This window comes from Centropristis striata, chromosome 15 (genome assembly GCF_030273125.1).
Source record: "Centropristis striata isolate RG_2023a ecotype Rhode Island chromosome 15, C.striata_1.0, whole genome shotgun sequence".
Classification (NCBI taxonomy): Eukaryota; Metazoa; Chordata; class Actinopteri; order Perciformes; family Serranidae; genus Centropristis; species Centropristis striata.
Window position 1 is genome coordinate 880,711 of NC_081531.1, and position 142,754 is coordinate 1,023,464.

The 142,754-nt window shown below is 40.2% G+C and overlaps 9 protein-coding genes and 3 non-coding genes across 12 annotated transcripts in view; 5 read left to right on the top strand and 7 right to left on the bottom strand.

The window, feature by feature from the left end:
• Positions 1–33,081: 33,081 nt before the first annotated feature.
• LOC131986772 (histone H2B-like) lies at positions 33,082–33,865 on the bottom strand. Its single transcript, XM_059351876.1, has one exon. The coding sequence runs from the start codon at positions 33,517–33,519 to the stop codon at positions 33,148–33,150; it is 372 nt and encodes a 123-aa protein (XP_059207859.1). The 5' UTR covers positions 33,520–33,865; the 3' UTR covers positions 33,082–33,147.
• A 902-nt stretch (positions 33,866–34,767) lies between these two features.
• Positions 34,768–35,630, top strand: LOC131986777 (histone H2B-like). Its single transcript, XM_059351883.1, has one exon. It carries the CDS (start codon positions 34,768–34,770, stop codon positions 35,137–35,139), a length of 372 nt encoding a protein of 123 aa, XP_059207866.1. The 3' UTR covers positions 35,140–35,630.
• A 3,587-nt stretch (positions 35,631–39,217) lies between these two features.
• LOC131986764 (histone H2B-like) lies at positions 39,218–39,660 on the top strand. Its single transcript, XM_059351869.1, has one exon. The coding sequence runs from the start codon at positions 39,218–39,220 to the stop codon at positions 39,587–39,589; it is 372 nt and encodes a 123-aa protein (XP_059207852.1). The 3' UTR covers positions 39,590–39,660.
• An 8,282-nt stretch (positions 39,661–47,942) lies between these two features.
• LOC131987105 (histone H2B-like) lies at positions 47,943–48,377 on the bottom strand. The gene has a single exon (XM_059352263.1). It carries the CDS (start codon positions 48,375–48,377, stop codon positions 48,006–48,008), a length of 372 nt encoding a protein of 123 aa, XP_059208246.1. The 3' UTR covers positions 47,943–48,005.
• A 2,227-nt stretch (positions 48,378–50,604) lies between these two features.
• LOC131987104 (trafficking protein particle complex subunit 14-like) lies at positions 50,605–69,434 on the top strand. Its single transcript, XM_059352262.1, has 13 exons — positions 50,605–50,924; positions 54,162–54,502; positions 60,483–60,578; positions 62,542–62,671; positions 62,903–62,989; positions 63,090–63,210; positions 64,066–64,213; positions 64,975–65,057; positions 65,183–65,334; positions 65,630–65,766; positions 66,456–66,534; positions 67,632–67,746; positions 68,491–69,434. The coding sequence occupies exons 1-13, from the start codon at positions 50,738–50,740 to the stop codon at positions 68,645–68,647; spliced, it is 1,833 nt and encodes a 610-aa protein (XP_059208245.1). The 5' UTR covers positions 50,605–50,737; the 3' UTR covers positions 68,648–69,434.
• A 1,052-nt stretch (positions 69,435–70,486) lies between these two features.
• zgc:152891 (uncharacterized protein LOC767741 homolog) lies at positions 70,487–80,425 on the bottom strand. Its single transcript, XM_059351930.1, has 14 exons — positions 80,267–80,425; positions 78,087–78,306; positions 77,914–77,995; positions 77,035–77,124; positions 76,814–76,929; positions 75,899–76,071; positions 75,671–75,814; positions 74,242–74,445; positions 74,034–74,120; positions 73,104–73,273; positions 72,573–72,688; positions 72,357–72,457; positions 71,954–72,124; positions 70,487–71,040 (listed from the first exon to the last, which is right to left on the bottom strand). The coding sequence occupies exons 1-14, from the start codon at positions 80,423–80,425 to the stop codon at positions 70,861–70,863; spliced, it is 2,013 nt and encodes a 670-aa protein (XP_059207913.1). The 3' UTR covers positions 70,487–70,860.
• Positions 80,426–83,286: 2,861 nt separating this feature from the next.
• On the top strand, positions 83,287–83,359 carry trnav-uac (transfer RNA valine (anticodon UAC)). The gene has a single exon. It is a non-coding gene; the product is annotated as a tRNA-Val (tRNA).
• Positions 83,360–84,324: 965 nt separating this feature from the next.
• Positions 84,325–84,396, bottom strand: trnaa-cgc (transfer RNA alanine (anticodon CGC)). The gene has a single exon. It is a non-coding gene; the product is annotated as a tRNA-Ala (tRNA).
• A 1,008-nt stretch (positions 84,397–85,404) lies between these two features.
• LOC131986694 (NACHT, LRR and PYD domains-containing protein 12-like) lies at positions 85,405–94,009 on the bottom strand. The gene is made up of 10 exons (XM_059351775.1): positions 93,861–94,009; positions 93,383–93,485; positions 88,793–90,582; positions 88,538–88,711; positions 88,096–88,269; positions 87,705–87,878; positions 87,284–87,457; positions 86,440–86,613; positions 86,298–86,344; positions 85,405–86,142 (listed from the first exon to the last, which is right to left on the bottom strand). Exons 1-10 carry the CDS (start codon positions 93,926–93,928, stop codon positions 85,562–85,564), a joined length of 3,459 nt encoding a protein of 1,152 aa, XP_059207758.1. The 5' UTR covers positions 93,929–94,009; the 3' UTR covers positions 85,405–85,561.
• Positions 94,010–96,588: 2,579 nt separating this feature from the next.
• On the top strand, positions 96,589–96,670 carry trnas-uga (transfer RNA serine (anticodon UGA)). The gene has a single exon. It is a non-coding gene; the product is annotated as a tRNA-Ser (tRNA).
• Positions 96,671–98,192: 1,522 nt separating this feature from the next.
• Positions 98,193–104,143, bottom strand: LOC131986779 (endosialin-like). Its single transcript, XM_059351885.1, has 2 exons — positions 103,239–104,143; positions 98,193–100,318 (listed from the first exon to the last, which is right to left on the bottom strand). The coding sequence occupies exons 1-2, from the start codon at positions 103,669–103,671 to the stop codon at positions 98,499–98,501; spliced, it is 2,253 nt and encodes a 750-aa protein (XP_059207868.1). The 5' UTR covers positions 103,672–104,143; the 3' UTR covers positions 98,193–98,498.
• A 15,224-nt stretch (positions 104,144–119,367) lies between these two features.
• Positions 119,368–142,754, bottom strand: part of ehbp1l1b (EH domain binding protein 1-like 1b) — a 44,952-nt gene continuing 21,565 nt past the window's right edge. Inside the window, exons 11-22 of the mRNA XM_059351377.1 lie at positions 136,865–137,039; positions 136,596–136,744; positions 136,444–136,492; positions 135,627–135,951; positions 124,145–124,215; positions 124,002–124,038; positions 123,846–123,898; positions 123,424–123,544; positions 122,160–122,259; positions 121,164–121,237; positions 120,933–121,047; positions 119,368–120,062 (exon numbers count right to left, since the gene is read on the bottom strand). Coding sequence (XP_059207360.1) covers positions 119,975–120,062; positions 120,933–121,047; positions 121,164–121,237; positions 122,160–122,259; positions 123,424–123,544; positions 123,846–123,898; positions 124,002–124,038; positions 124,145–124,215; positions 135,627–135,951; positions 136,444–136,492; positions 136,596–136,744; positions 136,865–137,039 — 1,357 coding nt within the window. The 3' untranslated portion in view covers positions 119,368–119,974. The remainder of the gene's footprint in view (positions 120,063–120,932; positions 121,048–121,163; positions 121,238–122,159; positions 122,260–123,423; positions 123,545–123,845; positions 123,899–124,001; positions 124,039–124,144; positions 124,216–135,626; positions 135,952–136,443; positions 136,493–136,595; positions 136,745–136,864; positions 137,040–142,754) is intronic.

Below are 142,754 nucleotides of genomic sequence, written 5' to 3' on the forward strand. Positions count from 1 at the left end.
TTGGAGTTCATCTATTTATTGAAAATACACATATTTTATTGACAGTAATAACTTTATTTATATGTGATATGTAGACAAGCCAGTTGAAAGTGCATCATAGGAGCTTTCACAGTGTGCCATTTATTGTTTCTAGACCATTTTTAAAATTTTCTTTCTACAAAAAAAACTATTACTATTTTTTAATTTACATGCAAATAGACTGTTTTGTTCTTTTATTATTATTGTTTTTTACTGCTGTTTTTGTGTGTTAAGGTTTTTTAAAAAATGGTACGTTTCCATAGACACCTGTGTCTTTTGTTTGTATTTTGGGTTCCTGGCAGCTTTATACTGACAGAAATTAATGCAGAGGAAGTTGACAAATTCCAACCAAAATCTCCTGGACTTCAGAGGTTTAATGAAATAATGACACATTTATGTATTTAATTCCAATTGTACTTCATTAATGAAACATTAGTATTTATTTCAAAATGTATTCATATATTTCATTCCAAGTTGCATGCATTAAAAACAAATTGACTGGAATGGGTGTGTCAGCTGATCGGCTCCAGCTGTGAAACCCCTTTTTCCAACCTGGAGCCGATTCTATGGGTTCTTTGGGTTCTTTGGTTTCTTTGGGTTCTTTAGGTTCTTTGGTTTCTTTGGGTTCTTTGGTTTCTTTGGTTTCTTTGGGTTCTTTGGTTTCTTTGGGCACCAGCTCTGGTCCAAAAGGAGTACAGGTAGATAACAGCAGCCGGTCAGATCCACCAAGAGCTGACATGTCGAAATACTTTTTTTTATATAGTTTTTTTATAGTTGAATGAATGAAAAATATATTTATATGTAATTTCTAAAAAAATATATTTTAAAAATATGATTCACAATATTAGAGAGAATTATTCATTTTATGGGTTAGGGTTAGGGTACATGTAAATAACTATTTTAAATTATTTAAATCAATACATACAATTACAAATACAATTATCATCTTATTTACCATAATTATTAGCTGAATAAGTGAGGGTTTGCCAAGCTGTTGTGGGGCCGTCTCTTACTCACAGTTCTAATTAAAACTCATCAGAACATCATTATTTTTGCGACGACTTGTTTGTGGAAACAACTAGGAGAATGGATGATCATTTTCTACTTAATTACATTTCTAATGACTAACACTGGAGCACACGGGCTGGATTAGTCAGTGAGGAGGGTTCAAATGAACCACCAAACCCCACACAAAGAAAACTGCAACATTTAAAAAATAATTCTGAACTTCAGGTGGAAAATCTCCCTTTATCATTGTGAACTGGAGGATTTACAATTAGAAGCTTAAAGGGAACCTTTTATGCCTAATTTCAGTTTTTTTCTAGTATTTTGGGTTTATTTTTTCCTCATTGCTGCTGCAGATCTGTTCACCCTCTGGCTCTCTTTAAAGCCCATCATGGTTTGTGTTTCCAGCTCTGTCCCTTTTCATCATTGTGGCCGGGGAAACATAAATAAATAAATAAGCTGTCAACAGGTTCCTCTCATTGGTGTTAACTGTATCAATAGTTGTTTTCAGGCTCGATTCATTGAATTTGACAATTTTTAGACCAGAAAAGGTGAATTTCTTTTAAACAGCACCATGTTTAGGAAATACATTAGACAGTAATTTGATATGGAAATTCACAGATAACATGAAGGACAATCTAACATTTATTCTGGGAGGTTCAGGTGTTTTGGTGGACAATTCATCACAATTATGTCTCGAGGTGACGAGGTCAGATTATGAATCGAGGCACTAGAATTGTGATCGTTGTTTGTACTGGGCATTAGGTTTAAGTTTGTATGTATTTTTGTTTGTGTAAATTAAATGAATGCAGTCAGCCAGAGTTTTTTTGTTTATTGTGTTTGAACAGAAAGATAGTGTGGGGGAAAACGGAGGTAGGAAGACTAGTTTAGTTTGTTTGTTTCATTAGTTAGCGCCACCTGCAGCCCTTTGTTCACTGCCTCACTCTGTATTAAGTTATCAGCCTGAAGAAGGTTCTCCTTTTGTTACTTCTTGTAAACATTTGCTATAAATCAATAAATGTCTTTATTTGCCTGAGTACACCAGCGTTGTGTTACATTTCTTCATCCCTAGACTCAAACTCAGGTTGTAACACCATAAAAACGGTTGTGAATCTTCCTTAGCCTACAAAATAAAGTTTGAGAAATGTCTGCATGGAGCACAGCAGCTTACAGATGTGCAGCTGACAGTTCCTCATGGCTCCCTGAGCCTCCATCTGATCCTCCCCTCACGTCCTCAGTGTCCTGGACACATCCTGTGTTCTCTTATTTTTTTAATTAATGATCAATCGCTGCATGCATCCATGTGCAAAGAGTCGGTTCAAGGAGTCGGTTCAAAGAGTCGGTTCAAAGAGTCGGTTCAAGGAGTCGGTTCAAGGAGTCGGTTCAAAGAGTCGGTTCAAAGAGCCGGCTCTTTTCAGTGAACAATGGGAGCCGGCTCACGTCCGTCAGCGAGCCGCTCTTCTTTTTTTACTTTTCTCGTTAGGAAAGTACCTGTGGGTGCTGCACACCAAGGTTATTATAGTTAACGAAAAACTAACGAAATAACGAAAACTAGAATTGAAAAAACATTTTTGTCAATTGAAATAAAAATAAAAATTAGAGTTTTAAAAAAAAACGATAACTAACTGAAACTGTATTGTGTGGTTACAAAACTAACTAAAACTAACTAAAATTATAATGAAAATGTCCTTAGTTTTCGTTTTTGTCAACTTTTTTCATTCATAATTCAGTGTTTCTATTTGAACATGCAACACATGGTAAATATGTTTACTGAGATGTCTACACTCAAACCAAAATTCAAAACACCTGGAACTGTAAGAGTTAATAACCTTATTGGGGCTGAGATGATAAACCAAAGGAAATAAAGGCAAACTTTATTATGACCTCTTTGAATCTGGCACCCAACACATAGCCCATTACAAAAAAACTAAAACTAACACTAAAACTAATAAAAACTAAACTAAAACTAAGCATTTTCAAAAAATAAAAACTAAACTAAAACTAGAAAACTCACTCTAAAAACTAACTAAAACTAACTGAATTTGTAGACAAAAATTCACAACAAAATTAAAACTAAAACTAATGAAAAATCCAAAACTATTATAACCTTGCTGCAGACGCTGACTACGGGTGTCACGTGCATGCTGCGAACCAATCATGTGAGGATTGATAAGGATCATACCACCAAGCAGGGAGGGGCGGGGGAGGGGGCAGCGCTGAGACGTGAGAGGAGGAGGGAGAGACATGCAGAGAGGAGAGAGAGGAGTGAAGACGAGAGAGGAGTGAAGACGAGAGAGGAGTGTGGTGCAAAGATGAGTGAAAGTGGAAAAAGAAGTAGCATTTAGATGCATTTTGACACTTGTGACAACATCCAAGCTCAGTGTAGGATTAGTAAAGCGTCTCTCCTGTATTTAATTTATATTTTTTCTAGCTCCTTGGTCTTGAGAACATTAATTTCCAAGGTGCTGGCTGAACACCATTTTTGAAAGCTCGGTACATGATTGAAATACAGGTTCTCTCTTTCGATAACAGCGTCCTGCAGTAGAGCAACCAACGCCACGTCATCTGCATATTTAAAAAAAAGAAAACATGCTTGATCAATACTGAAATCATTAGTGTAAACAGAAAAGAGGGAGGGTGAAAAAAATAACTGCACTATAATGTACATTAACTGTACAGTATTATTAGTTTCAGTACTTCAGTCAGCTGTGTAATCATTCCACAGTGCAAAATACATATTTTATCTGTGTAATGGTGCAGTTTCAACTGAAAAGTTGACTTTGAATGTCCATATTAATAATGTGTTGAAAAAGCTGAGACCAAAAGTGTTTTTTGGTTATCTGTCTAAAAATGTTATCCATTTGAGGCCAGAGTGGAACAACTTCACCTTCAGCCACGGAGAGGGGAAAAAGTGTGAAGAGGTCAAAACTCCAGCAACACTTTGTAGTGATCAGAACAACATTTGTTGTATATAAAAAACATTATTTTAGACCAACGTGTTCCCACTTGTTGCCTTCTTCAGGGTCATCATGAAACAGATTACAGACAACATTTAAACAGGGTTGGTATGAACCAGAGAGAAAGTAGATAAAGAAATAAAACAATCATCAAAATGTATTTTTGTCATTAATTAATATGATGGTTTGTTGGAGCTCTCCTGATATGATCACAGGAAATGATCAGCTGACACTGACAGCTTTAATCTGATAGGAGCGTCCCAGCCTGCCCTGGTTGTCACGCTAACACAAACCACAGTCCTGTTATCAGTCATCTGTCTTCAGCTTCTTTTCACATCAGTGTTTGGGCAGGAACTCAATACCAATCAATACTCAATAACTCCCCTCTGTGTCACTTCTACACAGACTCTAGCTCAGTGTGACGTCACCAGAACAAGATACAGATACGGACGGAAGACTCGGTCCGTATAACTGAGCCCTGAAGACACCTGGTGGACAGATAGGACACAGCAGCAGAAGGACCTGGAGAGGTGGAGCTGATAGGAGGGTAAGGGTTAGGCAGGATGTGACGGAGTGCAGCTCCTCTTCCCTCTGTACACAGATATACAGTGAGGACAGCAGTGGGACAGTCAGAGAAGAGAGACGTCTACCTGAACATGGATCACCTGGTGGTGCTGCTGCTGCTGCTGTGGAGCTCAGGTAGGACCACTCTTTAACATGATGTGTTATTATTCTAATTATCTGTAGTGAATCTTTACATCAGAGAACAAACTGCTCACACACACCAACATTAAGCTTTGATTCTCTTCTTCTGGTTATTTCATTATTATTAATATTAATCATATTTATATTTAGTAATCGTCTCAGATGGACTAATCAGTTAAAAGCTTCACTTAAACAGACTAAAATCTTTAATGCACCTGAAAACAAAACATTCACAGCTTCAGATCAATTTCAAAATAAAAGACATTAAGTATGATATGAATACAGGAAGCAGCAGAGCTGAAAACATCCTGATGCCTTATGAAGAACTACTGAAAGATAAAACCATGTGAGAGTCAGTGACAGTGATAGACTGATGGCTCCATGAAAAGTTCACTTTTAATGTCCATATAGATAATGTGTTGAAAAGGATGAGAACAAAATAGTTTTTTGTTTGAGGCCAGAGTGGAACAACTTCACCTTTAGCCACGGAGAGGGGAAAAGTGTGAAGAGGTCAAAACTCCAGCAACACTTTGTAGTGATCAGAACATTTGTTGTATATAAAAACATTATTTTAGACCAACGTGTTTCGACTTGTTGCCTCCGTCAGGGTCATCATAAAACAGATTACAGACAACATTTAAACAGGGTTGGTATGAAGTTAATTGCTTGATAAACAATTATAAAAATAAATTTTTGAGTGAGTAATTAATATGATGGCTAGTTGGAGCTCTGCTGATGTGAAAGCAGGAAATTATTAACAGATACTGACAGCTTTAATCTGATAGGAGCGTCTCAGCCCGCCCTGGTTGTCACACTAACACAAACCACAGTCCTGTTATCTGTCATCTGCCAGCAGCTTCTGATCACGTGATCAGTTTCACAGAAATGCACTTCAGAGAAGTCTAAACGTCATCTTCACTGGACTAAAACTTGATCTAAAGGTGGACTTTGTCCTTTTCCCTGATGATGAAATGGAAACTCCCACTCGTCAGATCCAATCTATTATTATTTTAATTTAACATCCAGTCAGCGTGAATATGTTCAGTGATGATCTCTGTGCAGTGGTTTAGTTAGTTGATTAGTAGATTCAGACTGGTGACAGGAAATTATGCAGCGTGTCGTATCAGTGTAACTAATAGAAGCTGATAAAGTATCTATCTATCTATCTATCTGACGTCAGCCTCACTTTTTCCTGTTCACTCTCCTGCAGCCGAACAGAGCTGCATTAAGTTAAAGCTAACGCTAACACACACGTTTCCTGCTGCTGCTTCACATTAAAACACCTCAGCTGGACAAACACAGGAGGCTTTTATTGTGGAGCAGCCAAAGGAAATACAATGTCTTCATTACTGAGGTCAACAAAACAAAACAGCAGCCATTTCATTCATGTTCCTGCCGGTTTGATATATTGTTTGAAGTAACAGTTTGAGACTTTTTCAAACAGAGAATATGTTTTTAATCAGAACACATATATATATATATATATATATATATATATATATATATATATATATGTGTGTGTGTGTGTTTGTGACCTCTGCGTTGTGTCTTTTGTTGAATGAAAACTCTTTACGCCGCTCAGCTCTTGGAAACAGCAGGATTTATTAACATCTGCATTTATGACAAAAGGAGAGACCATAGGTAACGTCATCTGCCATGGACAACTGGCACACAAATCCATCTTTGTGATAATCCTCCGTCTTACTTCTTCTTTTACACAAAAACACAGTTATAATTGTATATAATAAATAAAGTAATCCATTGATCGTATAGTGGCTTTTACAAAATAAATAATTTAAACGACTGAAATTTGCATAATATAAAAAATTATATTGCACAATAAAAATTATTTTCAACTGGACTGTTACCAACTTTTTAGTATTATTTTCTTACAGTTTTTCTCAGTCGCTTTGGTGCATTTCTCACATCGCTCTTTACATTTTCACAACAGTTTATGCATTTCTCAAAACAGTTAGTACAAACTGCAAAACCTAGTTGATAACCTGTAAAAGTGTGTCGCTTGCTCAAAATGGAGTCATAGCTCATTCCTCAAAAGCAAGTAGAATGTCAATGAAAGTGTCAGTGACATCAAGATGAAAAGTCCTGATACCATGTTTATGAACAAGATAGTCAAATGGCTCTGTCATGTTTTCATTACGACAGTTTACTCTGGAAATGTTTTCCAATGCAAAACAGTCAGCTACCTGAAAATGCTCAAGACAGCACTTTATACTATTACAGTTTTTTACAACCGCTATGACTCGTTTGTCAGAACTTTAAAAACTTTTTCAAAACTGTTAACGCACATCACACCTGAAAAAAACAATTCCCCAAACAGTTAATTTCATGTTTAAAATCACACAGTGTAACTAAACACAGACACACACTTCCAAAATACAATAATACACTAAGACAGTTCACCAAATCTACCAAAGCTCTGACACACGTTGTCTTCAAAAGAAACATTTAGTCAGTCACAGCACAGTGTCATAAAAAACACTGACAACTGATGGAAGAACACAAACTCAATCACTTTGCATGTGTCAAATCGACTTTTCTCCTTTTTCTTTTACAATCAACAGATTATTGTATTGATCATACGTGTAAATTAATGTTTGTGAAGATGTTCTTCTTTTTTCATTTGTTGGGCATGAATTTTGTTCCTTTTTTTGTAAAACACTCAGTACAAAAAGTGAACGAGCCATGTCAGAGCAGCTTTGCAGAATGTTTATGAAAGAAGAATACAGTAAATGACAGGATTTGCAGTAAACACTTTACTGTATTGCAAATGAAAATGACTTACAGTCGAGTAAAGAGGGGAAAAATCAGCATTTAGCTGTCATTGATTACTTTATTGTCAAATACCCAAAAAGAAAAAGGAGCAGAAGAAATCACTGTAAAAGCGGAAAAAAAATAATCTAATTTGCTCAGTCGTCAGCATTGGGCCACATATTTTCATTGACATCACACCTGATGTCTTCTCCGGCCAGACATCTTGGGAAGTATCTTTCTGCATGCCTTATCCAGCCCTGGCAGTTGTCAGCTGTCCTGGCATGCAGCAGCCATTGCATCCAGGAGAGACATTTGATCATGTGGATGGTGATGGAAAACTCCTCTATTGGGTTGAGGAAAGGGGCAAGGAAAAGGGACATCATACTGGGATGGGCATCAAACCAAGCTGTGACTGCATGTGCATGGTGGAATGCTACATTGTCCCAGGTGATCACATGTTAGCAAGTTACCCCCCAACTCACCCTGTCCCCTCTCCCCCTCAGGTACCAGTCTATCATACAGCTCTTCTAAAAACTGGAGAAGGCGTTCGGAGTTGTAGGGGCCAATTTGATCTTTGTGCAGGACTCTCTATGTGACAGCCCATGGTTGATGACCTGGTCGATGATGGTAGCTCGTATTTCATCTGTCACCGTATCTCTGGACCTTCTTTGAGCTCCACCATGCATTCTAACTCTCCCTCTACCTCGACCTCTAGGCATTTTTCTCACTTGTTTTTTGCAAGTCCTCCACCTTGTCCCTTGTCTTATCTTTTGTTCTTTTCCCTCACAAGATCCGCCTATAAATATAGGTGATGTGATTGAAAAAAGCCCAGCACCTGAACTGGGTGAGATGGGAACCAGCTGTGATCAATTTAATCTTCAATCCATTAGTTTTGAACATGAGGTTTTCTGTTTTGACAAACCGTGTGAAAGCAGTTTTGGTCTTGATTGAGCTTGTGTGTAAAAGGAGTCAAAACTAATTTCAAAAATGTAAAATGTGTATATTTTGTGTCAAAAGAAGAAGAATTGTGTTAATGTTATAGCCCACAGAGGCTGATGTTGTGGTAACTGTGTGAAGAGTTTTGAAAAAGCGTTAAAAGTATTGAACAACGGGTCATAGCGGTTGGAAAAAACTGTACAGCCCTTTGAAAACTACAGTAAAGTTACACATTACTGTATTTAGTGAGGTAACTGAGTACAACACACTGAATATGTAGGTTTCACATTTTTACTGCATATGCTTTTTGCAAATCTAATTTCTTCACAGCATTATATTTGAATTTGAATTGCTTAACTTGAATAATTGCATTAAATAACTGAATTTGAATCACATCATTTGAATTTGTATTGTATAATTTGAATCAGTGCATTGAAAAACTGAATCTGAATTGTAATTTGAAATTTAATATATAACCAAAGCGACTGAGAAAAACTGTATTATTATTATTACTATCATTAATAGTAGTAATAATAATAATTATGATTATCATTGTTATTATTATTATTATGATATGTATTTTCTTTACAAAACAACCTGAGACAGTTCATTCTGTCCACAGCTCCAGTCATGCTGCTTTATTGTGATGTTTATCTTCTGATTTTGTTGTCAGGACTCCAGGCTGAAGGAAAAAAACGCAACTCAACAGGTAAAAGATATAGATGGATGGATGGATAGATGGATGGATGGATGGATGGATGGATAGATGGATAGATGGATGGATAGATAGATAGATAGATAGATAGATAGATAGATAGATAGATAGATAGATAGATAGATAGATAGATAGATAGATAGATAGATAGATAGATAGATAGATAGATAGATAGATAGATAGATAGATTACTTTATTCATCCCCGAAGGGAAATTCAGTTGTCACAGCAGTATATAATATAATATGTAATAATAAATAGTAACAATATAAAAATACAATAAAAATAAATGAAATAATTATAATTAAAACAATATGATATATAATATATAATATATATTAATAGTAATAGTAATAAGAATAATAAATAAGGCCGGTAGGGCCGGTATAATAATAATAGTAGTATATTACAGTATATAGTTATAATAGTAATAATAGTAACGGCAGCAACAGTATATATAATAATAATAATAATAATAATAATAATAATAATAATAATAATATTAATAACATAGCAAAGTGTCGTGCATAGATTTAGTGCATTTCAGTAATGTTGGTTCTGGCAGAGGTAGATGAGTTATAGAGTCTTATTGCAGAAGGAAGGAAGGACTTCCTGTCTGGTTCTTGGAGCAGCAGGTTGAATGAGTCTGTTGCTGAAGCTGCTCTTTATTTATAAAAATATTAAATATAAAATAGAGAACAGAGAAATAATGAATCATTAAAGCAAAATAAGCAGTCAGCTGTAGCAGTTGAATTCAAATTAAATTCACTTCTTTTACTGATGACTCTCTTGTTTGTGTTTAGAGTCTGTCAGGTTGGTGGGAGGAGACAGTCGCTGTGCAGGAAGACTGGAGCTGAAACATGAAGGAGAATGGAGACCAGTGGTTTACTCTGGCTGGGCCCTGAAGACAGCAGCAGCTGTCTGCAGAGAATTAGACTGTGGTTCTCTTGTTTCTGTAGAACGGAGAAAGGCGTCCTCAGACAGACCGGTGTGGTTGATCAGCTCTGACTGTGTCCAGTCTGGATCTGCTCTGAGGGAGTGTAAAGCATCATCAGTTTACACTTCCTCCATCCTGGATTTCACCTGTTCAGGTAATGGACGTAGTCACCGTGACGTCACCCATTGGTTTGTGGACTGCCTGTTTGAATATCCAGTTCAGTGTTACGACTGTCGCCATCTTGTTTTATGTCCGTTGCCGTCATTGTGACCGGGAGAGACCAGGGAGGTGGGAGGACGGGAATATCTAAAAATAAACTGTTAGCACCAGAACAAAGTGTTACTTACCTTAATAACGTAATAATATCATTATCTTGAAATAACGAGATCATTTCATGTAATACCATGATAAATATATTGTTCAAACCTGAAAAATATATTGTTATAACAATAAACTTATAACTTAATAAACTCCAGATCAAGTAAAATATGAGTCTTGCCATATAATGCGTGGCCCCCCTAACTTTGTCTCTGGATATCCAGGAGTGAAATGCTTTTACCAGCTCATATTTTAGACTGTTTTGAGAGGACAGTTCATACATTGATACTTACCTGGTCTGAGAAAGGAACGATGCAGATCTCGGCAGGTAATAAAATATAGTCCCACCTCTGCATATTGCATCCATAACTTTATCTCAGCACATATATTGGGCCATTTTCGATTAATCTAAAGTAGTAGTATTAATTTAATAACAAGGTAAGAGGATTCAGGGATGATGCATATAAAATAAATAAAACTGCAACAGGAATCAAATGGTATTATCTGCACATATTTATTATTTTTCTGATTTTTCTTTTTTTTTGGTGGTTCGATCCCCGACCATGGCAGCCTAGATGTCGAAGTATCCTTGAGCAAGATACTGAACCCCAGATTGCTCCCGATGCTGCGTTCATCAGTGTGTGAATGAATTCCCAATGGTGGCAGGTGAATGTGTGTGTGAACGGGTGAATGTGCACTCCATTTTACCATTTACATATTTGACCGACTTTGACGAGAAAAAAAATTGAAAATTCACCAGTTAACATCTACAGTTTTCGTCTTGATTGAGCTTGTGTGTAAAAGGAGTCAAAACTAATTTCAAACATGTAAAATGTGTATATTTTGTGTCAAAAGAAGAGGAATTGTGTTAATGTTATAGCCCACACAGGCTGATGTTGTGGTAACTTTGTGAAGAGTTTTGAAAAAGCGTTAAAAGTATTGAACAACGGGTCATAGCGGTTGGAAAAAACTGTACAGCCCTTTGAAAACTACAGTAAAGTTACACATTAATGTATTTAGTGAGGTAACTGAGTACAACACACTGAATATGTAGGTTTCACATTTTTACTGCATATGCTTTTTGCAGATCTAATTTCTTCACAGCATTATATTTGAATTTGAATTGCTTGACTTGAATAATTGCATTAAATAACTGAATTTGAATCACATCATTTGAATTTGTATTGTATAATTTGAATCAGTGCATTGAAAAACTGAATCTGAATTGTAATTTGAAATTTAATATATAACCAAAGCGACTGAGAAAAACTGTATTATTATTACTATTATTAATAGTAATAATAATAATTATGATTATCATTGTTATTATTATTATTATGATATGTATTATCTTTACAAAACAACCTGAGAGAGTTCATTCTGTCCACAGCTCCAATCATGCTGCTTTATTCTGATGTTTATCTTCTGATTTTGTTGTCAGGACTCCAGGCTGAAGGAAAACTCAACTCACCAGGTAAAAGAAATAGATAGATAGATAGATGGATGGATGGATGGATGGATGGATGGATGGATGGAAGGAAGGATGGATGGATGGATGGATGGATGGATGGATGGATGGAAGGAAGGAAGGAAGGAAGGAAGGAAGGAAGGACGGACGGACGGACGGACGGACGGACGGACGGACGGACGGACGGACGGACGGACAGACAGATAGATAGATAGATAGATAGATAGATAGATAGATAGATGTTAGTTAGATAGATAGATAGATAGATAGACAGATAGATAGATGGATGGATGGATGGATGGATGGATGGATGGATGGATGGATGGATGGATGGATGGATGGATAGATAGATAGATAGATAGATAGATAGATAGATAGATAGATAGATAGATAGATAGATAGATAGATAGATAGATAGATAGATAGATAGATAGATAGAAGGATGGATGGATGGATGGATGGATGGATGGATGGATGGATGGATGGATGGATGGATAGATAGATAGATAGATAGATAGATAGATAGATAGATAGATAGATAGATAGATAGATAGAATACTTTATTCATCCCTGAAGGGAAATTCGGTTGTCACAGCAGTCCGGTATTCAAGTACAATAAAATACAATAGAATAAAATACTGAGGTAGCATAAATAAAAACAACAATAGAAAAAAACACAGAATAGAAAAAGGACACTTAAGTGATAGTTAACTGATTTTGTTGTCAGGACTCCAGGCTGAAGGAAAACTCAACTCACCAGGTAAAAGAAATAGATAGATAGATAGATAGATGGATGGATGGATGGATGGATGGATGGATGGAAGGATAGATAGATAGATAGATAGATAGATAGATAGATAGATGTTAGATAGATAGATAGATAGATAGATAGATAGATAGATAGATAGATAGATAGATAGATAGATAGATAGATAGATAGATAGATAGATAGATAGATTACTTTATTCATCCCTGAAGGGAAATTCGGTTGTCACAGCAGTCCGGTATTCAAGTACAATAAAATACAATAGAATAAAATACTGAGGTAGCATAAATAAAAACAACAATAGAAAAAAACACAGAATAGAACAAGGACACTTAAGAAGTTAAAAAAAAGAACATCAGTTGGTAGGATGGTTGGTAGATGATGGTAATTATACTGATGATATGATGGCAACAAGGCTATAGTGACTAGACGGTATATAATAATAATAATAGTACAGTATATAATAATATATAATATAATATGTAATAATAAATAGTAACAATATAAAATTACAATAAAAACTAGGCCTGCAAGCAGGACTGAACGGGACCGAGCCAAGTGGAGCCGTCGGGGGAGGCCAAGTTGGCGGAGGACACGTCGGGCGCGGTGCTGTGGGCTCAGTCCCACTGGGCGCGGGGTAGGGGTAAAACATGTGAGTTGCTGTTGCCAGCAGGGGGCGCTATGACTGTGTGTCACTATTGACACGTGGGTGTGTTCCGGGCTGGCCCCTAATCACATGTGTGAAATTTGGGACAGATTGGACAATATATTGTCAAGTTATCCAGTCTTGTGTTAGATGGCGAGACGCCATATTTTGCTGCCATGCCACGCCCAAATAGTGTGAGCGGCGGTAAAGCTTTCAATAACTTTTGATCCCAAAGGTCTTATGATGCTACTGACCAAGTTTGAAGTAAATGGGGTCAAATCTGTAGGAGGAGTTCGTTAAAGTATGCAGTGTGGAAATGGGTGAAATATATGAATTGTGCGATATTCAAACCAAGATGGCTGACTTCCTGTTGGGTTTGAGGTATGGGTCCAAGAGGCTTTTTGGTGCGTCTCCACATGAAGCACGTGTGTACCAAATTTCGTGTCTGTACGTGAAGCCTACTGCTAGGGCTAAGTATAAAACCCGTGACTTCCTGTAGCCAGTGGGGGGCGCTATGAGTGTGTGTCAATATTGACATGTGGGTGTGTTCAGGGCTGGACCCTCATCACGTGTGAGAAATCTGGGACAGATTGGACAATGTATGGTCAAGTTATCCAGTCTGGTGTTAGATGGCGAGATGCCATATTTTGCCGCCATGTCACGGCCACATATTGTGAAGGTCAGTAAAGGTGTTGATAAGTTGTGTTCCCCAAGGCCTTGTGATGGTACTGACCAAGTTTGAAGTCAATGGGATTAAATCTGTTGGAGGAGTTATTTAAAGTCTGCAAGGTGGTCATTTTATGAAAGGGGGCGTGGATAAAGCATAAGGGGCGGGGCTTGATGAAAGATGGTTATTTAGAAGTGTTAAGGGCTGGACTCTGATGAAGCATGAGAAGTTTGAAGCAGATGGGACAAAGTATGTAAAAGTTATAAAGATCTGTTTTTTTTGGGCGAGACGCCATATTTTGCCGCCATGCCACGGCCACATAGTGTGACCGTTGGTAAAGCTTTCAATAACTTTTGATCCCAAAGGCCTTGTGATGCTACTGACCAAGTTTGAAGTCAATTGGGGGAAATCTGTAGGAGGAGTTCGTTAAAGTATGCGGCGTGGAAATGGGCAAAAATGATGACAAGTGCGATATTCAATCCAAGATGGCTGACTTCCTGTAAGTTTTCGGGTATGGGTTGTTGAGGGTTTTTGGTGCGTCATCTGATGATAGACATATGTACCAACTTTCGTGTGTCTACGTGAAAAAAACCTATATTGTGAGGCTGTTTTGAAATTTTCAAGGGGGCGCTACTGAGTGGTTTTGCAACGTCCATTGTCGCGAACACCAGAATACGTAAGTTTCACGTGAGATTGACGTATATGCCAAAAATGGTGAGTTTTTGAATATGAGAAAGCCCCCAAAAAGGCAATTACAACTAGGACTGCAAGCAGTACTGAACGGGCCCTCGCAGAGTGGAGCCGTCGGGGGAGGAGCCGTCACGGGAGGACACGTCAGGCGCGGCGCTGTGGGCCCAGTCCCTATGCGTACAAAATCGCGTGTCTCCTACTACTCAGCTCAAAGTAGGTGTAAAACATGTTAGTTGCTGTAGCCAGCAGGGGGCGCTATGACTGTGTGTCACTATTGACCCGTGGGTATGTCCCGGGCTGGACCCTAATCACGTATGTGAAATTTGGGACAGATTGGACAATGTATGGTCAAGTTATACAGTCTTGTGTGGTATGGCGAGACGCCAAATTTTGCCGCCATGCCACGCCCACATAGTGTGACAGGTGGTAAAGATTTATACAACTTTTGATCCCAAAGGCCTTGTGAAGGTACTGACCAAGTTTGAAGAGAATTGGATGAAATCTATCTGCTACAAATTTCCACATGATTAATGTGTGTCCCAAATTTCGTGTCTCTACGTGAAACCTACTGCTGGGGCTAGGCGTTAAAGTTGTTACTTCCTGTTGCCAGCTGGGGGCGCTATGACTGTGTGTCAATATTGACATGTTGGTGTGTTCAGAGGTGGACCCTTATCACATGTAAGAATTTTGGGCCAGATGAGACAATGTATGGTGAAGTTATACAGTCTCGTGTTTCATGGCGAGACGCCATATTTTGCCGCCATGCCACGCCCACATAGTGTGACCGTCTGTAAAGCTTTCAATAACTTTTGATCCCAAAGGCCTTGTAATGGTACTGACCAAGTTTGAAGTCAATGGTACGAAATCTGTTGGAGGAGTTATGTAAAATACGCAACGTGGTCATTTTGTAAAATGGGGCGTGGATAAAGCATAAGGGGCGGGGCTTTATGAAATATTGTTATGTAGAAGTGTTAAGGGCTGGACTGTGATGAAGCATGAGAAATTTGTAGCAGATAGGACAAAGAATGGGAAAGTTATAACGATCTCGTGTTTTATGGCGAGACGCCATATTTTGCCGCCATGCCACGCCCACATAGTGTGACCGTCGGTAAAGCTTTCAATAACTTTTGATCCCAAAGGTCTTGTGATGGTACTGACCAAGTTTGAAGGTGATCGGGTCAAATATGTAGGAGGAGTTCGTTAAAGTATGCGACGTGGAAATGGGCAAAAACAGCAGGAAATGCCATTTTCGATCCAAGATGGCCGACTTCCTGTACATTTTAGGGTATGGGTTCTTGAGACTTTTTGGTGCGTCTTCCCATGATATATGTATGTACCAAATTTCGTGTCTCTACGACATTCCTGTGCGAGGGGCTGAATTTTCTTGACTTTCAAGGGGGCGCTGTTGAGTCATTTTGCCACGCCCATTCCCGCGACAATTAGAATACGTAAATTTCACGTGAGATTTATGTATATTCCAAATTTGATGACTTTTTGAATATGATAAAGCCCCCAAAAAGGCAATTACTATTGGTTATGAAAAAGAATAATAATAATAAGAAACGGACCAATTTCAATAGGGTCCTCGCACCTCGGTGCTCGGTCCCTAATTACAGACAATGTATGGTCAAGTTATCCAGTCTGGTGTTAGATGGCGAGACGCCATATTTTGCCGCCATGCCATGGCCACATAGTGTGACCGTCCGTGAAGCTTTCAATAACTTTTGATCCCAAAGGTCTTGTGATGCTACTGACCAAGTTTGAAGTCAATGGGGTGAAATCTGTAGGAGAAGTTCGTTAAAGTATGCCGCGTGGAAATGGGTAAAATAGATGAATTGTGCGATATTCAAACCAAGATGGCGGACTTCCTGTTGGGTTTGAGGTATGGGTCCAAGAGGCTTTTTGGTGCGTCTCTACCTGATTCATATGTGTACCAAATGTCGTCTCTCTATGTGAAACCTACTGCTCGGGCTAGGTGTAAAACATGTTAGTTTCTGTAGCCAGCAGGGGGCGCTATGACTGTGTGTCAATATTGACACGTGGGTGTGTTCAGGGCTGGCCCCTCATCACGTGTGAGAAATGTGGGAGAGATTGGACAATGTATGGTGAAGTTATCCAGTCTGGTGTTACCTGGCGAGACGCCATATTTTGCCGCCATGCCACGGCCACATAGTGTGAAGGTCAGTCAAGGTGTTTATAAGTTGTGTTGCCCAAGGCCTTGTGATGGTACTGACCAAGTTTGAAGTCAATGGGATTAAATCTGTTGGAGGAGTTATGTAAAGTATGCGAGGGGGTCATTTTATGAAAGGGGGCGTGGATAAAGCATAAGGGGCGGGGCTTGATGAAAGATGGTTATTTAGAAGTGTTAAGGAGTGGACTCTGATGAAGCATGAGAAGTTTGGAGCAGATGGAACAAAGTATGTAAAAGTTATAAAGATCTGTTGTTTTATGGCGAGACGCCATATTTTGCCGCCATGCCACGCCCACATAGTGTGCCTGGCGGTAAAGCTTTCAATAACTTTTGATCCCAAAGGCCTTGTGATGCTACTGACCAAGTTTGAAGAGAATTTGGTAAAATCTGTAGGAGGAGTTTGTTAAAGTATGCGACCTGGAAATGGCAAAAATTCCATATTCGATCAAAGATGGCCGACTTCCTGTACATTTTAGGACATGGCTTCCACTGACTTTTTGGTGCGTCTTCCCATGATACACGTATATCCCAAATTTCGTGCGTCTCCGACAAACCAGTGGGAGGATATGAAATTTAGGGGACGTACATTCCAAAAATGGTGAGTTTTTGAATATGATAAAGGCCTGAAAAAGGCGAATCATTGCGCGCAATAATAATAATAAACGGACCAATTACAATAGGGTCCTCGCACCTTCGGTGCTCGGTCCCTAATAATATGATATATAATATATAATAGAGTCTTATTGCAGAAGGAAGGAAGGACTTCCTGTCTGGTTTCTTGGAGCAGCAGGTTGAATGAGTCTGTTGCTGAAGCTGCTCTTTATATATAAAAATATTAAATATACAATAGAAAACAGAGAAATAATGAATCATTAAAGCAGAATAAGCAGTCAGCTGTAGCAGTTGAATTCAAATTAAATTCACTTCTTTTACTGATGACTCTCTTGTTTGTGTTCAGAGCCTGTCAGGTTGGTGGGAGGAGACAGTCGCTGTGCAGGAAGACTGGAGCGGAAACATGAAGGAGAATGGAGACCAGTGGTTTACTCTGGCTGGGCCCTGAAGACAGCAGCAGCTGTCTGCAGAGACTTATACTGTGGTTCTGCTGTTTCTGTAAAACGGAGAAAGGCGTCCTCAGACAGACCTGTGTGGGAGATCAGCCCTGGCTGTGTTCTGTCTGGATCTGCTCTGAGGGAGTGTGCAGTATCATCATCAGGTTCCTCTCCCGACATCCTGGATCTCACCTGTTCAGGTAATGGACGTAGTCACCGTGACGTCACCCATTGGTTTGTGGACTGCCCGTTTGAATATCCAGTTCAGTGTTACGACTGTCGCCATCTTGTTTTATGTCCGTCGCTGTCATTGTGACCGGGAGAGACCAGGGAGGTGGGAGGACGGGAATATCTAAAAATAAACTGTTAGCACCAGAACAAAGTGTTACTTACCTTAATAACGTAATAATATCATTATCTTGAAATAACGAGATCATTTCATGTAATAACATGATAAATATATTGTTCAAACCTGGACCAAACAAGGTAAGAGGAATTAGGGATGATGCATATAAAATAAATAAAACTGCGACAGGAATCAAATGGTATTATCTGCACATATTTATTATTTTTCTGATTTTTCTTTTTTTTTGGTGGTTCGATCCCCGACCATGGCAGCCTACATGTCGAAGTATCCTTGAGCAAGATACTGAACCCCAGATTGCTCCCGATGCTGCGTTCATCAGTGTGTGAATGAATTCCCAATGGTGGCAGGTGAATGTGTGTGTGAACGGGTGAATGAGCGTAGTGTGTAGTGCACTCCATTTTACCATTTACATATTTGACCGACTTTGACAAGAAAAAAAATTGTAACAAAACGCTGAGTCAAATAAAACATTGATGCGTATAAACTTTCATAAACTAAAGACAGCAGGTTATATATCAGAATTGATGAAGCACACAAAGAGCGTTATATGGTTTTTAATTTGGACTTTACAGGAGAAATCATTGCAATGTAGCTTTAGCTGTGCGTGCTCCCGCGAGGGGCAGCAGATCTCTGCAGGCATAACTCAGCAAACACCGGTAGCCAGTGTCTGACAGCAGTGTAAGGTCGTCACCAATCAGCCATAAAAAGGTGAGTAAAATGAAGATGGCCTTGTAGTTCCGGCTCATGTTTGGTCAGCCAAGTGTGGAACTTAACATAGAACATTTAACAGAACACGAAGACACAAGTTGTGTGTTCTGTCGCAGCAGAGTGTGCCCCATCTAGACCTGAGTACTGCAAGTAAACAATTAAACTACAGGTGTGATCAGCTTTTAGCGTAGTTTAGGAGCTACAGATCATACAACTGTACTTTCATGTCACTATGTGTTCCTGCTACACAAAATGTGTACAAGTCAGCAGGTCTGTGATGTTGTGTGGTTTGAAAACATTCACACTTGTTATTGTTCCAATGTTGGAATTTTGCTCCATCCAGTTTGAATCACTGGTTTGTTGTTTCATGACATCTTTGTATTTAGTGTCTGGTGTCTTTTACCTCTCTGTTTCTCTTCTCTCTCCTCTCCAGACTCTGTCAGGCTGGTGAATGGGACCAGTCTGTGCTCAGGCAGACTGGAGCTGAAGTCTGACCAGTCTAACCAGAGCTGGTCCTCAGTGAGTGAAGCTGACTTTGACCAGCAGGATGCAGAGGTGGTCTGCAGGGAGCTTGGCTGTGGGGCTCCTTCAGTCCTCCAGGGGGCGCTCTATGGAGAAGGGGAGGCTCCAATGTGGACCAAAGAGTTCCAGTGTGGAGGAAATGAGTCTGCTCTCCTGGACTGTAGAAGCTCAGGCTCAGATAGAAACACCTCCTCACCTGGCAGAGCTGTTGGACTCACTTGCTCAGGTAGAAGAGGAGCTGCAGCTTTCATTTGGTTCATTTCTGTTCTCATCAAACTCACTTTATTCTTTTACTGATGAGTCTCTTGATTGTGTTCAGAGCCTGTCAGGTTGGTGGGACGAGACAGCCGCTGTGCAGGAAAACTGGAGGTGAAACAGGGAGGAGAATGGAGACCAGTGGATGACTATGAATGGACCCTGAAGACAGCAGCAGCTGTCTGCATAGACTTAGACTGTGGTTCTGCTGTTTCTCTAGAATGGAGAGAGGAGTCCTCAGTCAGATCTGTGTGGTGGATCAGATCTGACTGTGTCCATTCTGGATCTGCTCTGAGGGAGTGTGCATATTTATCTTCCTCTCCGTTTATCCTGGATCTCCTCTGTTCAGGTAAGCCTGTCAGTGACATCATCTATGACATCATGAATGACAGAAATGTTTCCAGTGAGTTCCTTCCTCTGTCACAGTGACAGTCAGTGGTTTATAATGGACTGGGCTGTAAACATCCTAAAGTGTAGAGAAATGTTCTTGTTTCTGGAGACATAGACTGCGTCTTGTTTTGTTTATTTCACATCCCTGCTTCCCTCACTTGCTCCGTTCACTTGCGTCTTAGTCCCGCCCACCGGGAATGATGGAAGCGAAGCGAGAAGAGAGGAAACGTTTTAAGAGCATAGACTGTATAGTAAACTAGAAAATTTCCTCTGGGGAAATTTTGAAAGGGCCACGGGGGCTACTGCCGGTGTGTGTACACTATGATGAGATTCTTCAGAGATTTCAAACTATGCCCTTTGTGTGTGTGTGTGTGTGTGTGTGTGAGAGAGAGAAACATGTATGTGGAGGATTGTGCGCGCATACGCGCGCATTTGTGTGTGTGTGTGTGTGTGTGTGTGTAGCGAAAATCACATAAAGTTACCTGTGTGTGTGTAATTAAAATCGCATAAAGTTACCTGTGTGTGTAATTAAAATCACAAAGTTACCTGTGTGTGCGTGTGTGCATGTTTGAAGCAGGTGTATGCATGTGTGAGGAGTGTGCACACTTACGCGCATGTGTGTGTGTGTGTGTGTGTGTGTGTGTGTGTATCTGTAACTGTAATCACATCAAAGATCAAAGCAATCAACTGAATTAACTGACACCACCTGTTAAAGTTCCGAAAGAGTGACAGCAGCCAGAGGTGGAGTGACTGGAATTTCTGGCCTCGAACAGAAAGCATTTTTGGCAAAACCATAATACCTATCATTGATTCGACTTCACTTTGAGCGTCCTGAGTTCTTCCTGAACGTCTACATATGTTTTTTTTTTCAGAAAAATAAAAAAATAGCTTTGTTAGAGCAATCTAAAAAAACAGTTCCATATCCCTTTTTCAAATATCTCCCTGCGTTTTTAATATGGCAGCCAATGAGGCTGTTGGTGGTGTTGGTGGATCATCTGTGCGTCGTACGCCCAAACTATAACTCTGACAGGTTTACCAGAGGATTGTGAGTGAGAAGACAAATTTTCCTACGTTTCTATATATAAATTATTTCTGTAGAGTGAAATTTGCGGCCTGGAGCGCAGTTTTAAAATTTATTTTTTGACAGTTTTTTCTCTCCCTCTACACTCTGAGCGATGACATCACACACTCTGACACTAACATTCCGTGCAATACACACCCATTATAATCTCAGAATTTCTCCAAAAATTATCATGGTCATTGAACAGGGATTGATAAAAAAACTATATGACCTATCGAAACGTGGATTAATACACCGATACACAAGACTTGTGTCTACTGTATAAAGTTTAAATGAAGTCTCTAGGTGAAATTATGCTGGAGAAGTAGACGTTTAAAAATCTCCAATGATTGTTCTTTTTCGCTCATTTTTTGTCGGCCGTCCCATTCACTTCACCGGAAAATTTTGAGCAGTTTTTCGCAACTTACGTTTTGATATATAATTTGTCCTGCAACTCTTTAAGTTGTAGGACTAGTAGCGGGACGAAATTGCGTCCGGAAGAGGAAGAAGAAGAAATCCACAGTATAACAGTAGTGCAGCACTGGTCCCTACAGATATTGCTGTATGGGACCAGTGCTCGGTGCGATTGCCCCGAGGCCCTAATAATGGATGTAGTCACCGTGACGTCACCCATTGATTTGTGGCCCGTTGGAAGCATCAGTTCAGTGTTATTCATGTCGCCATCTTGTTTCTGATACGGGGAGCAGACCATATCTGGACTGTGGTGGAGGAGAGGGATCTGATTGATTGATTGATTGATTGATTGATTGATTGATTGATTGATTGATTGATTGATTGATTGATTGATTTAAGTTCATTTCGAATATGAAAATAAAATAATAATAAAAAAAGAGTCAGAAAAAACATTTAACATGACATGTAGAATACATATTCGAAAAGGAGTGAGAAGAAGTAAAACTTATGAACTCCCACCTCCTCTCCTTAAATATGACAAGTTAAAATCCTTGTCTAAACATGTCTTGTATTACAAAAACATAAATATAATTTACCTATACAGCGTGATTATATATACATTCATACATACACGTGCCCACATATGCATACATACACAAACACACATACGAAAGGAAAAGAAACAACAACACAAAATGACAACCAGTGTAAAAAAGATCAAAATAAATAAACACAGTATCCTCATAACACTTGGTGCTACCCAACATCTCCCTCATGCATGTACCTCTGGAAAATAGTGTCTTTGTACCTCGTTTTAAACTGTTTCATGTTTGGACACTCACCCCGCTGACTGAGACACAAAAACACTTCCTGTTTGTGCGAATTAACGCTAAATTAAAGTTACTTTTACCCCTTAAATTATAACTCCCCTCATGAATACTAAATCATTTTTGTATATTTATTGGTAATACATTATTTTTTACTTTGAACATTATTTGAGCTGTTTGATAGCCCACGATGTCTGTAAATTTTAGTAATTTGGACTGTAGAAATAATGAGTTTGTGTGTTCCTGATAGCCAGCGTTGTTAATGATCCGTATTGCCCTTTTTTGCATGATGGTTAATGGCCGTAGAGATGTTTTATAGTTATTCCCCCAAACTTCAGCACAGTATTGAAAGTATGGTGAGACCAGAGAACAGTGGAGATTGTGGAGTGATTTCTGATCCAATACCTTTTTTGCTTTGTTTATTATGCAATGGTTCTTGCGACTTTACTTTGTACATGTTTGATATGTGATTTCCAATTGATTCTGTCATCTATGGTTACACCCAAAAATTTAATTTCATGAACTCTTTCTATTTCAACTCCATCTATTTTTATTGTTACCTGAGTGTTCAATGAACAATTACCAAACAGCATTTTTTTTGTCTTGCTCAAATTTAGTGATAATCTGTTTCTGTCAAACCATTTTTTCAGTTTGTTCATTTCTACAGTAATGTCCTTCTGTAGCTTTTGTAAGTTATCCCCGGAACAGAAAATATTTGTGTCATCTGCAAACAGCACAAAATGTAATACCTTAGAGATCTTACATGTCATTAATGTACAAAATGAAAAACTTAGGGCCCAACACTGACCCCTGGGGTACCCCACAAGCAATGTCCAAACATGGAGAAACACACTCACCCAGTTTCACAAACTGCTGTCTCCCACTTAGATAACTTTTCACCATAGACTATATAAATAATGGACGTAGTCACCGTGACGTCACCCATTGGTTTGTGGCCCGTTGGAAGCCTCGAGTTCAGCGTTACACTCGTCGCCATCTTGCGTCGCCATCTTGCGTCGCCATCTTGTTTCCAATACGAGGAGCAGAGCATATCTAGACTGTGGAGGAGGAGAGGGATCTGATCACTGACTACAGCCTCTCTACACCTCAACCTGACTGAGAGAAGCTGCTGCTAATTCATGTTAGCATTAACTGGAGCATTAACTGGGATGTTAGTTTTAGCTAGCAAAAAACAAAAACAAAATGTATCTTTCTTACCTCAGAAAACTGAGCAGCGACTCCTTGGAGTGTCTGTTAGTCCAACCAAACGCTGAACAAGACATTTTTACTGAACAAAACGTTCAAATAAACTGTCATTAAGTGAAAATACAGTGAAAGGGTCAAAGTTATGAGACCAAACCGCTAAACATCCTCTTTTCTATCTATATAACGTTATATATAACTTTATTGACATGTTGCCATGGATACGCATTGCTCTGCTTCTCTCCTGGTGACGGCTCGCCTTGTCAGTGACCTGTCAATCAAAGGTAGCCCCGCCCCAAATCATACGATTCTTTATCTTCTATTTTCTTCTAAATGGGGCCATTATTAGAACTATTGACATCAAATTGTCTTGAAGATGATTTTTTACTAGTGATTGAGACCATAGTGTTGTCCTGAAAAAAATTTCTGAGGTAATAAATCAAGTGAGAAGTTTTCAAATTTTGCACTGAAATGAATGGGCTGATTTTTTTTGCAGCCAAACTTAGCACCCCCTGCTGGAATTTTCAGTGAATTGCAGGCTTAAGACACTTCCTGGTTGGCCTCCATGCTCAGACCAGGAGGTTGCCGCCTGCTTTTCTCCCAATCCAGCACTTTTTCCAGAATTTTTGCGAATTGTGGTAGACAGGTCTACAGTTTGTGAAATGATGTTTGTTTCCGGCCTTGAACAGAGGTATGACTTTAGCTATTTTAATTTTTTGGGGAAATGAACCGGTTTGAAATGATAAATTACAGATGTATGTTAATGGCTTTGAAATTTCCCCAATTACCTTTTTTACTAGTGACATATTGATAGCATTAAAGTCAGTGGACTCTTTGTGCTTACACTTTTTAACAATATTCAAAATTTCATTTTCATCCACTGCTTGAAGAAACAATGAGCAATGATTTCTCTCTAATAAATACTCATCATGTGTACCCGACTCAGGGATTTATCTTGCAAGGTCCGGTCCCACACTTATAAAAAACTCATTGAAGCTGTTTGCCACCTCTTTCATGTTATAGTTTTCAATATTCTTGTCCATAAAATACTTGTTTAGTATTTTCCATATTCCTTTAATGTTATTTTTATTATCATCTAATATCCTCTTGTAGTAATCCTTCTTACTTGCCCTTATAATATCAGTTAACTTATTTTTATATTTTTTATATTTATATTCTGCCTCTTTAGTTCTATGTCTCATGAAATCCAAAAAGTGTATTTTTCTTTTTAGAGGCATTTTGTAAACCTTTTGAAATCCAAGGAAAATTTGTGTAGCATTTTCTGTTATATTTCTTAATTGGACAATGCTTATCATGTAATGAGGAGAATATTCTCAGAAACTCATTATATGCAAGGTCAACATCTTTTTCTCTATAAATCTTTGCCCAATTATACTCCAATAGTTCATTTTTCAGAGTGTTAATGGATTCTTCTGTTCTTACCCGTCTATATACTGTTTGCTTGTTTGACTTTTTACTGTGACTGATATCATAAACTGTAAACACTGGCAAGTGGTCACTTATATGATTGATCACTGATACATGCCTCTCTACACAGCTGGGTCCTTCTCCCCTAGGTTCCTATTTATTTATTTTTTTCATACTTGCCCTAATACGCCCTTGTTATAGACGATCCAGGTGATAAATTCATTATTTAATATCCCAGAACATGATTGTGTCCGCTGAACACCGGCCAATGTTTATTAGGTTAGATGATGAAGGTAAAATGTAAATGATGTCACTCAGATCAAAGCTACACTCAGCAATGATCCGCCTCACGTGGGACTGATGGAAATGACAAACGATGTAAAAGTGTTTCTTGCTGACGGACTCTCTACTGTTGTTTTTACAGATAGAAATGACAGATCACGAAAGGGAAAAAGCTTCTAGAGTGATCTTTCTTTTAATTTATTATAAATGTATAAATATGTTTGTGGTCTTTTTGTTGTTCAGCGCTAGCCTGGCTAACGGCAGACTATATCACAAATGAGGTATAGTCTGGAGACCAACTATTCATTTTCCCGTAGAGGAGGCGTGGTTTACGATCATCCAGACCTATTTACAGACCTGTTTCAGCCAATCACCTCTCTGTATTTACAGACCTGTTTCAGCCAATCACCTCTCTGTATTTATAGACCTGTTTCAGCCAATCACCTCTCTGTATTTACAGACCTGTTTCAGCCAATCACCTCTCTGTATTTACAGACCTGTTTCAGCCAATCACCTCTCTGTATTTATAGACCTGTTTCAGCCAATCACCTCTCTGTATTTATAGACCTGTTTCAGCCAATCACCTCTCTGTATTTACAGACCTGTTTCAGCCAATCACCTCTCTGTATTTATAGACCTGTTTCAGCCAATCACCTCTCTGTATTTACAGACCTGTTTCAGCCAATCACCTCTCTGTATTTACAGACCTGTTTCAGCCAATCACCTCTCTGTATTTATAGACCTGTTTCAGCCAATCACCTCTCTGTATTTACAGACCTGTTTCAGCCAATCACCTCTCTGTATTTACAGACCTGTTTCATCCAATCACCTCTCTGTATTTACAGACCTGTTTCATCCAATCACCTCTCTGTATTTACAGACCTGTTTCAGCCAATCACCTCTCTGTATTTACAGACCTGTTTCATCCAATCACCTCTCTGTATTTACAGACCTGTTTCAGCCAATCACCTCTCTGTATTTACAGACCTGTTTCATCCAATCACCTCTCTGTGTTTACAGACCTGTTTCATCCAATCACCTCTCTGTATTTACAGACCTGTTTCATCCAATCACCTCTCTGTATTTACAGACCTGTTTCATCCAATCACCTCTCTGTATTTACAGACCTGTTTCAGCCAATCACCTCTCTGTATTTACAGACCTGTTTAAGCCAATCACCTCTCTGTGTTTACAGACCTGTTTCATCCAATCACCTCTCTGTATTTACAGACCTGTTTCATCCAATCACCTCTCTGTATTTACAGACCTGTTTCATCCAATCACCTCTCTGTATTTACAGACCTGTTTCATCCAATCACCTCTCTGTATTTACAGACCTGTTTCAGCCAATCACCTCTCTGTATTTACAGACCTGTTTCAGCCAATCACCTCTCTGTATTTACAGACCTGTTTCAGCCAATCACCTCTCTGTATTTACAGACCTGCTGCTTCAGCCCAACATCTCCTGGTCCTCCTCCATGGACGGGGTCTCTGAGGCCCAGCAGCAGCAGCATCAGGAGGAGTTTCAGGTTTTCAGAGGCTCCACCTTCACCATCAGCTGCTCCATCCAGCCTCAGTACCCAGGAGGCTCCTTCCAGCTCTCCTTCACCTCCTCCACCTCAGCAATCAACTACACCCAGCCAGCTGTCAATCACTCTGCTGACTTCCTGTTTCCTAACCTCACCCAGCCAGCTGTCAATCACTCTGCTGACTTCCTGTTTCCTAACCTCACCCAGCCAGCTGTCAATCACTCTGCTGACTTCCTGTTTCCTAACCTCACCAAGCCAGCTGTCAATCACTCTGCTGACTTCCTGTTTCCTGCTGCAGAGCCCGCCCACCAAGGAAACTACAGCTGTGTTTATCACGTCCATGTTTTCTCTCATAACTTCTCCTCAGAGAGCCGTCAGCTCTCTGTCTCTGTTGTAGGTAAGCTGAATGTTTACAGGTTTGTGAAAGAAGATTCATCAAACAGACTGAAAATGATCAGCTGCCAACAGAGTTCATGCATGTTGTTGTTTCTGCATGTGACACCTCATTTATCAAACGATCGTAGAAACGAGAGCAGATCTGATCGTATATTTCGTCTGACGACAGGGTTCACGTGGGATTTAGCAGACGTTCGTATCTCGCCAATCACAGCGTGAAAAACAGATACTCTTATTAAAAAAGACACACAATTACTAAAAAGACATAAAATTTCGAAAAAAGACAAAAAATGACCAGAAAAGACATAAAATTACTTAAAAAGATACAAAATTACCCCAAAATACAAAAAATTACTTAAAAAGACTTCACGCTGACTCAAACCTCAAGCCCATATAGGGTTTTTTAACCTCTCCTGCACTTACTATTCTTGTTTCATTTCTGTTTTTTGTAATTGTCTTTTCTTATGGTGCAAACAAATAAATAAATAAATGTAAAAAACCTGCGTAACAATCTGAGAGCAGACTGAGATCTGATCCTCCTCACGTCCAGACTGATAAATGGCGAGCCTTGCGTAGAAATGATCGTACGCCCACTTTACGCTCACTTTCTGTTGTACGCCCGTTTGATAAATGAGGGCAACTGTGACTCCTGTCATTGTGTTACACAGCTCATACAGTAACCAAACGTATACAAAGTGTATAATGACAACAGCAAACACTGAACTGGAGGACAGAGCATGTTTGGTTACCAGGATAACTCTGGTTCTCTGAGAACTGAGTGAGATCTGTCCCAGCAGCCCTGAGCTCCCAACTCGCCATTTTCAAGAGGCGTTCCTCCAGCGGACAGAAGCCAGAAGATCCGTCACTCAGAGCTCAGAGCCCTCACTGTCTCACTGTGTGTGTCTGTGTGTTTGATCAGATCCACCAGATCCACCAGATCCATCAGATCCATCAGATCCGAGACCTTTCATCATCAGAGCGGTCGTCCTGACGCTGATTCTGCTGGTGGCGAACATTGCCTCTTACTTCTATTTTAAGGTACTGACACTCGTCTGTTGTTTAGACCGCCGACTGAAATGAAGCACTCTGTCTGTTTTATTGAACTGAAGAGAGCAGGAAGTGACTTCTGTGTGCGCCATGTCTCTCCAGACCCACAGGGTCTACAGGGTCTACAGGGTGCAGAAGCCCCGCAGACGGGAGGACGTGGAGCTGGATTATTATAACCTGGGTGTTCCTGCAGCTGGAGGAGGGCCGACTGAAGAATAACCCCGGGATTCCACTGGATGCGATACGACTCCGAAACCGCTCCGTCCTCCACGGCTGCGTATCCGCCTGCGATTAGCGCTGGAGTCCCGAGGACGCACGAGATCTCGCGTATTCACGCGTAATCAAGTGACATAACCGACTTTCTACATGTATAACTAGAGAATGTCTCATTTAATGTTCAAGAACATTATGAGCGCATTCATAGTGAATTATAATGCTCATTATAATCAATCATAATGCATTATGACTGCACTCATAAACACATATAAAGCTTCATGATGCACTATATCAACAGTTATAAATATAGCTTATAATGACTTATAAATCCAAGTGTCTTATGAGTGCTCTTGACTGGTTATAAACTACAGGCTGACTGATGAGGCTTATAATACATTACAACTACTCATACCCCTCTATACACACACCTCAACAATCAATTGTTATAAGGACTCATAGGATGCCATAAGTATAAATAAATGATCAATGTATGCTTTAAGTAAAGTGAGGTTCATATAGACGCATCTATAATGCAGTATAGCTAATCATCATGATTAGCTATACTGCATTATAGATGCGTCTAAGGTGTGTGTATAGAGGGGTATGAGTAGTTGTAATGTATTATAAGCCTCATCAGTCAGCCTGTAGTTTATAACCAGTCAAGAGCACTCATAAGACACTTGGATTTATAAGTCATTATAAGCTATATTTATAACTGTTGATATAGTGCATCATGAAGCTTTATATGTGTTTATGAGTGCAGTCATAATGCATTATGATTGATTATAATGAGCATTATAATTCACTATGAATGCGCTCATAATGCACTATAGATGTAGTCTTCATAGAAAGTGTTACCAAGAAGTATTTTTTACATTTTACATTTTTATTTTCTAAAATACATTAGTCTACTGTAAAATACTCTGGCACTGTGTTTGTAGCAAAGAATATGCTGAAATATATATACAAGCTGTCATTTTTGCATTTATTTTTTGTAAAAACACTTCTTCTCACTGTTAAATGTACTAAACACCATATCTCTAACAGAAATATACTGTGATATTTAATGGTAAAATCTATAATTCATGCAGCATGTACAAAGTATTTTCTTGTCAATTATATGGCAGAACAGCGTTTCTTTTGATGGAAAAACTTTTTATTTTTTTACGATAAAATATGGAATAAAATGTCAATCTTAAACATGAAATCAACAGTGTTAATATCATTTTACCGTAATATTAGAAAAAGTTACACCGTAAATTACCATAAAAACAACTATTATTTTACAGTGTGTGTTTATCTATCTATCTATCTATCTATCTATCTATCTATCTATCTATCTATCTATCTATCTATCTATCTATCTATCTATTTTTTTTGTCATCCAGTTTTTGGTTTTATCCTGAAATATTCCATTTTAACTCCTGTATGTGTTTGTTTGTGTTGAGTTTGTCGCCCCCTGCTGACAACAGAAAGTGTTTATAAAATCTCTCATTTTACTGCAACATTAAACATCTGAACACAAACATCTAGATGTTTTTATCAGGCAAATAAATAGTTTTAAAGTGTTTGTTTTCATTCTGACTGTTTGTCTTTGACGATATATTTTCTTTGTACAGTTTTTGGTTGAATATATGTCACAAATGATTGAGATTTTTTTTTTAGTTAAATAAAAACTGAAATATACATCTTGTTTTTGTTAACAATATGTACAATCTAAACATACAAGCACAATTTAGAGAATATGTTATAATATATTAAAACATTTTCATATTTTTATTAATTTAGTTCTTACTTTTTCCAAACAATATAAAAAATACTACATTTACCTGCAATAATAATAATTAGAAAAATAATAAGAATAATAGAATAAGAATAAGAAACGGTTGAAGAAGTCACATTTTATTTTGAAGTACACAAAACAACAACAACAACAATAATAATAATAATAATAACAATAATAATAATGAGAAGAAGAAGAAGAAGAAGAAGAAACGATGGCATATTTATATTTATTGATTGTGTGTGTGTGTGTGTGTGGGGGGGGGGGGGGTCATTTGAGTGACTTCCTGTTGAAGATGTAACGTTTTATTTTGAAGTTCAAGTTTAAAACGGAAGCCATGTCTGTTTTCTGATAAATATTATAATGTTATTATTATTTTATTTTTTTAGATTTTTAATTATTCTGTTGCTAGACAATATAAAAATATAAAATTTACCAACAATAAAAATGTTAATAAGAATAAGAAAGAAACGGTGCCATATTTATATTTATTATATGTAGTTTTTTATTCGAGTGACTTCCGGTTGAAGCTGTCATGTTTTATTTTGAAGGAGGAGTTTAAAACGGAAGCCATGAGGTAAACACGACAATGTGACTCATCTGTTTTATGATGAATAATAAAATGTTATTTTTGGTTTTAATACATAAAAAAAGTAAAATTTTCTATTTCATAATGAAATACACATTTTTAAAAGAATATGTAGCTAATAAAATCATTAGATTCTTTATTATACTTTGGCTGAACAATATAAACATACACATGCAATTTAGGGAATAAGATATAAAAACATTTTTAATAACTACATTTTTTCCCAAACAATATAAAACATACTACATTTACCCTCAATATCAAGAATAAGAATAAGAAACGGTTCCATATTTATATTTATCAATTGTGTTTTTCTTTCGAGTGACTTCCTGTTGAAGCTGTCATCTTTTATTTTGAAGGAGAATGATAAACGGAAGCTAAACACAGTGATGAGACTGTTCTGTGTTGTGATTGGTGGATGCCATTCCCGCTCCCTGTGGCCAATCACAGAGCAGCTCTCTGGTGAGGGGTCCGCTGAGGCCCGCGCCGGGCTCCAGGTCCCCGTCGGCCCGGTCCACGGACCCCTGAGGAGCGGGTCGGGGCCGGAGCTCCGGTCTACCTGGCGGCGGTGCTGAGGGACCTGACAACAACAACAACAACAACAACAACAACAACGGCTCTTTTCAGAGACACACACCGACAACTAAAGACTCATCCTCCGGTAATAATTCACTTCAATAAAACTTTATTGGCTCCAAAGTTCAAAAACAATATTAATAAAACACCACATCAACTTTAACACATTACTCCATCAATTATTTATATTTTATTTTTATATATTTATTTATATTCACGAATTATTTACATATATTCATATATCTTTATTTATTTTTAAATATATATATATATATATATATATATAAAATATCAAATTAAATATCTATATGTCAGCGGACCATTACTAACTGGTTGGTCCATTTCTGTTTCCTGGGAAACAGAAATGAGATATATGAACATATATGAACCCCAAAACATTTTTTGCCAAAGTATGTAATAATATAATCTGTATTTGCAGCAGCTCCATGTGAAATTATTTATTATTACTTGTAATATTATTATTGTCCTCCTCCTTTTTTTATTATTACAACAGATCATTATATCCATTTTTCCTTTCATACTTTATCAAGAACAATAGTTTATATATTAAATTTTACACCATGACCTTGTGCATTAGAAGCGTAGCGATACAAAAAGTGACACACTAAATTAACAATTTGATATAATATATATGTAACTATGTTTGTCTTATTTTGAAGGTTTAACTTTAAAAGAGTTGTTAGAACCACCAGATTACATTGGAAAATCACATATTTTAACATTTGAGACTTATTAGAGCCACCAAATAATAATTTACATTGGAAAAAACACAAATTTAACAAAATAGGATAGTTAATATTTGTGTCTTTGTCAGGTTTTAAATTGGTGACAACATATAAACACCTTCTAATGCACAACATGGGTCAGAAATCACCTTGTGCATTAGAAGAGTAGTGATAAAAAAAAGAGTTTTATTCAAAAAGTAAGAAATGAAAAGAAAAAATTAAAACGTATGATGTTCAAAAACAAGTTTTTTTTAGAAAACCTGCAATACAGAATGATGAAATGATTGTATTGCAAAGATATAGAATATAAAAAGTTTGTCGGGTGACTTTAGACCATGTTGTGCATCAAAGACACAAAATGACAAAAAATAGGCACAAATTACCCAAAAAAGGGACACAAAATGACAAAAAAAGACACAAAATGACAAAAAAAACACAAAATGGCAACAGAAAAAAAACCCACAATGACCAAAAAAGATGCAAAATGGTCAAATAAAGACACAAAATTAAACAAAAATCTACCACAAAAAGACACAAATCGACCAAAAAAGACACAAAATGACAAAATTAGACAAAGATTGTCAACTAAAAGGTTGAGGTTGTGCAGTGAATGAGGAGCAGCTCTCCAGAGGAGGTGTGTGGTTCATCATTTATCAACATCACTCTATAAAAGAAAAAAAAACACAAATTGACCACAAAGACACAAAATGACCAAAAAAGACACAAAATTAGTAAAAAAAAATTACCACAAAAAGACACAAATCAACCAATAAGACGCAAAATGACCAAAAAAGACACAAAATGACAAAAAAAAAACACACAAAATGACCAAAAAAAGACACAAAATGACAAAATTAAACAAACATTGTCAACTAAAAGGCTGAGGTTGTGCAGTGAATGAGGAGCAGCTCTCCAGAGGAGGTGTGTGGCTCTTAAAAGAGCCTTTGTGTGGTTGTGGTCCAGCAGTAGTCTACTTGGAGCTGGTGTACTTGGTGACGGCCTTGGTGCCCTCAGACACGGCGTGCTTGGCCAGCTCCCCGGGCAGCAGCAGGCGGACGGCGGTCTGGATCTCCCTGGAAGTGATGGTGGAGCGCTTGTTGTAGAGAGCCAGACGGGAGGCCTCGCCGGCGATGCGCTCAAAGATGTCCTTGACGAAGGAGTTCATGATGCCCATGGCCTTGGAGGAGATGCCGGTGTCGGGGTGCACCTGCTTCAGCACCTTGTACACGTAGATGGCGTAGCTCTCCTTCCTCCTGGACCTCCTCTTCCTGCCCGTCTTGGTGGATTTAGACGCTGCTTTCTTGGAGCCCTTCTTGGCGGCGGAGGACTTCGGTTCAGGCATGTTTGTTTGTTGGTTTCACTCGGTGATTCCTCAAACGAATAACTCAGCTGGACTCCAGAAGCTCTCTTTAAATTCCTCTGATGCAAATGTCAATGTGCTGTTGCTCGCACGTGATTGGTCGAGTTCTACAACGAGACTGAGCATGCTCCGATTCAAAGAAACCGCCTGAACTTGGGCGGGAAACTAAACATGAGTTGACAAGTCTGTCTGTGAAGGCCTCTTTGTGTTCACTGAGTCTGTACTTGGTCAAGGATCGGTCCCGGTGCTCAGGTATTCTGCCACAGTCAATTTTATATTTAGGGCCAAATAACAGTCCAACTTGTTCTGGTATTTGGTTGATTCTTCCCAGAGTGTCAGATAGCTTTCTTTTTGTTTTATTATAATCTGGTTAGGCTGAAGGGGTTTCGATCTTCAGGGTCGTCGCGTGGCGCTCCGTCTCTATTGTCCTTAGCAGGATCAACACGTGTCGACTGGTTCGGTTTTAATTGTCAAAAGAATGTCGAGTACGGGTCAGATCACCCCGTTTAAAGAGGAAATAGAGACAGACAGCCACTCACACTCTCATTTACTCCTACGGGCAAGTCAGAGGCACCAAACAAACCTCGTTCAAATGTGTTTGGACTAGGTGAGGAACTGGAGACGAACCCCGGACCCTCTTTCTCTGAGGGGATTAAAACATATTTATGAACAGAAGCAGTCAAACTTTTATTATTTAGTTTAGTTTTATTAGTAATATATAGTTTAATAAATTTTTATCTCATTGTTATGTTTTTTTCCCCAACCTTTCTATTGTAATTTTTATATATTTTTAATTCATTATTTGCCTTTTTAACTTTTTGTCTTGTAAAGTGCTTTAAAACTTTTTTAAAAAAGGCTCTAGAGAAAAAGTTTATAATTATTATTATTGTAATTATTATTATTATTATTATTATTATATGAGGCTTTAAAAGCTTCAGTGTGAAGCTCAGAAGTAAAAGAGAGAGAGAAAAAAAAGAGTGTGAGAGAGAGAGAGACAGAGAGAGAGAGAGAGAGAGAGAGAGGGAGAACTTGTCAACTCATGTTTAGTTTCCCGCCCAAGTTCAGGCGGTTTCTTTGAATCGGAGCATGCTCAGTCTTGTTGTAGAACTCGACCAATCACGTGCGAGCAACAGCACATTGACATTTGCATCAGAGGAATTTAAAGAGAGCTTCTGGAGTCCAGCTGAGTTATTCGTTTGAGGAATCACCGAGTGAAACCAACAAACAAACATGCCTGAACCGAAGTCCTCCGCCGCCAAGAAGGGCTCCAAGAAAGCAGCGTCTAAATCCACCAAGACGGGCAGGAAGAGGAGGTCCAGGAGGAAGGAGAGCTACGCCATCTACGTGTACAAGGTGCTGAAGCAGGTGCACCCCGACACCGGCATCTCCTCCAAGGCCATGGGCATCATGAACTCCTTCGTCAAGGACATCTTTGAGCGCATCGCCGGCGAGGCCTCCCGTCTGGCTCTCTACAACAAGCGCTCCACCATCACTTCCAGGGAGATCCAGACCGCCGTCCGCCTGCTGCTGCCCGGGGAGCTGGCCAAGCACGCCGTGTCTGAGGGCACCAAGGCCGTCACCAAGTACACCAGCTCCAAGTAGACTACTGCTGGACCACAACCACACAAAGGCTCTTTTAAGAGCCACACACCTCCTCTGGAGAGCTGCTCCTCATTCACTGCACAACCTCAGCCTTTTAGTTGACAATCTTTGTCTAATTTTGTCATTTAGTGTCTTTTTTGGTCGATTTGTGTCTTTTTGTGGTAAATTTGTGTCTAATTTTGTGTCTTTTTTTGACCATCTTGCATCTTCTTTGGTCATTTTGTCCCTTTTTGCCATTTTGCGTCTTTTTTTGGTCATTTTGGTCATTTTGCGTCTTATTTGGTTAATTTGTGTCTTTTTTGTCATTTTGTGTCTTTTTTGGTCATTTTGTGGTACTTTTTTGTCTAATTTTGTCTTTTTTTGACCATCTTGTGTCTTTTCTGGTCATTTTGTCCCTTTTTTTGCCATTTTACGTCTTTTTGGTCATTTTGCGTTTTATTTGGTCAACTTGTGTCTTTTTTGTCATTTTGTGTTTTTTTTGGTGATTTTGTGTCTTTTTGTGGTCAACTTGTCTTTTTTCTTTTATGGAGTGGTTCAGGACTCTTATTTATGGATCATTTTCATTGGTGGAAGAAGTATTCAGATCTCTTACTTCAGTAAAAGTACAAATACCAATCTGTGAAATTACTCCACTACAAATAAAAAAAAATGGAAATACTCCAGTGAAATACAAGTAACTCAAAATTGCACTTGAGTAAATGTACTTGGTTACTTTCCAACACTGATACTTTTGGAAATATACTTTAATTTGCATGATGTCCAATAAAACTGCAGCACTAGTCCTGTATTATTAAAGCTTTATCAGGTAGAAAGCACAAGTCCATGGTCTAGAGGTCAGGAATCCGGCTTGGAACCAGTTCCAGTCCCAGAACTGACCGGTCCAGAACTGACAGGTCCAGGACTGACTGTGCTGCCCACTGCTCCCTGTATGGTGTGTAAAAAGAAAAAGAGGGAGAGAAAAAAAAGGCAGACATATTGGCACATATTGAGGTTTCCCGCCCAAGTTCAGGCGGTTTCTTTGAATCGGAGCATGCTCAGTCTCATTGTAGAAGTCGACCAATCAAGTGCGAGCAACAGCACATTGAAATTTGCATCAGCTCCAAGAAAACTACTGCTGTTACACAACAACACAACGGCTCTTTAAAGAGCCACACCCCCTCTGGAGAGCTGCTCTCCGTCTGCAACACAACAATCAGACCCTTCACTGGTTCAGACCCTTCACTGGTTCAGACCCTTCACTGGTTCAGACCCTTCACTGGTTCCGACCCTTCACTGGTTCAGACCCTTCACTAGTTCGGACCCTTCCCTAGTTCGGACCCTTCACTGGTTCGGACTCTTCATTAGTTAGGACCCTTCACTAGTTCGGACCCTTCCCTAGTTCGGACCCTTAACTAGTTAGGACCCTTCCCTAGTTCAGACCCTTCACTAGTTCGGACCCTTCCCTGGTCCGGACCCTTCACTGGTTCGGACCCTTCACTAGTTAAGACCCTTCACTAGTTCGGACCATTCACTAGTTCGGACCCTTCCCTAGTTCGGACCCTTAACTAGTTCGGACCCTTCACTGGTTCGGACACTTCACTGGTTCAGACCCTCCCTTAGTTCGGACCCTTCACTGGTTCGGACCCTTCACTGGTTCGGACTCTTCACTAGTTAGGACCCTTCACTAGTTCGGACCCTTCCCTAGTTCGGACCCTTCACTGGTTCGGACCCTTCCCTAGTTCGGACCCTTCCCTAGTTCGGACCCTTAACTAGTTCGGACCCTTCACTGGTTCGGACACTTCACTGGTTCAGACCCTCCCCTAGTTCAGACCCTTCACTGGTTCGGACCCTTCACTAGTTCGGACCCTTCACTAGTTCGGACCCTTCACTAGTTCGGACCCTTCACTAGTTCGGACCCTTCCCTGGTTCGGACCCTTCACTGGTTCGGACTCTTCACTAGTTCGGACCCTTCACTAGTTCGGACCCTTCCCTAGTTCGGACTTTCTCCTAGTCACTAGTTCAGACCCTTCAATACCTGCAACCTGCTGTTGATGTGGTTCAGTCTCATCTAGCTGATGTCAGGTTGGTATTGAATGCGGATAAATCAAAACTTGTGATCTTCTCAAATGGCAAAGACGTAACATCCTTTTTGCGGTCAATTTGCATCTCTTTTGGTCAATTTGTGTCTTTTTGCGGTCATTTTGTATATTTTGGGCCTTTTTGAGTCTTTTTTGGTCATTATGTGTCTTTTTTTGGTCCCTTTGTGTCTTTTTTGGTCAATTTGGGTCTTTTTGGTCATTGTGTCTTTTTTGTCATTCTGTGTATTTTTCTGGTCAATTTGTGTCTTCTTTTCTTTTCTGGAGTGATGTTGATAAATGAACATGAGTCTTCTCTTCTGTTCAGGGTCAGATTGACCTCAACAGTATCTTCAGGATCATCTTAATAAATCAGAATATGATGAAAAGTCCATTTTTAGTAGTTCAAGTCAACCAAGTATTGAGTCAAATAGATGACATCCTTTTCAGAGACCAACATGTACACATTAAACATACTTTTTAAAATTGTTTTTTGTTATATTATTTTTTTTGTGACACAGAATTTTGTGTCTCATTAAATGTAAGTCATAATCATTATAATAAGAAGAAATTAAATAAAGTAAGACATGAAATGTTTCATTCTGTGTGTAATGGATCTATATAACGTGTTATTGAATTAATGACATAAATAGACTTTTCTATCATATTTGAATTTATTGAGATGCACATAGGTATATATTTATTTCAACTGGCTGAATATTCTATATTTAATCAGTCTGCTAAGATGGACCAGGACCCCTCCTCCTCCTCCTCCTCCTCCTCCTCCTCCCTTTTCTGCAGCTCAGAGTCTCTTTTGACTGTTTTTATGTTTATAAATGTGGTGTTGCTACAGTAGCGGACATGTTTCCTGTAACTGTGTCAGCTTGCAGTGTGAAGTAACTCCAACAGCTCCTCTTCCTCTCTAGCGGTCTGACTCTGAGTCATGTGACTGTAGCTGCAACAGCTCACAGGGAGCAGGAGGAGGAGCAGGAGGAGGTGAGTGAGAGGAGCAGAAGCACTCTGCTGTACAGGAGTTGTTTACTGAACGTAGAGAAGAAACACTGAAACTTAAGTGTCGATCTCATCAAGCAAGTATCAATCAAACCCCACTATAAAGGGCTGAATATCACTTTACCTGCACGGATCACTAGGAACGCCCTGAGGTGAAAAGCCGGCACAGATCTTAATGCAATAAAGAGACAGACGTTTGTTGGGCCGGACTATGAAAGAGTCTATAGACGGAGAGAGAGAAAAGAGAGAGAGATGAACTGAACTTGTCATGTTCAGTTTCCCGCCCTAGTTCAGGCGGTTTCTTTGAGGGAGAGATAGAAGAGAGAGAGGGACAGAAGAGAAAAGAAAGGGAGAAAATGAAAAGAGACAGTGAGGGAGAACGAAAAGAGGGAGAGAGACAATACAGAGAGAAAGTGAGAGAAGAAAGAGAGGTAGAGAGAAAAATACAGAGGAGAGAGAAAAGAGGGAGAGCCTTTTTTATTTGAATTTGAAATATGAGGGAGAGATTAAGATTCTATAAACTTGAATAATATAAAGTTATTATTGTTGATTCTATAAAGATCATTGAGTCATTGAGTTCTGTCCAACTATCCATAAATATTAATCACTTTATAATGCATCAGTGTAAAAAGTGCTTTTTATGCTTGATTTTTAATGTTTGAACCATCACTTAATGACACAAACTTTTGCCCAAAAAGATTTAAACTAAAATTGAATAAAACTAAATGTTTGCTGCTGAAATAATCATCTAATTAACAAATATCTATATATGTATTTTCCTTTTTTAAATAACTTTCCAGCTTCATAAAGTTTCAGCTTACTGTTGTCTTATCAAAACATTGAATCTCCTTCAACGGTTGCTTGTTTCACACATGCTCAGTCGCGTCTGAAGCTCAGCCAATCCGGTGCGAGCGACAGCACAGCTCATTTGCATATAGAGACTAGAACTAGCTCGGTCTCAGCTCTCAGCTGTACTTTTAGTTTTCACATCTGAACGAGACAAACAAACAAACATGCCTGAACCGAAGTCCTCCGCCCCCAAGAAGGGCTCCAAGAAAGCAGCGTCTAAATCCACCAAGACGGGCAGGAAGAGGAGGTCCAGGAGGAAGGAGAGCTACGCCATCTACGTGTACAAGGTGCTGAAGCAGGTGCACCCCGACACCGGCATCTCCTCCAAGGCCATGGGCATCATGAACTCCTTCGTCAAGGACATCTTTGAGCGCATCGCCGGCGAGGCCTCCCGTCTGGCTCTCTACAACAAGCGCTCCACCATCACTTCCAGGGAGATCCAGACCGCCGTCCGCCTGCTGCTGCCCGGGGAGCTGGCCAAGCACGCCGTGTCTGAGGGCACCAAGGCCGTCACCAAGTACACCAGCTCCAAGTAGACTACTGCTGGACCACAACCACACAAAGGCTCTTTTAAGAGCCACACACCTCCTCTGGAGAGCTGCTCCTCATTCACTGCACAACCTCAGCCTTTTAGTTGACAATCTTTGTCTAATTTTGTCATTTTGTGTCTTTTTTTGACCATCTTGCATTTTTTTTGGTCATTTTGTCCCTTTTTGGTCATTTTGCGTCTTTTTTTGTAATTTTGCATCTTTTTTGTAATTTTGAGTCTTTTTTTGGTCATTTTGCGTCTTATTTCGTTAATTTGTGTCTTTTTTGTCATTTTGTGTCTTTTTTTGGTCATTTTATGTCTTTTTTTGTAATTTTGCATCTTTTTTGTTATTTTGAGTCTTTTTTTGGTAATTTTGTCCCTTTTTGGTCATTTTGCGTCTTATTTCGTTAATTTGTGACTTTTCTGGTCATTTTGTGTCTTTTTGTGGTCAACTTGTCTTTTTTCTTTTAGGGAGTGATTCAGGACTCTTATTTATGGATCATTTCCATTGGTGGAAGAAGTATCCAGATCTCTTACTTCAGGTAAAGTACTAATACCAATCTGTGAAATTACTCACAAAGTACTCACACAACCTGACACCTGGAACCCATCAGGACTCTGATTTCTGGATCATTTTGCAAATATACTTTTATATGCATGATGTCCAATAAACCTGCAGCACTAGTCCTGTTTTATTAAAGCTATATCAGGTAGGAAACAGCAGTGTTGATGCTGTCAGTGGTCTAGAGCAGCAGTTCTCAACCTTTTTGAGTCGCGACCCCCAATTTAACATGCATGTTGTCCGCGACCCCCACTCAACCAAAAACATAAACAGAATTACCAAAAAAGACGCAAAATGATAGAAGAAAACTAAAATACTTAAAAAAGAAACAAAATGACCAAAAAAGACAGAATTACCAAAAGAATGACACTAAATTACTAAAAAAGACACAAAATTATAAAAAAAGAAAAAATTATCATAAAAAGACAGAATGAACAAAAAAGGCACAAAATGGCCCAAAAAAGGAAATAAAATGTCCAAAAAAAGACAAAAATTGACCACAAAATTATCAAAAAAAAAGACACAAAATGACCACTGCCCACTGCACCACAAAAAACATGAAGCTTACCAAGTATTTTCTTCTTCTATCTAGTAAAAGTATCTTAATTATCTTGTTTTGAGTATAATTTAGCTACTGACCATAGCTTTATGTGCTTATTTAATTATTAGTATTACTATAATGCCCTTATGTAATTATCTTATTGTGTAAAGACTTGTTGTTAGGATTGACATTTTTAGCTGTTTCACACTTTTCAATGTCTTCAACTGTTGAATATGGTGAGTTTTTACCAAAGATATTGGCTCCAGTTGAGAGTTTTAGTTGGATGGAGTTTAAATGTTATTGCAAAAGCATTTTCTATCACCAGTATCTACCCACAGATACTGAAATGAGAAAAAAAGGTGCTAATTTCAAGTATTGTTGGCTTATTTTAATGTTACTACAGTCAGACTTTTCAAGCCACACATGCTCAAAATAAGTATTTTTGGATTTATTTTATTTATTTATTTAGATTTATTTTCAGACATCATTGTTTTTCCAGTTTCTAGATATTTTGACTGACTTAAAGAATGATGTGCTTAGTGCACTGGCAGATAAATTTACTTGTTTTAAACATGTATTTGCTTAATTCTATTTATTTATATCTTATTTTTTGTCAGTTGGTTTCTGCAGTTAGCTCCTTGCATGGTGTAAAAAGAAAAAGAGGGAGAGAAAAAAAAGGCAAACAGAGAGAGAAGAGAGAGAAAGAGGAAGAGAGAGAGATCAACTGAACTTGTCAACACATATTGAGGTTTCCCGCCCAAGTTCAGGCGGTTTCTTTGAATCGGAGCATGCTCAGTCTCATTGTAGAAGTCGACCAATCACGTGCGAGCAACAGCACATTGACATTTGCATCAGCTCCAAGAAAACTACTGCTGTTACACAACAACACAACGGCTCTTTAAAGAGCCACACCCCCTCTGGAGAGCTGCTCTCCGTCTGCAACACAACAATCAGACCCTTCACAGGTTCAGACCCTTCACTGGTTCAGAACCTTCACTAGTTCAGACCCTTCACTGGTTCAGACCCTTCACTGGTTCAGACCCTTCACTGGTTCAGACCTCTCACTGGTTCAGACCTCTCACTGGTTCAGACCCTTCACTGGTTCGGACCCTTCACTAGTTCGGACCCTTCACTGGTTCGGACCCTTCACAGGTTCAGACCCTTCACTGGTTCGGACCCTTCACTAGTTCGGACCCTTCACTGGTTCAGACCCTTCACTGGTTCAGACCCTTCACTGGTTCAGAACCTTCACTGGTTCGGACCCTTCACTGGTTCAGACCCTTCACTGGTTCAGACCTCTCACTGGTTCAGACCCTTCACTGGTTCGGACCCTTCACTAGTTCGGACCCTTCACTGGTTCAGACCCTTCACTGGTTCAGACCTCTCACTGGTTCAGACCCTTCACTGGTTCAGACCTCTCACTGGTTCAGACCCTTCACTGGTTCGGACCCTTCACTAGTTCGGACCCTTCACTGGTTCAGACCCTTCACTGGTTCAGAACCTTCACTGGTTCAGAACCTTCACTGGTTCGGACCCTTCACTAGTTCGGACCCTTCACTGGTTCAGACCCTTCACTGGTTCAGAACCTTCACTGGTTCAGAACCTTCACTAGTTCGGACCCTTCACTGGTTCAGACCCTTCACTGGTTCAGACCCTTCACTGGTTCAGAACCTTCACTGGTTCGGACTCTTCACTGGTTCAGACCCTTCACTGGTTCAGACCCTTCACTAGTTCAGAACCTTCACTGGTTCAGACCTTTCACTGGTTCAGAACCTTCACTGGTTCAGACCCTTCACTGGTTCAGACCCTTTACTGGTTCAGAACCTTCACTGGTTCGGACCATTCACTGGTTCAGACCCTTCACTGGTTCAGACCCTTCAAAGGTTCAGACCCTTCACTGGTTAAGACCCTTCACTGGTTCAGACCCTTCACTGGTTCAGACCCTTCACTAGTTCGGACCCTTCACTGGTTCAGACCCTTCACTGGTTCAGACCCTTCACAGGTTCAGACCCTTCACTGGTTCAGAACCTTCACTAGTTCGGACCCTTCACTAGTTCAGAACCTTCACTGGTTCGGACTCTTCACTGGTTCAGACCCTTCACTGGTTCAGAACCTTCACTAGTTCAGACCCTTCACTAGTTCAGAACCTTCACTGGTTCAGACCTTTCACTGGTTCAGAACCTTCACTGGTTCAGACCCTTCACTAGTTCAGACCCTTCACTGGTTCAGACCCTTTACTGGTTCAGAACCTTCACTGGTTCGGACCATTCACTGGTTCGGACCCTTCACTGGTTCAGACCTTTCACTGGTTCAGACCCTTCACTGGTTCAGAACCTTCACTGGTTCAGACCTTTCACTGGTTCGGACCCTTCACTGTTTCGGACCCTTCACTAGTTCGGACCCTTCACTAGTTCGGACCCTTCACTGGTTCGGACCCTTCACTAGTTCGGACCCTTCACTGGTTCAGACCCTTCAATACCTGCAACCTGCTTTTGATGTGGTTCAGTCCTATCTAGCTGATCTCAGCTTGGTATTGAATGATTTTTGATTCCTGCAATAATGATGGTGATCTGGTCTGTTTTCAGTGATCGGGATCATCTGGCTCAGCTCATCATGAAGCTCTTTCCGCTCCCATATGGCTCTTCATTATACCACTTATACCTTTTATAATTCAGACAGATTTAGCTCTGTTTTGACTTTATAACTTTATAACTATAATAACATATTATTTTACTAAACAATATAAACATATAAGAGCAATTTAGAGAATAAGATATAATATATTAAAAATATATTCGGACCTTTCACTGGTTCGGACCCTTCACTAGTTCGGACCCTTCACTGGTTCGGACCCTTCACTAGTTCGGACCCTTCACTGGTTCGGACCCTTCACTAGTTCGGACCCTTCATTGGTTCAGACCCTTCAATACCTGCAACCTGCTTTTGATGTGGTTCAGTCCTATCTAGCTGATCTCAGCTTGGTATTGAATGCGAAGAAATCAAAATTCATGATCTTCTCAAATGGTAAAGACTTGACATCCCTTTTGCGGTCAATTTGTGTCTTTTTGGTCATTTTGGATCTTATTGTGTCATTTTGTATCTTTTTTGGTCAATTTGTGTCTTTTTTTGGACAATTTGCGTCTTTTTTTGTCCTTTTGTGTGTTTTTGCAGTCAATTTGTGTCTTTTTGTCATTTTGTGCCTTTTTTTGGTCAATTTGCGTCTTTTTTGGTCATTTTGTGTCTTTTTGCAGTCAATTTGTGTCTTTTTTTATCACTGTGTGTCTCTTTTGGTCGATTTGTGTCTTTTTTGGCCATTTTGCGTCTTTTTTTGTCAATTTGTGTCTTTTTTTCTGTCAATCTGCCAAAGATAACAACAATTCAAGTTGATGAAATTAAAAAGCGGCTTTTAAATATTTAGGGATCACTATTGATCAGATAATTTAAACCCCATATTGAAAGCTTAGTGACAAAACTGAAACTAAAATTAGGATTCTTTTTCAGAAACAAATCTTACTTCTCCTATCAGTCAAGGAGATTTTTGATTCCTGCAATAATGATGGTGATCTGGTCTGTTTTCAGTGATCGGGATCATCTGGCTCAGCTCATCATGAAGCTCTTTCCGCTCCCATATGGCTCTTCATTATACCACTTATACCTTTTATAATTCAGCCAGATTTAGCTCTGTTTTGACTTTATAACTTTATAACTATAATAACATATTATTTTACTAAACAATATAAACATATAAGAGCAATTTAGAGAATAAGATATAATATATTAAAACATTGTTAAGATTATTATTTAGTTCAAATTTTTTCCAAACAAAATAAAAATACTACATTTACCCGCAATAATAATAATAATAATAATAAAAAGAAGAAGAAGAAACGGTATATTTATCAATTACGTTTTTATTTGAGTGTTTTTTATCAAACACACGTTCTTGTTTTTGTAAAGAATATGTAGCAAATGGATTCATATTAGATTTATTATTATACTTTTGGTAAACAATATGAAAATAAAAGGGCAATTTAGAGAATACGTTTTAATATAGCGGTGACTTCCTGTTGAAGATTATGTTTTATTTTGAAGGAGAACTTTAAACGGAAGCTAAACATGGTAATGAGACTGTTCTGTGTAGTGATTGGTGGATTCCAGTCCCGCTCCCTGTGGCCAATCACAGAGCAGCTCTCTGACTACATGGAGCCGTTTTTTTCCTGAAACCAACCGGAAGAACAAGGCCCGAACCTGCCACACACACACACACACACACAAACACACACGCGCACACACACACATAGCAAAAAAAAAAACAGAGAGAGCTTATATATAAAAGCACTCATGCAGAGTTAAAAGTAAAGACATATCAGGAAAAGTTACATTTCTCTTAGGTCCAAACTGTATTCATGGTGCTCCAGATGTGATGTATTATGTGAAAATTTTCACTAATACAGTCTACATTTAATTTCTTTAAGACTGTTAAGACTGACAGAGAGACTGGTTGAGAAGGGTCCAAACTAGAGAAGGGTCCGAACTAGGGAAGGGTCCGTACTAGGGTAGGGTGTGAACTAGGGTAGGGTGTGAACTAGGGAAGGGTCCGAACCAGGGAAGAGTCCGAACTAGTGAAGGGTCCGAACTACGGAAGGGTCCAAACTAGAGAAGGGTCCGAACTAGAGAAGGGTCCAAACTAGGGAAGGGTCCGTACTAGGGAAGGGTCCGTACTAGGGTAGGGTTTGAACTAGGGAAGGGTCCGTACTAGGGTAGGGTGTGAACTAGGGAAGGGTCTGAACTAGTGAAGGGTCCGAACTAGTGAAGGGTCCGAACTAGGGAAGGGTCCGAACTAGAGAAGGGTCCAAACTAGAGAAGGGTCCAAACTAGGGAAGGGTCCAAACTAGAGAAGGGTCCAAACTAGGGAAGGGTCTGAACTAGTGAAGGGTCCGAACCAGTGAAAGGTCCGAACTAGGGAAGGGTCCGTACTAGGGTAGGGTGTGAACTAGGGAAGGGTCCGAACCAGGGAAGAGTCCGAGCTAGAGAAGGGTCTGAACTAGTGAAGGGTCCGAACTACGGAAGGGTCCGTACTAGGGTAGGGTGTGAACTAGGGAAGGGTCTGAACTAGTGAAGGGTCCGAACTAGTGAAGGGTCCGAACTAGGGAAGGGTCCGAACTAGAGAAGGGTCCAAACTAGAGAAGGGTCCAAACTAGGGAAGGGTCTGAACTTGTGAAGGGTCCGAACCAGTGAAAGGTCCGAACTAGGGAAGGGTCCGTACTAGGGTAGGGTGTGAACTAGGGAAGGGTCCGAACCAGGGAAGAGTCCGAACTAGAGAAGGGTCTGAACTAGTGAAGGGTACGAACTAGGGAAGGGTCCGAACCGGTGAAGAGTCCGAACTAGTGAAGGGTCCAAACTAGTGAAGGGTCCAAACTAGGGAAGGATCTGAACTAGTGAAGGGTCCGAACTAGGTAAGGGTCCGAACTAGTGAAGGGTCCGAACCAGTGAAAGGTCCGAACTAGGGAAGGGTCTGCACTAGGGGAGGGTCAAAACTAGGGGAGGGTCAGAACTAGGGAAGGGTCCGAACCGGTGAAGAGTCCGAACTAGTGAAGGGTCCAAACTAGTGAAGGGTCCAAACTAGGGAAGGGTCCGTACTAGGGTAGGGTCCGAACTAGTGAAGGTTCCGAACTAGTGAAGGATCCGAACTAGGGAAGGGTCCAAACTAGGGAAGGGTCCGAACCAGTGAAGAGCCCGAACTGGTGAAGGGTCCGAACTAGGGAAAGGTCTGAACTAGAGAAGGGTCTGATCTAGTGAAGAGTCCAAACTAGTGAAGGGTCCGAACTAGTGAAGGGTCCGAACCAGTGAAGGGTCCGAACTAGTGAAGTGTCCAAACCAGTGAAGGGTCCGAATCAGTGAAGGGTCTGAACTAGGGAAGGGTCCGAACTAGTGAAGGGTCCGATCTAGTGAAGGGTCCGAACCAGTGAAGGGTCTGAACTAAGGAAGGGTCTGAACTAGGGAAGGTTCCGAACCAGTGAAGGGTCTGATTGTTGTGTTGCAGACGGAGAGCAGCTCTCCAGAGGGGGTGTGGCTCTTTAAAGAGCTGTTGTGTTGTTGTGTAACAGCAGTAGTTTTCTTGGAGCTGATGCAAATTTCAATGTGCTGTTGCTCGCACGTGGTTGGTCGAGTTCTACAATGAGACTTTCTCTCTCTTCTCTCTCTGTCTGCCCTTTTTTTCTCTCTTTTTTTTCTTCACACCATACAGGGTGCAGTGGGCAGCACAGTCAGTCCTGGACCTGTCAGATCTGGGACTGGAACCAGTTACCAGCCGGATTCCTGACCTCTAGACCACCGACTGCCTCAACACTGCTGTTTTCTACCTTATAAAGCTTTAATAATAGAGGACTAGTGCTGCAGGTTTGTTGGACATCATGCACATAAAAGTATATTTACAAAATGATCAGTGGTGGAAATTAACTAAGTACTTTTAATTAATTAAGTACATTTACTCAAGTACTGTACTTGAGTGCAATTTTGAGGTACTTGTACTTTACTTGACTATTTCCATTTCATAACTTTATACTTCTACTCCACTACATTTAGCTGACAGCTTTAGTTACTTTTCAGGTTGAGATTTAAGATAAAAATCATGATTAAATTAAAATATTTTTTAAATGAGTCCTGTCTTCACAATTTAAAACACTGCTTACATAAAAGCATCAATACAAATAATATAATAATATATGTAGAATATACAAAACAATCTGAGTGGGTGCATTCTGTATCACAAGTACTTTTACTTTTGATACTTTAAGTACATTTTGATGCTGATACTTTTGTACTTTTACTTCAATAAGTTTTGAATGCAGGACTTTTACTGTAGTGGAGTCATTTCACAGTGTGGTATTAGTACTTTTACTTAAGTAAGGGATCTGAATACACCACTGGAAATTATACAGAAATCAGAGTCCTGATGGGTTCCAGGTGTCAGGTTGTGTAGTAAATGAGGAGCAGCTCTCCAGAGGAGGTGTGTGGCTCATCATTTATCAACATCACTCCATTAAAGAAAATTAGACACAAACTGACCACAAAAAGACGCAAAATGACCAAAAAAGACACAAAATGGCCCAAAATAGACAAATGCACAAAAAGACACAAAATGACAGAAAAAGATGCAAAATGGTCAAAAAAAGACACAAAATTAGACAAAAATTTACCACAAAAAGACACAAATTGTCAACAAAAAGGTTGAGGTTGTGCAGTGAATGAGGAGCAGCTCTCCAGAGGAGGTGTGTGGCTCTTAAAAGAGCCTTTGTGTGGTTGTGGTCCAGCAGTAGTCTACTTGGAGCTGGTGTACTTGGTGACGGCCTTGGTGCCCTCAGACACGGCGTGCTTGGCCAGCTCCCCGGGCAGCAGCAGGCGGACGGCGGTCTGGATCTCCCTGGAAGTGATGGTGGAGCGCTTGTTGTAGAGAGCCAGACGGGAGGCCTCGCCGGCGATGCGCTCAAAGATGTCCTTGACGAAGGAGTTCATGATGCCCATGGCCTTGGAGGAGATGCCGGTGTCGGGGTGCACCTGCTTCAGCACCTTGTACACGTAGATGGCGTAGCTCTCCTTCCTCCTGGACCTCCTCTTCCTGCCCGTCTTGGTGGATTTAGACGCTGCTTTCTTGGAGCCCTTCTTGGCGGCGGAGGACTTCGGTTCAGGCATGTTTGTTTGTTTGTCTCGTTCAGATGTGGAAACTAAAAGTACCGCTGAGAGCTGAGACCGAGCTATTTCCAGTCTCTATATGCAAATGAGCTGTGCTGTTGCTCGCACCGGATTGGTTGAGCTTCAGACGCGACTGAGCATGTGTGAAACAAGCAACCGTTGAAGGAGATTCAATGTTTTGATAAGAAAACAGTAAGCTGAAACTTTATGAAGCTGGAAAGTTATTTAAAAAAGGAAAATACAATATATAGATATTTGTTAGCTAGATGATTATTTCACCAGCAAACTTTTAGTTTTATTACATTTTTAGTTTAAATCTTTGTTGGCCAAAAGTTTGTGTCATTAAGTGATGGTTCAAACATTAAAAATGATGCACAAGTTAGAATTATAACATGTTTAATATTTATGGATAGTTGGACAGAACTCAATGACTCAAGCTTATAGAATCTTAATCTCTCTTTCTTTTTCAAATTCAAATATAAAAAGGCTCTCTCTCTCCTCTTTCTTTACTATCTCCCCCCTCTTTCTTTTCTCTCTCCTCTCTCTCTTTTTTCTCTCACTTTCTCTCTCTCTCCTTTCATTTTTATTTCTCCCTGTTTTCTCTTTCTTTTCTTTTCTCTCTTTCCCTCTTTCTTTTGTCTCACTTTCTCTCTATATTCTCTCTCTCTCTCTCTCTCTCTCTCTCTCTCTCTCTCTCTCTCTCTCTCTCTCCAGTATCTTGTTGTGTTGAAGTAACGACTCTGTCTGATCTGATCTGCGGACTGACAGAGGACTGATGACGTACCGGGAGTGGGCGGGGCCAGGCCAACCGCTCCTCCGGCTTTTATTTTGAGTCTTTGAGTCTTTGAGTCTTCCTGCCTCTGGAGTTTATTTTATTCTTCTGAGCTTCATGCTGAAGCTTCAGATCCTCATATAATAATTATACTACTAATACTAATACTACTACTACTAGTACTACTATTACTATTACTATTAATACTACTACTAACAAAATAATAATAATTATTATTATAAAAGTAATAATTCCACTACTACTAATACTACTACTATTAATAATAATATTACTACGACGAACAAAATAATAATAATTAAAGTAGTACTTCTATTAGGACAAATACTACTACTATTAATAATAATACTAACACTAACAAAATAATAATAATAATAATAATAATAATAGTAATACTCTACTACTACTTCTACTGCTACTACTACTACTAATAATAATAATATAATCGTAATAATAAAAAATAACAGGCCTACTTCACTCCTACTACTACTACTACTACTACTAATAATAATAATAATTATTATTATTATTATTATTATTATTATTATTATTATTATTATTATTATTATTATGATTATTATATAATCATAATAATAATAAAAAGAATACTTCACTACTACTACTACGAATAATATTCATAATAATAATAATAAAACACGTTTTTTTATAGTCCTCTTCAAAAACAAAGTTTTAAAACATTTTACAAGGAAAAAAAGTGTAAAAGGTAAACAAACAATTAATAAAAAAAATTGTAAATATATACAGTCAAAAAAACAAACAATTAACAATAAGATCATGAATAAATAAAACTATATATATATATATATATATATATATATATATATATATATAGTATATATGTACATTTAAAGTAAAATTATGTAAAATAATTATAAAATGATGATGATGATGATAATAATAATAATATTAATAATAATAATAATAATAATAATAATAATAATAATAATAATAATAATAATAATATATACAATTATAATATATATATATATATATATATATATATATATATATAAATCTATCTGTGACACTTCTACTACTACAACTACTTCTACCACCACCACGTTTTCTAAGGCCACCTTTTATTTTGAAAATTAATAAACAACTCCAGTCATTCCTAAAGTTTAACAAAAGTTTAAAAAAGAAACATTTAATTTATTTTTATTTATTTATTTATTTATTATATATTTTTTTATTCCATTATCCAGTTATCATTAAGCCTAAAATGACCTCATTGAATTGTTTTATTAATCATTTTTTTATTTTATTTTTTTTTTTTTTCAAACGTTTATGCTGTTTTGTTTGCATGTATTTTTTTTGTATGTTTCCAGTTATTCTGCCGTGATATCTGCCTCTTGTTTTATTATTAATAAAGATCCATACTGCCTGTCTCCACCACGGGGCGCTCTGCTCTAATGTTTCCCCTCTGTGTGCTCCAGACGGTGTCCGTGCTCTTATTGTGAAAGCGCCAACAGGAAGCGTGTGTAGTCATTGTGCTCCGGTGCTCCTGCAGCCTCCTCCTCCTGCTCCTGCTGCTCCTCCTGTGGTCGCCATGGTGCAGATGATGGAGTCGCAGTGTGAGTACTTCATGTATTTCCCGGCGGTGCCGATCAGCGACCTGTCGGACCCGGCCCGCTACCGCAGCCTGCCCCGCCGCAGCCACCTCTACCTGGGGGAGACAGTCCGCTTCCTCCTGGTGCTGCGCTGCCGGGAGGCGGCAGCCACTCCGCCGGAGCACGGTGAGGAGGGGGGGGAGGAGGGGGGGGAGAGGGGAGGAGGAGGTAGGGGGAGGAGGGGGAGAGGGGAGGAGAGGAGAGGAGGGGGAGAGGAGGAGGAGGAGAGGGGGGGGGGAGAGGAGGAGGAGAGGGGGGGGGGGAGGAGGAGGTAGGAGGAGGAGAGGGGAGGAGGAGGAGGAGAGGGGGGGGGGGGAGGAGGAGGTAGGAGGAGGAGAGGGGAGGAGGAGGAGGAGAGGGGGGGGGGAGGAGGAGGTAGGAGGAGGAGGGGGAGAGGAGGAGGAGGAGAGGAGGGGGGGAGGAGGAGGAGGAGAGGGGGGGGGAGGAGGAGAGGAGGAGGAGGAGAGGGGGGGGAGGAGAGGAGGGGGAGAGGAGGAGAGGAGGGGGAGAGGAGGAGGTAGGGGGAGGAGGGGGAGAGGAGGAGGAGGAGAGGAGGGGGGGAGGAGGAGGAGGAGAGGGGGGGGAGGAGAGGAGAGGGGAGGAGAGGAGGAGGGGAGGAGGAGGTAGGGGGAGGAGGAGGAGAGGAGAGGGGGGAGGAGGAGGAGGGGGGGAGGAGGTAGGGGGAGGAGGAGGAGAGGAGAGGGGGGGGGGAGAGGAGGGGGAGGAGGAGGAGGAGGAGAGGAGGAGGTAGGAGATGGGAGGAGGAGAGGAAACAAGGACAGGAGGAGAAAGGAGATGGGAGGAGGAGAGGAGAGGAGGAGGAGGTAGGAGGAGGAGGAGGAGAGGAGGGGGGAGAGGAAACAAGGAGAGGAGGAGAAAGGAGATGGGAGGAGGAGGAGGAGAGGCGAGGAGGAGGTAGGAGGAGGAGGAGGAGAGGAGGGGGGAGAGGAGGAGGAGAGGAGAGGAAACAAGGAAGGAGGAGAAAGGAGATGGGAGGAGGAGGAGAGGAGGAGGAGAGGAGAGGAACAAGGAGAGGAGGAGAAAGGAGATGGGGGGAGGAGAGGAGGAGGAGGAGCAGCTGTGGAGCAAAGGGAGCAGCAGATCATTTTAGTGTCTCTATAATATTCCTGCATAGAATCAATGAGAGCTTTTATTATAATATTCCTGCATAGAATCAATGAGAGCTTTATTATAATATTCCTGCATAGAATCAATGAGAGCTTTTATTATAATATTCCTGCATAGAATCAATGAGAGCTTTTATTATAATATTCCTGCATAGAATCAATGAGAGCTTTTATTATAATATCCCTGCATAGAATCAATGAGAGCTTTTATTATAATATTCCTGCATAGAATCAATGAGAGCTTTTATTATAATATCCCTGCATAGAATCAATGAGAGCTTTTATTATAATATTCCTGCATAGAATCAATGAGAGCTTTATTATAATATTCCTGCATAGAATCAATGAGAGCTTTTATTATAATATTCCTGCATAGAATCAATGAGAGCTTTTATTATAATATTCCTGCATAGAATCAATGAGAGCTTTTATTATAATATCCCTGCATAGAATCAATGAGAGCTTTTATTATAATATTCCTGCATAGAATCAATGAGAGCTTTTATTATAATATTCCTGCATAGAATCAATGAGAGCTTTTATTATAATATCCCTGCATAGAATCAATGAGAGCTTTTATTATAATATTCCTGCATAGAATCAATGAGAGCTTTATTATAATATTCCTGCATAGAATCAATGAGAGCTTTTATTATAATATTCCTGCATAGAATCAATGAGAGCTTTATTATAATATTCCTGCATAGAATCAATGAGAGCTTTTATTATAATATTCCTGCATAGAATCAATGAGAGCTTTTATTATAATATTCCTGCATAGAATCAATGAGAGCTTTTATTAAAAACTATTGAAAACTAAAGAAACTACAGACTAGTTCAATATTTTATTAACATACAAAATAAATAACAAAGCAACTACTAATTTTATACCACTACTACTACTATTACTACTACTAATAATTATTATTTGCTACTACTACTAATAATAATACAATACTACTATTTAATACTACTACTGCTGCTACTACTACTACTATTACTAAGCGATAAAGATATAGTCAGAACTCTCTGATGGACTTGTTGGTTTTTGTCTTAGAGAGTGTTTAATAACCAGTTTCTTGTAGATGATTTCATAATAATGACTATCACGTTAATAATCCAGCAGGGGGCGTCGATGGCGCTGCAGCTGGTTTTCCGGGATGAAGTCGGCCAGCAATTATGATATTTATAATTATAATAATAATAAATACTTACAAAATAATAATAATAATAAAATCAATAAATATAACTAAATAAAGTCATAATTAAAACAATAGTGAGAATAATAATAATAAATACAAAATAAAAATAAAATATATCAATAAATAAATTAAAATAATAAAAATACATAAGTAAATTAAAGACAAATACAAGACAAGATAATAAATAACAATAATAATAATAACAGTCATAACAATAACAAAGATAAAAGGGATATGTAAAATAATAATAATAATAATAATATATACCTACAAAATAACTATAATAAAAGCAATAAATATAATAAATGAAATAATAATTAAAACAATAGTAATGATAATAATAAATACAAAATAAAATATACCAATAAATAAATTAAAATAACAAAAATAAATAAATAAGTAAATACAAGACAAGATAATAAATAACAATAATAATAATAATATATACCTACAAAATAATAATAATAAACTCAATAAATATAACTAAATGAAATAATAAATACAAAATTAAATAAAATATATTCATAAATAAATTAAAATAACAAATATAAATAAATAAGTAAATTAAAGACAAATACAAGGCAAGATAATAATAACAATAATAATAATAGTAATAACAATAACAAAGATAAAAGGGATATGTAAAATAATAGAAACAATAATAATGAATACATACAAAATAATAGTAGTATAGATAACTAAATAAAATCTAAAATAATAATAATAAAAAATACAAAATAATATTTTTGATAAATAAATAAAAAAATAATAAAAATAAAAAAATAAGTAAATTCAAGGGAAAACAACATCAGTCAGTGATAAAGCTGCTACCTGGTAACTTTGGCTTCACTTAAAGAAGTTTATCGTCTCAAATTAAACATCATGTAGTCGGATAATAATCTCCACAGATTAATTTTTATAATATTTGAAGAGTAACAATATATATATATATATATATTGTCTTAGAGAGTGTTTAATAACCAGTTAATGTAGGTTCTTTGATAATAATGACTATAACGTTGATAATCCAGCAGGGGGCGTCGATGGCGCTGCAGCTGGTTTCGGGACGGAGTCGGCCAGCAGCCGGGCGTGGAGGGAGCTGGCCGGCTCGCTGTGCGCCGTGGCCAGCGTGAGTCCAGGCGAGAGCAGCCGGCACCGCGGCAACCACCACCAGCATCACCACGACTACCAGAGCAGCGGCGACGAGGCCAACGAGGACGGCGAGGAGGACTACATCGCCGCCGCGGAGGCAGCCATCGCCGCGCTCGGCAGCAGGGTCGACTCCCGCTGCCGCAGCTTCAGGGACTGTAAACCGCTGCTCATACACAACTCATCAGGGACGGCAGCCAGGGAGTTCCGCAGGGCGCCGGTTCAGGTACCCCCTCTAGTCTGGATGCTCCAGGTCTCTAGTCTGGATGCTCCAGGTCTCTAGTCTGGATGCTCCAGGTCTCTAGTCTCTGAATGCTCCAGGTCTCTAGTCTGGATGCTCCAGGTCTCTAGTCTGAATGCTCCAGGTCTCTAGTCTGGATGCTCCAGGTCTCTAGTCTCTGAATGCTCCAGGTCTCTAGTCTCTGAATGCTCCAGGTCTCTAGTCTGGATGCTCCAGGTCTCTAGTCTGAATGCTCCATGTCTCTAGTCTGGATGCTCCAGGTCTCTAGTCTGAATGCTCCAGGTCTCTAGTCTGGATGCTCCAGGTCTCTAGTCTGGATGCTCCAGGTCTCTAGTCTGAATGCTCCATGTCTCTAGTCTGGATGCTCCAGGTCTCTAGTCTGGATGCTCCAGGTCTCTAGTCTCTGAATGCTCCAGGTCTCTAGTCTGGATGCTCCAGGTCTCTAGTCTCTGAATGCTCCAGGTCTCTAGTCTCTGAATGCTCCAGGTCTCTAGTCTGGATGCTCCAGGTCTCTAGTCTGAATGCTCCATGTCTCTAGTCTGGATGCTCCAGGTCTCTAGTCTGAATGCTCCAGGTCTCTAGTCTGGATGCTCCAGGTCTCTAGTCTCTGAATGCTCCAGGTCTCTAGTCTGGATGCTCCAGGTCTCTAGTCTGAATGTTGCAGGTCTCTAGTCTGAATGCTCCAGGTCTCTAGTCTGGATGCTCCAGGTCTCTAGTCTCTGAATGCTCCAGGTCTCTAGTCTGGATGCTCCAGGTCTCTAGTCTGAATGTTGCAGGTCTCTAGTCTGAATGCTCCAGGTCTCTAGTCTGGATGCTCCAGGTCTCTAGTCTCTGAATGCTCCAGGTCTCTAGTCTGGATGCTCCAGGATGGCCGCATGCACACGTCAATGTTTGTCAGTGTTTGTCTTACTCTCTGTTATGATCGTTTTAAATGGCTTTTAATTGGGCTTTTTAGACGATCTCAACAATTTATCACTGCGTTTCTATCGACCTTTTAAAATCTTTTAAAAGTTTGTTACAAATCATACCACACTGCGTGTAAAAGAGGTTCAACTGAGGTGTTACCATATGTAGCCCACCTGTCACTGCTGGCTGCTATATCCCCCAGCACTACTAAGTCCGTTTCAAGGATCCCTGTGTAACACCTAGCTGGAAATCCGTCCCGTTCCTGGGGATCATTTCTCCGGACTTGTCCAGGCTGTGGTTCGCCGGGAGCGACCGCTACTGCTGGCCGCGGGTGTCTCCCGACTGTTGTGATCCCTGGTCTACCTGTTGACGCTGGAGCCGACCGACCTGCCGCTGGAGCCTGCTAGCCGCCGGAGCCGATCGACCTGCCGCTGGAGCCGCTGGAGCCGACCGACCTGCCGCCGGAGCCTGCTAGCCGCTGGAGCCGACCGACCTGCCGCTGGAGCCTGCTAGCCGCCGGAGCCGATCGACCTGCCGCTGGAGCCTGCTAGCCGCCGGAGCCGATTGACCTGCCGCTGGAGCCGCCGGAGCCGACCGACCTGCCGCCGGAGCCGACCGACCTGCCGCCGGAGCCGCTGGTGCCGACCGACCTGCCGCCGGAGCCGACCGACCTGCCGCCGGAGCCTGCTAGCCGCCGGAGCCGACCGACCTGCCGGCTAGTCGAAGCCCGCTGGCCGCTAGCCGCTGCCTAGCTAGCCATTGGCTGATGGAGCCCGCTAGCTGCTAGCTACTAGCTGCATAGCCTATTAGCCACCAGCAGCGGTACCTTGTCAGCCACCGGTTGCCGAGAGGTGGGCCGAAACGATTCCATCCACTCGTCTCCCGTTTTGTTCGCCTTCCTTGGCACTGTGTCTACAGTTGGTAACAATGAAGTTCATTTTTGCGCTGTTTCTTGTCTTTTCATTTTTTCCTCGTGGGACGGTCTTCTCGAACTGTGGTAGTGGGGTCCGCGGACACGCCCCCTCTACACGCTTGGGTCCTTCCAGGTCAGTGACCTGTACCTGGTCATTGGCTGTTGACAGACTGGCCAAACATCCATTGCTGTCCTGTTGCTTGCCAGGAGAAATTCGCGTATCTCTTCTCTCTTTGATGTGTTTATCTGTCTTACAAAACAGTTTTATACACACGGAAACCTCACTAATTGATCTGAAAATTCACAATACTGATAATAAGGAGTCAACTTCTAATATAAAACGAAAATGTTTTATTATTCTCCTCCTTTTGCTATCAGGCAATGTTCAGCCTAACCCAGGCCCCTCTCTGGAAAATATTACTACTCCTGATGAATTCAGAGCGAGATCAGGCCTGGGCATCTTACACCTGAATGTCCGGAGCCTGCTCCCTAAAATAGATACAATTAAGATTTGGGTACAGACAACTGATACTGATATTCTGGTTCTATCTGAGACTTGGCTAAATAAATCAGTCTCAGATAAGGACATCTGTATAAATGGCTATGATGTTTTTCGTTGTGATCGTCCCAAGAAAGGTGGAGGTGTAGCCATATATATAAAAAACAAGTTTCATGCCACTCTCCTCTCGTCTATATCCATTAGTAAACAGTTTGAATTTTTGGCATTAAAACTTGATTTCCAACAGGGACGGTCCATCACAATCATGGGCTGTTATAGGCCTCCTTCAGCGTGCAGTGAAGCCCTAATTTCCTTAAATAACTATGTCTCAGGGTTAAATTCTGGCGAGCTTGTGTTAGTGGGGGATTTAAATCTTGATTGGTTGTCTTCAGCCTCAGATGGTTTGAAATCCATCTGTGACTCGTTAAACCTGAATCAATTAATAGATAGCCCAACACGGCCTAATATCAAATACCCATTAAGATCATCGCTTCTTGATCTCATAATAACAAATGCCCCCCACAAGTATAATAATGTTGGTGTGTTTGGAAACGATCTGAGTGACCACTGTGCCATTGCAGTGGTCAGGAATGCTAAACTCCCTAAAACCAAACCACGTATTCTAGTTAAAAGAGATTTCAAGCTTTTTCATGAGCAGGCTTTTCTGCATGATTTGTCAAAGTTTGAATGGGAGCGGATCTCTCTCTTTGATGATGTCGAGCTGGCCTGGAATTTCTTTCACTCCGAATTTCTGAATCAAATTAATAAACATGCTCCCTTACGTAAGTTTAGAATAAAGGGACGAAACAATCGTTGGTTCTCCTCCGAAATTGGAGACCTTCTCAGAGATAGAGATCTTGCCTGGGTCAGAGCACGCAAAACAAAAGTCGAGGCTGATCGGATCACTTTTCGCCAGCTCCGCAATAAATGTACTGCACTAATTAAGAAGGCTAAATCAGAATTTTACTTATCCGAAACAACCAAAAATTTAAATGACCCAAGAAAATTCTGGAACACTGTAAAATCTGTTTCTGGTGCAATGCCCTCCACTGAATTGCCTAACTTTCTGGTTAAAGATGCAGTAAACCTCACCAACAAATGTGAAATGTTAAATTATTTTAATGAACATTTTATCACTGCCGGGCACTTGTTTGATCTTTCTAACAGTAATTTTAAAAGCACCGTTTTATCTGATGAACCCTCTATAGCGAGTCGTCTCCCTGTTGATTGCTCTTTCCATTTTGAACCTGTGTCTACTTCTGAGGTCCGTAGTGCACTAAAAAACTTGGATTCCAAAAAAACAGCTGGTCCAGATAGCTTGGATCCATTTTTTCTTAAACTGGCTGCCGACTTAATTGCTGAGCCTCTTGCCAGTATTTTTAATCTAAGCCTCAGCACAAACAAACTTCCGAAAGTTTGGAAGTCTGCATTTGTCCTCCCACTTCTAAAAGGAGGTGAACCCTCAATTGTAAATAATTATAGGCCTATCTCTAAATTATGTATTCTGGCCAAAATTTTTGAAAAATTGGTCTGTGATCAATTGAAGGATTTCTTGGAACTGAAGAATATACTAAATCCTCTTCAGTCTGGTTTTAGAAAGCAGCATAGCACTGTTACTACTGCTCTGAAAGTTTTAAATGATGTGTTTGAGGCTTTGGATTCGAAAAAGTTTTGTGTGGCTTTGTTCATTGACCTGTCTAAGGCATTTGATACTGTGGACCATGATCTCCTATTGCAAATTTTATTGAAAAATGGTATCTCCAAGCAGGCTGCTTCTTGGTTTGCTGATTATCTGGGAAACAGAACACAATGTGTTCAGATGGCCGGAGTTAGTTCCTCCTTTCTTAAGGTCACAAAAGGTGTACCGCAAGGCTCAGTCTTAGGACCCATCCTTTTTACAATTTACATAAATAATCTGTGTGCCAACATATCAAATGCCTCATATCATCTCTATGCGGATGATACTGTTATTTACTGTTGTTCACATGCCATTGCTCAGGCTTTTGAATTTCTGCAATCTGCCTTTAATACAGTGCAGACTCGTCTGGAAAAATTGAAACTGGTTTTAAATGCTGATAAATCAAAACTAATGATCTTTGCAAATTCATCTACTCCGTTGGAAAATATTCCGTCAATCAAAACTGTCCGGGGTGAAACTCTTGAGCTGGTCACCAATTATAAGTATCTGGGTTTCACCATTGATGAAGAACTGTCCTTCAAACTGCACGTGAAAAAATTGATTTCAAAATTAAGGGTGAAGCTAGGTTTCTTTTACAGAAACAAATCATGTTTTTCCCTCAGGGCTCGGAAGCTTCTGGTCTCAGCCACCTTCTTGTCTGTACTTGACTATGGCGATGTTGTATACATGTCAGCTTCAGCCACCTGCCTACAATCTTTAACTCCTGTGTACCACTGTGCCCTGAGATTCATCACTGGCTGTAGCCGCCTCACCCACCATTGTGAACTCTACGCTAAAGCTGGCATGCCCTCCCTTACTGTAAGACGTCATACGCACTGGATGACCATGATCTATAAGGCTCTTCTTGGCCTGCTTCCCATATATCTATGCACTTTCCTTAAGAGATCTGGTAGCCGTTATGACCTCAGATCTAATGATATTGTGCACCTTTCTGTCCCTCGTGTCCGGACCGAAAAAGGTAAAAAAGCTTTTAGTTTCTCTGCCCCCTCTGCTTGGAATACCCTTCAATCTGAGCTGAAACTATCAGAACTTATTCCTTTGGGAGCATTTCGCACAACTCTCAAAAAACGTCAATGTAAATCTTTTGCACAGTGCTCATGTTCCTAATTTGCTACTGTATTTATCACTGCTGCACTTTATACTGCTTATTTATACTACCTATTTATACCGCCTATTCATTCGCACTTTAGTACTTTTTAATATGTTGGACTTTTCGCTGCCTGTTTATTGTTCGTCTGTCTTGTAACTTTTGACGTGTGCTGCTGCCTTCTTGGCCAGGTCACCCTTGTAAAAGAGGTCTCGATCTCAACGGGTTTTTTATCTGGTTAAATAAAGGTTAAATAAAAAAAAAAAAAAATAAGGTCTCTAGTCTCTGAATGCTCCAGGTCTCTAGTCTGAATGCTCCAGGTCTCTAGTCTGGATGCTCCAGGTCTCTAGTCTCTGAATGCTCCAGGTCTCTAGTCTCTGAATGCTCCAGGTCTCTAGTCTGGATGCTCCAGGTCTCTAGTCTGGATGCTCCAGGTCTCTAGTCTCTGAATGCTCCAGGTCTCTAGTCTGGATGCTCCAGGTCTCTAGTCTGGATGCTCCAGGTCTCTAGTCTGAATGCTCCATGTCTCTAGTCTGGATGCTCCAGGTCTCTAGTCTGGATGCTCCAGGTCTCTAGTCTGGATGCTCCAGGTCTCTAGTCTGAATGCTCCATGTCTCTAGTCTGAATGCTCCATGTCTCTAGTCTGGATGCTCCAGGTCTCTAGTCTGGATGCTCCAGGTCTCTAGTCTCTGAATGCTCCAGGTCTCTAGTCTGGATACTCCAGGTCTCTAGTCTCTGGATGCTCCAGGTCTCTAGTCTGAATGATCCACGTCTCTAGTCTGGATGCTCCAGGTCTCTAGTTGGAGGTCTCAACATAAAGTGGGCATGTCAGTAAAGAGGTCTGTGTTTCTGTCTGGTCAGTCTCCTCTGGACGAGCCGGTGGTTCTGACGGATGAAGTGATCTTCCCTCTCACCGTCTCTCTGGACAAACTCCCCGTCAGCACCCTGAAAGTCAAGGTGAGGACAGAAACACCCGCCGTCTCCGTTCGGACTCTTTATGGACTCTTTATAGACTCTTTATAGACTCTTTATGGACTCTTTATGGACTCTTTATGGACTCTTTATAGACTCTTTATGGACTCTTTATGGACTCTTTATAGACTCTTTATGGACTCTTTATGGACTCTTTATGGACTCTTTATAGACTCTTTATGGACTCTTTATGGACTCTTTATGGACTCTTTATGGACTCTTTGTAGACTCTTTATGGACTCTTTATAGACTCTTTATGGACTCTTTATGGACTCTTTATGGACTCTTTATGGACTCTTTATAGACTCTTTATGGACTCTTTATAGACTCTTTATGGACTCTTTATGGACTCTTTATAGACTCTTTATGGACTCTTTATGGACTCTTTATAGACTCTTTATGGACTCTCTATGGACTCTTTATGGACTCTTTATGGACTCTTTATGGACTTTTTATGGACTCTTTATGGACTCTTTATGGACTCTTTATAGACTCTTTATGGACTCTTTATAGACTCTTTATAGACTCTTTATAGACTCTTTATGGACTCTTTATAGACTCTTTATGGACTCTTTATGGACTCTTTATAGACTCTTTATAGACTCTTTATGGACTCTTTGTAGACTCTTTATGGACTCTTTATAGACTCTTTATGGACTCTTTATGGACTCTTTATGGACTCTTTATAGACTCTTTATGGACTCTTTATGGACTCTTTATAGACTCTTTATGGACTCTCTATGGACTCTCTATGGACTCTTTATGGACTCTTTATGGACTCTTTATGGACTTTTTATGGACTCTTTATGGACTCTTTATAGACTCTTTATGGACTCTTTATAGACTCTTTATAGACTCTTTATGGACTCTTTATGGACTCTTTATAGACTCTTTATAGACTCTTTATGGACTCTTTATAGACTCTTTATAGACTCTTTATGGACTCTTTATAGACTCTTTATAGACTCTTTATGGACTCTTTATGGACTCTTTATAGACTCTTTATGGACTCTTTATAGACTCTTTATAGACTCTTTATAGACTCTTTATGGACTCTTTATAGACTCTTTATGGACTCTTTATGGACTCTTTATAGACTCTCTATGGACTCTTTATGGACTCTTTATAGACTCTTTATGGACTCTTTATAGACTCTTTATAGACTCTTTATGGACTCTTTATAGACTCTTTATAGACTCTTTATGGACTCTTTATGGACTCTTTATGGACTCTTTATAGACTCTTTATAGACTCTTTATTGACTCTTTATGGACTCTTTATAGACTCTTTATAGACTCTTTATAGACTCTTTATAGACTCTTTATGGACTCTTTATAGACTCTTTATGGACTCTTTATAGACTCTTTAAGGACTCTTTATGGACTCTTTATGGACTCTTTATAGACTCTTTATGGACTCTTTATAGACTCTTTATAGACTCTTTATTGACTCTTTATGGACTCTTTATAGACTCTTTATAGACTCTTTATAGACTCTTTATGGACTCTTTATGGACTCTTTATAGACTCTTTATGGACTCTTTATGGACTCTTTATGGACTCTTTATAGACTCTTTATGGACTCTTTATAGACTCTTTATAGACTCTTTATTGACTCTTTATGGACTCTTTATAGACTCTTTATAGACTCTTTATGGACTCTTTATAGACTCTTTAAGGACTCTTTATGGACTCTTTATAGACTCTTTATGGACTCTTTATGGACTCTTTATAGACTCTTTATGGACTCTTTATGGACTCTTTATGGACTCTTTATAGACTCTTTATGGACTCTTTATAGACTCTTTATTGACTCTTTATGGACTCTTTATAGACTCTTTATAGACTCTTTATAGACTCTTTATGGACTCTTTAAGGACTCTTTATGGACTCTTTATAGACTCTTTATGGACTCTTTATGGACTCTAAATGTGGTGTTGTGTGTTCAGGTGATGGTCACCGTGTGGAAGAAGGAGGCGGAGAAGGCGGAGGTCCAGGAGCTCGGCTACCTGAGTGTCCTGCAGCAACGAGAGCCGACACAAACCTTCAGACACGACCTGAACACCTTCAAGGCCCAGGGTACCACACACACACACACACACACACACACACACACACACGTGTACGATTTTATCCCGATACTTGAGTCATGTTTTATTAGTAAATATGTAATGGACTAGAGGATGAATAGAGGAAACTGATGTTGTTTCCTCTGTCTCTTATGTATAAGATAGTAGTAATTAGTTAATATGTAATGGGCTACAGGATGGATGTTTAAGGATCTGATGTCCTTGAATGTGTCTCCTCCAGTGAGCACCACTCTGACCGTGCTGCCTCCACCGACCCTGCGCTGTAAGCAGATGACCGTTTCTGGGAAACACCTCGCCGTCCTCAAAGGTCAGAGGTCGTTCTTCATCAATAGGAGTTCCTGTTGAGCTCACCCTCAGACCCTGGAAACGTGTCTTTTTAAACTAAAGTGTCCCTCTTGTGCTCTCAGTGCTGAACGAGTCTTCTCAGGAGGAGGTGAGTGTTCGGGACGTTCGGATTCTCCCGAACCTGAACGCCTCGTACCTCCCCATGATGCCCGACGGCTCCGTGCTGCTGGTCGACAACGTCTGGTACCAACACACAAGTTTTATTTACGTCACGTTTATTCTTGTTACTGTTGCTGTTTACTTTAAATTAGTTGATATTAGGGGTGTAACGATTCGTTGTTGCCACTACGATTCGAGGACGATATTGGTTCACTTAGAACGACATGAAAACGATTCAGTGATTTGAAATCGATTCAGTAACTTTTTAGCCAAAAATTCAACCAGTCTGACTGAAATAAATAGCTGGATACTGGACAGAGCAGGTGAAGTTTCCTAGATTCCTGTTGTTTCTTGTAAGGAAATCAGGTATAAATTAATTATGGATATAAACAAACAAGTAAAACACAATTAATGGCAAATGCATTCACATTTTATTTGAATAAAATGAAACCAATACATTAGGTTCAATTAACAGAAAGTTAACCTTTTCTGCTCTCATTTTCAATATTCAATGCATTTTCTATAAAAATACAGTAAGTGCAACCAACATTTCAACAGTAGGTTTTTTGTTTTTTAACATAAAAATATTACAATATTAATTTAAAATACAAAGTGCAACCAACCTCTCTTCAGGCTGAATCAACAGAAGGTTTACCTGCTACAGCAGCGACTTATTTAGAACATCTCCGTCTTTACAAAAGCCAAAGTGTTTCTGCACACTGGACCGCAAGTCTGACGTGCTTAACCCCAATGTGTTATATCCTCGTATCAATACAATCGATTGATTACCTTTTAAAACGATGTTAGATCAATATATGTCATCCGGAAGGCCAACTTGCCGAGCACAGATGGATGTAGTTGGAGATAAATCATTACACCCCTAGTTGATATTAAACGAGGTGTTATCATGAAGTGGTGGTAACTTTTGGCGCTCTGCAGCCATCAGTCCGGCGAGGTCGGCATGGCGTCTTTCTGCAGAGTCGACAGTCTCGCCTGCAAACTTCCCAGCATGCTCAGCGCTCTGGAGGAGCACGACTTCCTGTTCCAGCTGCACCTCAACGACATGCCGCAAGACGACTCCAACGAGGTTCACAACACTCACATTTCTCTCCTCGCTGATTGTTTATGGTTTTATGCTCATCACCATCTCTGACACAGTTTGTTTTCTACTGTGACTCGTTAAGATATATGTTATATATTCTAGTCAGGCTGTCCTGCCACTTTAATCTCATAAATCGGCTACTTTTTTCTTGGAGATGTGCCAGAAAAAATGTCCCTAAATCTGAAATCTAAGGGAGATAATGTTTCGAGAGAGTCACATTCACTGAGGCAGTTTTTACAGCAGCCATAAGTTTTTTCTTACGATGTAAAAGTTGTTGGCTTTTGATTGGAAATCATACAACTCAGACTTCTGTTTTGTGGAATGATGCAGTAATTGCAGAAACTAATCATGATTTTGACTGTACAATGTTTCTACAAGAGCTATTTAGTGGCTGTTCTGGAGCTTTCAACCGAAGCCACAATCTTCCTCAGTAGACAAAGTCTAACTAGTCTTAAATGGTCAAAGCCTTTTTTTTAATTTTCCAAACACTCAGGGACAGGAAAGTTAATAAACCGTGTAATCACAGTACTTTTTTCTCAAAATGTTACCCCCTTCCCCCGGTCCGTATTGTTTTCATACTTGGCCCTAATACGCCGTCGTACTTCTTCTTGTCTCAATAAATATATGTATATATATATATGTATATATATATATATACACATATATATATATATATATATATATATGTGTGTGTGTGTGTATATCTGTTTGTCATGAGTTATGTGTGTGTGTGTGTGTGTGTGCAGGGTCTGGAGGTTCCTCTGGTGGCCGTGCTGCAGTGGTCGACTCCCAAGATGCCTTTCACCAACTGTATCTACACCCACTACCGGTACGGGAGGGGGGGGGGGGGGGGGTTCAGGTGTTTTGGTGCCACCAGCTGCTAAATGATGTTTCTGTCCCGTCTCTCGTCTCTCGTCTCTCGTGTGTCATGTCTCGTGTCTCTCGTGTCTCCAGGCTGCCCAGCCTCCGTCTGGACCGGCCGCGGTTCGTCATGACGGCGAGCTGTCCCAGCACGGTGAAGGTGAAGGAACACTTCAAGGTCAAATACGTTCTGCTCAACAACCTGCAGGACTTCCTGGCTGTTCGTCTGGTCTGGACGCCAGAGGGTCGGTACCTGAACACTTTACATTCACTTCCACTGACTCCATTGACTTCATTCACTTCCACTGACTTATATTGACCTCCACCGACTTCCATTGACTTCTGTTGGCTTCCACTGACTCCCATTCACTTTCACTGACTTCCATTGACTTCCACTGACTTCCATTCACTTCCACTGACTTCTATTGATTTCCATTGACTTGTTTCAAGAACACGGCAGATGTATTCACAGCAGTGTGTGTCTTTGTGTGTGTGTCTTTGTGTGTGTGTGTGTGTGTGTGTGTGTGTGTGTGTGTTCAGGGCGGGGCCAGTGTGATGACTCCTCCCTCTCGGCGGTCGTCTGTCACTCTCCTCTCAGTAACCTCGGTCACTGTCGGAGAGGCAGCACGCTGTCCTTCAGCGTGGCCTTCCAGATCCTCAAACCAGGCCTCTACGAGGTGCTCTCACTCATTAATCTATGTATTATACATCTATATATTATACATCTATATATTATTTATCTATTTATTATATATCTACATTTATATATCTATATATTATATATCTAAATTTATATATCTATATATTATTTATCTATATTTATATATCTATATATTATTTATCTATATCTATATATCTATATTTATATATCTATATATTATATATCTATATCTATATCTATATATCTATTTTATATATCTATTTTATATATCTATATTTATTCCTCTATATTTATATATCTATATATTATATATATCTATATTTATATATCTATATATTATATATCTATATATCTATATTTATATATCTATATCTATATATCTATATTTATATATCTATATATCTATATTTATTCCTCTATATTTCTATATCTATATATCTATATTTATATATCTATATTATATATCTATATTTATTCCTCTATATTTCTATATCTATATATCTATATTTATATATCTATATTATATATCTATATTTATTCCTCTATATTTCTGTATCTATATTTATATATCTATATATTATATAGATATATATTATATATCTATATATTATACATCTATATTTATATATCTATATATTTATATATCTATATATCTATATATTAATATATCTATATCTATATTTATATCTGACCCTGGTTCTGCAGCTCAGTCAGCACATGAAGCTGAAGCTTCAGTTCACGGCGTCGGTGTCCAACCCGCCGCCGGACGCCCGGCCGCTGTCACGTGAGAACAAACATCTTCTGTTTATGTGTTTTTACTTTATATTTGAAAGAAGATTTTAAAAAAAAACAGCAGTTTTATTAATATCAGAGTTATTAACAGCTCGTCAGTAGAGAGAACATTTTTTTATATTTATTTTATTATTATTATTTTCATTTTTTCATCTATTTTTCTTTCATTGTTCATTTTCATTGTCAACTTATTTATTTAGATAGAATTTATTTTTGTTTTTATTTTCATTTTGTCACCTTACGTATTTATCTTTTCTTCTTTTTTATTAATTAATGATTTTTTAAGTTGTTATTATAATTCTGTCAAATTATGTATCATTAATTAATGTTATTATTTTTGTAAGTTTTCTCGACATATTTATTTATGTTTTCTTTTTTTAATTTGTTGACTTATTTATTTATTGTTTTTTTATTATTGTTTTTTTTGTTAATAACAGCTCGTCAGTAGAGAAATTCTTTCATATTTATCTATTTAATTATTTTAATTTTGTCACCTTATTTGTTAATCTGTTCTTCTTATATATTAATTAATAATTATTTTTTATTATTAATTTTCATTGTGTCAACTTATTTATCTATTTGTAATTTATTATCATTTTTTATTATTTTATTGTTATTTTTATTTATTTATGCTTTTTTATTTATAAGTTGATCATTTCTTTATAAGATTATGATTATTTTCATTTTGTCACCATATTTATCAATATTTCCTTCTTTTATATTACTTAATTCATAATTCATTTTTTGGGATTATTATTCATATTTGTCAACTTATTTCTAAATAATTAAATTATATTTATATATTTTATTATAATTTTCTCTACATATTTATTGATCTTCTGTTTTTCATTTATTTATTTATTTATTTTCATACATTTATTTTGGTGATTTATTTATTTATTTTTTGTTAATTAAACATTTATAATTAAATAATTTATTTTTTTCTGTTTTATTAATTAAACATTTATAATTTTTTGAATGTATATATACTTCAGTGTCTGGGTCGTTCTGTTTCATGTGACCCATTATTAATAATGTCTGTAAGGTAATAATAATAATAATAATAATAATAATATTAATGTTGTCCAGGTAAGAACAGCCCGTCCAGCCCGGCCTTCAGGGACCTGCTGGACCGGCACCAGGCCAGTCTGGGTCGATCCCAGTCCTTCTCCCACCAGCAGCCGTCCAGATCCCACATCATGAGGTAATAAACTATCATTATTATTATTATTATTATTGTTATTATTATTATTATTATTATTATTATCATTATTATCATTATTATTATTCACAAATGTTCCGTTCATTCTTGAGTGTCAGTTTGGTTCAGTCTGACGACTCCAGAGGGTCGCTCACAAAACGCTCCGTTTCCACTGACTTCGGTTGACTTTCATTGAGTTTTACTGACTTTTTTTTTACTTCTACTGACACAGTTCAGTTAAATATTTTTTTTAAAAACTACCATAATGTTATGATTTGCTTTCTATTACAAAACACAACAGACAAAATTAAATTGTTGTATAAACCTCTACTGTGTGTGTGTGTGTGTGTGTGTGTGTCTGCGTCTGTGTGTGTGTGTGTGTGTGTGTGTGTGTGTGTGTGTGTGTGTCTGTGTGTGTGTGTGTGTGTGTGTGTGTGTCTGTGTGTGTCTGTGTGTGTGTGTCTGTGTGTGTGTGTGTGTGTGTGTGTCTGTGTGTGTGTGTCTGTGTGTGTGTGTGTGTGTGTGTCTGTGTGTGTGTGTGTGTGTGTGTGTGTGTGTGTGTCTGTGTGTGTCTGTGTGTGTGTGTCTGTGTGTGTGTGTGTGTGTGTGTGTGTGTGTGTGTGTGTGTGTCTGTGTGTGTGTGTGTCTGTGTGTGTGTGTGTGTCTGTGTGTGTGTGTGTGTGTGTGTCTCTGTGTGTGTGTGTGTGTGTGTGTGTGTGTGTGTGTGTGTGTGTGTGTGTGTGTGAGGACGGGCAGTGCCATGGAGCGGCGGGCCATCACCCCCCCCGTCGGCTCTCCGGTGGGTCGACCGCTCTACCTTCCTCATCAGGACAAATCGCTGCTGTCACTGGACAAGATCGCCAAGCGGGAGTGTAAGGTCCTCGTGGTGGACCCGGTCAGCTAGGAGGGAGGAGGCAAGGAGGGAAGGAAGGAAGGAAAGAAGAAAAGGAAGGAAGGAGGTGTGACAGACTTTCTTGTATTTGAATCTTAATCAGAGAAAAAGACCAAACGAACAAAAAACATCTGAACAAGAGTTCACATGAACGCTGCCTGGAGATTGATTGATTGATTCATTCATTTATATTTATTTATTTATTTATACGTATGTATTTATATGTATTTGTTTATTTTTATTTATTCATTTATTTATTTATTTATGTATATATTTATATATTTTTATTTATGTGTGTATTTATGCATTTATTTATTTTTATTTATTTATTTATTTCTATGTATTTATTTATTTATATCTGTATGTTTTTATTTATTTATATTTATTTCTGTATGTATATATTTATGCATTTATTATATGTATGTATTTATATGTTTTTATTATTATTATTTTGATTGATTGATTGATTGATTGATTGATTGATTGATTGATTGATTGATTGATTGATTCATGTATGTATTTATTTATTTAAAGCCCTGTTGTGATCTGTCTGAGATGAAGCTTCAGAAGTTACAGACGACGATAAATCTCATTAATAGTTATTAATTTAAGCAGAAACCAGAAGAACAAAGATCCAGAGTGTTCTCTCTCTCCTCTAACGTCATATTTAATGTTTCATCATGTTTGTTTGTTTGTTTGTTTGTTTGTTTGTTTGTTGAGACGTCGAGGAGAAACTTCAGTGTTATTATCATCATCTCAGTATCAATAAACTGGATCCATCAACATTAACGTTACTAAAGTTTCACTGTTTTATTTCATCTATTTTAGATTTTGAGCCGATTCAGAGAAACACAACAAAGAATCAGATATTTAAATCCAACTGGATGTTTTTAGTTCTCTGTTAGTTTCAGCCTTGTTTCATTTTCCATTAAAAAACTCAATAATTGTTGCCGGTGTTTGCAAGGTTTTCAGTTTTCTATCAACCTTTATAATTTCAACCTGGGATCAAATAATAAGGTGAGATTTAACTGTAATAAATAGTTCCACGTTTACCCTGAGGACATTTTTTGCACCATTGACTCCCATTGAAACATTTTTGATCCTCGTCTAATTTTAGCATGAGATTGTGTTTTACAAATTCCAGTTTGCATTTATTATATAGAAAATATTTCACATTTTGTGTTTTTATCATTTTAAACATGCGGGTTAATAATCCAAAAAGGGCATTAAAGGCTTAAATTATTTAAGAAATGCATGTTAATGTTACAGTTATGATCAGAACTGAAGTTGTTGAAAAGATTTAATGCATTGAATGTGAAAAAATATATGTAATATTTTTACAGCACTTTTTTTATTAGCAATTTTTTTGCACAGGGGGTAAAAAGTGGCAAATTTTTAAAATAAACTCACTCGTGTGTGTCAATGGAAGAAAGAAAAGGAGGAAGGAAGGAAACAAGGAGGGAAGGGAGGAAACAAGGAAACAGGAATGGAAGGAAGGAAACAGAAGGAAGGGAGGAAACAGCAAAGAGAAGGAAGGAAACAAGGGAGGGAGCAAGCAAGGATACAAGGAGGGAACGAAGGAAGGAAACAAGCAAGAGGAAAGGAAGGAGACAAGGAGTGAACGATGGAAGGAAACAAGGAGGGAAGGGAGGAAGGAATCAAGGAGGGAAGATAGGAAACAGGGAGGGAAACAAGGAAACGTGAGGAAACAAGGAGGGAAACAAGGAAACATGGAGGGAAACAAGGAAACGTGAGGAAACAAGGAAACATGTGAGGAAACAAGGAGGGAAACAAGGAAACATGTAAGGAAGGAAACAAGGAGTGTGTGTGAATGATGATAATAATAATAATGATAATAATAATAATGATAATAATCAGCGAAGAATAAAATCAAGTTTTTATTGTTAAAAAACAAAAAACAAACTTTCATGAAGAACGAACATGAAACAACTTCCTGTAGAATCAGTGAATTCACTAACAGCTTATTTTATTAACCGTTAAACTGAGTTATTATTGACGAGATAAACTAGTTTAACAGCCGGAGTTAACAGCAGGTTGTTATTATGTGACTAGATAAACTAGTTTAGGTGCTGTTGTGGGTGCAGTGCTGGTGTCGACCACCAGGAGGCGCCGTGTCTCAGCTGTTAACACCTGTTAACACCTGTTAACAGGTGTTAACAGGTGTTAACAGGTGTTAACAGGTGTTAACGCCTGAGACACGGCGTTTAGATGGCGACGCTGTTCTCGATGCGTCCCGGCTGCAGGTACGGGTACGACACCTCCAGCTTCCTGTTACGATCCGTGATGTCATCAGAAATGGCCTGGAGCTCCTTCTGCACCTCCTCCAGCAGCCTGCGGGGGGCGCCCTCCCCAAACAGCTCCTCCTTGTAGTGACACAGAGGAACCTGCAGGGGGCGACACAGAGTCACAGGTTCACCTTTAACCTTTAACCTTTAACCTTTAACTGACTAACATGATAACATGGAGCAGGTAAGTTTATATTCATAACATAAAGAGAGAGAGAAGGAGGGAAGGAGAGAAGGAAACAAGGAGGGAAGGAAGGAAGGAAACAAGGAAGGAGGGAAGTAAGGAAGGAATGAAGGAGAGAAGGAAGGGAATAAGGAAGGAAATAAGGGGAGAATGAAGGAAGTGAAGCAAGGAAGGAAGGAAACAATTAGGGAAGGAAGGAAAGAAAGACGGAAGGAAGGAGGCAAGGAAACAAGAAAGGATGGAAGTAAGAGAGAAGGAAGGAAACAAGAAAACAAAGAGGGAAGGAAAGAAGAGAAGGAAGAAAGGAAGCAAGAAAACAAGGAGGGGTGGAAAGAAGAGAAGGAAGGAAGGAAGCAAGAAGACAAGGAAACAATGAAGGAAGGAAATAAGAAAATAAGGAGAGAAAGAAGGAAGTGAAGGAAGGAAGGAAGGAGGCAAGGAAACAAGAAAGGATGGAAGTAAGAGAGAAGGAAGTAAACAAGGAGAGAAAGAAGGAAGGAAGCAAGAAAACAAGGAAACAAGGAGGGAAGGAAGAGAAGGAAGCAATGACACAATGAGGGAAAAAGGTAAGGAAACAATGAAGGAAGGAAGGATGAGAAGGAAGGAAGGGAAGAAAACAAGGAAGGAAGGAAACAATTAACGGACAGAAGCAAGGAATAAAAAGATGCATTTAAAAATAACATTTGGTTAATATTCTCTGTTTGTGTCACTTTTTAACGTCCTTTGGAAACACTTTCCGTTATCATGCAGCAAGTTTCTGTTTTGTATGTTTTCTTTATTTGTGTTCAAACATTTGTGTTCGTTTTGGTGTTTTGGTGTTTTTCTCACAAAGTCTTTGGCGGGCATCGACAGCAGGGCGAGCACCATCAGGACGCGGCAGCTGGAGTTGGCGTCCGGCAGGAAGGACGTGATGTCATCGTCCGTCAGCGAACCTTTGACCTGCGGGGGAGGACGCAGCATGGCGGCCGGACAGTTCGGGATCCAGAGAGCGAAATCCAGCTGAAAGACATCAAAACAGACCGAAGATCCACCAAACGTATCAAAGTTTAACTCTGATTTTTGATCATCACGTCGAGTTCGTGACAAAAAAAACAAAACGAAAATTTGTTGGTGAAATAAACCCAGAAGCCAGAAAACAGTCGATCATTTCTCACTGGACTGATTTTAAAATAAAATCCTCAGAGAGAATCAGGACATTCTGGTGTGGAGTTTATAAACTCCCGTCACAGACCTGAGAGAAGTTGACGGCGGCGTGCAGCGCCGAGCAGGAGAAGATGATCATGGTGACGAACTTCGACACTTCTGCTTTGGTCTCGAGAGACGAAGGGAAACCTGAAGACAACAACAACAACAACAACAACAAGAGTCACCTTCTGGTGGTCCTCAGGGGACAGATCATGGACACAAACAAACAAACAAACAAACAAACAAACAAACAAACAAAGACCTGAGTCCTGGTGGAAGCCGTGTGTGTTGAAGTCTTGGATCCAGAGCTGCAGCTCAGAGTCCTGCTGCACCGCCTCGTCCCCGCGGTAGAACAGGTCCACCCAGCCGCCCACGAACCTGCAGCACAACACACACACCTGAGTCTGATGACTGCTGCTACACCACGAATACATCAGTCTAATGAAAGAGATTTATCTGTGATTCAAGGAGAATAAACAGATCTAAAGGAGCTGAAATAACTCCAACATGATGCTGGATTGATGCTCTGTCAGGTCTGAAGAACACGAGAAGGTTTTCTGGATGGAGTCTGGTTGGATCAGAGCTCTCTAACCTGACATTCACATTTAGTCATTTAGCAGACGCTTTTATCCAAAGCGACTTACAGGAAGAGTAAAAACAAACACTCAAGGTTTAGTGCAATAAGAGCTATTAGTGCATCAACAAGTGCTAGTGACAATTCTTTGAGGAGTAGAATTATCGTGTGGTGCTAGAGAACCTGATGGAGATCTACTGAAAGCTCTTGTTTGTTTACTTGTGCAGAGCGTCCCAGACTCGGCGAGCGTCCTGGCCGTAGTAGCTCTGCTGCAGCCGGTCCACGCCGCGGTCCGCCAGGTCGTCAGGGACACACAGAGACCTGTAACGGAGCCTCTGGGACGCCCGGGACACGAGGACCGGTAACGACTCCAGACCAGAACCAGTCGCCTGCAGGACCACACCAAGAACTACAGGTTACTGGAGGGAGGGAGGGAGGGAGGGAGGGAGGAAGCAAGGAGGGAAGGAATAAAGGAAACAAGGAGGGAAGGGAGGATGCAAGGGAGGAAAGCAGGAAGAAGAGAAGAAAGAGAAGGAAGGAAACAAGAAGGGAAGGAAACAAGGAGATAGATAGATTACTTTATTCATCCCCGAAGGGAAATTCGGTAGGAGGCAAGGAAGGAAGGAAGGAAGGACACAAGGGCCAGTGGCTCAGTTGGTAGAGTGGTTGCCAACCGATCGAAGGGTTGGTGGTTCGACTCCTGACCGTCGGCGCCTACATGTCGAAGTATCCTTGAGCAAGATACTGAAACCCAAATTGCTCCCGATGCTGCGTTCATCGGTGTGTGCATGAATTCCCAATGGTGGCAGGTGGCAGCGTTTAGGGTAGCCTCTGCCACCAGGATGAATGTGTGAACGGGTGAATGAGTCAGTCTGTAGTTTAAAGAGCTTTGAGTGGTCGCAAAGCTCTTTACACTACAGCTATATAAGTGCAGGTCCATTAACCATTACCATCCAAGGAGGGAAGAAAAAGAAGGAAGTAAGAAGGAAGGACGGAAACAAGGAAGAGAAGGAAGCAAGGAAGGACGGAAACAAGGAAGAGAAGGCAGCAAGGGAACAAGGAGAGAAGGAAGAAATTAAGGAAACAAGAAGGAAGGGAAAAAACAAGGAGGGAAGAGAAGGAATGAAGGAAGCGTCTCAGCTGAGGAACCTTGTCGAAGACGCCGCCGGCGGCGAGCAGCGAGGACCGAGCCTTGAAGTTGATCTGCAGGGACGTCCTGACGTGAGGCATCAGCAGCTGTCGGCCAATCAGAGGAGAGTTTAGAGACACAACAACAGAAACAAAACAACGTAAATTAACAACGTGTGACTCAGGATCGGGGCCTCGGGCCCCTAGGGGCCTAGGGGCTTCGGGGTACCTGGTGCAGCGGGTGCGGCTCCGGCAGCTGGCGCAGCGTCGCCACGCAGCTCAGCTCCGACAGCATGTGGGTCTTCAGGTAGTGGGACACCAGCTGGTGGACCTGGAAGTCGGCGCAGTGGACCCAGATCTTCGCCAGCAGCCAATCAGAGCCCGGGTCAGAGGGCAGGAAGACCGGGTTCAGAGGGCCGGGGGTCTGCTGCAGCTGGAGACAGACGATACTCAAACATTTACATGTTTTTGATTCTTAACGCACCATGCCTCGACAATACGGGAACAGACAAACTGACAAACTGGCAGGTGGCTTGTCCCTGCCTGATCCGTACCAGGAACCCGTTCTGTTCTACTTCACATCACCAGGTTTTTATTACTCGACAAAAACCTCTTTTACACATTGTTTTTGATTATTACTGTACCAAATTCAGGAACTTTTGCCATTTCACAATTGCCTTGGCTTGTCCCTGCCTGATCGGTACCAGAAACCCGATCTGTTCTACTTCCTGCTGAAGCAACTATCGTTGGTTTTAATAGTTCCTATTGTTTGAAAAACATGTTTTTGTCAAGAATGTCTAAAACATGCAGATAATAAAAGAACTCTAGCAGTTAAAATAACATTTTAAGTTATCGTTGGTTCATTAATAATAATAATAATAATAATGATAAAGGACCCAAAAAGGCGTTTACTTTTTTGGAAAAAAAAGTATAATAATAATAGACGGACCAATTACAATAGGGTCCTTGCACCTCGGTGCTCGGTCCCTAATTATAATAATCTTTACTAAAATAACAGGTACTTCACAATGAATGCATCTGTAATGATAATATAGAAATCACCCCAAAAAAGACACTATATTGATATATGTCCGACTACTTAGGATCTGAGTTGGAAATTATATAAATACAAAATGAACATATCTTTTTGATCAAATAATCATCTGGTGATATTCGCAATAACTTTAAAGGATTCTTTGAAAATTTAGATTTTGACACCAAGATTGACCTTGTGAGTGGCTTGGAAGATATATTGGTTCTCATTGACTTTATATGGCATTTTTTGGGCATTTTAAAATATTTTTTTTTATTTATTACAGTTTTTTGGCATATTTTATGATTTCTTTATTTTTAGGTATGTTTTTTGCATTTTGAAGATATTTTTGGTGGTTTTTGTGCATTTTTGGGTGAATTTTTAATATTTTGGGGGGGGGGGGTTACGCGTGTTTTTGGCATTTTTAAGATATTTTTGGGTATTTTTATACATATTTTTTGGTATTTTTTATGTATTTTTTTTATTATACTATTTTGTATTTTTACGTATGATATAAAAAATGTATTTTCTATGTGTTTTTTTGTTTGTATTTTTTAACGTATTATTAGTGGCTCCCATCAAAACTTGAATCTTGAGAGCTCTCTGTTGTGCACCTGCAGCTCACCTGGATGGCGACGGGGACCAGCTGACCCTGCTGGTTCAGGTGCAGCAGGCACAGCGGGGCGCACAGGTACGTCTGCTTCCCGTTGACCACGTTGGCCGGGACGCCGTCCAGGACCTCGTAGTCCAGCAGGTAGACGGTCCCGCTCTGTGACATCACAGAAACACAGCAGCTGGATTAAAGTTCACAGCTGGAGAACAGCCGGAGGTCAGAGGACGCCGTGAAACACACCTGCAGCTCCTGCTCCAGGGACGAGCCTCCGGACAGGAAGGGGCGGAGCATGTCGGAGGTGACGGCCAGGTTGGGAGGCAGGAGGCGGATCTGACGCAGCAGCAGCGGGTTGGAGCCGTTCAGAGTCTGGAAGCCGAAGAACCAATCCTCCGTCCAGTGAGCCTGGACGAACCCTGACGGACAGGAAAAGGGTTTCTCCAGTTAGCAGCTACAGGAACTCATTTTCAGAGATAACACCATGAGGAAAAGTTGACAAACGTGTTTGTTGAGCCTAAATCAACAAGCATACACCAGTCCTTCCCTGAGTCTCCGTCTGGAGTTAGTGGCGCCCTCTAGTGGCCGTAGTGATAAAGTGAGTATAAAGCACAAAGAGTCAGTTAGGGAGGGAGGGTCAAATAAACCAGGACTTTCACCAGGAGACGAGGAAAACATGTAATACCAAACAGACATAAAATTACAAAAAAGACACAAAAGACACTAAAGAAACAAAAAAGACACTAAAAAAACACAAAAGACACAAAACTACCAAAAAAATGTCTGAAGAAACAAATAAAGACACAAAAAGACATTTAAGAAACAAAACAAGACACTAAAGGAACAAAAAAGTGACTTAAGAAACAAAAAAGACACAAAATTACCAAAAAAAACCACTAAAGTAAAAAAAAAATAATTAAGAAACAAAAAATGATTATAAAGACACAAAAAGATTTTTTTTTAAAAACAACAACATACATTTACCAAAAAAAGGCACCAAAAAATATGTCAAAATTACTAAAAATACTAAGAACAGAATTTATCACAAAAGACCAATAAAACTTTTGATTCAAACATCTCGTTTCTACTGAACTATGTCTCTTCCAGGTCCTTTGGAGTCGACCAGTTGGACATTTAGTCTGAATGTGTTTTGTTTCTTACTGGCGATGTCGCTCTGCAGCCCGCTGTTGGTGAAAACCGTCTCCAGCTCCGTGAGACTTGTCCAGGACTCGGCTCGGCCGGCGAAGCCCTTCAGGTAGCTCAGGTCAGCGGTCGGACTGAAGACCAAACAACCAACCAAACAAACAAACAAACAAACAAAGATCTCCTGAGTCTGACTCTGTCTGTTGATCAGTCCGGTCGGAGGTTACCGTGTGACTCACCTGTTGTGGGGGTATCGGAGGTTCGGCCCGAGTTCAGACAGAGAGTTCAGGTCGACACACTGCGGGGCGCCGTCAACAAACTTACACCATCTGCAGTGATGACACGAGAGTTTGTTGTCATCTTTCTTGATTTTTGTTTGTTATCTTTATAATAAACTCAAAGACCAGCTGGTATGGATCACATTATCAGGTCTTTATGACTCAACAAAGCCTCTTTTACACATTGTTTTTGATTATTACTGCAGCAAGCCAGGAGCTTTTGCCTTTTCACAATTGCCTCGACAATACTGGAACCAATCGGGCAGCTGGCTTGTCCCTGCCGGATCCGTACCAGAAACCTGATCTGTTCTACTTCCTGCTGAAGCAGTCATCATTGGTTTTAATAGTTCTTATTAATTAAACAACATGTTGTTTTCTTGTCAAGGATGTCTAAAATATGCAGCTGCAAAAAAATACAATTTCCATCATTAAAGAAACTGATGTTTTCCCCCTGTTTTGGTAAAGACGATTTTAATGTTAAATACCTTTTTTTAATTTTTGCAGAAAAAAATAGGAAACACAAAATTACCAAATAAAGACACTGAAATACCCAAAACATTATGTAAAATGACCAAAATAAGACAGTAAATTAGCAACAAAGACAGGAAATTACAAAAAAAATATGTTAAATGACCAAAGAAAAGCCACGAAATTTCCAACAAAGACACTAAAATGCCAAAAAAAAATAAATCACCAAAATAAAACACTAAATTACCAACAAAGACACAAAAATACCAAAAACAGACACTAAAATACCCAAAGATGATGTAAAAGGACCAAAAAACCCACAATATTACCACTAAAGGCATGAAAACTGTTGAGAAGGAGAAATAAAAGCACCTGATGAGTTTCTGTTGGTGCTGCAGCTGTTTGACTCTCTGCTGCTTCAGCTTCTCTTCGGTCTCGTCCTGCAGCAAACACACTGCAGAGGACAAACAATATTAATCATCAACAATAATCTTTGGAATAATCAAAGTAAAACACCAACTAGAACGTCTAACGTCTAAACTCACGCTTTCCGCTGCGCAGCTCCACGGCGCCCCCGTCAGGCTGCAGCCAGCGGTCACACAGGAAGTCCTGGACTCCAGGATCCGGCCCGCCCGCCGGGCCCCGGACCGCCACGCGGCTGCAGTGCCAGTCCTGGTTGTCGACCCCGAGCCGAGCCTCCAGACGGAGCCGGACCAGGAGCAGGCGTCCCAGAGGCCCGACGGCCCGAACCCCAACGGGACACGACTGTCAGGACGGGACGCAGAGATCAGACTTTAACGATCTGTTCTACTTCCTGCTGAAGCAGTTATCATTGGTTTTAATAGTTCTTATTAATAAAAAAATATTTTGTTTTTACAAAAAAAATGATGTATAATGACCAAAAAAACGAAATTACCAACAAAGATACAAAATTACCAACAAAGACACTAAATTACCCAAAAAATATGTAAAATGACCAAAAAAAGACACTAAATTACCAACAAAGAAAATAAATTACAAACAAAGACAGTAAATTACAAAAAAATATGTAAAATGACCAAAAAGAGACACTAAATTATCAACAAAGACACAAAATTACCCAAAAATGATGTAAAATGACCAAAAAAAAGACACTAAATGACCAAATAAAGAGACTATAATACCAAAAAAAATGAAAAATGTTCAAAAAAAGAGAGCATCTTAAAACTCCTTCAACTGTTCAACAATCCATTAAAAAAAATCCACAATAAATTCTATCCATTGATTTACAGCTCTGATGAACCAGACTCCATCAGAAAACCATCGTTTTAACAGCAGAGTTCTTGTTTTTTAAGATACCTGATGAAGCATCAGTTCAGACTGTTTCACCATCAGCATCATGTTGAGTTATTCCAGAATCATTTTATTCACATTAAATCACAAAAGAAAACAAGAAACCCGATCTGTTCTACTTCCTGCTGAAGCAGTTATCATTGGTTTTAATAAATAATAAATAATAATAAAAAAAAATGTATTACCAAAAAGACAGTAAATTACCAACAAAGACAGTAAATTACCAAGAAAAGACAGTAAATTACCAACAAATACACTAAATTACTAAGAAAAGACACTAAATTACCAAGAAAAGACAGTAAATTACCAACAAAGACACTAAATTACTAAGAAAAGACACTAAATTACCAAAAAAATACACTAAATTACCAACAATAACACTAAATTACCAAGAAAAGACACTAAATTACCAACAAAGACACTAAATTACCAACAATAACACTAAATTACCAAGAAAAGACACTAAATTACCAACAAAGACACTAAATTACTAAGAAAAGACACTAAATCACCAAAAAAATACACTAAATTACCAACAAAGACACTAAATTACCAAGAAAAGACACTAAATTACCAAAAAAGACACTAAATTACTAAGAAAAGACACTAAATTACCAACAAAGACACTAAATTACTAAGAAAATACACTAAATTACCAACAAAATACACTAAATTACCAACAAAGACACTAAATTACCAAGAAAAGACACTAAATTACAAAAAAATACACTAAATTACCAACAAAGACACTAGATTACCAAGAAAAGTCACTAAATGACCAAATATGGAGACTAAAATTCCAAAAAATATGAAAATGGCCAAAAAAAGAGAGCATCTTAAAACTCCTTCAACTGTTCAACAATCCATAAAAAAACTCCCCAATAAATTCTATCTATTGATTTATGTCTGTGATCAACCAGACTCCATCAGAAAACCATCGTTCTAACATCAGATGTTCTTGTGTTCTTGACCTGATAAAGAACCAGTCAGACTAGATGTTCTCGTGTTCTTCAGACCTGATAAAGAACCAGTCAGACTAGATGTTCTCGTGTTCTTGACCTGATAAAGAACCAGTCAGACTAGATGTTCTCGTGTTCTTGACCTGATAAAGAACCAGTCAGACTAGATGTTCTCGTGTTCTTCAGACCTGATAAAGAACCAGTCAGACTAGATGTTCTCGTGTTCTTGACCTGATAAAGAACCAGTCAGACTAGATGTTCTCGTGTTCTTGACCTGATAAAGAACCAGTCAGACTAGATGTTCTCGTGTTCTTCAGACCTGATAAAGAACCAGTCAGACTAGATGTTCTTGTGTTCTTCAGACCTGATAAAGAACCAGTCAGACTAGATGTTCTCGTGTTCTTCAGACCTGATAAAGAACCAGTCAGACTCACCGATCCCGGCAGCAGCTGGCGCTCGCCCTCGTTCACGCTGATGGGCGGAGTCTCCCCCTGAGAGCCAATCAGATTGAGCCACAGGCGGCTGGAGCTTCCACAGGTGAGACCAGGTGAGGTGTGGACCGCCACCTCGAACTCCTGACAGGAAGTGGTCATGTCGCTCAGAGCCGGATCCGTTCCTGACGGTTCAATAAAACATGTTACGGTTGGTTTTCATAGTGATACATATCTAATGTAGTCTCTTTGTTTGGTCATTTAGTCTCTTTATTTGGTCATTCGGTCTCTTTATTTGGTCATTTTGTGGGTTTTTTGGTCATTTTACATCATCTTTTTGTAATTTAGTGTCTTTGTTGGTAATTTACTGTCTTTTTTAATTCATTTTACATACTTTTTTGGTATTTTAGTGTCTTTATTTGGTATTTTTGTGTCTTTGTTGGTAATTTAGTGTTATTTTTTGGTGATTTTACTTTTTTTTTGTATTTTAACGTCTTTATTTGGTAATTTTGTGGGGATCAGGCAGCATCGATACGGATCAGGCAGTGTCGATACGGATCAGGCAGCGTCGATACGGATCAGGCAGCGTGGGATGGTCGCCACCTGACTCTGATTTGGACACACTTTGTGGTTTCAGACAGGAACATGTTTGTTAGTTTGTATCTTTATATTTGGTGTGAGTAGTAAAGCTGATATGTTGCTGCTGATAACGGCTCGTTGTGTCTCTGGATGATATTTGACTTGTAAATGAGCGGCAGGTCGTGTTGCCGTGGGCGTCCAGCTGCACACAGACACACTACACTACACCCTTTCATCATAAAGGTCACTGAGCAGGGAACTTCCTGTTCTCACTTCAACTGTCAGAGAGCAGACGGAAATAAATAAACATAAACACAGGTATAGATATCAGAAGCAGCTTTTTGTCTGTTTCAGTCACTTTGGAGACAGAAAAACTGTCTTTTAACTCCTACAAACCTCTAAAAAATAATGTGAATTATACTTTAAATGTTGATTAAATGAATAAAGGTTTCTCTAAAGGAGAACAAAACACTGCAGATATTTTATAAAACTAAAAATAACTCTATAAATGAAAGATATTCCAATAAATTAACCAAAAATAATATTAGAAATAAATAAATAAATAAAATAAAAATAAAATAATTAAATCAATGAATTTGTTTTAATTCCTTTGTATTAAATAATCTTTTTATTAATTGCTCAGATTTTTTTTATTTCCAAACATGTATTTTAAAATTATTATTATTTTATTTTTGTATGATTTTGTTATTTTTACATGTATATTTTTCCTCTATATTTTCACATCTATTTATTTCCCCAAAGTTATTTATTTCAAAATAAATAAATTAGATTTAAAAACAAAATATACTAAATAAATAAATAAATGCATTTTTCATCAATAAAAATTCATTCATTTATTACAGGAAAAAATGAAAGAATACATATAGGGAAATTAATTCAAAGATAAACATTTTAATTTTAATTTAATCACATTTTATTTTATTTATTTGTGATTTTTGCAGCTTCTTTTCCTCCATACAGGTGAAATATTTACCTGGATTACTGATCGTCGTGTTTACACCAAAATGTTGCAGTGAATAAAAATTGTATAATTGAATTAAATTAATAAAATGTTTTTAAGAAGCCTGAAATCAAAAATGTGCCTGGAAAGGCTTCACAGTAATGTAGAAAATACAGAAATAAATTAATTATTTACATTTAACAGCTGCAACATTAAAGCAATAAGCATCAATGCAGCAATAAGGAGGTAAATATGAGTAATAATCTGTAAGAGAAGGTGAGCGTACCTGCAGAGCGACTCTCCTCCGAGCTGCTGAGGACTGAACAGCTGCAGGTAAATCTGGATATAAGCCCCGCCCACCACGTCACCTGACACCTGACACCTGACACGCCTCCCTACAGGTAAACAGTGTCATCTCTCTCTCTCTCTCTCTCTCTTTCCTCTCAAAAAAATAATTCAAAAGGCTTTATTGACATTAATGTTTCAAAACAATATTGCTAAAGCACAACTTTACTACAAAATAACAGTAGTATATATATATATATATATATATATATATATATATATAAAGAATAAAGTAAGATAAAATAAAATAAAATAAGATAAGATAAAAAGATATATATAATAATAAAGATAATTAAAAAAGTAAAAAAGTAAAAGTCAATAATAACAATGGAAAGTAATATTTTCTTTTATGAGTCTATATATATATATATATATATATATATATACTCATAAAAGAAAATATTACTTTCCATATATTCTTTCTGTCTATATATATATATATATATATATATATATATATATATATATATATATATATATATATATATAGACTCATAAATAGAATACAAATAAATAATAACAATACATAAATAAATAAATAAATAAAAGAGATTAGAGACTAAGATGCATGAGCAGAAAAATCTCTAAAAATGGTTCAGAAAAAAGCCAAATTAAAAAGACATATTTGAGAATATCAGGCCGTCCATTGGACGGTTTGAATATGTGAGCAGCCAATCACGTTCTCTGAACAGTTAAATTGTCTGTAGTTTGTCAACTGGTGGATCTGTTGGGATTAAAACTGCTGCTGGATTTAAAGTCATTTATATGTGAGTAAACTTTAAATATTGTGTTTTTATTGTAAACATAGCGTGAGGAAGTGTTGTTGTTTAATGTGTGTCATGTGACTTGATGCTAGCATGTGGCTCACAGTGCTAGGAGTAAGTTAATATATTAATGTTCTCATTGTATCTTTAATATCTAGGTATTTAAATGTTTTTATTTATTAGTGAACATGTGTAGGCCTACTACAAACAAAAATAATGTTGTCTTTATTACAGAAACCAAGTACAAACCTGTCTCTGTCCGGCGACTAAATTAATAAATACACGTTGATACAAAGATTTGTACGTTTTCAATTATTTCCCACAATTACCTAGTAAGTGTTTATATAGAAAAGTATAGAGGGGAAATGGCAGTCGGTTCCATAGTGTAGCGGTTATCACGTCTGCTTTACACGCAGAAGGTCCTGGGTTCGAGCCCCAGTGGAACCAGTGACTAACTTATTTATTTTATAATAATTATTTCGGAAAAATCGACTCTACTTTAAAACATATTTATCAAGACAGGGAAAATACTACAATCCGATGTATTTCTTACGAAACAAAAAATGTTACAGAACTCGAGATTGACACAGACAGATCAGCTAAAATTCCGTTTCCGGTTTAGACATTTAACCTTTCAAAAAAAAAAAAAAGCAGGCGACATGAAAACGGGTACAAACTGGATCTTTAAATGGCGTTTGTTGCTTTTGTCAAAAACATGACAGTATTTTGAGTAAGAAATGAGATACATTACTGCAGTAAAAGTACTAATACCACGCTGTGAAATCACTCCACTACAAGTAAAAGTCCTGCATGCAAAACTTACTTAAGTAAAAGTACAGAAGCATCAAAATGTACCTAAAAGTATAAAAATTCAAAGTACTCGTTATGCATATTGTTTGATATATTCTAAATATATTATTAGATTATTATTGTTGATGCATTCGATGCGTTATCATTTTAAATTGATCATGTAAATCTCGACCTGAAAAGTAACTGAAGCTGTCAGATAAATGTAGTGGAGTAAAAGTAAAAAGTTAAATGGAAATACTCAAAAGTACGAGTAGAAAATTGTACTTAAGTACAGTACTTGAGTAAATGTACTTAGTTACATTCCACCACTGGTATTATGATGATGATGGTTAATGGTATGATGGTTATTGTATATATTCTTCCTATTTTTTATAGTTCCTATTCTCTAAGTTGTTAGTACTTTTATATCTATTCTGGTTTATATTGCTTGTTTTTATTATTTTATTGATACTTCTTTCGGCTGCTGCTGTAACACTGAAAGGACCTCTGTTGTGGGACTGATAAAGAAATATATTATCGTTAATTTGGGTGTTAATTTATACACTCTATGCGTTTAACTCGTCATATGATTCGTAGCGCTCCGGGAAACCAACAGTAAAAAGTGGAGATGCCGGGGATTGAACCCGGGGCCTCATACATGCGAAGCATGCGCTCTACCACTGAGCTACATCCCCACACAGTGCACGAGTGGGTCCACGGATAGCTCTTTATGTGTGTTTTTTTTTGTCAACGTTGTATTTCGACTTTATTCTAATTATTTCGACTTTATTCCTTACATCTCGTCTTTATTCTCATCATTTCGACTTTATTCTCATTACTTCGACTTTTTTCTCGAACTGCATAAGGAAAAAAAAATCCTTATCATTATTTTTCCTCCTACCTGGCCCCAATCCTCTTCCGTAAACTACAAAAACAATAGAGTTTGGAGTGAGAAAGTAAAATTATATCAGATTTTACAGCATCATAATCAGAATAATTAAACACTTCAGCAAACGTTTGGTCAGGAAATTTCTTTTATGTTTAAATATGAGCATATTTTCTATGTATAACACTGTATTTTGGGGCAATTTCACTTTAATCTTTTACATTTAAGACAAAAATAAACAAAATAGCACAATTTATACTTTTAGATATGGATACTTTCTATATTATCTATCTATTTTTATACCCTTGTGCCTTGTATATACTTATAGCATTATACTGTATATATTCTCATTTATTGGTCATATTTCAACATTTGAACTACAAGAATCTTTTTAACATTTCACATGTTTTCTCTAATGTGCAATATCTGTGAAATACAAAACTCTCAGGAAAATAAACCCTTTGTGTAATTTAACAGTAAATCTCCAATAGCAGCAAGAATTTAATGAAAATAATATGTATATTATGTATGTATGTTGAATGCACTTATTGTAAGTCGCTTTGGACAAAAGCGTCTGCTAAATGACATGTAATGTAATGTAATGTAATGTATATGTATTAATTTTAATGGAGCTGCTGTGATGAATGAATTTCCCCACTGCGGCATGAATGAAATCTGATCTTAAAACAAAATTATTACTTTTTTCAAAAGGCTTCAATAAACAATCAACAACACACAACTTATTCTCGCTCGGCAGACATGCCATTTATTTAATTCTTACATAGTTTCTCCAAAATGAATATGGCACAACAAGAAAAAGTTTTGAGTTAATATCTTTGATCACATTCTGACGTAAAAAGTGTTATTAATGCTTCCGTATTGTGTTTTTTTTCTTCACCCTAATAGATAGTGTTTGATGTGCATGATATGTAAAGAACAAAACAGAGCTATATATGTAATACAACAATGGCCTCTCAGTGGCTGTTTGAGGCCTCAGAAGGCGACTTTTCATCTTCCAGCTGCAACAGACGGACTGACGAACCAAAGGATCCGAACCTAAATCTGAACCCGGGGTAGAGCGGTTCAGTGAAGGTGCAGTAGAAGGTGTGGAGGTGGATCAGTGAGTCCAAGGAGACTCTGTAGAAGGTCAGGGTGCCTGCAGGAGTGTCCACATACACCGCCACTCTGTTGGAGACCGGCGACGGCTCGCCGCTCACCGCCGTCCTTCTGTCATCGTGCCAAACAAAGTAGTTCTCGTCAGAGCAGTACAGACTCCAGGACTGATCGTTCTCTCCGATCTTGCAGTCGACGCTGCGCCCTTTCCGTTTTATTCCTCTGTACGTCACACCCACGTTCACCGCTCCTCTCCTCTCCACCTCCCAGTAACAGCGACCAGTCAGACCATTCCTACACAGCAGCTGGAACCAGCGGTCGAACCGCTCTGGACGGTCTTCACACTTGTGCTCCGTGGCCACAACTGTCACACTTCTGTGGTCTTTGGACACTTCAAGCTTCCTGTGAGCTGTGTTTGTGTCCAGCGTCACATCACAGGCGTCTGAAGAGCACAACACAACAGGATTTAATTTAAAGTGTCCTTCCCCAGTTCTCACATGGATTCTTACTTTGCAAAACATCAAAGAATCACAACTCAGTCCTCACCCAGTTTCTTACGTAACTATAATAAATGGCTGATTTTGTGGAAAAACTTACACTTCCTTGGACCTGGTTTCAACCTCTGGACTCCACCATGGTCCATCCTGTGAGGGAACGTAAGAAAAGTCAACATTATGTTGATGTATCTTTATGGTGATGTCATTTTGCGTCGCTGCCAATCGGCGCATGCCAGGCCTACCTGAGAGTCTCCAGTCTCCAGTGTGGATCCCGCAATCCAGCAGACAGCAGGGCCACGCCGGAGTCTCCTGGATGATTGTAGCTCAGGTCCAGCTCTCTCAGGTGGGAGGGGTTGGAGCTCAGAGCTGAGGCCAGAGAAGCACAGCCTTCCTCTGAGATCATACATCCTGACAGCCTGCCAACACACACAAAGGGAAAGACTCAGTCACGCCAGAAAGTGCTGCGGATAAATTAATCCACATGTCTTCTAGAAGTATGTGATTCAAGACACTTGGTAATATCAGCCCCTTTCCCACATGTCTAGACAGAAATGTGTTCATGTGAATGTAACAAAACCAGAAAAGAACCAATATCCAAGGGGAAGAACGGTCATTCACACAATGACTCCAACAAAACGATCTAACCGGAGAGATGATGAGATTAAGAGACTTCTGGCGGTGAGGATTGACAAATTCGAGGAACAACAAGAGACTCTGTTGTTTCGTCTTTTTTTTCCTCTGAAATTTCTACCAGACCAAATTACTAACCAGCTACACGACCACGATTTACACATAATACTTTTCGGCATTTTCAGACAAATTCAAAGACAGCAAGAGAACTCTGTTGTTTCGTCTTTTTTTCCCTCTGAAATGTTAAAGTTCATTGAAAAGACGCACTGTTTTCAGACTGTTCGGGGACTTTGTAAGAGGAAGAGGAACTATCCACTGGGGGGCTACACCAAGAACTAGATTCCTTCGATGGCTTTTTGTGTGTTTGCATTCGCACAACTAAGAACACTGAAGTTATGTGAGGCCAGAGTGTTTACGTTCAATGAAGATAAAGTACTCTGTTTGACGAGTCCTGACCTGAGAGTTTCCAGTCTACAGTTTGGACTCTCCAGTCCACTGGACAGCATTGTCACTCCTGAATCCTGCAGGTCGTTGTTACTCAGGTCTAGGTCTCTCAGAGTCGAGGAATGGGAGCTGAGCGTGGCTGAGAACTCTGGACAGCTTTTCTCTGTAAGACTGGTTTGATTCAACCTGATTTAAAAAAAAGAAACCAGCAGGTAAATGCAAGGTTTAGGGCAAGATCATAATTCACACTTGGAATAACTGGAAAGTCCCCTTTATAAACATGGTCTGAAATAGTTTTTGAATATCTGTGCTAGCCATGAATTGTCGACTACAAGCACCTTTTTTAGGCTCAAACATGAAGGATAGTAGACCCTTAAAAAAAGTGATGCAACCTGTGACTAACACAACCCATATGAATAAAAATTTATCCAACCTGAGAGTTTCCAGGTGACAGTGCGGACTCTTCAGTCCGGCAAAGAGAAGCTTCACTCCTGAGTCCTGCAGGTTATTGCAACTCAGGTCCAGTTTTCTCAGCCTAGACAACTGAGAGCTGAGAACTGAGGCAAGAGCTTCACAGCTTCCCTCTGACAGATTGCAGATGCTGAGCCTGGATCAATAGAGGTGAAAACAACTAATTTCTTATGTTTGGAAAGGACAGGCAGAGATCTATGCATTGCAGGTCCAAAATTCAGTTCAATTTCTAGTCAGAAACTGGAGAACACCTTGAGATAAATGATCCTTTGCACAATTTAGTTGCAAGAAACCAGCATGGACTTTGTAAAAACTAAAACACTGCAAAACAGTAGAGATAAACTTAAAATTACCTTAGAGTTTCGAGTTTACAGTGCAGACTTTTCAGTCCAGGATAGAGCAGAATCAGTCCTGAATCCTGCAGGTTATTGTTACTCAGGTCCAGTTCTTTCAGAGCAGAGGTGTCAGAACTGAGAACAGAAGCAAACCCCTGGCAGCAGTCTTCTGTGAGGTTGGTTTCATGTAATCTGTTAAAATGAGAAGAAGAAATCCAATCCAGACGCTCTAATAGCGCCCCCAACAAGCTGCAATATTGCCATTTTCTTTTATGCACTCCGATAAATGTCTGGAGAATCAGGTCTGAACATTATTCAGAGTTTCCTTTTTTACACGTCTTACACATATGTAGTTATTTGGTTGCTTGTTAAACAGTGCAAATTTGGAGGCTAAATTTCACCAAAGCCTTTAGTCCTTTCTTCTAGAGAATCCAAATGAGCATGAATGGTTTAATCTCACCTTAGAGCTTCAAGCCTACAGTGTGGACTCTCCAGTCCAGCACACAACTTCTTCACTCCTGAATCCTGCAGGTCGTTGTTACCCAGGTCCAGGTCTCTCAGACTAGAGGACCGGCAGCTGAGAACTGCGGACAGAGCTTCACAGCTTTTCTCTGATAGCTTACAGACACTCAGCCTGGACAAATGAAAACAGTAATCAGTGACTGATATATGTATTCAGATGATAATGAATCAGTCTAGCTATTTGTGCACTTACAGAGCTTTGTTGGAGGCTTTGACCACTGGCAGCAGCCTCAGAAGAGCCTCCTCTGAAGCAGAGTATTTCTTCAGGTCAAACACACCCAGATCTGTTTCTGATGACAGTAAGATGAAGACCAGAGCTGACCACTGAGCATGAGACAGTTTATCTGTGGAGAGACTTCCTGATCTCAGGGACTGTTGGAGGTCTTCCTCTAGAGAACGATCATTCAGTTCATTCAGACAGTGGAACAGGTTGATGCTTCTCTGTGGACAGGGATTCTCCCTGATTTTCTTCTTGATATACTGGACTGTTTCCTGATTGGAAGGAGAACAACTTGCCATGAGCAGACCACGCAGGAGTTCCTGATTGGTCTGCAAGGAAAGGCCAATAAAAAAGCGGAGGAACAAGTCCAGGTGTCCATTTGGACTCTGTATGGCCTTGTCTACTGCACTCTGGTAGAAGTGCTTTACTGCACATTTCTCTGTTGCTGGTGCAGACCTCTGGCAAGTTGACTGCCCCTCTGCCATCAGATTGACTCCAGAGTTGATGAAGGTCAGATGGACATGAAGAGCAGCCAGAAACTCCTGAACACTCAGATGGATGAAGCAGAACACCCTGTCCTGGTACAGTCCTCTCTCCTCTTTAAAGACCTGTGTGAACACTCCTGAGTACACTGAGGCTGCTGTGATATCGATGCCACACTCTGTCAGGTCTGAGTCATAGAAGATCAGGTTTCCTTTTTGCAACTGATCAAAAGCCAGTTTTCCCAGAGACTCAATCATCTTCCTGCTCTCTGGACTCCAGTGTGGATCCGTCTCAGCTCCTCCATCATACTTGATGTTCTTCACTTTGGACTGAACCACCAGGAAGTGAATGTACATTTCAGTCAGGGTCTTGGGCAGCTCTCCTCCCTCTCTGGTTTTCAACAGATCCAGAACTGTAACAGAGATCCAGCAGAAGACTGGGATGTGGCACATGATGTGGAGGCTTCGTGTTGTCTTGATGTGGGAGATGATCCTGCCGGCCTGCTCCTCATCTCTGAATCTCTTCCTGAAGTAGTCCTCCTTCTGTGGGTCAGTGAACCCTCGTACCTCTGTTACCATGTCAACACAGCCAGGAGGGATCTGATTGGCTGCTGCAGGTCGTGTGGTTATCCAGAGGCGAGCAGAGGGAAGCAGTTTCCCCCTGATGAGGTTTGTCAGCAGCACATCCACTGAGGTGGACTCTGTGACATCAGTCAGGATCTCAGTGTTGTGGAAGTCCAGAGGAAGTCGACACTCATCCAGACCGTCAAAGATCAACACAACGTGGAACTTTTCAAACCTGCAGATTCCTGCTGCTTTGGTTTCAGGAAAGAAGAGATGAACAAGTTCCACCAAGCTGAACTTTTTCTCTTTCAGCACATTCAGCTCTCTGAAGGTGAATGGGAATATGAACATTATGTCCTGGTTGGTTTTGTCTTCAGCCCAGTCCAGAGTGAACTTCTGTGTTAAGACTGTTTTCCCAATGCCAGCCACTCCCTTTGTCAGCACTGTTCTGATTGGTTCATCTCTTCCAGGTGGGGCTTTAAAGATGTCTCTTTGTCTGATTCTTGTTTCTGGTCTGTCTGGTTTCCTGGATGCCGTTTCAATCTGTCTGACCTCATGTTCATTATTGACCTCTGCAGTCCCTCCTTCTGTGATGTAGAGCTCTGTGTAGATCTGATTCAGAAGGGTTGGGTTTCCTGCTCTAGCGATACCCTCAAACACACACTGGAACTTCTCCTGTAGATTAGATTTCAGTTTGCGCTGGCAAAAGGAAGGAGTCTCTGAAAGGACATAAAGCAGAAAACACTGAGTGGAAATGACAGGTAATGCAAAAGACTAAAGTCCCACCAGTGGAGAGATGTCAAGATCGAAAAGGAGCTGATCGTAGGGCATCTTGCTTAGATGTCATATTCAGATTCTTTCATGGCAGACCATTCTTTTTCTTTCTTTGAATTCTTTCAAAATGTACCACTATTAAATGTCATATTCCAACCATACAATAACTTTTATGCCACTTTTAATGATCATATCTTGACTTATACATGGTACACTACTCCTGTTAAGTGTCAGATGACGATTCTATCGTGGCGTATTTTGTTAACTGTCACTCTGGTGGTAGATCGGTATACCGCTCTTGTTTTAATGTTCCATGGCAACTCCTTTATGCTATGCCACTCATAAGCATCATAAGCCAGCTCATTTATCGTATGACATTCTTTTAAGTGTCATTTGCCAATTATTTTATGGTATGCCACTCTTGTTTTAGCATCCATTGCCAATTAATCTATGGTATCCCACTTGTTGTAGTTCCACATGTGAATTCTTTTAGTCCTCCATCATCTCCTTTATGGTATGTCGCTTTGTTTTAGTGTTCCTTGCCAATTCTATCATGGTAAGCCCCTCTTGATAAGTGTTACATATTGATTCTTTGATGGTATGTGTGGAAGGAAAAAATGTATGTCTATCTGTAGCACTATGCAGTGATGTTTAACCAACACATATAATCAATCACACAGCTATAGCCAGCTAGTGGAAGAGAACACTATACCCTTGGTGTTTTAAAGAAGCTCTGTAAGGACCCGGTTGAGGACTGAGTATTGATTCATGATGTTTTTTAAAAGCTGTCGATGTTTTGCCATGTAAGAATCCATGTTAGGACTGAGTGATGATCCTTTCTAAAAAAGCACAGGCCGGCCCCACTGTAAATAATGATGTCTCCCGGTGTAGGGTTCAAAAGTCCAAGGGGAGAGTCAAACAAAGAGTGATATGACAAAAATAAAACTGGTATCTAGACAACTGAATGGCCATAATAGGAAGAAAAAATAACACCATTGTTTGCGTTTGGTCCGTATGAGTTGTCCTTTTTTGGAAAGGTGGGCACAAGTGGCCCACCAATGAGGAATTGTGTAGGAAGAGTTTTTATGGTATAAAACGTTTAACCCAGGAGGAATTCTTCAGTCTACTTCGGTACAGACTAGGTTAGTTGTCTTCTGTGCTAGAATAAACTCTACTGCATCAAACTCTGTCTTGTTTAGTGCCAGGTTGATTATTTGACGACATGTGACTCTTGTTTAATAGTCATATGGCATTTCTTTCTATGATATGCCACTCTTGTTTTGGTGTGAACAACAAAGTATGTTTAAACAAATAAGTTATATTTCAGCATGTCATGTGTTAAAAGTGTTGCTATGCATATCAGTTAGTACATGTAAACTTCTCCCATCTTTTCTCTTTATATCATGTTAGATCTGTTAAAGTCTTCTTACTGCTCTGCAGACGATCAGCCAGCTCCTCCTGCTTCATTCTCCTCAGGAAGTTCAGTGTGATCTTCAGGAACGCCTCCATGCTGCTGCTCCTCTGCTCCTCATCCTCACCACTAAACACCTCCTCATCCTCCCTCCGTCTGGGTAAGCCATTTGGGTAATCTGGCCTCAGGACCCTGTGGAACTCCTTCAACTCGGCCTTTACGAAACTGACAATGTTCTCCTCAAGCAGCTGGAACAAAACACACTAATTAATCATCAATGACACATAAAAGCTTTACATGGACTGACACCTGATCTAAAAACAATCCATCATGGAGCCGAATGTTTTGTGTTTCATGTTTACGCACCAGAAATATGGAGTCCAGGTGTGGATGCTGAGTAGACTGACCAGCGAGAACCTCGGATGTTTCCTGATCAATTCTGTGCAAAAAAACACAACACGGTTATAAGGACTCAATAAAAAATGGGCCGCAATTTGTTTTGTGGTGGAACACCACTATTGCCAACACGAATCAACTAATGTGAAATAGTAATGTGTCAGATGTTGGTGCTGTTTAACCTTTAAACCAGTTGACGAATCTTTTGGTTTGTTTACAAAAATAAAAAAATAAATATCACTCATCTCGAGTACATACGTCAAACTTCACCGAAACTAGCCGACTGATTATAATTTTCTCTAGATTCTTTCACACCCTGACCACTGTGTGAATAAAATCCATTGTATAGAGTTCTATGAAAAAATTACCCTACTTCTCTCTTGATTTCTGACCTCAGTGAATATTCTCATAATGACGTTATGGTCTCAGCCATTAGTTTAAAGTCTTCTTCAACACAACATGATGTCCTCTGAGTAAATAATGGTTCACTTAGAGTCAAACAGAGCAGAAAGCAGGGAGGGGTTCGGGCGGGGCTACAGCTGATCCGGGTACAGGTAAGTCGCTGCTACCATCCAGTCAAACAGGACTGACTACATTCAGGATGTGGAGATTGTTTGCTAGGTGAGTCATACATTGATTAAAATCATATCATGTACAGTAGTTTGTTTGTTTTTCTTAGCAGATATTTCAGTCTTGACACATGTTGGTGTTCAAGATTTGCACACTAACTTTGTGTCTTTTTTATCATAATTTGTGTCTTTTTTTTCTCCATATTTTTTTGTCTTTTTTGTCAAATTGTTGTGTCTTTTTTGTCATAGTTTTAGTCTTTATTGTCATAATTTGTGTCTATTTTTGTCATAATTTTAGGAGAACTTTTGACGGACATAAAGATGCAACTAAAGTTGATGTGGATTATTACTGATTCAAACAACACACTGACCTTTTATCAGCAGACGAGTGTTCACCTTTGAAATTAAGAGGCTGTCCAATCGACCGGTCACTCTTCATGGACACACAGTCAGGAACAGGAGAGTCCAGTCTGATAGAAAACAGAATGAAAACAAGACAAACAAGACAAACAGCTGATGTGATGTCAGTATTCTGATATTTTACTTCAGTAAGTGTTTTTGTCTTTTTTTGTCATAATTTTGTGTCTTGTTTGTCATAATTTTGTCTTTATTGTCATAATTTTGTCTTTTTTGTCATAATTTTTGTCTTTATTGTCATATTTTTCATGTCTTTTTTTCATAATTTTGTCTTTTTGTCATAATTTTGTGTCTTTTTTTGTCATAATTTTCTCTTTTTTGTCATAATTTTGTGTCTTTTTGTCATACTTTGTGTACTTTTGACGGACATAAAGATGCAACAATCTATAGTAGATGTGGATTATTATTGATTCAAACAACACACTGACCTTTTATCAACAGAAGGATGTTCACCTTTGAAATTAAGAGGCTGTCCAATCGACCGGTCACTCTTCATGGACACACAGTCAGGAACAGGAGAGTCCAGTCTGATAGAAAACAGAATGAAAACAACACAAATAAGACAAACAACCGATCTGATATCAGTATTCTGATATTTCACTTCAGAATGTTTTATATTTATCTGGATCAGCTGGTTGGTTCTCACTCACACATCTTTCTGTCCATCTTTGTACTCAGTAAGTTTTTCTGTTGAGCTGTCTCTCTTCATGGACACCAACACAGGTCCAGGTCCAGGTTCAGGGTCAGGTTCAGGTCCAGGTCCAGGTCCAGGTCCAGGTCCGTCCTGCTGTAACCTTTTAAACAGAGAAGAAGAACACTGGGTATATATATATATATATATGTATATATGTATATATATATATATATATATATATACAGGTGAGTCTCCTAAAGGGGCCGTGGCTATGGTGAAGCCCAGGTGATGCAGGTACAGTAACTGACTGATCAGTGAGTCTTCTCGTTTACCTGCCCGCCACACCTGTAACAAACAGTCTATAAAAGTCTATATAATTAAACACATTATGTAATGTTGTCTGAGCTGATATCTAGACATTTTCCATGGTTTTATTAATAATTATTTTGATTATTATCAATAAAACCAATTCTTAAATTAAACTCTTAGCAGATATTTTTGTTGTTAAAATTATATTTGTTAAAAAAAAAGAACCTTTAATTGTACCAGACATTAAAATGAACAAGAAATTGTCTAATATTTTTTTCCATGACTGTATGTTATTGAGACTGGGTTTATTCATGTTTTACTGTTATTTTCTTTAAGTTTTGGAGCATTAAATAACAGAATAAATCCAGAGAACGTACCTGTCCATCCTGCTGCTGCCACGCTGAGAAAGGAAGTGAAAGTATGAGACAGAAAGACAGAAATATGATCCTTGGCTCCGTCTGTGTGTCCGTGAGATGAAGGCGGGTCTAAACCCGTCCAACTGGTTTCACTCTGGCTTACAGCTCTTACTATGTTTAGATTTTCAGATAGGGCTGAAAAAAAGGTAGTTAAAAGGTCAAAAGTGACTTTTAAATTAAAATAAAAATGTCCTGTTACTGTTCACAGGATAAACATTTTAAAGTTATTTTATTAGTTATTTCTTTTAAATAAATATGTACAATAGAATAAATATAATATGGACTATATATATTTTATTACGAGTATAATTTAGACTGATGACCGTAAGCCGATGTTCATTATTATGGACAGAAGCTGCAAAAATAAAATGTTAACTAAATTGATAATTTTTTTATTTTGCTTCTTTTTTTTTTAATGATTTATCATCTATTTATTAACTTCCCTGTTTATTTTTTCCCCTGTTAAAGTCTTTTAACATTTATTCATTTAACTTGACATAATTTTGTGTCTTTTTTGTCATGTTTTTTTCTGATTTCTTTTCATACCTTGTTTTTTTTCCATTTCTTTATAAGAAATAGGAAAGCAGATTAATTGCAGAATTAATACCTAGGTTAAAAAAAAAGATGAAAAAAAGAAGCAAGGTAAACCATGACTATAAGTAAATGTTTTTCGACTAAGCATGAAAAAACATTTTTTAAAAACCGTCCGGGGGAAGCAAATAATATTTTGAGAAAAAAAGTTGCAAATTTATGAGATTAAAAGTGGCAAATCTGTGAGAAAAAAATCGCAGATCGACGAGAATAAAGTGGCAAATATACAAGAAAAAAGTCATATTTGGGGCGTCCCGGTTGCTCACACTGGTAGAGTGCTTACCATGAAGTCCGTGTGCTTGCTGCAGCGGTTCGAATCCGGCCTGAGGTCCTTTGGTGCATGTCTTCCCCTCTGTCTCCCCCTTTCTGTCTGTCACTTTCTAATAAAGCAGTAAAATGCCAAAAAAATCATCTTTAAAAAAAAAAAAAAAAAGTCTAAAAGTCATATTTGCGAGATTAAAGTGGCAAACCTATGAGAAAAAATTGCAGATCTACGAGATCAAAAGTGGCAAATATATGAGAAAAAAAGTTGCAGATTTATGAGATAAAAAATTGCAGATTTACGAGGTAAAAAGTTGCAGATTTACGAGATTAAAAGTGACAAATCTACAAGAAAAAAATTGCAGATTTATGAGAAAAATAGTCTTGTTTTTTGTTTTTCAAAGAACTACATCACCACATTTCATTTGTTTCTACCTACGGGTTTCTCCCGCTTCAATTTTTTTTCCGTCGTATATTAATTTACCTATCGAGTCATTTATGTATTTGTTATTGTCGTTCAGCCTCCGGCCACCAGAGGCAGCACCGAGCTGACAGCAGCATCACGTCACCGTCTGTAGCGGGAAAACACAAAAACAAACAAACCATCCGCCATTTAACATGTAGTTTAATGTGATTTCATGTAACGTTTTCGTGTTTCTGTCGCTTCACAGCCTCCTGACGTCCATGTGAACCACCTGAACGGTTATTAGACGGTAACCTGAAGTCCAACCGGCTGTAAATATCAACGTTTGTCCGGTAATCAGCATCTAACGTCTGAAGCGGCGAATCACTGAGTGTTAACAGCGGCTGGACCGGGACAGCAGCAGCGGGCTGGTGGTTGTTAGTGTTTGAAGCTTTTAACGGGTAAAAACTTCACGGAAAAACGGTTTTAAACGTATGCATAGTGAGGAATAAGTCGGACAGTTTCCCGGTATTGTGACGTAAGCTGCGATGGCCGAGTGGTTAAGGCGTTGGACTTGAAATCCAATGGGGTCTCCCCGCGCAGGTTCGAACCCTGCTCGCAGCGGATTACTTATTTCTTTTTTTAATGTGATTAACTTATGTTTTGTGACTGACACACACACACACCGTGGAGAAATATACACTACCGCTCAAAAGTTTGTGGTCACGTAGATGTGCCTAATTTTTGAAAGAGAGCACAATTTTTAAAAATTAAAACAACATTAAATTGATTGGACATATACAGTTTAGACATATAATGTGGTAAATGACAAATAAAGCTGGAAAACACTTGGAAAAATGGAATATCTATTATATATTGTCATGTGTTATGACTTTTTTGAGGAGAGCATTTTTTAAATGTTTTTCTCTCATTTCTTTCCATATTATGCTCTATTATGTATAGGTCATTTTTGGACATGTGTTTGAAAAGGCTGATTGATCATTAAACAACTGCTAAAAAAACAGCTGAAAACTGTTTTGTGCTGATTTGAGAAGCAGTGAAATTACTAAAAAAAACACGAAATCACCAAAAAAAGAAGTAAAATTACTAAAAAAAGACACAAAATTACTAGAAAAAGAAGTAAAATGACTAAAAGAAGACACAAAATGATCAAAAAAGACACAAAATTACCAAAAAATACACAGAAAGACAAAAAAAATAAGCAAAATAATAATATAATAACTGCTAAAAAACCAACAACTTAAAACTGTTTTGTGCTGATCTAAGAAACAGTAAAATGATCCTTCCTCAGGCTGACTGGGTATTTAGAGGAAAAGTTGGAGATTTGTACAGGTTACAATGATTATTTATACCATGGTCTATGTCTTTTCTATACTTTCGATTTGTTTTGTGACTCATTTAATAAATAAAACAGTTTGTTTTCATGGAAAATAACACCCGGTGACCCCAAACTTTTGAGGGCTGGTGTACATTACGGCACTTAAAATACACAAAGTTAATGCAAAGGGTCATCATCCTGCAGCTGTAGTCTTCAAATTCAAACAATGACATTTTGGTCGAATGTTTTTGCATCAAAATCTCACTTTTACAGGTTCTTCTGAGGGTGTCCCGGTTCTCCAATTGTGACAAAAAGGCCATATTCTTTGGACTGACTTGAGTTATTTAAAATGTAATAACAATAACTCATTTCACCAAACTGTTAAAACAACAAAAATAATAGCCACTAGATGGCAGAAGGCTCCAATGCACCAGTCAGTGGTCTGCAGACAGACCTCTGAATGTGGATTCGAATCCCGAACAGCACTGGGAGAATAAACACGCAACCAGGCAACTTCTGTCACTTAAAACTTTTTTCCAAAAGTTTCCTTTTACTCTAGTTGAAAGTAAAATTTTGGCTCAGGAAAATCACCAAAGCCTGCACACATCATGGAGCCGTAAAATATTCACCACACATTCTTTCCATACACACTCTCATTGTTCTTTGATTATTAATTAAATAGTGTTGGATGAAGTACTCAGATCTTTCACCGAAGTAGTAGTTTAAAGGACTTATAAATGTATTTTTAAAGTTATTTATTTATATTTTGGAACAAGAGGCATAAAGCAGTGAAAAGTGGGAAGTAAAGTAGCTCAAAATTGATGGATTTATTTATCTATTTTATGAACAGTACTTGAGTAAATGTACATTCCACCACAGGTTATATAACCTAGAAACGTGTACAAACCACACAGTATTTCATCACTTTATTGGTTTTATTGAGTTCTAAAAACAGATGAGAAAGTGAAATATTTACAAGGGGTTTTGCGACAGAAAGTATTACGTTTTCTTTGATGAATGGGCGAGCTGCTGCAGCTGCTGCAGCTCTGCACCGCGGGACAAATGTTAACAGACATCTGGGCCGTAAACACATCTGCGCGTGTGCTTCAGGGTTCATGCTTGGGTTTTGCCGTCCCTCCGGTCGGGAGGCGTCGTGGGGAGTATCCAGCGATAGCAGTTTGAGAAGCTCAGGCTCTTGTCCACCGCACAGCTGGTGCAGTAGACGATCCCCAGCGCCAGCATCACCACCAGGAACACGCACAGAGGCACCAGCAGCGCCACCAGCAGCCAGCTCTTGTCATGTTTACGTTTAGATCCCGCCCCTACATCCGCCGCCGCCGCGCCACCGTCATCTGTACCGTCCACGTCCGACCCCTCCGCCTCCCTAGTTTGTCCGTTTGTCTCAGCTCCCACCGCACCACTTGCTTCTCTGCCTTTCGTTTCGATTTCATTGCCCGTGTTGTGAATCTGCGTCGGGGGCGGGGCCGTGTGGTGTCGCTGCGGGGCGTCCCATTGGTTCAGGTGGTTGTCCGAGCCGTGAGCCATGTCGGGGGAGAGCACGTCGGGGGCGTCCGTCAGCCAGTCGACGTCAAAGTTAGTGTCCGCCTCAAAGTTTGGGTCCGGCGTGAAGGACGTGTACCAGGCAGCGTCCTGGTCAATGTCCAGGAGGGTGGAGTCGCTGGGGTACGGGGTCAGCGTGGAGTACTCCTCGTCGTCCGGCGACGGCTGGCAGCCGAGCCCGTTCGGCTGCAGGTCGTAGCCGTTGTCGCAGTAACACTGGTACCCTCCCATGTAGTTGAGGCACTGCTGCTCACAGGGTGACTCGCCGATGCACTCGTCCACGTCCACGCACTCCCCTGCGCTGCCCGACTCGTACCCGGGGTCGCACACGCACCTGAAGGACCCCACCGTGTTCTCGCAGCCGCCTTCACAACTGGCGTCTTCGATGCACTCGTCCACGTCCACGCACTTCCCCGTGCTGTCCATCTCGTACCCGGTGTCGCACACGCACCTGAAGGACCCCACCGTGTTCTCGCAGGCGCCTTCACAGCTTCCGTCTTCAAGGCACTCGTCGATGTCCACGCACTCGCCCTCGTCGTCCTGCTGGTAGCCGTGGTGGCAGGTGCAGTGGAAGGTGCCCGGGATGTTGACGCAGGCTTGTTGGCATGGCTGCTGCTGACACTCGTCCACGTCGGAACACCCACGGCCGTCCCGACCCATCTGGTAGCCGGGGGGGCAGGTGCAGCGAGTGCCCCGTGATGTTTCCATGCAGTCGTACTCGCAGCCCATCTCCACACAGACCTCCTTCATGTGGGGCTGCCTGGTGGGGCCGGCGGAGTCGGCGGATAGTTCGGGGGCGTCGGTTTGGCTCAGGGGGTCGGGCTTGCAGCCGTAGCCGTCCTCGTCTATCGTGAAGCCTTCGGAGCAGTAACAGTAGTAGTCTGTGTCTGTGTTCTGACAGAACTGCTCGCAGCCGTGGTCGCCGCTGCACCAGTCCTGGTTCTGAGGCGCAGCGCCGGACGAGCAGAGCGGCGCGTCCCTGGACCAGCCCACCGTGCCGTCGTCCCTCTCCATGCACAGCACCGTCTGCTCCGCGGCAGCCTCCGGGTCCGAGCCGTCCGCGGGGCACGGCAGAGTCGCCACGGACCCGTAGGGCACGTGGGTGAGCAGCGTGCTGACGAGGTGGAACGGCGTGGTGTAGACCGCCGCGCCGCTGCCCTCGTCCTCCAGCGGTGGACACATCCCTTTGTAGTTGTACTGGCAGACGTATCCGTCCACCAGCAGCGCGCAGGAACCGTCCTGCCAACGGAAGTTGTCGCTGCTCTCGCGGCCGCTCTCCGACGTGTGCACGGTCATCGCCACGCAGCGCGGCGCCGCACACGTCCCCGGGCTGTCCTCACGGAGCCAGTTGGTGAACTGGCCGTCCTGGTCTCCTGTTGGGACATGAAGACACGGACCCGGTCAGGGAAACTCGTCACCAACAGCCCAAACATCAAAACTACATAAAATTATTAAAACAATTGGAGGGAAAAGCAGAAAATATTCACGTTTGAGATGCAGAACCATTAAATGTTTGTGACTTAATAATTATCAAAATAGTTTTGTCAGTTTTAATTCAATTAATTAATTGATGGGTTTTTAAATTTAAAGCAAAACTTTATATTTTATACATTGTATAAACACTTTAAATTAATTTATTCACTTTTTGATTCCCTGTATTTATTTACTTTAAAAAACATTCTACCAAATATTCATTTTTATTTTTTGTTGAAATATTATTTATTTATAATTACATTCATTTTGTTATTTTTACATTTATTAACTTACTGTTTTATTGGTTTCTCTATTTATTTTCTTTCATTTCTACCATTTATTTATTTATATTTTTTAATATTATTTATTTATAATATTTATAATTACATTTATTTACTTACTTATTTATTGGTTTCTGTATTTATTTCCCAAAACGTATTTATTTCCTTATATTCTTTTATACATTTCTTTGTCCTTTTTATGCAAAGCGTGTTGTCACATAAAGTCTTAATTTTTTTAATTTGATTAATGTAATTATTTTTTAATTTAGGATTATTATAATTATGATTATTATTATTATTATTATTATTATTATTGTTGTTGTTATTGTGTTACATTTTTAAAATTGATTTAAAAATCAATCAATTAATAAAATGAATTTTTAAAAAAATTATATAAATTCTAAATAAATAAAACAGTAATTGCAAACACAAATAAATACACTTAAAATGTATAATTGCTAAATAAATAATAGGAAAATTAGAAAGTAGGAAATAGAGGAAAATAATACAAAATTAAATCAATAAAGAACAAATTAAAACATCAAATTATGTCACATTTTATTAAATAATTAATGTTACATTTATTTGTTGGTATATGTAAAGCTGTATTAATTAAATTATGAGTCATTTATTTATTATTTTGACAGTGTTGGTCCTCCATATGTATTGGAAGAAATCTGCTGGTTAAATAAAACTAAATATCTCCGCGCTGCTCCGAGCCTCCAGGAATAAGTAAGGAAACATGTTTTTTGTAATTTGAGTGGACCGGGCCTGTAAATCATAGCAGATGGGGGAAAAAGACAAAGCGAGTCTCATAACTCTCCAAAGTGTAACGTCTGTTCTAACTCAAGACCAAAGCACACTGAGTGATAAAAAAACAATTTGGCTTTTAGTGGGAGAGGTTTAGTGTAATGGCTAAATCAGGCGGCGGGGTAGCAGCGAGGTCAGGAGGCCACTGAACTGCCTCCCTCCCTCCGTCCGTCTCGCCGGCTGTCTGTGAAACAAAAGTAGTTAATGTCAGAACCACGGAGCGCTCTGGAGGCTCGCCCGGCGCCAGAGTCTGGCCAGAATCTAACAGTGATTCAGAAGCTTTTAATATAACTGACATGTGTGTGAACGTTATTAAAAAGAGGCAAAGGCTGTCACTACTGATGCAGACTGAAAGTTTAGAGCTGTCAAAATAGGCCTTCCACTATTGTTTGATCAGGTCAGAACCAGGCCAGCATTAAACAAGCACGCCGACCTTTCTGTCGCAATAAATAACCCCTAAACTATAACTACTACTTTTTTAAACAAACTTGACCCAAATTCACCCACACTGTCCCAAAAATATTTTTTCTTGACCTTGTTTGTGTATTTGAATAAATTCTCTTCTCTAATTAACCTTTTCTCAAAGTAATCTGAGGCGGATAACTCCAAGTCTGACATTGGATTACCTCAAATTACCTTATTTTACCTCAATTTACCTTAATATTTACCTTAATTTAGCCATTGACCTTACTTTACCTCAGTTTACCTTAAATTTCCTCAATTTACCCTATTTTACCTTTTTTTTTTTACCTTATTTTACCCCAATTTATCTTAATTTACCTCAATTTACCTTATTTTACCTTAATCCACTTTAATTGACCTCAATTTACCTTAAACCCTGAAACAAAAATCCCTACAGTGCAAACTCCATCAGTGCTGTTTATGTATGGCTACAAACTATAAGAACATGTAAAAGAACAACAACAAACAGATTTAGCTCCAGTTAAACTGCATTTTCTGTTAAGTCACAGTAGAAAAAAAGGTTCTTTTAAAGGATTTAAATGCTTAATTGACCCTTTGCTCAGTCCCGCCCTCAAAACGGACTGGCCAATCACAGCGTAGCATCAGCCAGGTCCAGGTTGGGATGAGATGTTAGACCTTTTTGTTGAAGAGTAAAATCCTAAATCTTGCTCACCAAATACACCAGACTCCAAAGACAAGAACAGCATTTTACTGAGTCATTAAACACACTATATTCAAACACAACAGGAACAAATAAATCTCACAAGAGAGTAAATTAAGAGTTAATTTTTATCAAACCAGAGTTTGTGATTGTTGGAATAGTAGAAATCTGTTTTTGTCAGTTTTATATTGTTTCTGTCGACTCTAAATTAAGTGAACGATTCAACAAGTAAAACTGCTTTTTTTTGTCGATGGACTATATTAGTGTATTTGGAAAAAGCAATAAATCTGCTGTTTCTAATCAAACAAAAAGGATTTTCCTCATCAATGAAAATCATCTTTTTCCCTGCTGATGTCAGGCAATAACAATAATAACAATCAACATAAATAATATTCTTCTATACTTTTTAATCCCAAAAATGTGATAATATTTCTTCTCAGGGTGCACCGTTTTCACGCTTCATGCTACCTGACAGCAGTTAACAACAAAGGGGCGGGGCTTAGCAAAGGGTCATTTGTCAGAAGACACATTTTTTTCCTATTTGGGGCGTTTTTCTCTGAGCTCAGTCCAACATTAGGAACAGTGAAGGTGAAAAAGAGACTTTGCCTGTGACCCAGACGAATCCTCGGAGCGGCCGGGTGGACGAACACTGGCGTGGCGGTCTGTGCAGCCCGATCCAGAGCCGGATCCTGGCCCGGGTCCCCTCGATGGCGGACAGCAGCTCGTGGACCACGCCCGCCGCCTCGTGGGTGTGCATGGTGGCCAGGGTGCCGCCTCGCTCCCGGCAGCTCCGCCCCGCCTCCCTGAAGCTCCTCTTCTGCAGGAAGACGGCGTAGCATCCGTCCTGGTGGCAGAGTGCGTCTCTCTCCGCCAGCTGGGTCCTGGCGTCCGGCTGCTGCTGCTGGTCCTCCGGCTCCCTCGGCCTCTGGCCCCGGCTCCCAGGGGCCAGACAGACCACCAGCAGCCACAGGACGACCAGGAGACCCATGCTGCTGCTGCTGCTGCTGCTGCTGGCGCTCTTTTGCATCCTCCGAGACATCAGGTCAAAACCAGGCCAGCATTAAACGAGCACGCCGACCTTTCTGTCACAATAAATAACCCCCTAAACTATAACTACTTCCAGATTCACCCAGACTTTCCCAAAAATACTTCTTCTAGACCCTTGAATAAATAATCTATCCTAATTAAGCTTTTACTCAAAATAATCTGAGGCAGATAACTCCAAAACTGACATTGGATTACCTTAATTTGCCTTAATTTACCTTAATTTATCTTAATTTAGCTCAAACCCTGAAACAAAAACCCCTACAGTGCAAACTCCATCAGCAAAACTGCTTCCACCAGATCAAATATAAAAAGAGACCAAAGCACTTCATTGGAAACCCCTAAAAAAAAAAAAAGTCCAGTACAGTCCCCCCAAAAAACAGTAAATCCCAGAGAAGCACCAGGAGAGTCCAGAAGAGACGAGTTGTTAAATAGAGTCCAGTGATGCAGCCTCTCCTGTATCTGATCCTGCCAGGGCTTTCTTGCCTCTGCAGAGTTTCTGACTGAACCTCAGAAACTTTGAGAGGGATGGGGGAGGGTGGAAAGAAGTGAGGGGGGGGGAGGTACGTAGAGGAAAAAGAATTGTGTGTTTTTTTGGAAGAAGAGGGGGCTGGTAGATGTGTGAGTGTATAAGGGAAGGCTGGAGGGGTTGACGGCTGGCTCGGTGTGTGTGTGTGTGTGTGTGTGTGTGTGTGTGTGTGTGTGTGTGTGTGTGTGTGTTGGTGGTTAGTTATGAAAACCATACGGCAGCGTTCTGTCCCCCATCTCGCCGATGGCTGCAGACTCTCTGGTATACAAACACTCTGGGAGGCGGCGTGCTCGCTGCAGAGCATCTAGCGGATGGAAACTGTTTGTCAGCTCGGTGAGATGCAGCGACCGTCACCCCCCCCCTCATACCCCCTCATACCCCCCCCCCCCCCCCCCCCTCCATCAGACTCTTTATTTATTTCTCTTACTCCAATTCTTCTCCCCTCTGCCACCACTCCTCCTTCAGACCAGCTGGAAGGTTTTACAGTCCGCTGGAAAGATCTGGAGCAGGACTACCTGTTGGAATATGTGTGTGTGTGTGTGTGTGAGTGTGTGAGTGTGTGTGTGTGTGTGTGTGTGTGTGTGTGTGTGAGTGTGTGTGTGAGTGTGTGTGTGTGTGTGTGTGTGTGTGTGTGTGAGTGTGTGAGTGTGTGTGTGTGTGTGTGTGTGTGTGTGTGTGTGTGTGAGTGTGTGAGTGTGTGTGTGTGTGAGTGTGTGTGTGTGAGTTCATTCTCGTGCTGTTATACAATAGACTCATATGCACAATAACCAGTGGTGGAAGAAGTATTCAGAGAGAAGGAAGGAAAGAGGAAGCAAGGATGGAAGGAGGGAAGGAAGGAAAGGAGGAAGGAAAGAAACAAAGAGGGGAGGAAGGAAGGATACAAGGAGGGCAGGAAGGAGGGAAGGAAGAGAAGGAAGCAAGGAAACAAGGAGGGAAGCAAGGAAAGAAGAAGGGAAGGAAGAGAAGGGAGCAAGGAAACAAGGAGGGAAGGAAGGAAAGGAGGAAGCAAGGAGAGAAGGAAGGAAACAAGGAGGGGAGGAAGGAAAGGAGGAAGCATGGAAACAAGGAGGGAATGAAGGAAAAAAGGCAGGAAGGAAGCAAGGAAGGAAAGAAGTAGGGAAGGAAGCAAAGAAGGAAAAAAGTAGGGAAGGAAACAAGGAGGGAAGGAAGGCAGCAAGAAAACAAGGAGGGAAGGAAGCAAGGAAGGAGAGAACACCCAGATTTACTTTTTAAGTTGATTGGAAGATATATTGGTTCTCATAGATTTTATATGGCAGCCCTCTTGGCTCCCATCTAAACTTGAAAGTTATGGTGAAAAATTTGGCGTGTTTGTCCGGCGCGTCCCCTTTGTTTTGCGAAGCCGCCTGACTAAAGGTCATAAACAGTGGTGGAAGAAGTATTCAGATCCTTTACTGCAGTAAAAGTACTAATACACACTGTGAAATGACTCCACTACAGTAAAAGCCCTGCATTCAAAACTTACTGAAGTAAAAGTACAAAAGTATCAGCATCAAAATGTACTTAAAGTATCAAAAGTAAAAGTACTCGTTATGCAGAATGAACCCACCCACATTGTTTTATATACGGTCACCCATAAATTGGAATATTTTTGTTTTCAGACACAATCTTCTGTTAATTGTGGTTTCATTTTAATTCTGATATATTTGGAAGAGATTGATTAATAACGTTTTGAGAATATATCCACTTTATTATCAAGAATAAATCACATTGTCACAATCATTTTATGGAAAGAGGTAAAAATATTTTATTCCAACTTTATCTGCGACTGTTTATATTTCAAATATATTATTATATTATTATTATTATTATTGATGCATTTATGGGAGCAGCATTTTAATTTTCTCAAGGCAGGGCTCATTTTAACGACTTAATATGCTGTTATGAGGTTTCATTTAAAAACAGTTATATTCACTTTAAACATATCATGCTTTTTATGTTAAATTTTGATCTGAAAAGTAACTAAAGCTGTCAGCAAAATGTAGTGAAGTAGAAGTATAAAGTTACATAAAATGGAAATACTCAAGTAAAGTTCAAGTACCTCAAAATTGTACTTAAGTACAGTAGTTGAGTAAATGTAGTTAGTTACCTTCCACCACTGTGCATAGTTGTTCCTCACTGAGTGTGTGTGGCGACCACTCGGGGGCATGTGGAGGAGAGGAAACAGGAAATGCCAGATGTGCATCAGCCTGACCTCTCGGTAGCTGGGGGCCGGGGGGGCGGGGGCCCCCACCTCCACGCCGTCACATGATCCGTCCGCCATAACGCTGCTGCAGAGTCAAAGGCTGCGTTTGGGTCGTCCAAAGAAAAATAAGATCTGTTTTTTTTTTTTTCTTTCCTGTGCTGCGAGCAAAGCCGGAAAATATCAAATGAAGCTAATATCTGATATTCAAGCTGTCGGGGGGTCGAGGTGTACAGCTGGGGGTCAGAGGGGGGGGGGGGGACCAGAGGAAAACCCATGCTGTGATTTGGTTTTAAAGACTTAGGCATAAAGTGGGCATGTCTATAAAGAGGAGACTTGTTGGTTATCAGCATAAAGTGGGCATGTCAGTAAAGAGGAGACTCATGGGTTATCAACATAAAGTGGGCATGTCAGTAAAGAGGAGACTCGTGGGTTATCAACATAAAGTGGACATGTCAGTAAAGAGGAGACTCATGGGTTATCAACATAAAGTGGGCATGTCAGTAAAGAGGAGACTCATGGGTTATCAACATAAAGTGGACATGTCAGTAAAGAGGAGACTCGAGGGTTATCAGCATAAAGTGGACATGTCAGTAAAGAGGAGACTCGTGGGTTATCAACATAAAGTGGACATGTCAGTAAAGAGGAGACTCGAGGGTTATCAACATAAAGTGGACATGTCAGTAAAGAGGAGACTCGAGGGTTATCAACATAAAGTGGGCATGTCAGTAAAGAGGAGACTCGTGGGTTATCAACATAAAGTGGACATGTCAGTAAAGAGGACCTCAGCATGCAGAAATATCCCAATACAACATGTTGAAAAAAGTTCCTGTGCTGCGAGCAAAGCTGGAGAACATCAAATGAAGCTAATATCTGTGAGTGTGATTCAAGCTGTCGGGGGTCGAGTTGGACAGGTTGGGGTCAGGGCCCCGGGGGGCCATTCAGCCTGATTTTGAGGAACACCAGAGGAAAAGCCATGCTGTGATTTGTTTTCAAAGACTTTTGACATTTAGTAGATTTGTTTTCTTTTGTGCGATTGTATGGTAGCACTTGTGTTGTGTTCCTTCTGGCCTTCACTAAGAAGGCCTGTGGACCTAAAAGCTATCCGAAAAAGAAAACCCCAATAGAAATACATATGGAGCCACTTTATTTCTACTTTGATGAGTCAACTTCCAGTGATCAGCACCACATCAAACTCTCAGTGAGCTCAAGTTTCAAATAAAGAGTCTCAGTTCCCAGTCGTATCCAATTTATGTAACTCACAGACTGTTTAGGATGCACAAATATTCCAATCCAACATTTTTAACACATTTATATGAATGGGATCAGCACAAAGTGGGTATGCCTGTAAACAGGAGACATGTAGATAACCATAGAATACATTTTCATTGAGATTTGTTGAGGTCAGAGTTCAAGGGAACCCTTTGAAAAGAACCATTTAGGCTCATTGAATCCACAAGAGTCTCAGCTTGCCGGTCAGAACCCATTTATGCAGTTCACAGACAGTTTAGGGACCCCAGGATGCACAAAGACCCACACACAAGAGGACACAACAACACATTTACTGCAGGAGAAACACTGACTGTTATCAGCATGAAGTGGGCATGTCAGTAAAGAGAAGACTCGTGGTTTATCAGCATAAAGTGGGCATGTCAGTGAAGAGGAGACTCGTGGTTTATCAGCATAAAGTGGGCATGTCAGTGAAGAGAAGACTTGTGCGTTATCAGCATAAAGTGGGCATGTCAGTGAAGAGGAGACTCGTGGGTTATCAGCATAAAGTGGACATGTCAGTAAAGAGAAGACTCGTGGTTTATCAGCATAAAGTGGGCATGTCAGTGAAGAGAAGACTTGTGGGTTATCAACATAAAGTGGGCATGTCAGTAAAGAGGAGACTCGTGGGTTATCAGCATAAAGTGGGCATGTCAGTAAAGAGGAGATTCGTGGGTTATCAGCATAAAGTGGACATGTCAGTAAAGAGGAGACTCGTGGGTTATCAACATAAAGTGGGCATGTCAGTAAAGAGGAGACTCGTGGGTTATCAGCATAAAGTGGGCATGTCAGTAAAGAGGAGACTCGTGGGTTATCAACATAAAGTGGGCATGTCAGTAAAGAGGAGACTCGTGGGTTATCAACATAAAGTGGGCATGTCAGTAAAGAGGAGACTCGTGGGTTATCAACATAAAGTGGGCATGTCAGTAAAGAGGAGACTCGTGGGTTATCAAGTGGGCATGTCTGTGAAGAGGGTACACCAGACAAGATATCATGAAATGGTTGGTAGCTGTTGATTTATTTGCTCTTTAAATATCTTCACATGATACCAGAATATTTGCCTTAAAACTGAGCCCAATACAGCCTGTGAAATAAAGTGGCGCAGCACCTTTAACCAAGCCTGTAGCTGTTAAACTCATAAGCAGAGGGCCGTCAGTGTATATTCAAGTGTTATCAATCCAGACACCAGAAGCCTTACTGGCCACCAAGGAACACCAAATCAAGAACAGCTATTCAGCTGCTGAAAAATAGAATTCGTGTCTGCAGTGAAATGGAGAAGCTTTGCAGCTCAGCTGCTTGGAAGCTAGAAGCTGAGAACGTATCGGAGCCAGTAATGAAATGTGGCAAGTGGCTAGGAGTCAAGGACAGTAGGCTGTGACCTAGGAGGCCTTCAGAGGTCTGCATGATCCATTAGAGGTCTTCAGTTTGGGAGATAGAGCCGCTTGGAGGTACTGTAAGTAGATTCATGTGAAAGAGGGGAATTGGGAGTGCAGGACTATGGAAAGGAGAAGTTTTGTCTGTTCTATCAATTACATTTCTGGAATGTGTCTCTGGGGGCGTGACAGCCAGCGAGGAGGAGGGGTCACCCAGGCCGAATGATAGAATAAACAGACGGAGAGTGGGGGGGCTGGGGTAAAACCTGGGGTTCTGGGGAGAGATTGCTGACTTGGGAGCCCAAATAATGAGACTGAAAGAGAAGAGGGGGAGTAAGGAGACGATAAGGATAGGGAGGAGAGCAAGAGGATACAAGAGAAGAGGGGAGGAAGGGGGGTGAAAGAATAATAAGGAAAGGGAGAGAGGAGGATGGGGGCAATCCAAGAAAAAGAAAAACCAGAGGATAACAGGCGGAGGATGAGGGATGTGGAGGAGGAGAAAGAGGTGGGGAACAAGACCAAAAGGCTCGTTAGGTTCTCCGGGATCCTGAGGTTTAATGTTTGTTCCCCTTCTAGTTCCGATGGTTGTTACATAACTGGAAAACACTACTGAATAGTTTGAATGTATATAATCTGTTCGCCAAAACCAACAGGCCGCAGCCAGCCGGCATCTGCTGTACACAGAGCGAACGCAGCCACTGCAGCTCATAGCAGCTCATAGCAGCTCATAGCAGCTCATAGCAGCTCATAGCAGCTCATAACAGCGTGACAGTTTCCATCCCATCATTGTTCGGAGCTGCAGCCGTATATGATAATGACATCAAGCTGCCGAAATTGCGGCATGTCAAACTTTCCACAGAGAGAACGTGACAAGCATTTATGTGAAGGGCTATTGTTTGCAGAAGCACTTTTCCACTTGTGTTTCGGAGGATTGTTCAATTTAGCTTGTTTGTGTGTGGTAAACCGTCATTTACAGTCTCTCGCCCAGCTCTTTGTCTCCAAGCTGTCAGGAATCAGGACAGGGAGCAGAACTTTCCAAACTGGGCCCCTCATCCAACCCAATCCCAACCCCACCAGCGACCTTTAGCTCTTTTATACCAACACTACCCAATATAGAATATATATAAAGCGGGTATGTCTTGTAGACGTGTAGATACCCATAGAACACATTTTCTTGAGGTCAGAGTTTCAGGGAACCCTTTGAAAAGAACCATTTAGGCTCATTGAATCCACAAGAGTCTCGGCTTTCCAGTCATACCCGATTTATGCAGCTCACAGACTGTTTAGGGACCCCAGGATGCACAAAGACCCACACACAAGAGGACACAACAGCACATTTACTGCAGGAGAAACACTGACTGTTATCAGCATAAAGTGGGCATGTCAGTAAAGAGGAGACTCGTGAGTTATCAACATAAAGTGGGCATGAACTTTTCAAATTGGGCCCCTCATCCAACCCGACCCCAGCACCACCACCCACCTTTAGCTCTATACTAACAATACTACCCAATATATGCAGTTCCAACACTGTTAGGGACCCCAGCATGCAGAAATATCCCAATGCGACATTTTGAAAAAAGGCAATGCCACTTTTTCGCCAAAAAGTTAGCTTAACTTTGGAGCATTTTGGTCCTTCGCAACAAGTCATCATGGCATGGTTTGTTCCAAAAGGTCGTCTAGTTTAATTTCGACACTAAGCCTTTAATAACTCTCATAGGCTGTTTCAACAAGCAGCTCAAGGTTGGAGATCTGGTTGCAAACCCAGGTCTTTCACCCAGGAGATGTGAAGAAGATGTGAAAAAAAGCCATTAAATTACAGAAAAAGACACAATATGACCAAAAAAGACATTCAATGATTAAAAAAAAAAACACGCAAAATTACAAAATAGACACAAAAGTACGGAAAAGACACTAAAGAAACAAAAAAATGCAAAATTATGAAAAAAAGACAAAACAAATGACCATAAAAAGACACAAAATTACAGAAAAGACACTAAAGAAACAAAAAGACGTAAAATGACCAAAAAAGACCAGAAAAGACCAAAAAATTTGAAAGAAAAAAACACAAAATTACCATACAGACACAAAATTATTATTTTCTTCGTTTAGGTTGGAGAACTTGTTGGTTGGAGTTTCTTTTGGCCCCTGATCCCAGTCCGAGTCATTTATTAGTGATGTTAGCTGGCTTGCTGTGTCTTGTGTTGCTGCACGTTGCTTGATATTTGACTGTTGGCAAAGTTGCCTTGTGGTTTTTGAACATTGAAGCGTGTAAACATGTTCAAGTATAAGACCAAAATACAAGTATGAACCTTAATGTCAGTGTATCTTTCAGACGGACAGGAAACATTGTGAATATTTCCGTAGATATAACATGTTACTAAGTGAAGTTGAAGTCATTTTCTTTGCTCAAAGCCAGGATATTATTGGCTGTTTTGTGCAGCGTGTTCGAGCAGCGAGTGCCTCACAGCATCAGAAAACTGTGGTTTATCTTCTGCTCATTGCTGTGAAATGTTGGAAAGGTTTTAAGGGAACATGGAGTGTTTGTTCAAGGCGAATACTGCTGACTCTTCATGGTGCTCGCTCTCTGCTTCTCCTCAGTCATACTTGGGATCTTTCCAGTTCAACACAGTCTTCAGCTGCTGGCTGCAGGGAGTTTGGGGGGTTTGGGAGGACTCTGCTGCTCTGGATCAAGCTTGACAGTCCTGTTTGCAAAAAGCAACTGTATTCCCTATTTATCTTCCCCAGTGTTTCTCTCAGAGAATTACACTGAGATTAAATATAACAACCACTGTTTTGGCTCCCTCCTTGTGAGTCTGCAAGGTGGCCGTGCTCCGGGGAACGAAGACGGCAGAGATGATAAGAAAAACAAGCTGTTATTCTACTTTCTCTGCACACAAACTGCTCTGCAGAAGACTTTAGCTCTGTGGTTAGAGGATGATTTACCTTCCTGGTGCTGAGTCAGGAAGTTTACTGAAGCTGTTTTTCTGTGAGGCAGATGCTGATGTTGGGTATAAAAGTGGCGTTCTAACCTGTTTTTCTGTGCCGGTCCACGTGTCCGGTAAGATTTAAATTTCCTGCTCAAGTTGAATTAAAGATTCAGGTTGTGAGAACGCTGTTCTGCTGTAATTTTGTGTCTTTTTCTTTAATTTTGTGTCTTTTTCTTTAATTTTATATATATATATATATATATATATATATATATATATGAAACAGACGTATAAACTGGATACAGTGTTGGAGGCGGGGCTCTGTTCATTCCTATGAAAGCTGCTCTTGTTCCTGTTGAATTGTTCCACTAACCTGAATGTGAATAAAAGGATTTCATCTTTGGGCTCTTCTCGACTATCTGAATGTTATCGGACGGAACGGATCAAACTCTGACGGAGAAACGAGTCTTTTGATCTGGTTACAGACGTTTCTTTAGTCTGAGGGGAAAGTCTTTCTGGGCGTCACACCTGGAAACTGGAAATCCACCGTTTTCTCAACTGTGAAAATGATCTTTAAGCCCTTCAGAGTTATTTCCTTTGAGACCAACAGCTCTCCAAACCTGCCGTCACCCTCCCACCTCTCACTGCTCTTTATACTAAATTAATAAAAAGCGGTGCCCCTCCTCCAGGCGTACGGTGGGTCCTCCGGCCTGCTGGTGTAAAGCTGTGAACCACTCCACCCAGCCTGGTCTCCACCTGAGTCTCTGGGTTCACTGCCTGGGTTGAAAAGTGATTTTGGGTTCATAATGAAACTGGCGTCTGTCTCTCTGTCTCATGTGAAAGTTGAGATCAAACCTTTTCCATTATCAAATTCTTAGAATAAAAGCTCTTTGAAAACAAGCTGAGGGGACCTATTTTTTGACCAGACATTATGTTTGACTTTAAAACGGTGTGGATAGTTCTAGAAACAGCACACGTCTTTATACAGACACGAACGATTCACTGCTGTAAAGCTGCAGTTTCCGTACATTTAGGCTACAAGACCACTGAGCTACAGGGCAGCAAAGACACGACACTAGGGAAAAACTTTATTTTTGTTTGAAATTTTGTCTTTTTAGGTCATTTTGTGTCCTTTTATGGTAATTTTATGTCTTCTTTTGGTAATTTTACATCTTTTTTTAATGGTGTTTTTTTGTAATTTTGTGTAATTTTTTTGGAATTTTGTGTCCTTTTTTGGTAATTTTTTACTTCTTGTTTTATTAAATTGTGTCTTTTTTGGTACTTTTTTTTATGTCTTTTTTGGTAATTTTGTGTTTTTATGGTAATTTTATGTCCTTTTTTGTAATTTTGTGTCCTGTTATGGTAAATTTATGTCTTCATTTGGTAATTTTTAGTCTTTTTTTGGTGAATTTTATGTCATCTTTTGGTAATTTTGTGTATGTATGTCTTGGTCATTTTACATCCTTCTTTTTGGTAATTTAGTCTTCTTTTATTTTTTTGTCTCCTGAGTCGTGGCCTTGTTTGACCCAATCCACCTCCTGGTTAGGTGTTCATAAAGACTTTACGGGTCAGAAACCAGTGATACTGGATGAAGAACCTGGTCCCTGCAGGAGACTCGTGTCCCGTTATCTGAAGGCTTGGACACATCGTCCCTCCGAGTCTTTGTCTCCGAGTCTTTCTTCTGAATCGTCATCCTTTTCTTTCTGCTCTTAATGCTTTTACCATTACACTCTGTCTCTGGAGAAATATCTCTGTATCATGAAAGACACTACAAAGAAGTGTAAGCTGTGTGTGTGTGTGTGTGTGTGTGTGTGTGTGTGTGTGTGTGTGTGTGTGTGTGTGTCTGTGGAAAAGCTGATCTGCTGCTCTGTTAAAGGAATAATCTGGGAGGAACGATCGTCTCCATCTTTCTGCCTCGCAGCTCTTTCTGCTCTAAAACCTCTAAAGGTTTTCTTTGTGTGTGACGTTCGTTTGTCCATGTCTGGTTGTTTCTGTGCAGCCTGATCATTGATCATTGATCTTTGATCATTGATTCTGTGCAGCTGGTTTCCTGACAGACAGACGGAGCTGCTGAAGCTTTAAACTGGCCATGTGACTCCTGACTGGAACTCCAGCAGCAGCTGTTCAATCACATTCACTTTTTCCATTCTCCTTTTTCCTCTTCTGGTCACTTTAAACAATTCAATACACTTAAAAAATCTGAATACCTTACATCTTGTTCTAAGTCAGTAAATGAAGACAAAACCATTCCTGCACCCAAGATTTAGTTTTTAGTTTTGTAATTTTGACATCCTTTTGGGTAATTTTATGTTTGTTAGTTTTTTTGTCCTTTTGTGTCTTTATGATCATTTTATGGGGTAATTTTGTGTCCTTTTTTAGTCGTTTCTGGTCTTTTTTTGGTCATTTTGCATATTTTTTTGGTTATTTTGCATCTTTTTTTGTTTCTTTAGTGTCTTTTCTGTAAATTTGTGTCTTTTATGCCCTTTTGTGTCTTTATGGTCATTTTGTGGGAGTTTGGGGGGTAATTTTGTGTCTTTTTTTGGTCATTTTTGGTCTTTTTTGCCATTTTACATTTTTTTGCCATTTTGCATCTGTTTTGTTTTTTTAATTTTGTTTGTTTTAATTTTGTCTTTTTCTGTCTGTTTACATCTTTTTCTTCACAACTCCTGGGTGAAAGTCCTGGGTTTGGATCAGACCTCCAACCTGAAGGACGGAACAGACCGTTTGTCAGCGTCCCCCATAGACTCCTATGAGCGTTTGTCAGCTCACAGTACAGAGCAGAATACTGCTGTAAAAAAAACCAGTTGGCTGCCAGCTCACAGTCTGAAGACGTGAGAGTGTTCCTGTTTGTGACCCTCTGAACTACCTCAGGTTGATGAAGGAGGATAAAGATCAGCTGCTCCCTCTGAACCGGAGCGTTCTGGTTCTGGTCCCTGAGCTCGGATCCTTGTGGTCTGTTGCCGGTCTGGGTGTGGACGAGTCCTCCACGTCTACCAGAGATGAAACATGTGGAGCTGCTAGAAGAAGTGGACGAAAAGTATCGTCTTTTCCTCCACTCCACAAAATCACCAGGAATGCCTCCGCTCCATTATTTAACCACCAGGCCGCAGCTAATTGCTTCAGTGTGTGTGTGTGTGTGTGTGTGTGTGTGTGTGTGTGTGTGTGTGTGCATGACATAAGACACCAGCGGTCGGGAAAATCTGACGTGTCCTGCTGTATTTGATACGGCACCAACGGTTCAATAGGCCTGAACGGTGCGAGGCTTCTGACCCCAGACAGACGGAAACCCAGTTTCCTCTAACAGACACTTTGATTCATCATGAAGTCTTTGATTCATCATGAAGTCTTTTATTCATCATGAAGTCTTTTATTCATCAAGAAGTCTTTTATTCATCATGAAGTCTTTTATTCATCATGAAGTCTTTGATTCATCATGAAGTCTTTGATTCATCATGAAGTCTTTTATTCATCATGAAGTCTTTGATTCATCATGAAGTCTTTTATTCATCATGAAGTCCAGAAAGTCCAAAAAGTGTCAGTGGTAGAATGAATTTTCTGGTACTTTTCTGGGTTGTTTTTTTTGTCCTTCTGTGTCTTTATGGTCCTTTTGATGTCTTTTTTTTGGACGTTTTGGGGGAAATTTAGTGTCTTTTTTTGTCATTTTGGATCTTTTGTGTTTCTTTATTGTCTTTTTTGGTCGTTTTGGGTGTGATTTAGTGTTTTTTTGGTCGTCTTTTTGTTTTTTGGTAATTTTATGGTAGTGGTAAATGTTGTTTTTTGTGTGTGGGGGGGGGGGTGTAATTTAGTGTCTTTTTTGGTAATTTTTGTATCTTTTTTTGTTTCTTTATTGTCTTCGGTAATTTAGTGTCTTTTTTGGTTGTTTTGTGGGTGATTTAGTGTCTTTGGGGTTTTTTTGTCTTTATTTGGTAATTTTATGGGTAATTTTGTATCTGCTAGTGGTAAATGTTGGTTTTTGTGTGTGTGTGTGGGGGGGGGGGGGGGGGTGTTGGGGTAATTTAGCGTCTTTTCGGTAATTTTGAGTCTTTTTTCTGTCATTTTTGGTCTTCTTTTGGTGATTTTGTGGGGGGTTGTGGGTAATTTACTGGTGTTTTTTGGGTCATTTCAGTTTTAAGGGTGGTTTCACACTTTATAGCAAGTTTTTGGCTTTGTCTAATTGATCATTTTCTGGTCTTTTATGACAATTTTTTTTGTAATTTTGACATCCTTTTTGGTCACTTTGTGTCATTTTCTTGTGATTTTATGGGGTTTTTTTTGTCATTTTGTGGGTTTTCTTTAGCATTTACCATCTTTTTTGGTCGTTTTTTGGGGGGTTTGGGGGTAATTTAGTGTCTTTTTTGTCAGTTTTGGTAATTTTGTGTCCTTTTTTGGTAACTTTGTGTCTTTTTCTTGGTCATTTTACATCCTTTCTTTGTAATTTAGTTTTTTTCTATTTCCTTTATGTCTCCTGAGTGAAAGCCCTGGCTTTGTTTGACCCCCCCTCCTCCTGGTTAGGCCTTCTAAAAGACTCTTAAATTACTGAAAAACGGAAGTTACATAAAAAGTGTTTTCCTTTAGTTTCCACACGGGACAGGAGCCGGTCCTCCTGGTGGAGGAGCAAGGTCTGAAACATAAATGAGGTATTTTGCTGCTTTATATTGACCTGATTGGGATTATAGAGCCTGCTGGAGCTTCTCTCTGGGTTCTAAATACAGTTATTAGTCCGTCTGAGGTGACCTCTGACCCCTCTGCTCCTTCTCCACATTCTGGATCTCCTCGGGGACGCTCCTCCGTCTCCTCCTCCTCCTCCTCCTCCTCCTCCACCATCTCCTCCTCCTCCTCCTCCTCCTCCTCCTCCTCCTCCTCCTCCTGCTCCTCCTCCTCCTGCTCCTCCTCTCCTAATGAGCCTGTTGGCATCTCTCCTGGTGTTTCTGGCTCAGACGATGTTTCTCACCAGCTTTCTGTCTCACATCCTTATTTGTCCTCTCCATGTCCTCCTGTCTCTCGCACACACACACACACACACACACACACACACACACACACACACATTCTTGTACTTCTATCTTTGTGAGGACCCTCATTGGAACAGTGAATTCCCTACCAAGGTTAGAATAGTTTTAGTTTTCATTAGTTTTAGTTTTCATTTCGTTGTGATTTTTTTTTTTTTAAGTCTTTAGTTTTAGTTTTTATTAGTTGTAGTGTTTTGTAATGGGGTATTTATTTGGTGGGAGATTAAAAGAGGTCTCAGTAAATTTTGCCTTTATTTCCTTTGTCTGATCCATCTTCATTATGTATGAAAAAAGTTGACAAAGACGAAAACGAAGGACATTTTCACTATAATTTTAGTTAGTTTTGTAACCACACAATACAGTTTCAGTTAATTATCATTATCATGTGACCTTTAACCCTTAAAACAAAGTCTGAAATCTAAAAAAAGCCTTTAAAGAAGTGAGGACCGGCCGAAATGTCCTCACTTTGCAAAAATCTCTGTTGGTTAAAAATGTGTCCTGGTCCTCACTATGTAGGAAGTACAAGAACACACACACACACACACACACACACACACACACACACACACTCACCTCCTCCTCTCTCAGGGAAAGTTGTTCTGGTGTTGAGTTTCAATACAGTAGGAAATATTTTGGTCCTTGCAGGAAATGTCTGACGTGCTGGACTCGTTCTCACACACACACACACACACACACACACGCACACACACACACACACACACACACACACACACTAAAAAAACATTCAGTTTTAAGAGTGGGAGTATATTTCATTTAATTAAATCTCTCCTTGTGTTTTACTGTAACATATAAAATCTCTATAGATCTCTGAGTCCTGCAGCTCCAACAGTCTTTGTGCAGAATAACACAGTTAGTTTCTCTGATAAATTCATTTATAGAAATTGTAATGAAACTGGATTTATATATAAACACTTTTCCAAGTGTCACAAATGTTACAGCAAGCAACACAAAATCACTAAAAGATAAGTGGGATGACCGAGAAACGATGTTAAATGATGAAAAAAACTAAATGAATGTCAAGACACAGAATGACCAGAAAAGACACAAAATAACTGAAAAAAGAAGTAAAATGACAAAAGAAAAGACATTAAATGACCATTTTAAAATTTGACCATTTTTGACAGAAATCGACATGTTATAGTATGACTTGGTTTTTTGAGGGGGTCATTTTTGGACATCCCATAATATGGTGTTTTTCTGTCACTTCTGGCCATATTATGCTCTGATGTGTATCAACAGACTATAATTGACCCATTTTAAGCATTTTTAACACATTTTAAAATTTGACCACTTATGACAGAAATCAACATGCTCTAGTATGACTTTTTCCCAGATTTTAGACAAATCAAAATATGGGGATTTTTTTATATTTCTGGTAAAGCCACCCTGCCACATGTATCAACACACTATAAAAGACCATTTTGAGAGTATCTGGGAATTTTAAAATTTTACGACTTTTTCACGAAAAATTTCAACATGCTATATATAGTATGACTTTTTTCAGTTTTTGGACATCCCATAATATGATGATTTTTTGCTATTTTTGGATAAACTATACCTACACATGTATCAACAGACTATAATAAAGTAATTTTTAGCATTTTTAGGCATTTTAAAATTTGAAGTTTTTTGACAAAAATCAACATGTAATAGTATGACTTTTTTCAGTTTTTGGACATCCCATAATATGGTGTTTTTCTGTTATTTCTGGCAACATTATGCTCTAATATGTTTCAACAGACTATAATTGAACCTTTTGAAGCAGTTTAAACACATTTTGAAATTTGACCACTTTTGGCAAAAATCAACATGCTATAGTATGACTTATTTTTTGAGGGAGTCATTTTTGGACATCCCATAATATGGTGTTTTTTCGCCATTTTTAGACAAACTTTATTACCACATGTATCAACAGATTATAATTGACCCTTTGGAAGCGTTTTTAGGCGTTTAAAAATTTGACCATTTTTGACAGAAATCAACATGTTATAGTATGACTTATTTTTTTGAGGGGGTCATTTTTGGACATCCCATAATATGGTGTTTTTCTGTCATTTCTGGTCATGTATTGATCTAATATGTATCAGCAGACTATAATCGACCCATTTGAAGCATTTTTAAATTTGACCACTTTTGACCAAAATCAACATGCTATAGTATGAGGGGTGTGAGTATTTTTTGGACATCTCATATCAAATTTGTAAATGTCCCGATACTCTCAGAATGGTCTTAATACATTTGGTAGTATATTTTATTTACAGAAATAACATAAAAACACCATATTTTTCTATCATTCTATCACTGCATCATGTCCTGCAGGTTCATGTGTCTAAAACTAAAAAAACAAAACAAACCCAAAGATGTAAATAATGAAAGAATATTTATGTATTTTCACTACATTAATCAACATCATCCATCACGTCTTGAACTAATAAATAGAGAAACCACATCAGAGTACCAGTCAAACATTCTGCTAGTTAAGGCACAAACTGATAACATTAGAACTCTTCTCATGTCTGACGTCTATAAAGAGAAGAATCGTCTCTGTGTGACTTTGAGTCCAGCTCACAACTTTCATCAGACTTTTATCTTTTTATCCTTCTTGGCACTTGACAAACAAACATTATTCACTTTCTATCGTCTCAAACACAAATGTAAGACGTTTCTCCTGAAAGGCACGTTTTGGTTTCAGCACATTCTGTTACAAGAGGAACTTTTTCTTTAAAGCAGAGTTCAGAAACACAACAAACAAACAAACAAACAAACAAACAAACAAACAAACGGTGCACCAGATGAACAACAAGCCGACTCATCAGTTCAATAAATAAAAACGTGAATAAAAGGAAAATAAACGTTGGCATGAACAGATACAGAAGTCAGTTTTTCCTCTTTTTATCTTTTGTGCAAAAAATACAAACAATAATAATAATAATAATAATAATAATAAAAACATAAACGGTTGTTGACGTCTCACTGCAGGACACATTTGTCTTTGTTGTTGTATTTCTGCCTCCTCATCTCCAGACCACGCTCCAGACGAGCATCCTCCTCCTCCGCCCTGCACACACACACACACACACACACACACACACACACACACACACACACACACACACACACACACACACATCTGTATCAGTAAAAGGTGCAAATATAGTGGATGTAGATGTTTTATATGTATTTCTGTCTTGTTTTTATCTTGTATATTGTGTCTTTTAATTATTTTATTTCAAATAAAATATTTTATTTATTTGTATTTATTTTTAACCTATGTTTAATCTTGAGTTAAAAATATATAACTTGAATATTTTATTTGTATTTTTGTCTTATTTTTTACTTGTGTAAAGTGTTTAATAATTATTTATTTTTAAATAAAATATTGTATTTTTTTTTTTTTTTTCATGTTTAATCTTGTGTGAAGTATATACGACTTTAATGTTTTATTTTTTTTAATCTTAATTGTATTTCTGTATTTTATACCTATTTTATTTATACTTTGTTTTTTATTTCACTCTTGTTTATATTTGTATTTTTGGCTAATGTAAGTAACTAATTTAACTTTAACTATTTAATTTAACTTGTATAAAGTCTATATAGCAATATCATTTTATTCATTTTTGTATTTGCATTCTTTCCCCTTATTTTGTATTTTGTATAACATTTAATTAGATATTTTATTTAGATTTTTTTTGTCTTATTTTTTAGACTTGTATGAAGTGAATCAAGCTTTTTTATTTCATTTTTTTTTATATAACTTGAACTTTTTTGTGTTTTGACTCTTGATCTGCTGTAAGAAGTGAAGTTTATCTTCTATCCAGTTAAATTAACTCTCTTTTTATGCATTAAATGACCAAATAAAGAGGTTATATATCTCCCTGCAGCTTGTTTTTTATATTAATAATAAAAATAATATAATAAGGAGACTGACCCTCTCTCCTTGGCGTCGATGTCTCTGATGATCTCGTCTCGTTGGTTGACCAGAGAGACCAGCTCCTGGAGGAGCAGCTGCTCCCTCTGCTGCTGGGAGGAGGACTTCTGCCACTCTGCAACAAACACACCACTCACATATATCACATGTATATCACATATATATTACATGTATATCACATATATCACATATATTATAGAGGAACCAGCTGAATATGACCTGTTTACTGACCTTCTATGGCCATCATGACCCGCAGTTCTCTGTTGAGGAGCTCGAACCTCCTCTCCAGGTCCTGCTCCTCTTGTCTGTCACACAGAAAACAGATAAAAGTGTGTATTATTATTGTGTGTGTCCAAGAAAAAAACGTTCACATTAAAGTCAGAATAGAATGAGAAACGATGTGGTTCCTTCGAACAAAAATAGCTTTATTTTTGCAGATTTTTTCTCATAAATGTGGGACTTTAATCTTGGAAATTCTACATTTTTTCCCCTGAATATAACCCTACCACCAGCTCTGTAATATATATAGATGTAGATATATATATATATTTCTGCTTTTTTTATATACAGTCATGGAAAAAATGATTAGACCAGCCTTGTTTTCTTTAACAAAAATAGCTGAAAAGAGTTTCATTTATGAACTGATATCTATCTTATGACATCCCATAATATGGTTTAAGGGATTTTCTTAAAAATAGAAACAGAGTCCAGCGTCTTGATAATGATTTTTCCTGGGGACCCTAAACAGTCTGAGAGCTGCATAAATGGGGTCTGACATTTTTGGACATCCCATAATATGGTGTTTTTCTGTCATTTCTGATCATATTATGCTCTAATATGTGTCAACACACTATAATAAGACCATTTTGAGAGTATCAGGGCATTTAAAAATTGCACAACTTTTCCACAAAAAATTTCGACCTGCTATAGTATGACTTGTTTTTGAGGGGGTCATTTTTGGACATCCCATAATTTGGTGTTTTTTCTGCTATTCTGGCCATATTTTGCTCTAATATGTAACAACACACTATAATGGACCCATTATAAGCATTTTTAGGCATTTCAAAAATCGGGTCTGACTGTAAAGCTGAGCCCAATTTTCTTCATGTGTGATAATATCATTAAATGATTCCAACTTTATGAATTGTATGAACTGTATGTGTTATTTTTTTACCTACAGATATGCCGTGGTAGTATGTTTATCTACATGTGTTAGAGAAGTCTTACAGCAGCTCCAGGTTGTCCTGTCTGCGTATCAGAGCGTTCTTCTTGTTCACCAGAGTGAACCACTCCTGGATCAGCCTCTCCTCTTCGTCACGGTCGCTTCCTGTTACAACACAACAATAAAACACAGTTTGAGCAAAACTGAATGTGAGAAAAGCTTCAGCACTCACTCCCTGAGGACATCCTGTTTATTTCTGCTGGCTCCGTGGGGGGCACCAGGCTTTACAGGGTATTCCAGACGTGTCTTTCCCCAGTAATGTTTAATGTGGACCCTGAGGGCCTCCTACCAGTCAGACCTGCCCAGAAAACCTCCAACAGGCTTCTTTTGGCCTCTTCTGAGACACACAGCAGAGAACCATGAACTCAGACTTGGAAGTCTTGTCTTCGCTGCAGGTCGCTGACTGATGAAACCAACAGAATCACATCATCTGCAAAGAGAAGATTAAGAATTCGGAGACCCCCAAAATTGGACACTTTCGCCTCTTGAAAGTGCGCCATGAGATCGTAGAACAAACGTAAAATAGGATGTCATAATTCATCAGATATCCAGGCTGTTCTTATCCACCGTTCCTTGGTTTACTTAAAAAAATAAGTACTGAAATTCAAAAGAATCTCATGAACAGTGAGCCACGAGGTGCTGCTTATTATATTCGTCAGGTGACGCCCTCTTGTGGTCGTAGTCATTATGACAACGGCCTTGGCAGCCAGACCAGAAACCCGAACCACCTCCGAACTCCCTCTGGATGTCTGAGCTCCTCCTCCTCTCTGAGACACCTGGATTCATCTGAACATAGACGGATGGGTAAGTCGAGAGCTTTGAGTTCCCTGTTCCCAACAGTCTGGTTGCATCCCTTCTGGCGCCGCACCAAACCACCGGTCCATCAGGCACATTTCCTGAAGTATCACAGGAATATCAGCGCTGTTGTGGGCCATCCAGTCCTTAAAACCAAAAACCAAACTGTGTCTGAAAACCTGGACCTCTGCTGATCCCTTGTCTCCAGTTCTGTCTGTGGTCTTCATGGAGGATCTCAGGGTGCAGACAGCGGAAAGAGGGTGTCCGGTGTTGGAGAATTGTGAATCTCTTTGCAGATGATGTGATTCTGTTGGTTTCAGCGGTCAGCACCTCCAAGTCTGAGTTCATGGTTCTCTGCCGGAGAAGGGTAGGTAGCTGCCTCCAGGTCTGAAGAGAGTTTCTGCCCCAAGAGAAGGACTTCAAGACTCTCTTGAACTGCTTCTTGGTTCTCTATATTTTGTGTTTGAGGCTCACCGGTCTCCATGAGGCTCCGCAGGCGTCGCTCCACCACGGCGGCTCTGCTGTCGATGTGCTTCTGCTCCGTCTCCAACGCCGCCAGCTCGCTCAGCACATACTGACTGGTGTCCTGCAGCCACTGACCACAAGCCCCGTCACACACACACACACACACACACACACACACACACACATGCACATACACACACAACCCAGCATGAACATACACAAGACAACAGCAGAGGGAAGAGGAAACAAGAAGAAGAAGAAGAAGAGGTCGAATGATTAGTGATGGATGGATTTTTGTACAAGCAGATTTGATTTCTTGCAGCCATCAGCTGGAACAGTGATCATGTGATTTGATGGGAGGTGGAGAGTCAAAGATAAAGGAAACAGGAAGTAGAGAAGATAAAGAGTTAACTGAGGAACTCATTACTGACCATCGTCTCCTCCTCAGGTTTGGCCGGCTGCGTCTCAGCTCCACTCTGCAGCTCTGCAAACAAAGTTAAAAAAGAACAGAAAGGAAAGAAATGATGACGGGAGGTTGAATAAACATTTTAATATTTCTGTGGAAGACTCAGGCTTCAGGTACACACCTGTCTTATTAGAGATCCCTGTCTTTGTGGCTTCGTCCTGGACAAGACAAACAAAGAGGTAAATAAAGAGGTTTTCTCCATGTGGAAATACAATTAAAACTACTTTTTAAAAACAGAAACAGAAGGAAAAGAAGAAGAGTTACCTGAGCCAGTCCAGATTTGTCTGTTTTGTTGATGGACCGTGGTGGAGGGACCGGGGTTATTGACTCGTCCACTGAAAACACAAGAGGACGTATTTAGAAGTTGGTACCAACCGTATTGTGATGTTTTGGGTTATTCTGGTTAAATTTACAGTTTTCAAACAGCTAACTCTGACCTCCAGATGTCTGAAAGGAAATGTGTTCTATGGTACCCACCAGGGTGGGAATTTCACGACGGCCACGGCCGTCGTTGCCCCACACTCTGGCCTTCATGCCCTGTGAAAAAATGTTCAATTTACGGCCAAGGTGGCCTTTGCACCCCTGTCAAAGTTCCAGTAAACACAACGCTAACCTGACCCACTCCCCGTCCTTCGAGATGTGTACACATCAACACATGGCTCATTTGAATATTCAATGAGCCATGTGTTGATGCGCAGCACAGGTAAGCTAGCGGGACAAGCTGTTTTGATATGTTGTGACTGAAGTATGTGGTAGTATTTGACAGGACTTAACATTTACGTTTTTATAGAAAGTACTATTGATAGGTAATTACCATTGTATTTGCCTATTTAAAGTCGACTAGTTAACGTTACATTTTTGCGTCATGAAAACTAGCATAGCTAGCTAGTTGGGATAGCGCTAACGTCTTCCCTAGCTCAGGGACAAGGGGTCGACGTTTAGCTGATGTAAATTTCACCTCAGCAGGTTCCTTTTTTATGGCAGGAGGAGGGATTTCTCTTTCCTTACTCTTAGATGAACTCAGGCAGGAGATTCATTTTGCCATCTTTTCAAAATATATGCATTTGCCGTCTTTTCAAAACAGGTTCATTTGTCATTTTCCAAAAAGGTCCTTTCTAATATATTTAATATAATGTGCATTAATGTTTCTTGGTGAATGAGAATGTTAAGGTATTAATCTGAAAGGTAAAACCAGCGTAATTTAACCAAACGGCCTTTATGCCCTGTCATGTGGCCTTTGTGCCCTTAAAATTGCATTTTGCATTTATGAGTGCATTTATCTTGTGTGGACTTAACCTAGCTCCTAGTCTCTGGTAATGTAATTTTGCTTTAAGATTGTTAATTGTTTTGCTTAAAGGTTGCTTAGTGTTGCTTAGTGTTTCTGCCTAAGTTTGTTTCTCTACTTGCTGGGCTTTCTGCTTTATTTGCTTGGTTTAAGTTTAAAGTTAAGGTCAGTTTTCAGAGCCCTACTGTCTAGCTACTTTACCTGTTGATTGGCTATTTAGCAGCTTTTGTTTTCAAGTATCTGGGAGTGGCCAGCCCCTTTTAAAAACTGTGAAATTTAGCTGGAATCTTTAGTGCATTTATCTTGTGTGGACTTAACCTAGCTCCTAGTCTCTGGTAATGTAATTTTGCTTTAAGATTGTTAATTGTTTTGCTTAAAGGTTGCTTAGTGTTGCTTAGTGTTTCTGCCTAAGTTTGTTTCTCTACTTGCTGGGCTTTCTGCTTTATTTGCTTGGTTTAAGTTTAAAGTTAAGGTCAGTTTTCAGAGCCCTACTGTCTAGCTACTTTACCTGTTGATTGGCTATTTAGCAGCTTTTGTTTTCAAGTATCTGGGAGTGGCCAGCCCCTTTTAAAAACTGTGAAATTTAGCTGGAATCTTTAGTGCATTTATCTTGTGTGGACTTAACCTAGCTCCTAGTCTCTGGTAATGTAATTTTGCTTTAAGATTGTTAATTGTTTTGCTTAAAGGTTGCTTAGTGTTGCTTAGTGTTTCTGCCTAAGTTTGTTTCTCTACTTGCTGGGCTTTCTGCTTTATTTGCTTGGTTTAAGTTTAAAGTTAAGGTCAGTTTTCAGAGCCCTACTGTCTAGCTACTTTACCTGTTGATTGGCTATTTAGCAGCTTTTGTTTTCAAGTATCTGGGAGTGGCCAGCCCCTTTTAAAAACTGTGAAATTTAGCTGGAATCTTTAGTGCATTTATCTTGTGTGGACTTAACCTAGCTCCTAGTCTCTGGTAATGTAATTTTGCTTTAAGATTGTTAATTGTTTTGCTTAAAGGTTGCTTAGTGTTGCTTAGTGTTTCTGCCTAAGTTTGTTTCTCTACTTGCTGGGCTTTCTGCTTTATTTGCTTGGTTTAAGTTTAAAGTTAAGGTCAGTTTTCAGAGCCCTACTGTCTAGCTACTTTACCTGTTGATTGGCTATTTAGCAGCTTTTGTTTTCAAGTATCTGGGAGTGGCCAGCCCCTTTTAAAAACTGTGAAATTTAGCTGGAATCTTTAGTGCATTTATCTTGTGTGGACTTAACCTAGCTCCTAGTCTCTGGTAATGTAATTTTGCTTTAAGATTGTTAATTGTTTTGCTTAAAGGTTGCTTAGTGTTGCTTAGTGTTTCTGCCTAAGTTTGTTTCTCTACTTGCTGGGCTTTCTGCTTTATTTGCTTGGTTTAAGTTTAAAGTTAAGGTCAGTTTTCAGAGCCCTACTGTCTAGCTACTTTACCTGTTGATTGGCTATTTAGCAGCTTTTGTTTTCAAGTATCTGGGAGTGGCCAGCCCCTTTTAAAAACTGTGAAATTTAGCTGGAATCTTTAGTGCATTTATCTTGTGTGGACTTAACCTAGCTCCTAGTCTCTGGTAATGTAATTTTGCTTTAAGATTGTTAATTGTTTTGCTTAAAGGTTGCTTAGTGTTGCTTAGTGTTTCTGCCTAAGTTTGTTTCTCTACTTGCTGGGCTTTCTGCTTTATTTGCTTGGTTTAAGTTTAAAGTTAAGGTCAGTTTTCAGAGCCCTACTGTCTAGCTACTTTACCTGTTGATTGGCTATTTAGCAGCTTTTGTTTTCAAGTATCTGGGAGTGGCCAGCCCCTTTTAAAAACTGTGAAATTTAGCTGGAATCTTTAGTGCATTTATCTTGTGTGGACTTAACCTAGCTCCTAGTCTCTGGTAATGTAATTTTGCTTTAAGATTGTTAATTGTTTTGCTTAAAGGTTGCTTAGTGTTGCTTAGTGTTTCTGCCTAAGTTTGTTTCTCTACTTGCTGGGCTTTCTGCTTTATTTGCTTGGTTTAAGTTTAAAGTTAAGGTCAGTTTTCAGAGCCCTACTGTCTAGCTACTTTACCTGTTGATTGGCTATTTAGCAGCTTTTGTTTTCAAGTATCTGGGAGTGGCCAGCCCCTTTTAAAAACTGTGAAATTTAGCTGGAATCTTTAGTGCATTTATCTTGTGTGGACTTAACCTAGCTCCTAGTCTCTGGTAATGTAATTTTGCTTTAAGATTGTTAATTGTTTTGCTTAAAGGTTGCTTAGTGTTGCTTAGTGTTTCTGCCTAAGTTTGTTTCTCTACTTGCTGGGCTTTCTGCTTTATTTGCTTGGTTTAAGTTTAAAGTTAAGGTCAGTTTTCAGAGCCCTACTGTCTAGCTACTTTACCTGTTGATTGGCTATTTAGCAGCTTTTGTTTTCAAGTATCTGGGAGTGGCCAGCCCCTTTTAAAAACTGTGAAATTTAGCTGGAATCTTTAGTGCATTTATCTTGTGTGGACTTAACCTAGCTCCTAGTCTCTGGTAATGTAATTTTGCTTTAAGATTGTTAATTGTTTTGCTTAAAGGTTGCTTAGTGTTGCTTAGTGTTTCTGCCTAAGTTTGTTTCTCTACTTGCTGGGCTTTCTGCTTTATTTGCTTGGTTTAAGTTTAAAGTTAAGGTCAGTTTTCAGAGCCCTACTGTCTAGCTACTTTACCTGTTGATTGGCTATTTAGCAGCTTTTGTTTTCAAGTATCTGGGAGTGGCCAGCCCCTTTTAAAAACTGTGAAATTTAGCTGGAATCTTTAGTGCATTTATCTTGTGTGGACTTAACCTAGCTCCTAGTCTCTGGTAATGTAATTTTGCTTTAAGATTGTTAATTGTTTTGCTTAAAGGTTGCTTAGTGTTGCTTAGTGTTTCTGCCTAAGTTTGTTTCTCTACTTGCTGGGCTTTCTGCTTTATTTGCTTGGTTTAAGTTTAAAGTTAAGGTCAGTTTTCAGAGCCCTACTGTCTAGCTACTTTACCTGTTGATTGGCTATTTAGCAGCTTTTGTTTTCAAGTATCTGGGAGTGGCCAGCCCCTTTTAAAAACTGTGAAATTTAGCTGGAATCTTTAGTGCATTTATCTTGTGTGGACTTAACCTAGCTCCTAGTCTCTGGTAATGTAATTTTGCTTTAAGATTGTTAATTGTTTTGCTTAAAGGTTGCTTAGTGTTGCTTAGTGTTTCTGCCTAAGTTTGTTTCTCTACTTGCTGGGCTTTCTGCTTTATTTGCTTGGTTTAAGTTTAAAGTTAAGGTCAGTTTTCAGAGCCCTACTGTCTAGCTACTTTACCTGTTGATTGGCTATTTAGCAGCTTTTGTTTTCAAGTATCTGGGAGTGGCCAGCCCCTTTTAAAAACTGTGAAATTTAGCTGGAATCTTTAGTGCATTTATCTTGTGTGGACTTAACCTAGCTCCTAGTCTCTGGTAATGTAATTTTGCTTTAAGATTGTTAATTGTTTTGCTTAAAGGTTGCTTAGTGTTGCTTAGTGTTTCTGCCTAAGTTTGTTTCTCTACTTGCTGGGCTTTCTGCTTTATTTGCTTGGTTTAAGTTTAAAGTTAAGGTCAGTTTTCAGAGCCCTACTGTCTAGCTACTTTACCTGTTGATTGGCTATTTAGCAGCTTTTGTTTTCAAGTATCTGGGAGTGGCCAGCCCCTTTTAAAAACTGTGAAATTTAGCTGGAATCTTTAGTGCATTTATCTTGTGTGGACTTAACCTAGCTCCTAGTCTCTGGTAATGTAATTTTGCTTTAAGATTGTTAATTGTTTTGCTTAAAGGTTGCTTAGTGTTGCTTAGTGTTTCTGCCTAAGTTTGTTTCTCTACTTGCTGGGCTTTCTGCTTTATTTGCTTGGTTTAAGTTTAAAGTTAAGGTCAGTTTTCAGAGCCCTACTGTCTAGCTACTTTACCTGTTGATTGGCTATTTAGCAGCTTTTGTTTTCAAGTATCTGGGAGTGGCCAGCCCCTTTTAAAAACTGTGAAATTTAGCTGGAATCTTTAGTGCATTTATCTTGTGTGGACTTAACCTAGCTCCTAGTCTCTGGTAATGTAATTTTGCTTTAAGATTGTTAATTGTTTTGCTTAAAGGTTGCTTAGTGTTGCTTAGTGTTTCTGCCTAAGTTTGTTTCTCTACTTGCTGGGCTTTCTGCTTTATTTGCTTGGTTTAAGTTTAAAGTTAAGGTCAGTTTTCAGAGCCCTACTGTCTAGCTACTTTACCTGTTGATTGGCTATTTAGCAGCTTTTGTTTTCAAGTATCTGGGAGTGGCCAGCCCCTTTTAAAAACTGTGAAATTTAGCTGGAATCTTTAGTGCATTTATCTTGTGTGGACTTAACCTAGCTCCTAGTCTCTGGTAATGTAATTTTGCTTTAAGATTGTTAATTGTTTTGCTTAAAGGTTGCTTAGTGTTGCTTAGTGTTTCTGCCTAAGTTTGTTTCTCTACTTGCTGGGCTTTCTGCTTTATTTGCTTGGTTTAAGTTTAAAGTTAAGGTCAGTTTTCAGAGCCCTACTGTCTAGCTACTTTACCTGTTGATTGGCTATTTAGCAGCTTTTGTTTTCAAGTATCTGGGAGTGGCCAGCCCCTTTTAAAAACTGTGAAATTTAGCTGGAATCTTTAGTGCATTTATCTTGTGTGGACTTAACCTAGCTCCTAGTCTCTGGTAATGTAATTTTGCTTTAAGATTGTTAATTGTTTTGCTTAAAGGTTGCTTAGTGTTGCTTAGTGTTTCTGCCTAAGTTTGTTTCTCTACTTGCTGGGCTTTCTGCTTTATTTGCTTGGTTTAAGTTTAAAGTTAAGGTCAGTTTTCAGAGCCCTACTGTCTAGCTACTTTACCTGTTGATTGGCTATTTAGCAGCTTTTGTTTTCAAGTATCTGGGAGTGGCCAGCCCCTTTTAAAAACTGTGAAATTTAGCTGGAATCTTTAGTGCATTTATCTTGTGTGGACTTAACCTAGCTCCTAGTCTCTGGTAATGTAATTTTGCTTTAAGATTGTTAATTGTTTTGCTTAAAGGTTGCTTAGTGTTGCTTAGTGTTTCTGCCTAAGTTTGTTTCTCTACTTGCTGGGCTTTCTGCTTTATTTGCTTGGTTTAAGTTTAAAGTTAAGGTCAGTTTTCAGAGCCCTACTGTCTAGCTACTTTACCTGTTGATTGGCTATTTAGCAGCTTTTGTTTTCAAGTATCTGGGAGTGGCCAGCCCCTTTTAAAAACTGTGAAATTTAGCTGGAATCTTTAGTGCATTTATCTTGTGTGGACTTAACCTAGCTCCTAGTCTCTGGTAATGTAATTTTGCTTTAAGATTGTTAATTGTTTTGCTTAAAGGTTGCTTAGTGTTGCTTAGTGTTTCTGCCTAAGTTTGTTTCTCTACTTGCTGGGCTTTCTGCTTTATTTGCTTGGTTTAAGTTTAAAGTTAAGGTCAGTTTTCAGAGCCCTACTGTCTAGCTACTTTACCTGTTGATTGGCTATTTAGCAGCTTTTGTTTTCAAGTATCTGGGAGTGGCCAGCCCCTTTTAAAAACTGTGAAATTTAGCTGGAATCTTTAGTGCATTTATCTTGTGTGGACTTAACCTAGCTCCTAGTCTCTGGTAATGTAATTTTGCTTTAAGATTGTTAATTGTTTTGCTTAAAGGTTGCTTAGTGTTGCTTAGTGTTTCTGCCTAAGTTTGTTTCTCTACTTGCTGGGCTTTCTGCTTTATTTGCTTGGTTTAAGTTTAAAGTTAAGGTCAGTTTTCAGAGCCCTACTGTCTAGCTACTTTACCTGTTGATTGGCTATTTAGCAGCTTTTGTTTTCAAGTATCTGGGAGTGGCCAGCCCCTTTTAAAAACTGTGAAATTTAGCTGGAATCTTTAGTGCATTTATCTTGTGTGGACTTAACCTAGCTCCTAGTCTCTGGTAATGTAATTTTGCTTTAAGATTGTTAATTGTTTTGCTTAAAGGTTGCTTAGTGTTGCTTAGTGTTTCTGCCTAAGTTTGTTTCTCTACTTGCTGGGCTTTCTGCTTTATTTGCTTGGTTTAAGTTTAAAGTTAAGGTCAGTTTTCAGAGCCCTACTGTCTAGCTACTTTACCTGTTGATTGGCTATTTAGCAGCTTTTGTTTTCAAGTATCTGGGAGTGGCCAGCCCCTTTTAAAAACTGTGAAATTTAGCTGGAATCTTTAGTGCATTTATCTTGTGTGGACTTAACCTAGCTCCTAGTCTCTGGTAATGTAATTTTGCTTTAAGATTGTTAATTGTTTTGCTTAAAGGTTGCTTAGTGTTGCTTAGTGTTTCTGCCTAAGTTTGTTTCTCTACTTGCTGGGCTTTCTGCTTTATTTGCTTGGTTTAAGTTTAAAGTTAAGGTCAGTTTTCAGAGCCCTACTGTCTAGCTACTTTACCTGTTGATTGGCTATTTAGCAGCTTTTGTTTTCAAGTATCTGGGAGTGGCCAGCCCCTTTTAAAAACTGTGAAATTTAGCTGGAATCTTTAGTGCATTTATCTTGTGTGGACTTAACCTAGCTCCTAGTCTCTGGTAATGTAATTTTGCTTTAAGATTGTGAAAAAAATTTCAAACCAGCAGCCCCGTTGGGGCTGCTGGTGGCTTGGCCCCTTGCACCATCTTTGTACCTCCTGCCCTGACCATGACAACGTACTCAATCCCAGTTCGAGTTTCAACTAGAAGATTCTTCAGACCTCGCACAACCTGTCGCACTTATCACAACCTTGTGCACCCCGCTCGCTCCAAGCACACTCAGTGCCTCGTCAAGGGTGGACTCTGGAACTGTCAGTCTGCATGTCGCAAGTCTGAGTTCATCTCTGGCTTTGCTGCTCAGCAATCACTGGACTTCCTTGCCCTCACTGAGACATGGTTAACACCAACCAACTCCTCCACTCCTGCAGCTCTTTCTGCTGCCTTCTCCTTCTCTCACACTCCTAGACACACTGGTAGGGGTGGAGGAACAGGTCTTCTTATCAACCGTGACTGGAAGTTCTCCCTCCATCCACTCCCACAGTTCTCTCCACGGTTCTTTGAATTCCACGCTGTCTCCATAACCTCTCCCTCACCAATAACCATTGTTGTTCTCTACCGCCCACCTGGTCCCCTTGGAGAATTTCTGGAGGAGCTTGACGTCCTACTGTCAAACTTCCCTGAAGATGGTCCACCACTTGTCCTTCTCGGGGACTTCAACATCCAGCCCGAGAAGTCAGCTGACCTACTACTTCTACTCTCCTCCTTCGCTCTCTTGCTCACTTCATCACCCCCTACTCACAAAGCTGGCAACCTCCTCGATCTCATTTTCACCAGGAATTGCTCGACTACCAATCTCTCTGTAACCCCACTTCATGTCTCTGACCACTACTTTGTCAAGTTCTCTCTCCCACTCTCCCGATCGGACTGTCTGTCCTCACCGACAGATACTGCACTGGTCCGCCGCAACATTCGCTCTCTCTCTCCTCCTGCTCTGGCCTCAACTGTTCTCTCATCCCTCCCTTCATCGGACTCATTCTCACTTCTGCAGCCCAACTCTGCAACCGACACTCTCCTTGCCACCCTCTCCTCCTCTCTTGACTCACTCTGTCCTCTCACTCCTCGTAAAGTGCGCAAGTCCTCCCCTGCCCCTTGGCTGTCGGACTCTGTGCGCGCCACCAGAGCTCCCCTACGGGCAGCAGAACGGAAGTGGCAGAAAACTAAACACCCTGAGGACCTACGCAACTACCAATCTCTTCTTGCTGCCTTCTCATCTTTAATCTCAGCCGAAAAAAGCTCTTTCTATCAGACCAAAATCCAATCCTCATTCTCCAACCCCAAGAAGCTCTACTCCATCTTTACAAACCTCCTGGTCCCTCCAACTCCCCCTCCTACCTCCTCCCTCCTACCAACCCACTTTGTCAACCATTTCCTGAAGAAGATTGAGGACATACGCTCGTCATTTACCCATCCAGTCTCACAACCTGCCTCTCCTCCCTCCCCATCAGTGTCTCCCTCCCTCTCAGCATTCACTCCACTGTCTCCTCCTCAAGTGCTCAGCCTTGTAACCTCTGCCCGTCCTACCACTTGTCAGCTGGATCCTATTCCCTCCCACCTGTTTCAGTCTATTGCTCCTGATCTCCTCCCGTTCCTCTCCCATCTTGTCAACACTTCCTTGACTACTGGCTGCTTTCCTAACTCTCTGAAGGAAGCGAGGGTGAATCCTCTCCTAAAGAGATCCACCCTCGACCCATCCTTAGTGGACAATTACAGACCCGTCTCTCTCCTGCCGTTCCTCTCCAAAACTCTGGAACGGGCTATCTTCAATCAGCTGTCCTCCTATCTGCATGGGAACAACCTCCTTGACCCTCACCAGTCTGGTTTCAAGAAGGGCCACTCAACAGAGACTGCCCTTCTCGCTGTGACTGAACAGCTTCACAAGGCGAAGGCGGCCTCTCTCTCATCTGTTGTGGTTCTACTGGACCTTTCTGCAGCTTTTGACACTGTGGATCACCAGATCCTCATCTCCACCCTTCATCACCTGGGAGTATCTGGCTCCGCCCTCTCTCTGCTCAAATCCTATCTCAAGGACCGCACCTTCCGTGTAACTTGGAGGGGTTCTGTTTCAGAACCCTGTCTACTCACCACCGGGGTCCCTCAAGGCTCGGTCCTTGGTCCGCTCCTCTTCTCGATTTACACCAACTCCCTTGGCTCCCTCATCCACTCGCATGGCTTCTCCTATCATAGCTATGCCGACGACACCCAGCTAATCTTCTCATTTCCCCAGTCTGAAACACGTGCAGCAGCACGTATCTCTGCATGTCTGGCCGACATCTCCCAGTGGATGTCCTCGCACCACCTCAAACTCAACCTGGGAAAGACTGAGCTACTTTACCTCCCAGGGAAAGGCTCTCCCACCACTGACTTCCACATCACTGTCCAGGACACAGTGGTTGCCTCCACAGAAACCGCCAAAAACCTTGGCGTAACTCTTGACAACCAACTGTCCCTCTCAACAAACATCACCGCCACCACCAGATCTTGCAGATTCTTGCTGCATAACATCAGGAGAATCCGCCCGTTTCTCACCCAGAAGGCAGCTCAGGTCCTGGTCCAGGCACTGGTCATCTCACGCCTGGACTACTGCAACTCCCTCATGGCAGGTCTGCCTGCCAAAGCCATCCGACCTCTACAACTCATCCAGAATGCAGCTGCTCGATTGGTCTTCAATCTTCCCAAATTTTCACACACAACACCTCTCCTCCGCTCCCTCCACTGGTTACCAGTGGCTGCGCGGATACGCTTCAAGACTCTAGCTCTGGCGTACTCTGCTGCTAACGGTTCAGGTCCTACTTACATCCAGGACCTTGTCAAACTCTACACCCCTGCCCGTCCTCTCCGCTCTGCATCAGCCAAACAGCTAGCGACTCCCACCTTGCGTGGGTCAACTCGCCTCAAAACCTCTTCCAGACTTTTCTCTGTCTTGGCTCCCAAATGGTGGAACGAGCTCCCCACCGACATCAGGACCTCAGACAGCCTGTACATCTTCCGCCGCAGGCTGAAGACCTATCTCTTCCAACAATACCTCGGTTAAGTCATGGTCACCTAACAGATATATATATATTAAAAAAAAAAAAAAAAAAAAAAAAAAAAAAAAAATTTTCTTCTTCTTTTCTCTTCTTTTCTTCTTTAACATATAGCACTCCTTAGCAATGACAGTTAGCTCTTAAAGTTATGTACTTACTCGATTCCTATGGTCTATGTCTAGTACCATCAGGTTGAATGCACTTATTGTAAGTCGCTTTGGACAAAAGCGTCTGCCAAATGACATGTAATGTAATGTAATGTAAAAAATAAGTGTGAACAGGAAGGCCAAATGGCCTCGCCCCTAAAATGACGAAATTCCAAGCCTGGTACCCACCAGTCTCCTCTTTACTGATATGCCCACTTTACAACCATATGCTTAGGGCCAAACAGTCCCTGGTTTGTAATTTTGACAGCCTTTTTGGTAATTTTGTGTCATTTTTGTGTGTTTTTTAGGTAATTTTATGTTTTTTTTTCTTTGTCCTTTTGTGTCTCTATGGTAATTTCGGGTCTTTTTCTGGTAATTTTTCAGGTACATTTTTTGTAATTTTTGGTCATTTTGCGTCTTTCTTGTTTCTTTAGTGTCCTTTCAGTAATTTTGTGTCGTTTTTGGTAATTTTGTGTCTTTTTCTGGTCATTTTTGTATTTTTTTTTTTTCATTTTGACATAATTTTAAAACTCGTCAGTTAGTGTATAAAACTCATCAGTTAGTGTATAAACTCGTCAGTTAGTGTATAAAACTAGTCAGTTAGTGTCTAAAACTCGTCAGTTAGTGTATAAACTTGTCAGTTAGTGTTTAAAACTCATCAGTTAGTGTATAAACTTGTCAGTTAGTGTATAAAACTCGTCAGTTAGTGTATAAACTCGTCAGTTAGTGAGCATTCAGAGGATGGATGGCTGAGACTCTAGATTAACTATAAGGGGGTGCTGTGTCTCGTATACCCTCTATGAATATTGGCTGATACCTTTCAGCAGTCGTTTGGTCCTGGGTGGCGGGACGACCAGCGAGCTGCTCCCTCCCTCCTCCAGACTAACTCCTTCGTTCAGTCGGGCCATGCAGAAGGCGGCGGCGTCGACGTCAGTGGGTCCGGGACCGGAAAGGGCCACGCCATAGCTGGACTGGCTGCTGTTGTGCTCTATCTGCAGCACGCTCAGCTCCTGGTTGGTGAAGTGCGAGCGGATCTGGCTGAGGTAGGTCATCACGATGAGCCGGTCGGGGACGGACAGGAGGACCATGTCGGACGGCTCCAGCAGACGAGAGATTCCCAGCGCCTCGAAACCGTCAAACGCCTGATGGTCGTCGAAAGAGAATCATCGTCAACATCAACATCGTCAGCATAGAAACAAACTAGAACTTTTCTAAAGACATTTTGAGTTTGCTTGACTCTGGCCCGTGACTCTTAGCCATACATTATTAGGGTACAATTTGAACTGTTTTCAAAATGAAAAAGAGGAGGAAGTCATTTAAGATAATAAACCAAGTGTTGGTTTGTGTTTGTGTTTGTTTGTCCATGTGTGCGTGTGTGTCTGTGTGTGTGTCTGTCTGACAGTCAAAATCATGAGAAAAAAGTCAAAATAACAAGAAAAAGTCAAAATAACGAAAAAAGTCGAAGTCTGAGAAAAAAGTCAAAATGATAAGAAAAAAGTTGAAGTCACAAAAAAAAGTCAAAATAACGAGAAAAATCTCATCAGTGTATAAAACTCATCAGCTAGTGTATAAGTGCGGCTTTTTCAAGCACACTCTATAAAATCTCCCATGGTGAATATCATGTTGGTTCTGACCTTCTTGTTGTTGAGCTTGATGTCATGAGGCTCCAACTGGCCAAAATCTCTAATGGGATGAAAAGGAACAAATACCAACTCTGTCATGAGAATACTCTGATCGTTAACGTTTTATCTGTGAAGCTGAGCGTTATGCTGCTCTCGTGTCTCACATTTTGTCAGGATGGAAGTGATGCAGGATGGCGCAGAAGGCCAGGCCGCTCCTCCAGGAGGTGCTGAAGTTAGTGACCTTCACCCCGCGGTACTCCCTGGTGATGTCCTGACACCACTGGAGCAGAGACTGGCTGGAGGTCACCAGGCCCTGAGGAGGAGCAGGAGGAGGAGGAGCAGGAGGAGGAGGAGCAGGAGGAGGAGGAAGGGATGAAGACAAGGATTCATTTTGCTCATGTGTCTGTTTGTTTGTTTGTTTGTTTGTATTTACCTCAGCTGCCTCGTCCTTCCCGTCGGCCTCCTCTCTGACTGGAGGAGCAGGCTCTGAGGTTTCCTCCTCCGGCAGCGTGGGGAGTCGAGCCGTGGTCATCTGGTGGTGAGGAGGAGGAGGAGCAGAGTGTTGGACCCCTCCTCCATCAGGGAGGTCTGTCGGCTGGGGAGAGGACCTGAAGGACGGAGACACAGAGACATGAGATCAGCAGGAGGACGGACTGAGGTGGTGATCCAAGCGGAGGGTTGGAGACGTAGAGAGACGTGTGAGCCGGCTGAGAGGACGGACGGCAGCAGGGACACCAAACAAACAAGCAAACAAACAAACAAACATCATGCAGGGAAACAAAACGTTTGTTTTTATCACATCAGAACGAAGCAGATTCAACAAAGACGTCTTTGTTGTGTATTTTCCAGATGTTTTTGATATTCAGTCTGCAAACTACACAAACTCACAAACACACGCACAAACTCACTAACAAATACACGCACAAACTCACAAACTTACACACAATCTCACAAACGCATGCTAAAATGCACGTGGGATCACATGCACAAATGCACGTTCGCTCGCACGCAAAAACGCACGCACAAATGCACGCACAAATGCACTTAAAAACGCTTGCACGCTCGCACATACTCACACACAAACGCACACACACACACACACACACACACACTGCCAGAGCTGTTTCAGGTTTTTGCGGGTTCATAATAAAGACGTTGTCCTTTCTGAACTCGTCTGGAGCGTTTGCAGCAGCTCGGCTCGGTGCCGTCACACCGACATGATGACAATAAGAACGTTTTCCTTTGTGCGGAGATGAGGGTTGTCAAATCAAAAAAGGCTCAAAAAAGGCTGTCAAATCTGATAAAACACTAATTTAATACTTTGATTTATCTCCAAATATCTGCAAAACCTAGTTCACTTTAATCGATTACTGAATTAAGTCCCAAAATATGCACAAGTTAATTTATTTCGGGGGTTTTTTCTGCTTTAACTCGATGTTTTGATTTTACGTCATGTCAGATCTTCAGGGAGCCAAAAGTCAAATCAAGCTCATTTCTTTGACTTAAAGTCACAGATGCAGCCACTTTATCACATTTAAACTCGGCTAAATGAAAGTGAAAGCCAACTCCAGAAGCAGGTTTTGCCCTGTCGGGTATTTTTGTGGCTTCATGCCTAGAAACGTCCCGAACAAACATGAGCAGAGCGTCTGCAGGTCAGACTCTCCTGGGGACGGGTCAGTCTGCAGCCAACAAACAGGAAGCTGCGTGGCCTCGGACTTACTGGTCCTCCTCTCCGTCCAGACTCCTCTCCTCCGGGTCAGTCAGAGATATCTCCTGCAGCTCGTCACAGCAGGACATCATGAACCCTCTGTGATCCACGGCCTCCGGTTCGGGGTCCAGGAGGTCTCGGGGGTCCGGGACGAGTCGCTTCTTACCGCGAGGCGACGGGTCGCCTGTCAGCTGGTGGATCTTAGCCAGCAGCAGCTGCTCCTCCTGCTGCAGCTGCTGCTCCCTGGACTCACTCCTTGTGTCTTTATCTGAGAGCTTAGCTCGGGGTGTTTCCTGTTGAGGCCGGGGTCGGTCTACCAGAGAGGGTCCAGGGTGAAAGGTTTCACCGCTGGAGTGTCCTGAGCTGAAGACAGAGACAGAGACAGAGGGGTTTTTTGCCATTTTTCCCTCTCAGTGGCAGCAGCCGGCTCATTAAAACTTTAGAAAAGATCCTGAAACTAGAAGATCCGAAGAATCCATGTCATGATATTTTCCGGTAACGCCAAATGTTTTTTTTTCTTCGTTTTTTCCCTTTCAAACCCAGAGGCCTCAAGATATCTTTATGAAATGGGTTCTAAGGGTTCACAGCAGTATAATATTTACAGACATGCCCACTTTATGCTGATAGCATGCAGTTAGGGACAGAAAACATGCAGTTTAAGGCAAAAAGAACACATCGTTTTTCTTGTGCATGCGATTCTATGCTGAGACTTGTGGTTTCAATGAGCCCAAATGTCCATTTTCAGAGGGGTCCCTTTATCTCTGACCTCCAGATATCCAAATAAATTGTGTTTTGTGTCCCCACGAGTCTCCTCTTTGCTGACACGCCCACTTTATGCTGATACCAAGCAGTAAATGTGTTGTCGTGTCCTCTTGTTTTTAGTTGCTGCAGAGTTTAGTTTGAAGTTATTCATTAGCATTAAAGCTCTTGAACACACCAAAGTTGGAAGAACAAATAAGCAACTTGGGAAACAGGAGGATCCGAGGAGCACCTGAATGCAACACAAATGTTTTTTCCATGATTCAGGGATGATGATGATGATGACGATGATGATGAAGGTGTGACTGTCTCTGTTATGAATCATAAGGAAGCTCTGGGTTTCTTCACACTGTGATTATGTAGTTTGGGAAACACAGATTGACTAACATGCTGACACACACACCTCTGTCTCTACCTGTCTCCGTTACTACGGTTACTGCAGGAAACATTCACCACAAACCAGCAGGCACCTCCCTCCCCCTGCTCCTCCTCCCCCTTACTCACCCCGCCTCCCCCTCCATATACAGCTCAGCCAGCCAGACGGAGCCCAGGTCCTCCTGTCCTCTCTCAAACTGCACCTCCTGCTCCTCCTGCTCCTCCTGCTCCTCCTGCTCCTCCTGCTGCTCCCTCAGCCAGGCAGGGACAGCAGCAGATCTCAGACCAGCAGCAGGTTTCTCTCTCAGCTGCTTCTGGTCGTCAGCGATCTCATCAAGCCCCGCCTCCTTCAGAGGACAGCTGTCAATCACAGACACCTTCTCCTCTTTCCTCTCCTCCTTTTCTTTCTCTGCCCTTTCCCTCTCCTTCCTTTGTTTGCTCTCCATCTCTTCCCTCTCTTTTTCCAACCTCTTTCTCTCCTCTTCCCTCTCTTTTTCCAACCTCTTCCTCTCCTCTTCCCTCTCTTTTTCCAACCTCTTTCTCTCCTCTTCCAACCTCAATCTCTCCTTCTCTTCCCTCTCTTTTTCCAACCTCTTCCTCTCCTCTTCCCTCTCTTTTCCAATCTCTTTCTCTCATCTTCCAACCACTTTCTCTCCTCTTCCCTCTCTTTTTCCAACCTCTTCCTCTCCTCTTCCCTCTCTTTTCCAACCTCTTTCTCTCCTCTTCCAACCTCAATCTCTCCTTCTCTTCCCTCTCTTTTTCCAACCTCTTTCTCTCCATCTCTTCCCTCTCTTTTTCCAATCGCTTTCTCTCCTCTTCCAACCTCTTTCTCTCCTCTTCCCTCTCTTTTTCCAACCTCTTCCTCTCCTCTTCCCTCTCTTTTTCCAACCTCTTTCTCTCCTCTTCCAACCTCAATCTCTCCTTCTCTTCCCTCTCTTTTTCCAACCTCTTTCTCTCCATCTCTTCCCTCTCTTTTTCCAACCTCATTCTCTCCATCTCTTCCCTCTCTTTTTCCAACCTCTTTCTCTCCTCTTCCCTCTCTTTTTCCAACTTCTTTCTCTCCTCTTCCCTCTCTTTTTCCAACCTCATTTTCTCCTTCTCTTCCCTCTCTTTTTCCAACCTCATTTTCTCCTTCTCTTCCCTCTCTTTTTCCATCCTCTTTCTCTCCATCTCTTCCCTCTCTTTTTCCAACCTCTTCCTCTCCTCTTCCCTCTCTTTTTCCAACCTCATTCTCTCCATCTCTTCCCTCTCTTTTTCCAACCTCATTCTCTCCATCTCTTCCCTCTCTTTTTCCAACTTCTTTCTCTCCTCTTCCCTCTCTTTTTCCAACCTCTTCCTCTCCTCTTCCCTCTCTTTTTCCAACCTCATTCTCTCCTTCTCTTCCCTCTCTTTTTCTAACCTCATTCTCTCCATCTCTTCCCTCTCTTTTTCCAACCTCATTCTCTCCTTCTCTTCCCTCTCTTTTTCCATCCTCTTTCTCTCCATCTCTTCCTTCTCTTTTTCCAACCTCTTTCTCTCCTTCTCTTCCCTCTCTTTTTCCAACCTCATTCTCTCCTTCTCTTCCCTCTCTTTTTCCAACCTCATTCTCTCCTCCTCTTCCCTCTGTTTTTCCAACCTCATTTTCTCCATCTCTTCCCTCTCTTTTTCCAACCTCTTTCTCTTCTCTTCCCTCTCTTTTTCCAACCTCTTCCTCTCCTCTTCCCTCTCTTTTTCCAACCTCATTCTCTCCTTCTCTTCCCTCTCTTTTTCCATCCTCTTTCTCTCCATCTCTTCCTTCTCTTTTTCCAACCTCATTCTCTCCATCTCTTCCCTCTCTTTTTCCAACCTCTTTCTATGCTTTTCCCTCTCTTTTTCCAACCTCTTTCTCTCCATCTCTTCCCTCTCTTTTTCCAACCTCTTTCTATGCTCTTCCATCTCTTTTTCCAACCTCTTTCTCTCCATCTCTTCCCTCTCTTTTTCCAACCTCTTTCTCTCCTCTTCCCTCTCTTTTTCCAACCTCTTTCTATCCTCTTCCCTCTCTTTTTCCAACCTCTTTCTCTCCATCTCTTCCCTCTCTTTTTCCAACCTCTTTCTCTCCTCTTCCAACCTCATTCTCTCCTTCTCTTCCCTCTCTTTTTCCAACCTCTTTCTCTCCATCTCTTCCCTCTCTTTTTCCAACCTCTTTCTCTTCTCTTCCCTCTCTTTTTCCAACCTCTTTCTCTCCTCTTCCAACCTCTTTCTCTCCTCTTCCCTCTCCTTTTCCAACCTCATTCTCTCCTTCTCTTCCCTCTCTTTTTCCAACCTCTTTCTCTCCTCTTCCCTCTCTTTTTCCAACCTCATTCTCTCCTTCTCTTCCCTCTCTTTTTCCAACCTCATTCTCTCCATCTCTTCCCTCTCTTTTTCCAACCTCATTCTCTCCTCTTCCAACCTCTTTCTCTCCATCTCTTCCCTCTCTTTTTCCAACCTCTTTCTAACCTTCTCTTCCCTCTTTTTTTCCAACCTCTTTCTCTCCATCTCTTCCCTCTCCTCTTCCAACCTCTTTCTCTCCTCTTCCCTCTCTTTTTCCAACCTCATTCTCTCCTCTTCCAACCTCTTTTTCTCCATCTCTTCCCTCTCTTTTTCCAACCTCTTTCTAACCTTCTCTTCCCTCTTTTTTTCCAACCTATTTCTCTCCATCTCTTCCCTCTCCTCTTCCAACCTCTTTCTCTCCTCTTCCCTCTCTTTTTCCAACCTCATTCTCTCCTCTTCCAACCTCTTTCTCTCCATCTCTTCCCTCTCCTCTTCCAACCTCTTTCTCTCCTCTTCCAACCTCTTTCTCTCTATCTCTTCCCTCTCTTTTTCCAACCTCTTTCTCTCCTCTTCCAACCTCTTTCTCTCCATCTCTTCCCTCTCTTTTTCCATCCTCTTTCTCTCCATCTCTTCCCTCTCTTTTTCCAACCTCTTTCTCTCCTTCTCTTCCCTCTCTTTTTCCCGGCTCAGCCTCTCCTTTTCTTCTCCCCTCCTCCCTCCATCCCTCTCTCTCTCCTCCCTCTCTCTCTCCCTCTCCCTGGCTGCCAGTCTCAGACTCTGGACCAGACTCAGTCCCTGGTCTGCAGGTTTCTGAGCTGGTCTTGGATCAGAGGAGGCGTTGGGGGGACAGATCTCAGGTGTCCAGGTGGGACCAGGAGGTCCAGAGGTCCTGAGGAGGTCTGGTTGGTCTTCAGCAGGTCTGGCCTGGTTCAGGACGGAGGACAGTGTCTCATAGCTGAAGAGACAGGAGGGACACCGTGAGACAGTCCTCACCCTGAGACCACCTCCTCCTCCTCCTCCTCCTCATCTCCTCCTCAGACTTTGTGTTGGTTCTCGTCCAAACAACACACAGCAACATTTACTTTGTTTTTCCACTCCGAGGAGGAGAAACAGATTAACTTCACACTGAAACAACCAGCAGCACATTCAAACAGATAAAAACCAAATAAAGGCTCCAGCCGGAGCAGCAGGTTGTTATCAGCTCACTGATGGG

What these genes read in the sequence shown, in the direction of transcription:
- LOC131986777 (XM_059351883.1), top strand. Translation starts at nt 34,768, where the DNA reads ATGCCTGAACCGAAGTCCTCCGCCGCCAAGAAGGGCTCCAAGAAAGCA.
- LOC131987105 (XM_059352263.1), bottom strand. Translation starts at nt 48,377, where the DNA reads ATGCCTGAACCGAAGTCCTCCGCCGCCAAGAAGGGCTCCAAGAAAGCA.
- LOC131986694 (XM_059351775.1), bottom strand. Translation starts at nt 93,928, where the DNA reads ATGAAGAGTGACCGGTCGATTGGACAGCCTCTTAATTTCAAAGGTGAA. An exon ending in CGTCTGCTGATAAAAGGTCA is followed by an intron (nt 90,583 to 93,382) that starts GTGTGTTGTTTG and finishes GTCCTTTCAGAG; the next exon opens with ACTCCTTCCTTTTGCCAGCG. An exon ending in AAAGCCTCCAACAAAGCTCT is followed by an intron (nt 88,712 to 88,792) that starts GTAAGTGCACAA and finishes TCATTTGTCCAG; the next exon opens with GCTGAGTGTCTGTAAGCTAT.
- zgc:152891 (XM_059351930.1), bottom strand. Translation starts at nt 80,425, where the DNA reads ATGACCACTTCCTGTCAGGAGTTCGAGGTGGCGGTCCACACCTCACCT. An exon ending in CTCCGATACCCCCACAACAG is followed by an intron (nt 76,930 to 77,034) that starts GTGAGTCACACG and finishes TTTGGTCTTCAG; the next exon opens with TCCGACCGCTGACCTGAGCT. An exon ending in CGGCTTCCACCAGGACTCAG is followed by an intron (nt 72,458 to 72,572) that starts GTCTTTGTTTGT and finishes TGTTGTCTTCAG; the next exon opens with GTTTCCCTTCGTCTCTCGAG.
- LOC131986772 (XM_059351876.1), bottom strand. Translation starts at nt 33,519, where the DNA reads ATGCCTGAACCGAAGTCCTCCGCCGCCAAGAAGGGCTCCAAGAAAGCA.
- LOC131986764 (XM_059351869.1), top strand. Translation starts at nt 39,218, where the DNA reads ATGCCTGAACCGAAGTCCTCCGCCCCCAAGAAGGGCTCCAAGAAAGCA.
- LOC131986779 (XM_059351885.1), bottom strand. Translation starts at nt 103,671, where the DNA reads ATGTCTCGGAGGATGCAAAAGAGCGCCAGCAGCAGCAGCAGCAGCAGC. An exon ending in AGGATTCGTCTGGGTCACAG is followed by an intron (nt 100,319 to 103,238) that starts GCAAAGTCTCTT and finishes ATGTCCCAACAG; the next exon opens with GAGACCAGGACGGCCAGTTC.
- LOC131987104 (XM_059352262.1), top strand. Translation starts at nt 50,738, where the DNA reads ATGGTGCAGATGATGGAGTCGCAGTGTGAGTACTTCATGTATTTCCCG. An exon ending in TCCGCAGGGCGCCGGTTCAG is followed by an intron (nt 54,503 to 60,482) that starts GTACCCCCTCTA and finishes CTGTCTGGTCAG; the next exon opens with TCTCCTCTGGACGAGCCGGT. An exon ending in GGACGCCCGGCCGCTGTCAC is followed by an intron (nt 66,535 to 67,631) that starts GTGAGAACAAAC and finishes AATGTTGTCCAG; the next exon opens with GTAAGAACAGCCCGTCCAGC.